General features: G+C 45.7%; 4 protein-coding genes, 2 long non-coding RNA genes and 1 pseudogene across 13 annotated transcripts in view; 3 read left to right on the top strand and 4 right to left on the bottom strand.

Annotated features, from left to right (window-relative positions):
* LOC122692655 (zinc finger protein 501-like) overlaps positions 1-21,364 on the top strand; it is a 22,306-nt gene extending 942 nt beyond the window's left edge. Inside the window, exons 1-7 of one of the 4 annotated variants that reach the window (XM_043900441.1) lie at positions 3,909-4,026; positions 5,070-5,415; positions 8,524-8,618; positions 11,648-14,551; positions 16,504-16,574; positions 18,006-18,132; positions 19,388-21,364. In XM_043900441.1, coding sequence (XP_043756376.1) covers positions 16,560-16,574; positions 18,006-18,132; positions 19,388-20,535 — 1,290 coding nt within the window. In that variant the 5' untranslated portion in view covers positions 3,909-4,026; positions 5,070-5,415; positions 8,524-8,618; positions 11,648-14,551; positions 16,504-16,559 and the 3' untranslated portion in view covers positions 20,536-21,364. Of the gene's footprint in view, positions 1-650; positions 690-2,334; positions 2,462-3,774; positions 4,027-4,948; positions 5,416-8,523; positions 8,619-11,647; positions 14,552-16,503; positions 16,575-18,005; positions 18,133-19,387 lie in introns of those variants that run through there. The other 3 variants (XM_043900440.1, XM_043900439.1, XM_043900442.1) reach the window with 3 other exon arrangements.
* A 3,619-nt stretch (positions 21,365-24,983) lies between these two features.
* Positions 24,984-42,317, top strand: LOC122692658. Its single transcript, XR_006340704.1, has 3 exons — positions 24,984-25,222; positions 35,634-35,720; positions 42,257-42,317. It is a non-coding gene; the product is annotated as an uncharacterized LOC122692658 (long non-coding RNA).
* A 12,220-nt stretch (positions 42,318-54,537) lies between these two features.
* Positions 54,538-77,359, bottom strand: ZNF304 (zinc finger protein 304). 4 transcript variants are annotated; one of them, XM_043900423.1, is made up of 3 exons: positions 76,563-77,355; positions 74,635-74,761; positions 54,538-56,522 (listed from the first exon to the last, which is right to left on the bottom strand). In XM_043900423.1, exons 1-3 carry the CDS (start codon positions 77,142-77,144, stop codon positions 56,488-56,490), a joined length of 744 nt encoding a protein of 247 aa, XP_043756358.1. In that variant the 5' UTR covers positions 77,145-77,355; the 3' UTR covers positions 54,538-56,487. The 4 variants fall into 4 exon arrangements, 3 of the variants coding, with proteins under 3 accessions (XP_043756358.1, XP_043756359.1, XP_043756357.1); XM_043900424.1 differs by lacking the exon at positions 54,538-56,522 and adding an exon at positions 61,963-67,812; XM_043900422.1 differs by lacking the exon at positions 54,538-56,522 and adding an exon at positions 69,807-72,822 and having other exon boundaries at positions 76,563-77,311.
* Positions 56,533-60,470, top strand: LOC122692653 (annotated as a pseudogene).
* A 2,502-nt stretch (positions 77,360-79,861) lies between the features above and the next one.
* LOC122692640 lies at positions 79,862-85,173 on the bottom strand. The gene is made up of 4 exons (XR_006340697.1): positions 84,566-85,173; positions 83,643-83,769; positions 82,931-83,052; positions 79,862-82,324 (listed from the first exon to the last, which is right to left on the bottom strand). It is a non-coding gene; the product is annotated as an uncharacterized LOC122692640 (long non-coding RNA).
* Positions 85,174-90,295: 5,122 nt separating this feature from the next.
* On the bottom strand, positions 90,296-129,453 carry LOC122692638 (zinc finger protein 805-like). The gene is given in 8 exon segments (XM_043900419.1): positions 90,296-92,593; positions 92,596-92,625; positions 92,628-92,720; positions 92,723-93,494; positions 114,336-115,759; positions 122,251-122,346; positions 126,261-126,387; positions 129,161-129,453. Coding segments are annotated over 8 exon segments (2,679 nt in total). The 5' UTR covers positions 129,194-129,453; the 3' UTR covers positions 90,296-92,489.
* A 2,462-nt stretch (positions 129,454-131,915) lies between these two features.
* Positions 131,916-142,346, bottom strand: AURKC (aurora kinase C). 2 transcript variants are annotated; one of them, XM_043900407.1, is made up of 7 exons: positions 138,684-142,346; positions 135,389-135,425; positions 134,933-135,124; positions 134,401-134,539; positions 133,673-133,821; positions 132,390-132,564; positions 131,916-132,219 (listed from the first exon to the last, which is right to left on the bottom strand). In XM_043900407.1, the coding sequence occupies exons 1-7, from the start codon at positions 138,727-138,729 to the stop codon at positions 132,049-132,051; spliced, it is 909 nt and encodes a 302-aa protein (XP_043756342.1). In that variant the 5' UTR covers positions 138,730-142,346; the 3' UTR covers positions 131,916-132,048. The 2 variants fall into 2 exon arrangements, with proteins under 2 accessions (XP_043756342.1, XP_043756341.1); XM_043900406.1 differs by lacking the exon at positions 138,684-142,346 and adding an exon at positions 135,546-136,139.
* Positions 142,347-143,624: the final 1,278 nt, after the last annotated feature.

Here is a 143,624-nt window from a genome sequence, read left to right as displayed (position 1 = left end):
TGGTGTTTCCATTCTCTACAACAGAAGAAAAAAGCTTGTAGGAAGTTAATCTGTTTGAACATTTATGGGAAAAAAACTGGATATATTAAAGAATGTGGTTAAAGTATAAGTTTTTTAAAAAAATTTTTTTAAGATAACCAAAGTATAATTGGAAAAGGAGTATAGGGACTCCTGTCCAAATGTTGGGTCCAACTACAAGCTATGAGAGGAAAAAGTTATTATTGGCAAGGGAGAAATGGAAGAATGGAATCAAATGGCAATGTCAGAAAGAGCTCTGCTTAATTTTTATATGCATGGCTTGGGGCTATAATAGCCCTATATGACCTGCCACAAGCATCTCCTATCTAACCAGATACCTTATTCTTTGGATCATTGGGCTCCAGTCGCACTAGCCTCATGGAGCTACTCAGACACATCAGACATGAATCTGATAGGCTTTGCACTTATTAGTTCCACTTGTAGAAAACCTTTTCTGAAGTCAGACATATGACCTTATGGCACAAGTCCATAACATTTTCTGCCCTCTTTATGCTTTAGTTTTCTGTTGAGTAATTTGTCTTCACCTGAAATATTAAATAGTTATCTCATTAATCTTCCTTGTCTGTGTTGCTGATGGGAATTAAAGTTACATGGCCCTCCTCTTCCTACAGGTTCCATGTTCAGCAGAACCACTTATGGACTCTTCACTGGTGAGTGTTGGTGTGCTGAAAGGTTTCGCTGCTGCTCTTTGTGAACTTGGTGTCTGGACACCCTGGAGAAACTCTGAGTGCAGAATTCCAAGTCCAGGCCAGAGGGTATATGGAAAGATTCCAAATTTGGCAACCAGGGGACTGAAATGTGAAAGACTGTAGGTATAGGGGTTAGTATGTCCAAATGCTTGGGGATGCAATTGAGATGAGTGTATTTTAGGACTGTTGGGTCTCTGTTTATGCAGCAGGAACCGAGAACAAGGGAACCAGAGTCTGGGCTAGACTGGTAGCCTGATAAGACGGGTTTCTGTTCTGAGAATGATGGCAGAAATGGGATTTTTATAATAGAAAGGAAAACTGATGTGACTTTAAGTTTTAAGATGCTGCCTCTGGGTGCAGAATGCACAACAGCCTGGTGGAGAGGAAGACAAAGAAATACAGAAGCTGTCTTAATTTTCCAGATGTGCATGGCTCTAGCTGCACCAAAGTGGTGGATGTGGAGATATAAAAAATACTTGATTTCTACATTTTTTTTTTTTAAAGTAAAGGCTGATCAGATTTTCCAATGTGAAGGAGTCACAGCCTCCAAATTTTTTCCTTTTGCATCTGGAAAGGTGGAAGTGCCATCAACTGATTTGGGGAAGTCTGGTAAGAGGACTTTTCAGTGAGAATATTAGGAATTGAGTTTCGGCCCTGTTAAGCCTCAGATACTGCAGTGGCTCCCAAGTGTAGGAGACAAGTGGATGGCTGACCATGTAGATCTAGAGTAATGGGGAGGCTTTCCGATGCTATTAGGGGACAGAGGAGACACAGACAGACAAGGAAGAGGAGTGGTCATCAGCAAGGAGGTAGGGGGAAGGGGAAGGCCAGTTGGTAGGTCAGGTTTCTGTGGGGAAAAGCTATGATACTGATGCAGAAGAAAAGCAGAAATGGGATAAATTGATAGCAAAGTCATGCTGGTGCTTATTTCTTCTCCTCTGACTCACTAGGCTTTCGTGGTGGAACTTGGGAAGCTTGTGACAGAATGTCACAGTTTCTGTAGGCTGTGTCAAGGGGGTGTGGATTTTGAATAGGTGTTATATGAACAAAGATTGTAACTGTTAAAGAGACATAATGTGCAGTATAGAAGTGGAATCTGACCAGAGGTATTTAGATTATGTGTCTTGTGACTGAGATAAAGTCAGGATCAAGGCCTGGTGAGAAAGCCAACTTTGTGGTCCAGGTAGTGATGATGGGGGTCAGATGTCTGAGAACGTCCACTGAGTGATATGATATGCATGTGGGGAAGGTGTGTGAACTGATTGACTGAGGGCTCTGTAGTAGTACTTTGAGAAGGGTGGGTTCAAGTTGCTGGTGTCTGGAGTGGATCACCCTGGGGACTGTCAGGCTGTTGTCTTACAGGAGAGGAAAGGGGCCCTGCATGCCAGGCCCACAGCCAAGAAGGCATCTGTCTGTAGACCTGCGTGTTGTTGCTGGGATTCAGAGCTAGTGCTCAATCATGAAGAGTTTTGGGTACCACTGCCCTCTAAATTAGGGAGCCAGGGAGGATGATGACACCAGAGTGAATGTGGATTAGGGTTGGAGGTGTTCATGGGGTCCTGGGGAAAGAGGCTGCTCATGCACACATCTGTTCCCATCATCATAGAGCCCTGTGACCTTTGAGGATGTGGCTGTGTACTTTTCCCAAGAGGAATGGAGACTCCTTGGTGAGGCCCAGAAATTCCTGTACCGCGATGTCATGCTGGAGACCTTTGCACTGGTTGTGTCTTTGGGTAAGGCCCTCACCCCTATCCCAGCATCCTGGACAGGTCTCTGCCTTTCCCCTTTTCTCTAAGAGCAAGTCTGTTCTGTTCACAGCTAGACGGTGGGCACCTCTTTATTACTGCTTCCCTCCCCCTGTGCTGTGGGTGCCAAGACTGAGTGAGTGTGTGTTCCACCTCCTTTCACAGGTGGCCCCAATGTCAGTGGCTGAGGTTTTCTCAGTAAAAAATTTTCTGTATCATAAGCCTTGGAGTTAGCTTAGTGATTTCCATTCATTTCAGCCTCTCCCTGCCAAGTTGACTCTCTAGACCCCTGTACCTTTGTGCAGCTTCTGCCTCCTTCCTGCTGACCTTTCTTTGGGCCTCACTCTTTCAGGAATTGTTGGGACCCAGCATGGTCGCCATTTATGGGGTGCACTTGGCTATACCTATGAGATTCAAAGATTATTTTTATCATTATTTTTTTCTTGAATTCTTTTGAGATTGGTTGTTTTGCCATGGGCAGTACTTAACACTAACCTGTCTTGTTCTTCTCTTAGAATGTGGATCTTCTAAGTCCCATGTTGTTGTCCAGTTGAAGCTGGGAGGACAACCTTGGGTATAGGAGAGAGTGGACATGATTTCAGGCACAGGAAGCAGGGCTCAAAATGGGTCTGGTCCTGGTGATTGACATCACAGGGAGCAGTGACGTTGTGGCTGGATTCAGTCAAATTTTGAATATGTCCTGGCCCCAACACTGTTGGTGGTCTAAGAGCAGTGACTTGTTATCTCATTTCTATTTCTCCTCCATTCTTGACACATTCCCCCTGTGATTTCTACTCTGGCTTCCAACCAGGATTATCCCTCACCTCTCTGGCTTCCACTCCTCATTGTTCCTCAACATCCTCACTCTAAAGCTTTCCACTGTTTGCCTATGCTTACTGTGTCATAAAACCTGCACCTTTCCTTAAAATAGTCCTGAACACCAGCTACTCAGTGACACAATATCGTGGGCCTCGACATAGCTTTCCACACAGCACACATGTGTCACTAGCAGCCAAGGCCCTGGTGAAAACCGTTCCTGTAGGAGTGCGTTGTGGACCACTGGTGCCTCCATTTAATATCCTCCCTCTTGTGTCTTTTGCCTGGTGAGTCCTTCCTGTTCTGTGATGTGTAGAAGCCCAGTTCTACAGATTGGGGCTTTTCCTTACCTGCCCACAGCTCCTTTGTCCTGAACTAGTCCCATGGATTTATTCTTTCTATGTCAGACACATATGGCGCAACACATCTGCCTTTTAAAAAAACCTTTTCCTACATTAAGTTCACCCTCGTTTTTCTGATTTCAGGGTGTTGTCATACAGCAGAGGATGAACAGACACCTTCTGAGCAGAATTTTTCTGTAGAAGTGCCACAGAGAAATACCCAAAAGACAGACCTGTCCAGCCAGAAGATCTGTCCCTGGGAGATGGGTAACCTGGCCTTAGAAGGTGGTTTGTGTGTACCTGAGGTCCTGCGAACAAACCCTGGCCAGACACTGTGTGGGACAGATGTGAAATCCCACCAGCACGGTGGAGAGAAACTCATGAGAAGAGATTTGGGTAAGGCCTTAATGAAAAACTGCACAGTCCATGCATTGGAGAAGGCTTCTGTGTGCCAGGAGGCGAGGAAGGATTTCTCTGGTAGCTCTGGCCATGTCCAGCACCAGGTTAAACCACAAATGATGGAGTTTGTAGCAGAGTTTCACAATGGAGAAAAGCGTTTCAAGTGCAATGAATGTGGGAAACTCTTCTACCGGAAGTCTAGGCTTGCTCAGCACCATCGAGTCCACACCGGAGAGAAGCCTTATGAATGCAGTGAGTGTGGGAAAGTCTTTAGATGCAGCTCCAGCCTTGCTATACATAGAAGAATTCACACAGGGGAGAGGCCTTATGAGTGTAGAGAATGTGGAAAATTCTTTAGGCAACACTCCCAGCTTGTTGTGCACCAGAGAATTCACACTGGAGCCAGACCATATGAGTGCAGTGAATGTGGGAAAACATTCAGTACTAAAACCAAACTTGATCAGCACCGGCGAGTCCACACTGGAGAGAGGCCTTATGAATGTGGAGAATGTGGAAGAACCTACACCTGTAAACGCATGCTTATTCAGCACCAGCTAGTCCACACTGGAGAGTGGCCTCATGAGTGCAATGAATGTGGGAAAGCATTTAGATACATGGCCAGCCTTGTTATGCATAGAAGAATTCACAGTGGGGAAAGGCCTTATGAGTGTAGTGAATGTGGGAAGTCCTTTAGGCAAAGAGCCCACCTTCAAGTCCACCATAGAATTCATACTGGAGCAAAGACTTTTGAGTGCAGTGAATGTGGAAAATGTTTTAGCCAAAATTCTATTCTTACTACACACCAGAGAGTTCACACTGGAGAAAGGCCTTATAAGTGCTGTGAGTGTGGGAAATGTTTTAGCCAGAAATCTACTCTCATTAAGCACCTGAATTTACACTGGAGAAAAGTCACCTGAGTGCACCAAATGTGGAGAATTTCTTTAGCCATAGCACCTGAAGGAGAAAAAAAAAAGCTGAAAAGTTCACACCACAGAAAGACCTCACAAGTGCAACAAATACGGAAATATTTTCTGTCATAGGTCAGCTCTGATTGAGCACTGGACCTTCACAGCCCAGATAAACCCAAGAGTGCGGCGAATGCAGGAAAGCGTTCAGCTGAAGGTAAAACCATATTGGTCACTAGAAAGTTCATACTGGAGAAAGATCTTCAAACGAGATGGAGAGAGAAGCCAATGAGCTGTCTCCTTAATGAATCCATCTTACTGAACAGGCACTATGAGGGCATCATCAGCTGAAAGCTAATGCCATCCATGTGCACAGCCCTGGTGTGCAGAGGGCCTGTGGATACTCGGTTCTCTGGAAGCTTTAAGGAGCTAAGATCTACTTCCTTACCTGTGCAGCAGCCTTGCCAGACTTCATGTCACTGTGAGTTTCTTCCTTCTACCAAATGGCAGATTGCCGTTCTGGTTGTCAGTGCCCTAGTGTGATCAGGGTAGGTAGACCTTTGTGCTCTCCTGTCCCTTGGAGGGAAGCATGTGTAGCCTGAGCACTTGGGTGATGTCATGCTCTTAGATCCTGTCAGCTGCCTAGGATATGGCCTAGGCAGCTTTGATCTTGGGCATCCAGTGTGGGTTCTACTGGCAGCTCATAGAGGTTTACTCTGGTGGTATTGGGTCGTGTCATGTTCAAGATGGATTTTCTAGCTCCAAGTCACCCTTTGGGGAACTGCCTCATTTTGCACTGCTTTGTGTAAAAATAAAGACTATTGTTTAAGACAACATGCATCTTGGGGTTTGTTCACCTTCAGACTGCTGTTAAGAACTAAACTGGACTGTCAAGATGAAGAGTAAAAAAGTTTTATGGGTGTTTCAGACTTTGTATAATACCTCAGTTGGAATGATATGACAGAGAACAATGTTCAGTATAGTTTTGGTCTAATTTGCATTGTCCAAGGGCTCCTGGTATGGACTCCAGGGCTCTGTGGAACTAATGCTGTGACCCGGACGTTAGGATTTTTGATGGGTCCCGAAAGGATTTTTGATGGGTCCCGAAGCCACCTTGAGATGAGGACTGTGAGCAACACCAGTGATTTTTGGAGCTGCGTGAATTGTTCTCTTTTCACGTGGGATATCACATCATCCCCCCAGTACTGTTCAATGGAAGAAGTTCTCTAGGTCCAGCTGGAACAGAGCCATGTGCCATAATGTGCATAGTGTGGCAGGCTGGTGTTGCTGAGTGTTAGGCTACAGACATCAGGGGGAGCCATCCTTGGTTCAGAACCAAGGGGGATTAGTAGGAACTGACAATCTAGCAACAGGAAGGGATACAACTTTTCTAAAAGGGCATTCATAAATGTTCCCATAACTGTGGCTGTTGATGATAAGGTTTTTGCAGAAATTTTCAGAAGTTACAGACGAGTTTCTGTTTCTGTTTCGTCCTCTTGAGCCTGCAGTCAGTGACTGAAGAATGTAAAGGTTTTAGCATCGCATAGCGTCTGCAAAGTGTTTATCTTAAGGCCATTGCTGCACAGTGAAAGCAGTGGGTAAATGAGAGTGAGAGTCCTGTAGTCCAGGCATGTGATTTTTAGGACCCAGGCAGAGTTCCTAAATAACTCAAGTGTAAGCACCTTTTTATTGTTCAGCAGTCTTCATTTCTACTGTGACACAATTCCTCCCATGAGACAAGGAGAGGTGATAGATTTGAGGTGTGGTTGCCAGAGTTCTTTTCCAAAATGGAGATTCAGATTTTTATGTGAAGCCAATTTCCCGATTTGGTTGAGATGTACAGTTGCCATGCACTGAGCATAACTGCAGCTGAATTACAAACTTACCAGCTTGCAAAGTCACAACCATCATCATAGCAAACATCCATCACTACCAGATGTCTCCCAGGATCCCAGGCAACTACTCTTGACTGATTTTTCTCTCATTAAATTAGTGTTTTCCAGACTTCTAATATCATTGGTTTCTCTGGTGGCTCAGATGGTAAAGAATCCACCTGCAGTTAGGGAGACCTGGGTTTGATCCCTGGGTTGGGAAGATCCCCTGGAGGAGGGCAGGGCAATCCACTCCAGTATTCTTGCCTGGAGAATTCCCATTGAGAGAGGAGCCTGACGGGCTATAGTCCATGGGGTTGCACAGAGTTGGACAGGACTAAGCACAGTAATATCATTGAAGAAGTCTAAATGATTACTTTTGTAATTGTCGTTTTCTTTCCCCATGCACACTTATTTTGAGAATCATCTATAAGTTGCCAATGTGAATAACTCATTTTTTCCTGATAAATATGCTATTTGATATATTTTCATTTTATTTCTTAATCCACTCATCTCTTAAAAAATGGGGTTTTGTGGTTTGTTTCTAGTTTGCCTGTCACAGATGAGCTTACTGTAATCATACATAAAATCCTTTATATGAACATCCAGCTTCATATTCTAAAATGAATTACTGTACCCATTTGCATTCCCTTCAACAGTATTCAGTTCCCCTGTATTCCTCACCAGTACTTGGTTGGTATGGTCAGTATTTTAAATATACCTGTTTGAGAAGTGTGGAGATGTATCTCCCTATGATTTGATTTCATTTCCCTACTGATTCATGATGTTGACCATTTTTGTATTTTATTGGCAAGTGTATATCTTCTTTGACATAATGTCTGTTTTCTTATTAGTGACTGAGAATAAGATAAATATGTGGGAACTTGACTTTCTTTCAGTGACTGACTTTGCTGAGTGGCATAAATATTTGTACTGACAACATTATTCACCATGTATACTCCTCATTATTAACATATTTCTATTACTTTAGGCCTAGACAGTTAATAAAAAAGGCAACTGACCTTTCCTTGTTGTATTTGCCAATTTCCCGGCACGAGTCCTCCAACTGTGGGCAATTTCATGCTGTTTGTGTGTGGTTGCTACTGAACCAGAGGCGCAGCAAGCTAAATGCTGAGATGCCGAGGTTTGCTGGGGGGAATTTTCTTTCACAAGACAGCCACATGAGGACACAGAAGGACAAGTTTCAGAACCACCACCTTCTTGGAGGTGAGGTGCTTGTGATATTTAGGGGATAAAGAGGCAGCCTGCTCTTAGGTGTGGGGACAAGCGATCAGAGAAAAGGTGAGTTAACTGGCGTGTGCATTACATGCTTCTTCACAGATACATGTTCATAAATGGAGGCACTTTGCATGGTCTGAGCATGGAATTTTAGCTATCTGATGTCAAAATTCATTCATCAGACACCTGGGCAGGCCCAGTTTTAGGGGTTGGTAGTTTTGATCATTTGTAGCCTGCTCAGACTGGAAAAGAGTTGACTCCAGGTTCCCAAGAACTTGAGACTCCTTTACTATAGTAACCCATATGTCAGAGGTGTCACCTCTAGGGCTTGTTAAGGTGTCACCTCTTGTGTTAGCACCTTGGCCATGGGAAACTTATATACAACTAAAGGAGGGGGAGGGAGGTCCCCAGAGCAAGCTTAATCAGTGAAGGCAGCTTACAAGCAGGAGGGTTTTAACATGCTGTTTTCTTTTCTGTAGTTCTGTAATACAAGCCCAAGAATGTGTTGTTTGTCAGCTTCTGTTCATCCTTGGGGCATGTTTCAAGGTCACCCGATGTGGACGTGGGAAGACAGGTGGAGTAGCACACCTTTGTACTCTTATTTCCATTATCAGATGACTTTATCCTTGAGAACCCAGATAATATTAAAATGCATTAAAATAGCAATGGTATGAGTTTTGAGTATCTTTACTTGGCCTATGTAAAGGAAGACATACACGCCTGAGTTGTGCAACCTCTTCATTCCAAAGAAATGTCTGGCACTGACTTGCCCAAATCCTGGGAGATAACCTCTAAGCACTTGACATTTTTGGCTCAATAAGAGTGTCTTTGTTTACCTGGGGCCTTTCTTGTGCTGGGCTGTGCAGTTTATGTTAATACTGTACTGGGATATTGAGAGGCTTAGGTTCTCGATACCAGTTTGACATTTGGAGAAGCTAGAGAGTAACAGGTCAGTCACACGGGTGCCCCTTGTCTGTGTGACAGACACTCAGAAAACCTGGACAACACCTAGGCTTGCATGGGGTTCCCTGTTAGGAATACTAGATGTGCATTGTCATATGTCGATGTCAGACTGAAGTGGAGTGGTAGGGGGCAACTGGAAGCTGGCAACGTGATCTCTCTTGGACTCTGTCCTATTGTGCCATCTTTCTTTGCTGATTTTTATCTGTATCCTTCACTGTAATAAGCCATGCTGCTGCTAAGTCACTTCAGTCATGTCCGACTCTGTGCGACCCCATCCCTGGGATTCTCCAGGCAAGAACACTGGAGTGGGTTGCCATTTCCTTCAATTAAACAGCTTCCATGAGTTCCGTGAGTCCTATGGAATCTGAGGGTGGTCTTGGGCATTCCGGAACATAATTCTGTTTTGAAAGGGTTTCCTTAAGGATAATTGATGTAAAACATTTTAGCAGTGCAGGCTTTGATAAAGTTTTTCCCATGCTTATACTTCTCAAGCCAAAAGTTTTCTCATGCCATTTGAGAGTTGTCCCCCTTTTAACTATAAAATACAAACCTGAAAATCCTTTCTGGAATAGATATTTTTCAAACATAACAAAAATGGGAAGGGCCCTGTTTGATGCCCAGTGAACCAATTTGCAATTTTCCACCATTATTGATAATTTCTTGGGTATTGTTCATTCATATTCTCACATTATGGGTCATTTTCACATAGAACGCCTAGCCTTGTCCTGTCTCAAAAGACTTACATTAGTACTTATTTTCACAAGATCAAAAGAAACCTGGCAAGGATTTTAGTCACTTTTATGAAAAAGCCATTACACCATATGAATGGAGGTTCTTCCATAAAACTCAAGTGGTGTATCAGAACTTTGAGAAAGAAGGGTATACTCCTGCTTTATGGCATCTCAGTTTATGAAATGTTTTCTAGGAAAGCTGTGCTTCAGGATGGCAGGAGCAACCTGTAATGTATGTTACTAAATTGTATTCCTTTCCTACAGCTGTTGTAATGAATAAGCTCAAAGTTGATAGTTTCAGACAGCATCTGTTTAATTATTTCATTGTTCTGGAGCCAGAAGTCTTAAGTCACTTTCACAGGGGTGAAGTCAAGGTGTTGGTAGGGGCATGGTCTCTCTAGAGGCTCTAGTGATGAATCGTCATCCTTGCCTTTTCCAAATTCCAGAGCTGCAGTCCTTGTGTTTGTTTACTCAAGACCACTTCTTTCATCTTCAAAGAGCAGCAGTGCAGCATTTCAGTCATCAGATCGCCTTCCTCTGCAGAGTACATCTCCCTCTGCTGTTCTTTTATGAGGAGACTTGTGTGTACACCCCCCAGGCCAACATGAACTTTAGGCTAATCTCATCTCAAAATCCCTAATTGCGCTGGCAAAGTCTCTGACCATGTAAGGTAACAGCTACGAGGAGGTTCAGGGTTGAGGAACCAGTTGTCTCCAGGGATATTAATCAGCCTGCCACTTCGAGTCTTTTAAAAATGTGTTTGTTTTAAGGTATATTCATTGCAGTCATGACGCAAAACATTACTTGTTGTAGATTAATTGCCTTTAATCTCTTAAGTATGACCTTGTAAAAAAATTTTCCAAAATGTTGACATTATTGAGTCCTGTACCTAACTGGGATCTGCCACATTCTCAATTTCATGTTCTTAAGTTCTCAGAATTTTAGAATGCCGGATGCCCTGTGTTTGATCTCTTGCTATGTGTGCTGGCCCCTCCTTTTTCTCTTTCACATAGGACTGACCTCTTTCAGGTGCCACATCAGTGGAGCAGTAAGGACCCTGGGTGCTTGATAGTGTGGACATTACTATATCAATGGCAGGAGATGCTTAAAAGTACATGATGTTGTTGCGAGGTTACTAGGAAAGTTGTGATGACAGAGCTGGGTGCCTGTCCTGTGTTCATCATTGACTGATGCTTTGATCACTGGACACACACCGTTTTTTCCCCATTTTTCTTTTTGTTGCTACACTCCAGTGACACCCGCGCAGCCTTCACTGGTCACATGTGATCTTTCATTGCTCCCTTTACGGTGTTTCACTTTTGACCTACATGTTAGATGTTATGAAGTCTGTACATATTCTTACAGTCCTTGAAGTGAGGCATTGCTTTTGAGAGTCAGGTATGTCTATGTCCATCAGCAATGTTCAACACAGCGCTCACTAGTCACCAGTGGCCATATGCGTGTTGAAAACCATTTGATGAGAACTGACTTGGTGGCTGGCCCAAGTCCACCTTTGTCCTTCATTTCTTTTGTCTTTTTTTTTTTCCCTGACACCACATGACTTGTAGGATCTTGGTTCCCTGACTAGAGATTGAACCTGTGCCCACAGCAGTGAAAGCTTGGAGTCCTAATCACTGGACCAGCAGGGACACCCCGCTCCCACCCAGCCTCATTTGTTGTTTGTAGAGAAAGGCTCCAGTTTCCTAGACATTCCCTGCTTGCAAAGAGCAGTCTTAATCAGTTCCTAAGCAGAGATTCTAGAGAGTCCAGAAAAAAGGAAAAGCAGTCAAGTAAGAAAAGTTATGAGACCTTGAACAATAAATCAGTGATAAAGCGATCAGAGGAAGTCTACTGCTTCCCAAAGGGATATAAACAATAATCTAAGGCATGTCCTTGTGGTGTTTTACAGAAAGAAGTTTGTACCTAGGTTGAGGATGGTGACTACATGCTGACCACAAGCACATTGACCTGAGCCTTCCTGGAACCATAAGGTTGCTGATGAAGATTCCTGAAGCATTGCCTTGTTAACTTACTACCAACCAATCAGAAGAAAGTAGGTGAGTGCAAACAGGTTCAGTTCAGTAACACACTACACTGTTTAAAATATCTGCTAGCTGCAACTTTGCAGTTTCAACATTCTCCCTTGTAACTGTACAGCCATTTCAGACCCAAACCAATCTTTGCTTTGCAAGTACCCTTGACTTCCTTGGTGGCCCAGTGGTTAAGAATCCAGCTGCCAGTGAAGGGGACACAGGTTTGATCCCTGCTCCAGGAAGATTGCACATGCTGCAGGGCAACTAAACACATGAGCCACAGCTATTGAGCCCATGCCCTAGAAATCATGCTCTGCAAGAGCAGCCACTGCAGTGAGAAGCCCACACACCGCAACTGCAATAGCCCCCACTTTCCACAACTGGAGAAAGCCCACACATAGCAACGAAGACTCCGTGAAGCCATCAATAAATAAATAGAAGCACTGTTGATTGTTGCCAGCTCCAATTTTAATTCTTCGCAAACAACTTATGGAAACAACTCTGGCCTTTATTTTTTGCCATTATAAGCTTTCTCCATTTTTCAGTTCAAGGTCAAACAATTCAAGTGCTTCTTGCATCTCTGTCTCCTGGGCTGCTGTCCTAACAAGCCCTCAATAAATGCTTATTTAGTTCAATTAGGTCTTCATTTCTGAAATTTTGGTTAATGCTTAGTAATAAAAGTATTATGTAATTGACTATGTTGTCATTAATTTTTACTGTCCATTGCCTTTAACTTGAATGATAGCCTCATGAAAGCTTTAGTCTCTGACTCTGTGGCCCTTGATGTGTGCCATGCAGCCAAATTAGTACCTGTAATTGGATAGATAGTTAATATCTGTTTTTTTAAAAAGGGAGTAAATATGATGCTATAGATACTTTGTTTTTAAGTATTCTGGCAAAGCTGTCTGCTCTGTTTTCATAGCCCTTCCAGGTGTACTTAAAATTTTTTAAAATAAATTAATAGATCACATGTTACAAAACTATAATCACAGGTTGGCAAAGTTTCCTAGGTAACTGTGAGCTCTGCTTCATTCCCTTACTTCTCAGAAATCATTGTGTCTAGGGACCTTGCTGAGATCTAAACGTTCACATGGTGAAAAGTGATTTTGACCACTAACTGAGTAATAAAATAATGATCGGTTTCAGCAGTTATAACACTTCACAAATATTTTCAACTCTTCTTGCATTTTTACTGCAGTTGCTGGTGAAATTATATTGTCCCCAGCCAGGAAAGAGGATCTTGTAATCCAATCCTTTATCTCAGGCTTCAGTTGCCCCCTTTGGAAATATACTAGGACTGAGACTATGCAGCCACTGTCCGGGGAGAAAATAGCAAGCAGGAAGTCACTTTTCAGATAGGTAGGTCTTAGCTGCTAGAAAAGTACTGAATACACATCAAAATGTGAAGTAAGAAATATGTGTCAGGTCTTGGATTGGACATTTTCACTTGGTTTACATTTCTTCTGAGGCATCCAGAGACGCAGCACGTGGCCCGCTTGCTTCTGGTTACCCATCACCCCTCCTCTGTCTTGCTTGCTATGGCTCTGTCTTCACTCTCTGCTTCCGTGACCATGACCAAACACAGTGACACTCATAAATCTAAAGCTTCAGCATACAGGTATTGGTAGAGCAATAAGATAGTTTATTAGATGCACTTTCTGTCTGAGTGACAACCTGGTATCATGTGCCCATTTGCTCTTTAGGTTTGAGAGACATCTGAGATACTGTATCTGGGTTCCTCTCATTTTTTTTATTTTGACTGCCTCAGGTCTTAGTAGTGGCATGTGGACTTCGTTGACCATGGACTTGGTTGCCCCTCCGCGTGTGGAATCTTCCGGGACCAAGGATCCAACCCCAGCTTCCCCTGCATTGCAAGGCAGATTGTTTACCACTGGGCCACCAGGGAAGTCCCAATATCTGGGTTCCTCCCTCTGATCAGCACAGACTACATTCCACAGAAATCTGTGTGTGTCCCCTGTAAGTAGTGTGTTCCAAGGAAATCTGGGTGCGTCCCCTTTAAGAAGGGTGAACCCCGTCAGTATTCGGAGCCTTAGGGTGAGGCTGAATTTTCCCTGACTTGGGTGGCAGCGCCCCTTGCAGTGCACTGGAGCGATGTTAACTACATTACCCGGAATGCAAGGCGCGGTGCGTATGGGTCGCTGGGCCAACTGAAAGCTCAGGACTGAGGCACTTCCGTTGTAGAGGACGGCGTCCGGGCGGGTCTTCCGGCGTCCAGAGAGGCGACATTTTTAAACTCTGATCTGGTAGCTGCTGGGGAAGTTTGGGTCTTAAAGGGCCCCAGGTAAAGACGCTGTGACCGCTAATCTGAGGAGGGTCTGAGGCTGCGTGGCGCCATCCAGCCTGATTCTGACTTGGGTCCGGGACAGGCGCCGCCGTGCCCGGGCCCCACCGCTCTCAGGCTCTGCTGAGACGGCCAGCTGACAGATCCGCTTGAGGTAAACGCTGCCCTCTCCGGGCCCTCAGCCAACTCTTAACCATTCTGAGGTATTTTTGTTCTTATCTGTGTTCTCTTACTAGTGTCCTCTGTGTGTGTGTATTTCTTTCCCCAAACCTCTGTTTTTCTAATTTTGAAATATCTGCGTGGGAAAAAAAATTGCTGAGATCTTCCACCTGCAGTTGAAAAAGCAGCTGTTATTAATAGCCGTTCACTGGTCACGTCGAGAAACGAGATACAAGTAGGACCCAAAAGCCGCCTGTGGAGGTTCTGCCAAAACAATTATCCTGTCTCCCAAATGTTAAGGCGTTGTCTGATGTTTCAGGTGAGCATTTCTTTACTTTCTTGATAGTTTTGCCGGCTGTGTGGAAAATATTCGACGACTGAGTTTCCCTTTGCTCAGTTTTAAAACTTTTCTGTGACTGAAATCATATAAGTATTTTATGTTTTTCTTCACTTGCACAAGATGGTGTGACTTTTCCCATTTTTTTCATGGCTATTTGCTAACTTTTCATTTTTTGTAATTCTATATAGTGAGTGAGTGAGTAAAATGTCTATAAATCCTGCTGTTGAAGGCTTTCTCTCTTTCTCTCTGCTTTCAGTGTTTATAATCATTGCTATTCTAGCCATACCGTCCATGTGTTCTGTTGTATATAAAGGACATGTTAGTGTGTATTTAAATGAACGTTTCCACTTTTTTGATCTTTTGCTCCATGTTATTAATTTTAGCTTAGTTCTTTGAATGACATGATTGTACTTATTAATGGATCCTGTAGTTGTATTTTCATACACACTCATGCATTATGTAAAGTTAACAGTTTTGCAGTATACAGCCACTTGGAGGTTTTCTGCTTTTTTATTTTTTTATTTTTTTTTCCTGCTTTTTTAGTGATCGTACTCTGCTAATAATACTTACTTTACTATTAAGTCATCGTCCTCTGATGCTACTGGAAGAGAAAATGATTAACATATCTTGTTAAAATACTTGTTTTCAGGGAGACTAAATTAATCATTGTGATGATAGAATGTTATAATGCTTGAAATTCCTATCAAGATGTTTAGAACCCAAGAAGATATTTCCATGTTTATATAATGAGGGTGGAATAAAGGTCAGGTCCTATAGGTTTTTTTCTCTGTTTTGGGTTTGAAGAGTCATCAGTGATGTCCAGTTATCTCAAACTGTTGGAAGCCAAGCAGTTTTAGATTCTAGCAACAACCCCTTTATCACAGATTAATTTTCTGGTCCCATTTTTTTCTTGTAACTCTGTTTTAGTCTGTTTGAACATCTTGAATTCTATTATATAATGTTCTAATAATTTTAGATCAGAACGTAGTGTATAGCAATTTTTTAAAAAGCAATTTTTAAGATTACCAAAGTAAAATTGGAAAAGGAATCATAAACTGTTCAGAAGTTAGGTCAAACTGTAGTAATCTATGAGAACAGAAAAATGTTTTATTGGCAAGGGAGAAAAGAGAAGCAGCCAGTCAAATGGAAGTGTCAGAAACAGATATACTGAATTTTGATATATTAATACCTGACTTACGGCTATAATAGGGGTTTCCGTGGTGGCTCAGCAATAAAGAATCTACCTGCAATCTAGGAGACACAGGCTTGATCTCTGAATAGGGAAGGTCCCAAGTGATTCCCTGGTGGCTCAGAAAATAAAAGAATCTGCCTGCCATGTGGGAGACCTGGGTTCGATCCCTGGGTTGGGAAGATCCCCTGGAGAAGGAAATGGCAACCCACTCCAGTATTCTTCCTGGAAAATCCCATGGACCAAGGAGCCTGGTAGGTTATAGTCTATGGGCTCATAAAGAATCAGACATGACTTAAGTGACTAACACTAAGGAGGGCATGGCAACTGACTCCAGTATTCTTGGCTGGAGAGTCCCATGGACAGAGGAGCCTGGAAGGCTACAGTCCATTGGGTCACAGAGAGTCAGACACGACTGTAGTGACTGAGCATGCACACAGAGAGCTATAATAGTCCTATATGACCTGCCACAAGCATTTCATCTGCAACCCGATATCTCATTCTTCTGGATCATTGAGCTCCAGTCACACTAGACTCGTGGGTACTACTGAGGCACATCAGACATGACTGATAGGCTTTGCACTTATTTGTCCCACTCTTGGAAAACCTTTTCTCAAGATATCCACATGACTTTATTGCATAACTCCATAACATTTTCTTTCATCTTTTACATGCTTTCGTTTTCCCTTGAGTATTTGTCTTTGCCTTAAATGTTAAATGGTCATCTTTTTTGTCTATGTAGCTGGTGGAAATTAAAGTTACATTGCCCTGCTCTTTCCACGTTCAGCGGAACCACTTATGGACTGTTCACTGGTGAGTGTCGGGGGTCCTGGAAGTGTTTTGCTGCTATTCTTCCTGGACTTGGTACCTGGAAACTGTTCAGAATCCCTCAGCCCAGGTTTACAAGTCCAGGTCAGAGATAACTTGAAGAGATTTCCATTTTGGGCACCCACTGGACTGAGATGTGAGAAGTTGTCTTAAGTTCATGGGAAAGTCCACACAGATGCTTGAGCATGCTGTTGAGATGGGTGTGTTTTAGAATTTGTATGTCTCTGTTAAAAGTCTGGTAAGAACAGAGAGCAAGGGGACAAGAGTTAGGGTAGACTGGTAGTATGAGAAGATGGGTTTCTGTTCTGAGAATGATAGTGGAAATAGAATTTTTGGAATGGAGAGGAAAAGTGATGTGACTTAGGTTTTAAGAGGCTGCCTCTGGCTGCAGAGTGTGCAATCACTTGGGGGAGAGGAAGACAAGAGATAATCAAAGGACTGTCTTAATTTTCCAGATTTGCATTGGTTATAGCTGGATCAAAGTGGTGGATGTAAAGGTAGGAGGAATATTTGGATTTTAAGTAGAGGCTGACCAGATTTTCCAATATGGAGGGGTCACATGCCTCCAAAGTCTTTTTATTTGCATCTGGAAGAGTGGAAGTGTCATCAACTGATTTGGGAAAGTCAGTGGTTTTCAATGAGAGTATTAGGAATTGAGTTTCAGCCCTGTTGAGCCTCAGATGTTCCAGTGACTCCCAAGTGTAGGAGACAAGTGGATGGCTAAACATGTACATCTAGAGTGCTGGGAAGGCTTCAGGATGCCATTAGGGGACAGAGGAGGAGATGGGGTACTGTCACAAGACAGACAAGAGGAGTGGTCATCAGCGAGAAGGGAAGGGGAAGTCCAGATAGTAGGTCAGGTTTCTTTGGGAGAATGGCTTTGAAATTGATGCAGAATGAAAGCAGAAATGGAGATGAAGTGATAGCAAAGTCAGGCTGGTGCATATTTCCCTTCCTGTGACTCACCTGGCTTTTGTGGTGGAACTTGGGAAATTTGTGACAGGATGTCAGATGAGTTTACTGAAGATGTGTCAAGCAGGTGTGTTCATATAACACCATTTTAAATGGGTGTTATATGAACAAAGATTGTAACTGTTGAAAAGACATAATGTGCAGTATGGAAGTGTAGCTGGACCAGGGGTATCTAGATATGCATGTTGTGACTGAGGATAAAGTCAGGACCAAGGACTGGTAGGGAAACCTTCAGAACAGGGCTGGGGAGCTACCAGTGAGGAGTTGGGGTGTGATGGGAACCTGTTACATTGACAAGGATTTTCTGTTGCCATGTGCAGAAGGGTCTATGAGGAGACAGGAGATAAGCCAACTTTGTGGTCCAGAGTATGGACTGGGGTTAGGGTACTTACGGGGTCCTAGGGAGAAAGGCTGCTTATGCACACACTGTCCCCATCATCCCAGGGCCGTGTGACCTTTGACGATGTGGCTGTGTACTTTTCCCAAGAGGAATGGAGGCTCCTTGGTGAGGCCCAGAGACTCCTGTACCATGATGTTATGCTGGAGAACTTCGCACTGGTTGCATCCCTGGGTAAGGCCCTCACCCCTGTCCTAGCATTCTGGCCAGTTTTCTGCCTTTCCTTTCTCCAAAGGCAAGTCTGTTTGTCTTAACAACTGGACAGTGGGCACCTCTCTCTTAATGCTTACAAGTAGCCCCAATGCCAGCTATTCTGAAATTTTCTCAGTGAAGCTTTTATAGGTCAAATGATTTGAATCAGCTCAGTGAGTTCCATTTCTCTCAACCATTGCGTGCTAAGTTGATTCTGTAGACCTCTGCACCTCTGTCCTCCAGAGTCTTTTCCCTTCCAGCTGACATTTCCTGGGGCTCACTATTCCAGGAATTGTTGGGATCCAACATGGTCCCTATTTAGGAGGTACTCTTGGCTGTTTCTGTGAAACCATCATAGAAGATTCTTTGTACTATTATTTTGGACTCCTGGGCCAGTACTGACCACTCACCTGTCCTTTCTTTCTCTTAGCACTTGCATCTTCTAGGTCCCATGTTACTGTCCAGTTGGAGTTGGGTGGAGAATCTTTGGTATATAGGACCAAAGTGGACATGATTCTAGCGACAGGAAGAAGGACCCAAAGTGGGTCTGGTCCTGGTGATTGGCAGCATGGGGAGGAAATGATATGGCTAGGTTCAAATCAAATTTGAAGCCTCCCCTGGTCCCAACGCTATTTACTGTCCAGTAATATTTATTTACGCTATTTATTTATAACCAGTGACTGATTATCTCATTTCTGTTTCTCCTCAGTTCCTGACAGATTCCTTCTGTGATTTCTACTCTAGCTTCCAACCCAGGATTATCTCTCATATCTCTTTCTTCCACTCCTCATTATTCCTCAGCATCCTCACTCTCATGCTTTCCATTTTTCACCTACGCTTAATGTGTCACGAGGCCTGCATCTAGCATTGAAATAGTCCTGAACACCAGCTGTTCAGTGACAATCAGAATATCCTGGGCCTGGACATAGCTTTCCACACAGCACACATGTGTCACCAGCAGCCAAGGCCCTGGTGAAAACTGTTCCTATAGGAGTGTATTGTCTGACTGTGGCTCTTTGCACTACTTTCCATCTTTGTATGTTTGCCTGGTGAATCTTCCCTGTTCTGTGATCTGCAGAGGCCCAGTACAGCAGATCGGGGCTTTCCTGTCCTGCCCACAGTTCGTTTTTCCTGTTGGATTTATTCTTTCTATGTCAGACACAAATTTGTGATGGGGTTGCCTCTTTGTACATTTTTCTCCATGAAGTTCACTACCAGGTTTTCTTTTTAATTTCAGGGTGTTGGCATACAGCAGAGAATGTTTCTGTAGAAGTGCCACAGAGAAATACCAAAAAGACAGACCTGTCCAGCCAGAAGATCTGTCCCTGGGAGATGGGTAACCTGGCCTTAGAAGGTGGTTTGTGTGTACCCGAGGTCCTGCGAACAAACCCTGGCCAGACACTGTGTGGGACAGATGTGAAATCCCACCAGCATGGTGGAGAGAAACTCATGAGAAGAGATTTGGGTAAGGCCTTAATGAAAAACTGCACAGTCCATGCATTGGAGAAGGCTTCTGTGTGCCAGGAGGCGAGGAAGGATTTCCCTGGTAGCTCTGGCTATGTCCAGCACCAGGTTAAACCACAAATGATGGAGTTTGTAGCAGAGTTTCACAATGGAGAAAAGCGTTTCAAGTGCAATGAATGTGGGAAACTCTTCTACCGGAAGTCTAGGCTTGCTCAGCACCATCGAGTCCACACCGGAGAGAAGCCCTATGGATGCAGTGAGTGTGGGAAAGTCTTTAGATGCAGCTCCAGCCTTGCTATACATAGAAGAATTCACACAGGGGAGAGGCCTTATGAGTGTAGAGAATGTGGAAAATTCTTTAGGCAACACTCCCAGCTTGTTGTGCACCAGAGAATTCACACTGGAGCCAGACCATATGAGTGCAGTGAATGTGGGAAAACATTCAGTACTAAAACCAAACTTGATCAGCACCGGCGAGTCCACACCAGAGAGAGGCCTTATGAATGTGCTGAATGTGGGAGAACTTACACCTGTAAACGCATGCTTGAGCAACACCAGAGAGTCCACACTGGAGAGTGGCCTTATGAGTGCAATGAGTGTGGGAAAGCCTTTAGGTACTTCTCCAGCCTTTTTATGCATAGAAGAATTCACAGTGGGGAAAGGCCTTATGAGTGTAGTGAATGTGGGAAGTCTTTTAGGCAAAAGGCCCACCTTCAAGGCCACCAGAGAATTCACAGTGGAGCAAAGACTTTTGAGTGCAGTAAATGTGGGAGATGTTTTAGCCAAAAGTCTGTTCTTACTAAACACCAGAGAGTTCACACTGAAGAAAGACCTTATAAGTGTAGTGAATGTGCGAAATGCTTTAGGGATAGAACTAGTCTCATTAAGCACCTGAATTTACACTGGAGAAAAGTCACCTGAGTGCACCAAATGTGGATAAGTCTTTAGCCAAAGCACCTGAAAAGAAAATTTCACACCACAGAAGGGCCTCACAAGTACAGTATTGTGGAAACTTGGTGGTTTGTCTTTTTTTTTTTTTCTGGTCAAACGTCTACTCCAAGCACCAGAACCACTGTGGCACAGGTAGACCCAAGAATACAGAGCATGTGGGAAAGTTTCCGCTGAAGGTCTAACCTCATCTATCACCACAAAGTTCATACTCAAGAAAGGCCTTCAAACCAGAGGAAGAGACCAGCAAATGAGCTGTGTCCTTAGTGAATACATCTTACTGAACAGGCTCTGTAAGGGAATCATCACCTGGAAGTTGAATGCCATCCATCTGCACAGCCCTAGTATGGATATAGCCTGTGGGTACCCAATTCATTGGAAGTTTCTAAGAAGCTAAGATCTACTTCCTAACCTGTGCAGCGGCCTTGCCAGATTTCTGGTCATTGTGAGTTTCTTCCACCAAGTGGCAGATCCTCATATGGGCGTCAGTCCCCTCAGTGTGATCAGGGTAGATAGACCTTTGTGCTCTCCTGTTCCTTGAAGGAAAGCACATGTAACCTGAGCACTTGGGTGGTGTCATGCTCTTAGATCCTATCAACTGCCTAGGAAAGGAACTAAGCAGCTTTGACCTTGCACATGCACTCTGGGTTCTGATGGTTGCTGACAGAGGTTTACTTTCTTTGATGGCATTGAGTCATGTCATGCTTATGACATGTTTCTAGCTTCAAGTCACCCTACTTGACAAGTGCTTTCTTCTAAGCAATTCTCTTTTCTTTTAATAAATAAAAACTTTTTAAAGCCACTGCATTTGTGTGTGTTCCAATCTTTGTATTCCTCACTGAGAATAGTATCATGACAGAGAATAGTGTTCACTCTAGTTTAGGTCTACTTTGCATTGTTGTCCAAGGCCTTCTGGGGTGGACTGCAGGGTTCCTTGGGACTAATGTTGAGACCTGTGTGTGAGAATTTTAGGTGGGTCCTAAAGTTTTCCTGAGGTGAGGACAAGGGAGAGCCACCAGTGGTTTTTGGAGCAGCATAAATTATTCTTTTTCTCACATGGGATGTCACATCATTCCCCCAGTATAATTCAAGGGAAGAAGTTATGTGGGTGGAGCAGAGTTGTGCCATAATATCCACAATGTGGGCAGGCTGGTGTTGCTAAGTGTTAGGTTATAAACATCAGCAGGGAATCATACTTGATACAGAAAGCATCAGGGCATTAAAAGGAAGTAAGAGACTAGCAAACAGGTATGAAAGGGTCTTTTCTAAAGCTGCATCCAAGAATGTGAGTTTGGCTGTTTATGATCAGGGTTTTGTAGGAATTGTCCAGAGCTACAGAGCTGTTTCTCTCCTCCAGAGGCCCCAGTCAGTGTCAAACTGATTAAAGGTTTTAGCATCCCATAGTAGCTGCAGATTGTGAAGGTGAAAGTCACTTAGTTGTGTCCAGCTGTTTGCAACCCCATGGACTATACAGTCCATGGAGTTCTCCAGGCTAGAATACTATAGTGGGTAGTTGTTCCCTTCTCCAGAGGATCTTCCCAACCCAGGGGTTGAACCCAGGTCTCCTGCATTGCAGGCAGAATCTTCACCAGCTGAGCCAGAAGGGAAGCCTTGTTAACTCAGAGCCATTTCTGCACATTTAAGATACTGGGGAAAACGAGTGAAAATCCTGTAGTCCAGTCATGTGATTTTTTTTTTAGGACCCAGGCAGTGTTCCTGGATAACACAAATGGAAACACCTTTCATTGCTCACCAATCTTCACTACTACTGCAGCAAAATCCCTCACATGAGACAAAGAGATGTGATGGTGTTAATGTGTGGTTGCCAGGGTGCTACTGAAAAGGACTTTCAGAGTCAGTTTCAGGGGATTTCCCTAGCGGTCTGGACTCTGGTCTCTCACCTCCAGGAGCCTGAGTTTGATCCCTGGACAGAGAACTAAGATCTGCAAGCCACCCAGCTGTGGAAAAAAAAAAATTCACATTTTTATATGGTGTCAATTTCTATTAGAATTTAATTGTGCTGTTTAGTTGGTATGCATTGAAATGAAAAGCCCTACAATGTACACCTTGGTAAATTTTAATATGTGTAAATCCACAGAACCATCATCATCATTGCATCCATCACTCCCATATGCACCTAACATCCATTTTAGAAGTCCCAGGCAACTAGTATTGATTTACTTTTTTCCTATGTAATTTTTCTTTGTAATTTCTAGACAATATCATTGGGGTCTTAATGTTTACTTTTATATATTTTTTCATGATGCATAATTACTTGAGAATGATTTGCTGTTACGAGTAATTCTTTTTTTCTGAAAAATACACTATTTGGATATACCACCCATTGACTGTTTACCTGTCTTTTTTTTTTTTTTAATGTATTTTGTTGTGCCTGGTGTTAGATGAGGTACACAGTATATTTAGTTGTACCATGGGACCTCTTAGATGCATCACTTGGAGTCTAGTTCCCTGACCAGGGATTGATCTTGGGCTCCCTGCACTGGGAGTGTGGAGTCTTAGCTACTGGACACCAGGGAAGTCCCTCCATTAATCTTTAAAAGGGTGTGATTTTACTTATTACAGATAATATGAAGATATACATAAAATTATATGACCATGTGGTTTCATACTCAAAAGTCAATGATGATACCCTATTGCCATCCCATCGATATTGGGGCATTCCAGTTTTCTTGTATTCTTCACTAGTAGTTGGTTGATATGGCCAGTATTTTGAGTATTACCTCATTAGAAAGTGTAGCGGTAGACTTCCCTGGTGGTCTAATGGTTGACTCAGCCTACCAGTGTAGGGAACATGAGTTTGATCCCTCGCCTGGGAAGATTATTCATGTGGGGCAACTAACCTGGCGCACCACTGCTACTGAACTTGCATGCTCTAGGGCCCACGTGATGCAACTACTGAGCATGTTTGCTGCAACTATTGAAGCCCACGCACCTAGAGCCCTAGGTGCCCTAGAGCCCATCCTCTGCAACATGAAAAGCTCTTGCAGCTCAATCAAAGCTCCTCTCTGAAACTAGAGAAAGACTGTAGCAGTGAAGACCCAGTGAAGCCAAAAATAAAATATAGCTGTATCTCACTATGCTGATCGAAGTTCCTGAATGCTTCATTCTTATATTCATTTGCCAGGTGTGTGTCTATGATAAAATGTGAGTCTTTTATTGGTAACTGAGAAACAAAACTCTGCTGGAACTTTTTTTCAGTGACTTTGCTGGATGGAATAAGTATTTGTGCTCACAATATTATTCACGAAGTATAGTCCTTCCTCATTATTAACACAGTTTCCATTACTTTATGTCTAGACACATATAAAAAATATACCCACCCCTTTTGATGGTTGTGTTTGCCAATTTCCCTGATATGAGTACTCCAATTGTGGGCAATTCCATGCTATGAATATTAAGTTTTTACCTCAACAGAGGTGCAAAGAACCAAATGCTGACATACCAAGGGTTGCAGGGGAGGAAGTTCATTCACAATGCAGCCAAGCCAGGAGACAGTCTCATATCTACCTTCCTGAAGGCCAGGTGCTTGTGATATTTAGGGGACAAAGAGAGAGCGTGGTCTTAGGTGTGGGGACAGGCGATCAGTTAGCGAAAAGCTGAGGTAATTGGTGTGTGCATTACATGCTTCTTCACAGACACACACACACACACACACAAAAGACACCATCACTGGCTCTGCTGTTTTCAGAGGGAACCAGAGAAACAACGCATGGTCCACCGGTTTCTTGTCGCCCCACACCCTTACTCTGTCTTGTTCACCATGACTGTGTCTGGAGTCTTTTCTCTTGACTCTGACCTGACAGACACAACTCATAAATTGAGTCTAAAACTTTAGCCTACATCCATTGGAAGAGCAATAAAACAATGTCTATCAGATCCCAGATATGCATGGATGAGATAGAAAGCATCACCCGCTCAGTGGACATGAATTTGGGCAACTCTGGGAGATAGTGGAGAACAGAGGAGCCTGGCATGCTGCAATCCATGCGGTCACAAAAAGTTGAACGCGACTTAGCGACTGAACAATAACATAAGTGGATGCACTTTATATCTGAGTGACAAGCTGGTATCATGTACCCACTTGGTTTTGTTGGTTTGGAAGCACCTGAAATATTATGTCTGGCCACCTCTCTGATCAGCTAAGACCACGTTCCATGAAAATTTTAGTTCATCCTCTTTAGAAAGCGTGAAACCCCACCCCCGTCCTCAGAGCCTCAGGACTGTCTTACTCAGCCAGCCTGGTGCTGAGGCGGGACGCTTCCCACAGGTGGGGAGCTTCGCCCCTTGCCAAGTCCACAGGACACGAAAATCAGGCACGCTTTCCTCCGCGCCTCTGGACCAATGACGCCTCAGGACAGAGGCACTTCCGTTCTAGCGGACGGTGTGTGGGCGGGCCTTCCGGTATCTACCGGCGAGTTGTTCCCGCGCTGCTGCGTGCTCGTGGGGAACCTCTGAGCGCTGGCCGGCCGAGGTCGGGGAGTTTGGAAGCGCTGTGCCCACTGCTCAGTTTAATTTGAGGATTGGCGTGGGCGCCATTTGGCCTGACTCTGTCTCGGGCCGGGAGGTGCTTTTGTGCTCGGCCGCGTCTTCGCCAACAAATGTCGCTGCCCCCGGCTCGGCGTAGGTGTATCCCATTCAGGTAAATGCCGCGTCTTCCTCCCCCAACCCTTCTCATTCAACAGCGATTTTGTTCTTTATCTGTGGTCTGCTGTTGTTTAGTCGTTCAGTCGTGTTCAACTCTTCGTCACCGCGTGGACCGTAGCCCACCAGTCTCCTCCGTCCACGGAATTCTCCGTGCAAGAATACTGAAGTGGATTGCTTTTCCCTTCTCCAGGGGATCTTCCCCACCCAGGGATGGAACCGGCGTCTCCTGCATTGACAGGCGGATTCTTAACCACTGAGCCACCTGGGAAGTGAGTGAAGTCGCTCAGTCGTGTCTGACTCTTAGCGACCCCGTGGACTGTAGCCTACCAGGCTCCTCCATCCATGGGATTCTCCAGGCGAGAATACTGGAGTGGGTTGCCATTTCCTTCTCCAGAGGATCGTCCCAATCCAGGGATCGAACCTGGGTCTCCCACATTGCAGGCAGATGCTTTAACCTCTGAGCCACCTGGGAAGCCCAGAGAAAATAAGATACTGAAACATTAATTAGTTAATTTTGGCTTCCCTTGACAGAGAGAGATAAAAGGTATTTTATTTAGGAAACTAAAGGTGCTTGGTGCAACCCTGAGCTAGTTTCCATAAGAAAGTACATGTTTTTAGAGTTGGGTACCAGCAGGGTTTTCTTAGATTGGATTAAATCTAGTTGGGTAAATGGATTTTGTTGGGAAGGGGCTAAAACAAAACCGGAGTCTGTTTCTCCCTTCAGAGTTTTCTTGGAATACTGCTTTTGATGACAGCTGGTGCGTTCCTTTGCCTTTAAGTGATCTGTGTTTGCTGTTGAAGTCTTTTTACTTTGGTTAAATATCTGACAGATTCTAAAATTTCTTTCAACCTCCAGCTAACTTTAAGATGCTTTAGAAGGCCAAGGATTCTCAGAGAGAAATACTTTTTGTTAGTTTGTTAAATTACATGGGGGCATCCCAGGTGGCTCAGCGATAAAGAATTCCCCTGCCAATGCAGGAGACGCAGGAGGAGGTGTGGGTTTGATGCCTGGGTCAGGAAGATCCCCTGGAAGAGGGCAAGGAGTTGGACATGACTGAACAAGCTCAAGCATGTACATGCATAAGTTATGTGGTTTCTAAAAGTCTAGGGCCTGTGTACTGTACCCCACAGGCTCCTCTGTCCTTGGGATTTTCTTGGCCAGAATACCGGAGTGAGTTGTCATTGCCTTCTCCAGGGACTGTCTTCCCAATCCAGGGATCAGACTGATGTCTCCCGCATTGGCAGGCCCCTTCTTTACCACTGAGCCACCAGGGAAACTATAGTTATTTTCCTTTGTCCCCCAAAACCTTGGCTCTCTTAATTTTGAAATATGACCTGTGCGGTGGGTGGGAGTGCCAAGAACTTCAATGTGCTGTTGAATAAGCTGTAAAATTAATATCTATTCACTGCTCATGTCAAAAGTGGTATGTACATCGGACCTCAGAAGCTGCCTGTGGGGTTCTTTCAAAACAGCTCTGCCCGTACTCAGAAAGTTAATGTATTGGTTAATGTTTTAAGTAAACATTTCCTTTATTTTATTTTTTTTAATTGATTTATTTTTACTGCATTGGGTCTTCTTTACTGCCCAAGGGCTTTGTCTAGTTGTTGTGAGCAGGGGCTGCTCTTCGTTGCGGTAGGCAAGCTTCTGTTGTTGCAGAGCATGGACTGTAGGTCAAGCAGGCCTCAGTAGTTGAGGCATGTGGAATCTTCTCGGATCAGGGATCGAATCCATGTCCCCTGCACTGGCAGACAGATTCTTAACCACTGGATCACCAGGGAAGTCCCTCCTTTCCTTTCTTGCTTTTTGTGCCAACTATGTGGAAAACATCTGATTACTTTTGTTTAGTTTCATTCATTTGTTTTAAAACTTTATGAAGATGAATGTTTTATGACTTTTCTCTTTTGCACAATATGGTGTGACTTTACCCATGTTTTTCATGGCTATGAATTTGTTGCAGGAAGGGGTGAAGAGGTAAGGGGAGAGGTCACAGCCTTTAAAAGAACGACATGTCCATAGGAGGTGACTAAAACTGGTTAGAACCAAGTAAGTCCAAGATGGCGTAGGATTTGACTTCCTGTGGACCTTTTGAACCTCATTATAGTCTCAGTGGAATACATTAGCATCTAAATATCACCACCAGTGCCATGACAGTTCTAAGGCTAATCATGAAAGTCCAAAAAGTGGGTGGTGGCCCAATTCCTGAACATCTGTGCCACTTCCCCCATAATGGTTGGAATAATTCTCCTACACATTAGCCTGTGAAATTACCCAGGGCGTAAGAAGCAACCTCATCATATTTTGAGGCCTCTCGCTTTTGAGATGGCCCACACTCTGTGGAGTGTTTCTCTCTCAGTAAATCCAGTTCTTACCTATCTCTCACTGAATTCTTTTTGTGAGGAGACATCAAGAACCTGCACTTCATTAAGATCTGAGACCAGATGTGCGATCTCAATTAAAAGTCCCCATGTGGGTTCTGGCCATTTCAAGTCCTGGTATGTGGGTTGCAGGGTCTCAGAGGCACCCCTTCCTGGGCCTGAGAGTGGGCTTTTGTCTAACACTCAGAAATGAATTGTTACAAGGGACACAGGTGCTGACAGAGCAAGAGGCTTTATTGGAAAGGGGCACCCAGGTGGGGGCAGCAGGGTCAGGGAACCCAGGAGAACAGCCCCACCACGTGGCTCCAGTTTTATGGTAATGGGGTTAGTTTGCGGGTTGTCTCTGGCCCACCTTTCTGACTCAGGGTCCTTCCTGGAGGCACACACATCTCCCTGCCAAGATGGATTCCAGTGTGAGGGATTCTGGGAGGTCGGCAGGACATACCATCTCTTCCCTCCTCTCAGACCCTCGTGAAATCTCCCAGTTAGTTTTCAGAGACAGCACCTCGGTCTTTCTCAGGACCTTCTGTTGGTAGGCATCCCAAGCAAGTGGTTGTCATTGTACTTGGCCAAGGCAGGCAGTTTCAGTCAACAGTTCCCTAACACATGGTTTTTCCTTTCTTGTGCTTTATTCTGTAGGTGTGAATATATGAGTAAAATGTCTTTGTAAGTACTCCTGTGGAAAGCTCTTCTTTGTTTATGGATTGTTTTTTCTTTATTTTTCTTTTTGCCCTGTTTCCTATATTTATAAACATTACTGCTGTAGCCATACCTGCCATGTGTTCTGGGGTATATACAGCCTGCATTTTCTAATGTATGTGTTAAAATTATTGTATTTAAATGTACATTTCCACTTTTTAATTTTGTTTTGCTCTCTCTTACTAGTGTTCACTTAGTTCTATGCATGAAATTATTATATATTATACATGTTTTATCTATTCCATTTGTAGATTTTGAAACACTTATTATACAGTACATAAACTTACAGCTTTACACATACACACGTTTAGAGGGGTTTTTTTTTTACAAATAATTTTTATTAGAGTATAGTTGATTTACAATGTTGTGTTAGTTTCAAGTGTACTGGAAGTAAATCATATATACAAATACATATATCCACTCTTTTGTAGATTCTTTTCCCATGTGATTCATCAGTATTGAGTAGAATTCCTTTGCTATATACTGTTAAGTTCTTATCAGTTAGCTATTTTATATATAGCAACAAGTTCAGTCGCTAAGTTGTGTCCAGCTATTTGCAACCCCATGGACTGCAGCACACCAGGTTTCCCTGTCCTTCATTGTCTTCTTGAGTTTGCTCAGATTCATATCCATTGGGTTGGTGATGCTATCTAACCCTCTCATCCTCTGCCGCCCTCTTCTCTTGCCTTCCATCTTTCCCAGCATCAGGGTCTTTCCCAGTAAGTCAGTTCTTCACATCAAGTGGCCAAAGTGTTGGAGTTTCAGTTTCAGCATCAGTCCTTCCAATGACTATTCGGGACTGATTTCCTTTAGGATTGACTGGTTGGATCTCCTTGCAGTCCAAGGGACTCTCAAGAGTCCTCTCAGCACCACAGTTCAAAAGCACCAGTTCTTCGGGGCTAATCCTTCTTTATGGTTCAACTCGCCATTCCGTACGTGACTACTGGAAAAACCATAGCTTTGACTAGATGAACCTTTGTCAGCAAAATAATGTCTGCATTTTCATACGCTGTCTAGGTTGGTCACAACTTTTCTTCCAAGGAGCAAGTGTCTTAATTTCATGGTTGCAGTCACCATCTGCAGTGATTTTGGAGCCTCCCAAAATAAAGTGTGTCACTGTTTGCATTGTTTCCCCATCTATTTGCCGTGAAGTGATAGGACTAGATGCCATGATCTTAGTTTTTTGAATGAGAGTTTTTAAGCCAGCTTTTTTACTCTCCTCTTTCACCCTCATCAAGAGGCTTTTTAGTTCCTGTTCACTCACTTTCTGCCATTTGAAGTTGTTAATATTTCTCCTGGAAATCTTGATTTCAGCTTGAGCTTCATCTAGTCTGGCATTTTGCATGATGTACTCTGCATATAAGTTAAACAAACAGAGTGACCTAAATAAACAGCTTCCCTGGTGGCTCAAATGGTTAAGAATCTTCCTGTAATGCAGGAGACCCAGGTTCTAGCCCTGGGTCAGGAACCTCCCCTAGAGAAGGGAATAGGAACCCACTCCAGTATTCTTGCCTGGAGAATTCCATAGACAGAGGAGCCTGACTTGCTAAAGTCCATGGAGTCACAAAGTTGGGCACGACTGAGTGACTTAATACTTTGACTTTCAAACAGAGTGACAATATGCATCCTTGTAATCTTTTCCCAGTTTTGAGCCAGTCCTTTGTTCCATGTCCAGTTTCAACTGTTGCTTCTTGACCTGCATACATGTTTTCTGAGGAGGCAGATAAGGTGGTCTGGTAGTCCCATCTCTTTTAAGAATTTTCCACAGTTTGTTGTAATCCACCCATTCAAAGGCTTTATTGTGGTCTAGGAAGTAAAAGTAGATGTTTCTCTGGAATTCTCCTGCTTTCTCTATGATCCAGTGGATGTTAGCAATTTGATCTCTGGTTCCTCTGCCTTTTCAAAACCCAGCTTATCCATATGGAAGTTCTTGGTTCATGTACTGCTGAACCCTTGCTTGAAGGATTTTGAGCATGACCTTACTAGCATGTGAAATGAGTGGAATCATGGTAGCTTGTACATTCTTTGGCACTGCCCTGTCTTTGGGTTTGGAATGAAAACTGGTCTTTTCCAGTCCTGTGGCCATTACTGACTTTTCCAAATTTGCTGACATACTGAATGCAGCACTTTAACAGATTCATCTTTTGGGGTTTTAAATAGCTCAGCTGGAATTCCTTCACTTCCCCTAGCTTTGTTTGTAGGAATGCTTCCTAAGGCCCATTTGACTTCTTACTCCAAGATGTCTGGCTCTAGGTGAGTGGTCACACCATCGTGGTTACCTGGGTCATTAAGATCTTTTTTGTATAGTTCTTCTGTGTATTCTTGTCACCTATTCTTATTTTCTTCTGCTTCTGTTAGGTCCATACATTTCTGTCCTTTATTGAGCCCGTCTTTGCATGAACTGCTCACTTGGTATCTCTAATTTTCTTGAAGAGATCTCTAGTCTTTCCCATTCTATTGTTTTCCTCTATTTCTTTGCTTTGTTCACTTAGGAAGGCTTTCTTATCTCTCCTTGCTATTCTTTGGAACTCTGCATTCAGTTGGGTATATCTTTCTCTTGCTGCATTGCTTTTTGCTTCTCTTCTTTCTTCAGCTCTGTGTAAAGCCTCCTTGGACAACCACTCTGCATTCTTGAATTTCTTTTTCTTTGAGGTGGATTTGGTCATTGACTTGTACAGTGTTACGAACCTCTGTCCACTGTTGTTCAGGCATTCTGTCTGTCAGATCTAATTCCTTGAATCTGCTTGTCCCTTCCACTGTATAGTCGTAAGGGATTTGATTTAGGTCATACCTGAATGGCATATGGTTTTCCCTATGTTCTTCAATTTAAGTCTGAATTTCACAATAAGGAGTTCATGATCTGAGCCACAGTCAGCTCCAGGTCTTGTTTTTGCTGATTATATAGAGCTTCTCCATCTTTGGCTGTAAAGAATATAATCAGTCTGATTTCAGTATTGACCATTTGGTGATGTTCATGTGTAGAGTCCTCTCTTGTGTTGTTGGAAGAGGGTTTACTATGACCAGTGCGTTCTCTTGGCAAAACTCTATTAGCCTTTGCCCTGCTACATTTTGTACTCTAAGGCCATGCTTTCCTGTTACTCCAGGTATCTCTTTGACTTCCTACTTTTACATTCCAATCTCTTATGAGGAACATGACCTATTTTTGGTGTTAGTTCTAGAAAGTCTTGTAGGTCTTCATAGAACTGGTCATCTTCAGCTTGTTCAGCAGTAGTTGGAATTACTACTGTAGTAATCCACAGTTGGATTACTGTGATGTTGAATGGTTTGCCTTGGAAAAGAACTGAGATCATTCTGTCAGTTTTGGGATTGTACCCAAGTACTGCATTTCAGACTCTTATTGTTGACTCTGAGGGCTATTCCATTTCTTTTAAGGGATTCTTACCCACAGTAGTAGATACAATGGTCATCTGAATTAAATAAATTCCTGTCCATTTTAGTTCACTAATTCCTAAGATGTTGATGTTCACTGTTGCGTCTCATGCTTGACCACATCCAGTTTACCTTGATTCACAGACCTAACATTCCAGGTTCCTATGCAATAGTGTTCTTTACAGCATTGGACTTTACTTTCATCACCAGACACAGCCACAACTGGGCGTTGTTTCTGCTTTGGCGCAGCCACTCCATTCTTTCTGGAGCTGTTGGTCATTGCCCTCTCCTCTTCCCCAGTAGCACGTTGGACACCTTCCGATCTGGGGGGCCCATCTTCCAGTGTCGTATCTTTTTTGGCCTTTTCATACTGTTCATGGGGCTCTTGTGGCAAGAATACTGTAATGGTTTGCTGTTCTGTCATCCAGTGGACAGTGTTCTGTCAGAACGCTCCCCTATGACCCGTCTGTCTTGGCTGGCCCTGCATGGTACGACTCATAGCTTTGTTGAGTTATACAACGAAGTTATACAACCCCTTCACCACGAATATACACACACACACACACACACACACACACATATATATATATATTCCGTGGTATTTAGCTGGTAAAGAATCTACCTGCAATGCAGGAGACACTGCTTTGATTCCTGATTTGGGAAGATCCCCTGGAGAAGGGATAGGCTACCCACTCCAGTATTCGTGGGCTTCCCTTGTGGCTCAGCTCCTAAAGAATCCGCCTGCAATGCGGGAGACCTGGGTTCAATCACTGGGTTGGGAAAATTCCTTGGAGAAGGGAACAGCTACCCACTCCAGTATTCTGGCCTGGAGAATTCCATGGACTGTTTTTTCCATGGGGTTGCAAAAACTTGGACATGAATGAATGGCTTTCACTTCACTTCACCATGACAAGGCTGTGATCCCTGATTTATATATAGGGATATTTATATGTGTTTATATATTTATATTTAATATTTATAAATATATTTAAATATATATATATTTTTATATATCCCAATTTTTCTACTTCTCCGTCCGCTTCATCCCTGTTTTCCCCACTGGTAACAAGTTTGCTTTTCACATATGTGGGTCTATTTCTGCTTTGTAAACAAGTTCATTTGGGGTTTTTTTTCCTTCTTTTTTCATATTTGACATATAAGGGATATCATGTGGTATTTGTCTTTTGCTGTTTGACTTACTTCACTCTGCATGACAATCTCTAGGTCCATCCTTGTTGCTACAAATGGTATTACTTTGTTCCTTTTTTATAGCTAATAGTCCACTGTATCAGTTTAGTCACTCAGCCATGTCTAACTGTTTGTGATCCCGTGGACTGCAACAACGCCAGGCCTCCCTGTCCATCACCAACGCCCGGAGATTGCTCTGTCTCGTGTCCGTCAAGTCGGTGATGCCATCCAGTCATCTCATTTTCTGTCATCCCCTTCTCCTCCTGCCTTCAGTCTTTCCCAGCATTAGGGTCTTTTCCAGTAAGTCAGTTCTTCGCATCAGGTGGCCAAAGTATTGCAGTTTCAGCTTCAACATCAGTCCTACCAATGAATATTCAGGACTGATCTCCTTTAGGATGGACTGGTTGGATCTCCTTGCAGTCCAAGAGACTCTCAAGAGTCTTCTCCAACACCACAGTTCAAAAGCATCAGTTCTTCAGCACTCAGCTTTCTTTATAGTCCAACTCTCACATCCATACATGACTATTGGAAACACCATAGCTTTGACTAGACTGGACCTCTGTTGGCAAAGTAATGTCTCTGCTTCTTAATATGCTGTCCAGGTTGGTCATAGCTTTTCTTCCAAGAAGCAAGTGTCTTTTAATTTCATGGTTGCCATCACCATCTGCAGTGATTTTGGAGCCCAAAAAATAAAGTCTGTCACTGTTTCCATTGTTTCCCCTTCTATTTGCCATGAAGTGATGGGACCAGATGTCATGATCTTTTTTGAATGTTGAGTTTTAAGCCAGCTTTTTCATTCTCTTTCACTTTCATCAAGAGGCTCTTTAGTTCCTCTTTACTTTCTGCACTAAGAGTGGTATTATCTGCATATCTGAGGTTATTGATATTTCTCTCAGAAATCTTGATTCCAGCTTGTGGTTCATCCAGCCTGGCATTTTTCATAATGTACTCTGTGAAGGAGTCTTTTGGGCCTAGAAAAGAAAACAACAGTCTCAAAGGCCCTTGTTGAATCATCTAACTTCAGAGAAAACAAAACAGAAGTTTAGTTCCGCCCTGGTGCTCCATGCTGGTTGCATCTGTCTGGGACTTATCACCCCCTGTCCAGAAACCTTCCACCCCCAAAACCTGCCCAGAAGACTTATCACCCCCTGCCCAACTATAAATGTCATCTCAACTAAAGAATACTCAAAATATCCCCCCTGATTAACGTTTCCCTTATCACTTCCACAAACCTCCCTATAAATATGAAGCCTCCCTGATCCCTCTTGGTGCTCAGCCTGGTCATTAGGCCGACTGTCACCCCTTCTTGCCTGAATAAAGATAACCTACTTCTGTTGAGGTCATCTTTCCTTTTCTGCCTCGGCCCAAATTATACCTTACACTCTGCATATAAGTTAAATAAGCAGGGTGACAATATACAGTCTTGACATAGTCCTTTCTCGATTTGGAACCACTGTATTGTTCCATGTCCAGTTCTAACTGTTGCTTCTTGACCTGCATACAAATTTCTCAGGAGGCAGATCAGGTGGTCTGATACTCCCATCTTTTGAAGAATTTTCCACAGTTTGTTCTGATCTACACAGTCAAAGGTTTTGTCATAGTCAATGAAGCAGAAGATTTTTTTTTGAAACCCTCTTGCTTTCTCGATGATCCTACAGACATTGGCAATTTGATCTCTGGTTCCTCTGCCTTTTCTAAATCCAGCTTAAACATCTGAAAGTTTGCAGTTCACATGCTGTTGAAGCCTGGCTTGGAAAATTTTGAGCATTACTTTGCTAGCATGTGAGATGAGTGCAATTCTATGATAGTTTGAAAATTCTTTGGCAGTGCCCTTCTTTGGGATTGAAATGAAAAGTGACCTTTTCCAGTCCTGTGGCCACTGCTGCAGTTTCCCAATTTGTTGGCATATTGAGTGCAGCACTTTAATAGCATCATCTTTTAGGATTTGAAATAGCTCAACTAGAATTCCATCACCTCCACTAGCTTTGTTTGTAGTGATGCTTCTTAAGGCCTGCTTGACTTTGAATTCCAGGATGTCTGGCTCTAGGTGAGTGATCACACCACCATGATTATCTGGGTCATTAGGATCTTTTTTATGCTTCCCTGGTGGCTCAGATGGTAAAGAGTCTTCCTGCAATGCGGGAGACCCGGATTCGATCCCTGAGTCGGGAACGTCCCCTGGAGAAGAAAATGGCAACCCATTCCAGTATCTTTGCCTGGAAAATTCCATGGAAGGTGAAGCCTGGAAGGCTACAGTCCTTAGGGTCGCAAAGAGTCAGACACGACTGAACGACTTCACTTTCTTTCTGTGTATTCTTGCCACCTCTTCTTAAAATCTTCTGTTTCTGTTAGGTCCATACCATTTCTGTAGTTTATTGTGCCCATCTTTGCATGAAATATTCTCTTGGTATCTCTTAATTTTCTTGAAGAGATCTCTAGTGTTTCCCATTCTGTTGTTTTCCTCTATTTTGCACTGATCACTGAGGAAGGTTTTCTCCTCTCTTATTGCTATTCTTTGGAACTCTGCATTCAAATGGGTATATCTTTCCTTTTCTCCTTTGGCTTTAGCTTCTCCTCTTTTCTCAGCTATTTGTAGGACCTCCTCAGGCAATCATTTTTTTTTCTCTTTTTTAAAAATTCATTTTTTCTTTTTACATTTCTTTTTCTTGGGGATTTTTTTTGGGGCGGGGGGGAGATCGTTTTGATCCCTGCCTCCTGTACAGTGTCTCAAACCTCCATCCATACTTTTTCAGGCACTGCTTATCGTGAGGCTGCCAGGACTAACGCCATGACAAGCGGCCCAGACTAGGAGTAGGCCTAAGTCTCAGTTCCCCGAAATGGTAAGATTCCCTACCCCCATCAGGCCACCTGGAACCAGCCAATCAACATGCGCCCAGTAAGAAAAAGGGAACCTATCAGGGGAAGAGCTGAAAAGCCCCCTGAAAAGCCCGCGAATGCCCAAGTTTGAAAAAAGCCCGCCAAAGTTTGGACCAATAAAATTGCTTTGCAACCATGTAACCAATCCGCTTAAGCCAGCTATCACCGGCTTATGCTCACCCTATAAATTTGTGTAACAGCTTGGGCTCGGGGCTGTCTGATCCCGCACCACTGCGTTGGATGCGGCAGGAGCCCTGACTCGAGTCAGCAATAAACTTCCCTTTTTTGCGAGTTGCATTGTCTTGGAGGCCTTCTCTCTTCCCACTTGGAGATTTGGACATCGGGCATAACATTTGAGGGCTCGTCTGGGATCCCTTGACCGGGGGAAGAGAACACTTCCAGGACAGAGGGGAAGAATAGATAATAGCACCGGTGCTCAGGCAGGACAGGAAGTCCAGTGTAAATCCGAGGCCCTGCTGTGAGGCAGGAAGGTATCTGGCACAGGAGAAAGCTTTCTATAGGGGGTTAGGAACTCACCCTGACATTAGGTCTGGTGGGGGAATGGATTGGACGTTCCAGCCGGCGCAAGACCGAGGCCAGCGAGCGCGCTGGAAGGCAGCCAGCTCTGCGGGAAGGAGAGTTCCTCTCCTGAGCCCGAGTCTGGTGAGCAGTGGACACCATTCGGTAAGGTGAACCTAGTACCGGGAGGCAAGAAAACTCAAGGGGCCCGAAAACCCAGCGCTGTGTCGTCGGCCGACGTTTGTCTGTCCGTGTGTTTGTCTTTGGCTCTCCGTGTTTGTGTGTGTGCCGGCATTGTCTCTGGTCTCGTTCTCTTCGGTGCATCATTCTTTTCTCTCTCTTCTGATTTATTCTCCTTCTCCCCTTCTTCTCTGATCTGCCCTCAACTCCTACTCTTTTCAGGAGTTTCAGTGAACAGGCGAACGGTTGTGGGGGCAATTGATGAGTCCCAGCCAGGGCTACACTCTGGCAGACTCTGAAGGCCCTACAATAAGTGAGCCTCAGTAACTAGAGCCCAACCGGATGAAACTCTCCTTTAACATCCTTAACTGAGGACGTGGCCTAAAATTCTTCTTGTGGGCACGGGTCAGGCACTTAAAGGCCATTAGGGCGCCTGCCACTTGAAGACTCCCGTGAGAGGATAAGGGGGTCCGGAACGGGCTAGAAACCCCTAGGGTGCCCGCCCCCAGCAAGAAAACTTCCGTGCAACGACGCAGGCACATAAACAGTTCCAAAAGCATACCATAAGCCCAACCTCTTGGCCGCCACCACTCCCGGTAGGATTTTTGGTGGTCGTTCCCAGTGACTTCTTCTCTCTCTCTCTTCCCTACCATTTATTCTTTGACCATGGGTCAGGGGGAATCTACCCCACTTTCTCTCATGACTGACCATTTTTCGGATGTCAGGGCCAGGGCCCATAACTTGTCTTTACTAGTCAAGAAGAGTAAATTAATAACCTTTTGCTCTGCAGAGTGGCCCGCCTTCCGGGTTGGATGGCCTCCGGAAGGCACCTTTTAACCGTCCATCAAACAGGCTGTGAAGGAGAACATTATGGCTCCTGATCCCTGGGGCCATCCGGGTCAGGTCCCCTATGTCATGGTCTGGCAGGATCTAGTGGAAAATCCGCCCAAGTGGTTAAAACCTTTTGTTCACAAACCTCCTAGTTCTTCCAATTCACAGGTCCTGGTGATGGAGACCCCCCCAGAGGAAACCAAAAAGAAAGAGGACCCAAAACTAGTCTTTCAGGAATCATCTTATCCAAACCTGATAGATCTAGAAATGGAGATGAGGTCTCTGCCATATGTGCCCCCCTTGCAATTCCCTCCAAGGAGAGAAGCTCCCACGGGTGAACCAAGAGGACTAGGAGGGCCAACGGGAACCGACCATGAGGGGGACCAGCATTGGGGACCCGGGGGAGAACTAGGGGAGATAGGGGTGGGCAAGACCCTGGGGACCCAGAGTTACCTTCATCCACTGTTCAGGCACTCCGCATCCGAGTGGGACCAGCTAACCCGGACGGAGAGCGAACCTATCAGTACTGGCCCTTTTCCACGAGTGACCTGTACAATTGGAAGACCCAAAACCTCCTTTCTCAGAGAAGCCCCAAGGCCTCATTGACCTCTTAGATTCCATTTTGTTTACTCATAATCCCACCTGGGATGATTGTCAGCAGCTGTTGCAGGTGCTCTTCACCACGGAAGAACGGGAGCGAATTCTGGCAGAGGCGTGTAAATGGGTCCCGGGGGCCGACGGGAGGCCAACCGCCCAGCCTCATCTCGTGGACGAGGGGTTTCCTCTGTTGTGGCCTAACTGGGATTTTGAGCGAGTGGAAGGTAGGGAGCGTCTCTGAGTGTACTGCCAGACTCTAATGGCTGGCCTGCGGGCCACAGCTAGGAAGCCAGCAAATTTGGCAAAGGTAAATTTAGTAGGGCAAGAGCCCACTGAGAGCCCGGCAGCCTTCCTAGAGAGGCTGATGGAAGCTTTCAGGCAATATACACCTATGGACCCCCAGGCTGAGGAGTCACGCACTGCATTTCTGTTAGCGTTTGTAAATCAGGCAGCCCCAGATATCAGGAGGAAATTACAAAAGATAGAGGGATTGGGAGAACAGACAATACAAGATTTACTGAAAGCAGCTGAAAAGGTATTTAATAGTAGAGAGACCCCAGAAGAAAGGAAAGAGCGAATTCGACGGGAGGAAAGGGAATTAGCTGAGAAGATCAGGACGGAAGATAGGGAACATAGGGCGAGGGAAAACCGGAAGAACCAGAGGGAGCTAGCCCAGATTCTTTTTGCGGGGATAAAGGCCTGAACAGAATTGAGGGAACCTCAAGACCCCTGGACGGGAGAAAAAGAGAAACCAAAAAGGCAGGCCCTAAAGAAGGATCAGTGTGCCTACTGCAAAGAACAGGGGCACTGGAAAAACGAGTGCCCTAAGAGGGACTCAAGGAGAGGAATGACCCAGAGAGAGAAAATCCCCCCTGGAACTCGAGTTCTATATGCGGGGGAAGACAGTGATTAGGGGAGTTAAGACCCGGCACCCCTCCCCGAGTCCTGGGTAACCATACATGTGGAGGGGAAACCCGTTGGCTTCATGGTAGATACTGGCGCCCAACACTCTGTTTTAAATAAAAAACTGGGACCAATGTCTAAGAAATCCAGCTTGGTGCAAGGAGCCACGGGGACAAAAAGATATTGTTGGACTACAGAACGGAAAGTGAATCTGGGGACCCACCAGGTGTCCCATTCGTTTTTGGTGATACCAGAATGCCCAGCCCCTCTACTTGGACGGGACTTGTTGACTAAAGTTAATGCTCAGATCCATTTTGACCCTGGGGAAATGTCAGTCACGGATGGACTTGGACAGCCGATACATGTCTTGTCTCTAGCTTTAAGAGATGAATACAGACTTTTTGCGCCTAAGCCCTCAGAGGTCATAGCACCAGATGTACAACCGTGGGTCCATAAATACCCATTGGCCTGGGCAGAAACAGCAGGAATGGGACTGGCCAAACAGAGACACCCGGTCGTCATTGAGCTAAAGGCCAAGGCGATTCCTGTGAGGGTGAAACAGTACCCTATGAGCCAGGAAGCTCGGCGGGGGATCACTCCCCACATTCGATGGCTCATGGAGGCTGGAATTCTCAAGCGGTGCCAATCCCCTTGGAACACCCCCTTACTGCCGGTGAAGAAGCCAGGGGGGACAGATTACAGACCTGTCCAAGACCTGCGAGAAGTCAACAAACGGGTGAGTGACATACACCCTACTGTCCCTAACCTGTATACCCTCCTGAGCAGTCTGCTGCCTGAGTACACTTGGTACACTGTGTTGGACTTGAAAGATGCCTTTTTCAGCCTACCCCTGGCGGCCCAGAGCCAGGAGATGTTTGCCTTTGAGTGGACTGAGGGGGAAGGCCAACCGGTAGTACAGCTAACTTGGACCCGCCTCCCACAGGGGTTCAAGAACTCCCCTACCTTGTTTAATGAGGCTTTGAGTGAGGACCTCTATGAATATCGGACTCACCACCCAGAGGTCATCCTGCTGCAATATGTGGATGACCTTATCTTGGCTGGAACCACAGAGGAGGCATGCAGCCATGCCACCGGGGACCTCTTACAGACCCTAGGCACCTTGGGGTATCGCGCTAGCGCAAAGAAGGCGCAAATAGCCCGGCAAGAGGTCACCTACTTGGGGTACAAGATCAAACAGGGGCAAAGATGGCTAACCCAGGCCATGAAAGAAAAAATATTGCAGATACCAGAGCCCAAGACCCCCCGCCAGGTGAGAGAGTTTCTGAGGACTGTTGGATATTGCAGACTGTGGATCATGGGGTTTGCTGAGAAGGCCCGGCCCTTATATGAGGGAAGTAAAGAGACCCCAAACTGGACTTGGACTGAGCCAATGAAACAGGCTTTCCAGACATTCAGACAGGCCCTACTAGAAGCCCCAGCCCTTGCCCTGCCTAACCCAAATAAGCCATTCCAGCTGTTTGTAGATGAAAAGCAAGGAACAGGAAAGGGGTTCTTGACGCAACAATGGGGACCGTGGAAGCGGCCGGTAGCATACCTTTCGAAGTGATTGGACCCGGTGGCCGCTGGGTGGCCCCCTTGCCTTCGCATCATTGCAGCCACTGCCCTCCTCGTCCGTGACGCTGACAAGTTGACGTATGGACAGCAGCTCTTGGTTTACACCCTCCACGCCATCGAAGAGGTTTTAAAGCAGCCGCCGGGTAAGTGGATCTCCATTGCCCGCTTGACACATCACCAGGCCTTGCTGCTCGATGCCCCACGGGTGCGTTTTCAGACCCCTTGCTTCCTGAATCCGGCCATGCTCCTACCTAACCCAGAGAAAGACCGCCCTCTCCATGACTGCAGTGAGATATTGGCTGAGGCCCTGGTGGCACGAAAAGACTTAACTGATGTACCCCTAAACAACAGTGAGCTAGTATGGTTCACCGATGGGAGCAGCTATGTAAAAGATGGGCAAAGGAAGGCAGGAGCCGCCATAGTTGATGATTCAGGACAGATGATATGGGCTGAGACACTTCCCCCAAACACTTCTGCGCAAAAAGCAGAATTGATTGCCCTAATACAGGCTCTGGAGCGAGCCAAAGGGAAGAGAGTCACCATTTTTACTGACAACCGATATGCTTTCGGCACTGCCCGTATTCAAGGTCCAATATACCAAGAAAGGGGATTTCGGACAGCTGAGGGAAAGGTCAAAAATTTGCCCGAGATTCGCAGGCTCCTGGAAGGTGTCCAACTGCCCCGGGCAGTAGCAATAGTACATGTCCCCGGTCACCAGAAAGGAGAAGACCCTAAGGCACGGGGCAATCATGCCGCTGATGCGGCCACTCGAGAAGCGGCCAGCCGGGACTACGCCGCCCCCATATTAGCCATGGGACTTCCACCTCCTGGTATGGGGACTTTGCCACCAGTTCCCAAATATGCCCTCCCTGTTCTCGCCTGGATCAACGAGGATACCACTCTCCAGAAGGATGACAAAGATGGATGGTACCGAGATCAAAACAACAACCTGATATTACCTGCTATCCTGGGTCGTCACCTATGTGAACACCTGCACACAACTACACACTTGGGAGAGAAAACGACCTTAACACTTCTCCAGACGGCCTGCCTGAGGTTCCCTCGACAAAATGCAACTGTACGAGAGATAATCCAGGCTTGCAAAGCATGCCAGCTGATGAGGACAGGGAAAAAGCACACTGGAATGCGGTACCGAGGGGAAGAGCCAGGGCAACACTGGGAGATAGATTTCACGGAGGTAAGGCCAGGGAAGTACGGGTATCGCTATCTGTTGGTTATGGTAGATACCTTCTCGGGGTGAGTGGAGGCCTTCCCCGCTAAGGGAGAGACAGCAATAGTGGTTGCTAAAAAGATCTTAGAGGAGATAGTGCCTAACGGGCTGCCAGTGACTATGGGCTCTGATAACGGACCTGCCTTTGTGAGCCAGATTGTACAAGGGCTGGCCCAAGCTCTGGGGACAAAATGGAAGTTATATTGTGAATATAATCCCCAGAGTTCAGGACAGGTTGAGAGAATGAATCGGACCCTAATAGAAACTTTGACAAAGTTGGCAATAGAGACTGGCGGGGACTGGGTGACCCTCCTTCCCTTCGCACTCTTTCGGGCGCGTAACACCCCTTATAAGCTGAATCTTACCCCTTTTGAGATTCTGTATGGAAGACCCCCTCCTGTGTGTCCTATTTTCGAAGGAAAATGCCTGCCACCCCCTACTTTGGGACAATTCCAGCAAACTCTGATGGCATTAAGTAAAGTGCATAACCATGTTTGGAAATTGATTCGAGAGATACACGAGGGCCAAAATAAGGGGGCCATCCCCTCACATAATATTAGCCCGGGTGATTGGGTTTGGGTAAAATGGCACCAATCTAAAGTATTAGAACCTAGATGGAAAGTCCCTTATGTTGTTCTCCTTACCACTCCTACCGCTGTCAAGGTCGACGGGATTGAACCCTGGGTTCACTGCAATCACGTGTGGCAAGCCACACCGGAAGAACAGGAAAAAGCGCGAGCAGAATGGAAGGCGAGTCCTCACCCGTCAAATCCTTTGAAACTGAAACTCGCCCGCTGGGAGGCCTCCTAATTCTCCTGCTGATGGCAGCTCTCATCGACCCAGGAGCAACCAGTCGCAACCCTCATCAACCTGCTAAGATCACCTGGAGACTCAGCGACGGGCAGACTCATGAGCTGCTCAACGAGACCTCAGGAATCCACCCTCCAAACACCTGGTGGCCCGATCTATATTTTGACCTCACCGGACTCTATGGGGAAGATACGCTTTGGGATAAGTACTATAGAGAGGGGATAAAATCGGGGGGCCTAGGGTTCTATGCTTGCCCGGGCTACATAAGAAATAACTGGAAAACCTGTGGTGGCATGGAAAGCTGTTATTGCAGGAGCTGGAGCTGTGTGACCTCTTGTGATGGACCCCAGCGGTGGGATGTCGGAAACAGAGATCTAGTTAGCTTCACCTTCAAGGACCCCAGACACCTGGGGCCTCAGGTACGAGTACAGTTTAACCAGGAACGGGCAAAAGAGGAAAACCGCTGGACATCGGGACTGACTTGGGGTTTTCAGCTTCACGTAAATTGGCCCGGCCCTTACCCAGGTGAGCTTTTAATCATTAGACAGGTTATTGAACCAGTGCAGGTACATAGTGTAGGTCCCAATCTGGTCAAGACATCACAGGGGCGTCAGGCGATCCCCAGGCCAACCAGCCCTAGACCAAGCTCGCCGGGGACATTTAGCAACTCCCCTACTTTGAGCCCTGGGTGGAACCCAGCGGTAACCCCAGGCCCCCTGGCTATTACCACTAGCTCAACGAGTCAGGACCCCCTGTGGGCTTTAGTAAATGCAGCCTTTACAGCTTTAAACTATACCAACCCTAATGCAACCCGATCCTGCTGGCTTTGTTATAATCTTCACCCCCCCTTCTACGAGGCCATAGGCCTCAATGTCTCTTACAACCTGTCTTCAGGCCAGAACCCACCCCAATGCCGATGGGAAGAGCGTAAGGTTGGCCTCACAATGAGTGAGGTTTGGGGACAGGGACTCTGTTTGGGCACAGTGCCACGTGACAACGCTCCCCTTTGTGCCCGGACTGTTGGTAACCTAAGTTTACATGGCACAAACTGGATTGTGCCAGAGGTTGAGGGTTGGTGGATTTGTTCACACACTGGGCTAACCCCATGTTTAAATGTGAAGGTTTTTAACCAGAGTCAAGAATTCTGTGTCCTGATTGGTATAATGCCAAAAATCTTATACCACTCTGAAGAGGTTATGTACTCACATTGGGAACGGGAAATGCTAAGACAAAAGAGAGAGCCAATCAGTGCGATCACCATGGCAACCTTGTTCAGTCTTGGGCTGGCAGGAGCGGGGACAGGAATAGCTTCACTTTCTCTGCAAGGCCAAGGGTTCTCTTCCTTGCGAGTTGCTATAGATGAAGATATAACTCGCATAGAAAAATCAATCAGCCACTTGGAAAAGTCTCTGACTTCCTTATCTGAGGTGGTCTTGCAAAATAGGAGAGGATTAGACTTGGTTTTTCTTCAACAGGGTGGGGTTTGCGCGGCCCTGGGAGAAGAATGTTGTTTCTATGCAGACCATACAGGAGTGGTAAGAGAATCTATGGCAAAAGTGAGAGAAGGGCTGGCGCAACGAAAGAGGGAACGGGAGGCCCAGCAGGGATGGTTTGAGTCTTGGTTCCAACGCTCCCCCTGGCTGACCACCTTAGTTTCCACCCTCCTGGGCCCACTTATAGTGCTATTATTAATACTCACATTTGGCCCTTGTATTTTAAATCAGCTAGTGTCATTTATTAAAGAACGTCTAAACACCATTCAGATTATGGTATTGAGGCAACAATATCAGATGGTAGCCCAGGATGAAGAGAAAGATTCCTCTACAGAAACAACAAGACGTGGGGGAATGTGAGGCTGCCAGGACTAACGCCATGACAGGCGGCCCAGACTAGGAGTAGGCCTAAGTCTCAGTTCCCCGAAATGGTAAGATTCCCTACCCCCATCAGGCCACCTGGAACCAGCCAATCAACATGCGCCCAGTAAGAAAAAGGGAACCTATCAGGGGAAGAGCTGAAAAGCCCCCTGAAAAGCCCGCGAATGCCCAAGTTTGAAAAAAGCCCGCCAAAGTTTGGACCAATAAAATTGCTTTGCAACCATGTAACCAATCCGCTTAAGCCAGCTATCACCGGCTTATGCTCACCCTATAAATTTGTGTAACAGCTTGGGCTCGGGGCTGTCTGATCCCGCACCACTGCGTTGGATGCGGCAGGAGCCCTGACTCGAGTCAGCAATAAACTTCCCTTTTTGTGAGTTGCATTGTCTTGGAGGCCTTCTCTCTTCCCGCTCCGGGGATTTGGACATCAGGCATAACACTTATCAGATCTATTTGTCACTTCCACTGTATAATCATAAGGGATTTGATTTAGGTCATACCTGAATGGTCTAGTGGTTTTCCCTACTAGTTAGAGGCCCATTATCAGTTAGAGGCCCATTACACTCAGGAACTCAAGAAGAATGCTCATTTGTCTTCAAGGGAGAGGAGGCTTGACAAAACTCCATTTGTTAGTTTATCCTGAATGTGCCTGGAAATTCAGATGATACTAGAGGAGCCACTTGCCTGTATCTGGAGGAATCCTAGAACTTCTCATCCCAGAGCATGACGCGTCTGTTACACGCCAGGAGCCTGGGATATGGAGGCCCCATCTTCCTCTATGGTTCCCCTTTCTAAAGAGGTGGCTCCATATGTTAGGGGGGAAAAAAAACCCTTGGCTGTGAGAACTCTTTGTGACCCCATGGACTGTAGCCCTACAGGCAAGAATACTGGAGTGCATTGCCATTTCCTCCTCCAGGAGGTCTTCCCAACCCAAGACTCCAACCCACATCTACTGCGTCATATGTGGGTTCTTTACCACTGAGCCACCAGTGGGCCGGCGCGCCTTGCTAGTTTTCTGCGAAGAAAACCACCGCACTGAGATCAAACTGCCCCTGCTTCCGCCCGTGCATCGGGGTCCAGGCCCCCAGGCCCTCCCGCTGTCCCAGGCCCAGCCTTTCATGAATATGCATTTATGCATGCCCCCAGGAGTACTTCTTCCCTAGTGCAGGGCTTGGCGAGCTAGCTTCCTGTCTCTTTGTCACAAGGAATAAATGCCTCTGAATTACCCGAAAGTTCTTGGTGTGTTCCCTGGCTATGCACGCCAAGGGAAGGAACCACTGAACTCGGTAACATGAAGATGCACTCAGCACAACTTGGAGGTCGTGCACAGACATCCTAGGGGCACTGTGGTAGGGTCTGCAGGCTGACACCCCTCTGCAAGCCTGCGCACACATGCACATTCCTCCACGTCACGACAGAAGAGGCGTATGAGAGTTGTGAGACACGAGAACACGACCAGGGTATGCGACACACATCAGAGGCTTGTGGGAATGGATGGGAGTGTGAGGACACAAGTGCACACAGGCTCCAGGGAGCAGGCATGGGAGAGGGAGGCCCCAGAGCCTGGTGTGTGGGTCACACACAGGACCACAATCACGCACATGGATGAGTGTGACCAGGCAGCCTCTACCTGGCTGGGAGACAGGCCCGTCCTTCCCCATCCTAGCACCACCCTTGCAGGTTTGATGGTGTGCTGATGGCTGGGGCAGTCTGAGCGTGGGTTGGAAAAGAGTTTCCAGATGCAGTATTTTAGAAGAGAGTTTATTGAGAGCAAAAGGAAGAGGTAGTCGGGGGCGCTGAGAAGACAGCAGGCTGACTTCCTGACAGACAGGGAGAGCCGACGCTTTTGTGGGGTTTTGGCCAATTTTTATACGCTTGGGATAAAGAAAATTCTTATGGACAGAGATGGCACTAAGTCATTGGTCCGGGCTCTTTTGGTGCCCACTTGGCCTAATATGGAGGTGGGAACTGGCTGATTAGGGACAGGATGGGTCATGACAAACAAGATGGCCCATGACAGTGGTTGCCATGGAGATGGGCTGATTCTGCCCAGTCACCTCTGCCTAGGGTTCTACATTGATGGCGCTCAGAACAGGAGCTGGTGCTCACCTTGCATCCCCGGCAGACTCACGTTTGAAGACCAGTTGCACACAGGAGCAATGGACCCACGTGCGGGGAGCAGCAAACCTTATGGGAAATGCCTGCTGTGAGGGCCCAGTCTGAAGGGCACAGAGCTGGCGACAGGGCTGGGGGAGGAGATGGTCTCTACTGGAGGGTCAGCGTGCGCCGAGTGAGTTTCAGTGACAGTGGATTAAGAACGGCTTGGGGAAGGGAAGAGCTATTTATCTGGAGTGTTAGCCATTGTTTGGATGGTTTGTTTTACCCAGAGGGGCAGAGATGATCACCGAGCTGTGTGACCGTCTTGGGTGAGTCCTAATTCTTCCTCCTGGTGTTTCTTCAAGTCTTTCCTCTCGAGGGGACAAGCATTTCTAAGACTACCTGAGAAGTTTGCTATGTATTGAATTGCAGCTACACAAATCCTAGTAAAATACATAACTAAATTAAATTCCAGAAAAAAACTCCATGTTTCCCAGGTGGCATTAGTGGTAAAAAATAAAATAAAATAAAAAACACGTGGGCCAGTGCAGGAGACATAAGAGACACAGGTTCGGTCCTTGGGTTGGGAAGATCCCCTGGAGGAGAGCATGGCAATCCACTCCAGTGTTCTTGCCTGGAGAATCTCATGGACAGTGGAGCCTGGATATCTACAGTCCACAGGATCGCAAAGGGTTGTGTAACAAGCGACTAACCATGCATGCAAGGTAAATTCCTGTTAAATTCAGAAAAACAAACACGGAGAAGAAATCTCATGGCTTAATATTATTAAAGCTTCTGGGCGATCCCACAGGTCTGTCTCTAACTTCCACAGTGTTTGGTCAGGACAGACCCAGGATGCTCCTTCCTTCAGCCTCCGATCCCCCTCCAACCCTTTATTCACTCGTAACCTCCAGGATCACCCGCTCAACATCCTTGGACTCTGGGACCAGCCAACACCATTTTCTGAGCTGAGCTGCTTATTGCCAGCCAGCTGTGAGCTTCCAGATTCAGAATAATTTCTCCACCCAGATGGAGGCGACGTCACCCGCCTGGTCAAGGTGCATCTGAGGGCCTCCTACCTACCTCTGAGGGCTTCTCTTTCCACCCCCGACGAGGAGGTGGCTCTGGAGGGGGTGGGCCACAGTTCCTCAGATTGACGAAGGAGAAGCAGGAGGTCCCCGAGCCTCTCGAAAATGCAGATCAAACGCTGTGGCTGCACCCTCTTCCAGGATGTGCAGAAGTGGTCTGGGGATGAGGGGGTCAGACCCCGGACGCCATGGGGCCACCCTGCTCACTGAGAAGAACCTGAGCCAGGCCTTCGTGGGTCCCCAGGCCCCAGGTTTTCCCCATGCCGACTCCACCTCCCTGACTTCCTGGAGCCACGTCCTGCACAAGCAGGTGAAACTCAGATAATGATGGTTGCCCACCTGACCAACCTCCACAGGCTGGCTGGTCCCCAGGCTGGGCTGGGTGAGTTTCTCTTCCAAAGGTTCAGCCTCAAGCTGAAACAATCAAAGGGAAACCACAATGCTTTTTGCAGAAAAAAAGAAAAAAGTTTCTGTGAAGTGTTATAAAGAGCCTAGAACTTTACCAGGCAAACCAGGGTGAGCCCGTAGCATGTGTGAGTCCCACAGTCACGCCTGTAGTCTGATGCCCCCAGGACGCTCTTATCAGTCAGGATGTTTTCAAATTCCCTTCTATGGCTGGCAAAATCTTTGAGGCTAATTTCAAAACTGGATTAAATAATCAATGTGACCTTTGGTTTTAAAAAAAAGTATTGTCCACAAAGATATAAATATAACAAGTCCTCACTCTGAGCCCTCCTTGGCGCCTTTTATATAATCAGATGCACACTCTGTGTTGCCAAGGGCACAAACCCTCCTGTGGTGTTCTATCCTATGTTGTTAGGACACACACAGCTCTCAGTGAGAAAATAATCATTTTTCCCTGCTAAATGTGCAATGTCTGAAGAATAGCTTGTGGTTTCTATATTCTTTGCGAAAGTAGCATTTTGAAGATGTACACTCTTAGCTCCTTTTAGCTCACAAGATTGTAGCAGGGTTGTAGCTGTACCTGAATCTGAGTCCTGGGATCCATGAGTTGGAGATGGCAGAGAATTCACTCTCAGGAAATGATCCTTGGTTCGAAGCAGAGAGTTGTTCTTTCCATTCCTGTGAGCGCTTTGGGACAAGGGGGCCCGTAAAGAGACCGCCCCCCCACCCAGAGCCAGAATTAGGAATGAGCTGCATCTCAGTGGGCAAAGGGCCCACTAGGGTTCATTCTATCATCCAGTTTTCTCTGCATCATCTTCATGGCTGTGGTTACTCAGAGGGGGGCCCCAGTGGCCTGGATGCTCCACACAGCAAGCACCGAGCTCTGAGGGGTGGGATGACATGGACCACAGAGACATGAACAGGGAAGAGGGGCATCATTAAGAATCGTACACATACGTGAGAGCAGATGTGAGCAATGGAACATCTCTGTTACCAAGACAGAGCTCATGAGCGAGAGAATGGGGGAATCTTGATGTTGTCAGACAGGTGAGTAGGGTGGTGGTCCCTGTGTCTAGACAGCTTTGATGCAGGAGAGAGAGGAGTTTCAGACCCTTCTGAGCTCTGCTGATAACCCGGGCCTGGGTGACTTTGAGGGTAGAAAAATCAACCCAACAACTACAAGGCAATCAAATATACTCACCAAGAAGGGATATCTCCACGAGCTGCCTGCAGAAGCAGCTAGAGTCATCTGGTCCAGAGCTGTTTATCACCTCACCCAAAACTGTCTTGGGTGGGCGGAGGGAGACATCCCAAAGTCAGGAGGCTGCTGAGCCCTCCAGATGAAGGGTAAAAGTGTCACTTTCTACATGTACAGTGACTCACATGCACTGCGTCCATGCCATGTAGTGGAGGAGGGAAGGCTCCATAACAGATACTGGCAAGGTTCCAGGCAGGTCCCAAAGGACAAGGCTACCGTGAAAGTCTCCAGTGGACTTGGGACTTAAGAGAAGTTCCCTAGGATGTCTGGATGCTTGCAGTTCAATTCCTGGCTGATTCCTCCTTCACAAAGACTAACCTCCAGAACTTTGCTGTGTGATTATGTAGGACAAGGAAAGAAGTACATTGCCCACACAGCTAAGATGTTTCCCTGATTTAAATGTACTAGTGCTGTTTCACACTGTTCATGGGGTTCTCAAGGCAAGAATACTGAAGTGGTTTGCCATTCCCTTCTGCAGTGGACCACGTTTTGTCAGAACTCTCCACTGTGACCTGTCCATCTTGGGTGACCCTACACGGCATGGCTCATAGTTTGAGTTAGACAAGGCTGTGGTCCATGTGATCAGGTTGGTTAGTTTTCTGTGATTGTGGCTTTTAGTTTGTCCTCTGATGGTGAAGGATTAGAGGCTTATGGAAGCTTCCTGATGGGAGACACTGACTATGGGGGAAACTGGGTCTTGTTCTGATGGGCGGGGCCATGCTCAGTAAATCTTTAAACTGTTTTCTGTTGATGGGTGGGGCTGTGTGCCCTCCCTGTTGTTTGACCTGAGACCAAACTATGGTGGATGTAATGAAGATAATGGCAACTTCCTTCAAAAGGGCCCATGCATGCACTGCTGCACTCAGCCCCCCGACCCTGCAGCAGGCCACCACTGACCCACGCCTCTGCCGGAGACTCCCAGACACTCACAGACAAGTCTGGGTCAGTCTCTTGGGTCACTGCTCCTTTCTCCTGGCATCTGGTGCACACAATGTTTTGTTTGTGCCCTCCAAAAGTCTGTTTTCCCAACCCGTGTAAGTTCTGTAATCAAGTCCCACTGCCCTCCAAAGTCAAATTCCCTGGGGGTTCTGACATCTTTCTGATACTGAAAGATTAATTCCCCAGGTCAGCAGGTGCCCAATATGCTACTGGAGAATAAGGGAGAAATAACTCTAGAAAGAATGAAGAGACATCAGCCAAGGTGAAAACAATACCCAGTTGTGGATGTGACTGCTGATGGGAGTAAAGTCTGATGCTGTAATGAACAATATTGCATAGGAACCTGGAATGTTAGGTCCATGAATCAATGCAAATTGGAAGTGGTCAAACAGGAGATGGCAAGAGTAGACATCGACATTTTAGGAATCTGTGAACTAAAACAGAGTGAAATAGGCGAATTTAATTCAGATGACCATTATATCTACTACTGTGGGCAAGAATCCCTTAGAAGAAATGGAGTAGCCCTCATAGTCAAAAGAGTCTGAAATGCAGTACTTGGGTGGAATCTCAAAAACGACAGAATGATCTCTGTTCCTTTCCAGGGCAAACCATTCAACATCACAATAATCCAAGTCTATACCCCAGCCAGTAACACTGAAGAAGCTGAACTTGGCCGGTTCTGTGAAAACCTACAAGACCTTCTAGAACTAACACCCAAAAAAGATGTCCTTTTCATCGTAGGGGACTGGAATGCAAAAGTTGGAAGTCAAGAGACACCTGGAGTAACAGGCAAGTTTGGCCTTGGAGTACAGAATGAAGCAGGACAAAGGCTAACAGAGTTTTGTCGAGAGGACGCACTGCTCATAGTAAACACCCTCTTCCAACAACACAAGAGAAGACTCTACACATGGACATCACCAGATGGTCAATACTGAAATCAGATTGATTATATTCTTTGCAGCCAAAGATGGAGAAGCTCTATACAGTCAACAAAAACGACCTGGAGCTGACTGTGGCTCGGATCATGAACTCCTCATTACAAAATTCCAGCTTAAATTGAAGAAAGCAGGGAAAGTCACTGGACCATTCATGTATGACCTAAATCAAATCCCTAATGATTATACAGTGGAAGTGACAAATAGATTCCAGGGACTAGATCTGACAGATAGCATGCCTGAAGAACTATGGATGGAGGTTCCTGACATTGTACCGGAGGCAGTGATCAAGACCATCCCCAAAAACAAATGCAAAAAAGGCAAAATGGTTGTCTGAGGAGGTCTTACAAATAGCTGAGAAAAGAAGAGAAGCTAAAGGTAAAGGAGAAAAGGAAAGATATGCCCATCTGAATGCAGAGTTTCAAAGAATAGCAAGGAGAGATAAGAAAGCCTTCCTCAGTGATCAATGCAAAGAAATAGAGGAAAACAATAGAATGGGAAACACTAGAGATCTCTTCAAGAAAATTAAGAGATACCAAGGGAACATCTCATGCAAAGATGGGCACAATAAAGGACAGAAACGTTATGGACCTAACAGAAGCAGAAGATATTAAAAAGAGGTGGCAAGAATACACAGAAGAACTATACAAAAAAGATCTTCATGACGCAGATAACCACGATGGTGTGATCACTCACCTAGAGCCAGATATCCTGGAATGTGAAGTCAAGTGGGCCTTAGGAAGTGTCACTACAAACAAAGTTAGTGGAGGTGATAGAATTCCAGTTGCACTATTTCAAATCCTAAAAGATGATGCTGTGTAAGTGCTGTACTCAATTTGAGAGCAAATTTGGAAAACTCAGCAATGGCCACAGGACTGGAAAAGGTCAGTTTTCATTCCAGTCCCAAAGAAAGGCAATGCCAAAGAATGCTCAAACTACACACAAATGCACAATTGCACTCATCTCACATCCTAGTAAAGTAATGCTCAAAATTCTCCAAGCCGGGCTTCAACAGTACATGAACTGTGAACTTCCAGATGTTCAAGCTGGATTTAAAAAGGCAGAGGAACCAGAGATCAAATTGCCAACATCCATTGGATCTCAAAAAAGAAAGTGAGTTCCAGAAAAACATCTACTTCTGCTTTATTGACTACACCAAAGCCTTTGACTGCGTGGATCACAACAAACTGTGGAAAATTCTTAAAGAGATGGGAATACCAGACCACCTGACCTGCCTCTTGAGAGACCTGTATTCAGGTCAAGAAGCAACAGTTAGAACCAGACATGGAACAACAGACTGGTTCCAAATTTGGTAAGGAGCATGTCAAGGCTGTATATTGTCACCCTGCTTATTTAATTTATATGCAGAATACATCATGCAAAATGCCAGGCTGGATGCAGCAGAAGCTGGAATCAAGATTGCCAGGAGAAATATCAACCTTAGATACGCAAATGACATCATCCTTATGGCAGAAAACGAAGAGGAACTAAAGAGCCTCTTGATGAAAGTGAAAGAGGAGACTGAAAAAGCTGGCTTGAAATTCAACATTCAAAAAACTAAGATCATGGCGTCTGGTCCCATCGCTTCATGGCAAATAGATGGGGAAACAATGGAAACAGTGAGAGACTATTTTTTGGGGCTCCAAAATCACTGCAGATGGTGACTGCAGCCATGAAAATAAAAGATGCCTGCTCCTTGGAAGAAAAGTTATGACCACCCTAGACAGCATATTAAAAAGCAGAGACATTACTTTGCCAACAAAGGTCCGTGTAGCCAAAGCTATGGCTTTTCCAGTCATGTAAGGATGTGGGAATTGAACTATAAAGTTGAGCGCTGAAGAATTGATGCTTTGGAACTCTGGTGTTGTGAGAAGACTGTTGAGAGTTCCTTGGACTGCAAGGAGATCAAACCAGCCAGTTCTAAAGGAAATCCGTCCTGAATATTTATTGGAAGGACTGATGCTGAAGCTGAAACTCTGATACTTGGCCACCTGATGCAAATAACTGACTCATTGGAAAAGACTCTGATGTTGGGAAATATTGAAAGCAGCAAGGAGAAGGTGATGACAGAGGATGAGATGGTTGGGTGGCATCACCAACTTGATAGACATGAGTTTGAGCAAGCTCCAGCAATTGGTGATGGACAGGGAAGCCTGGTGTGCTGCTGTCCATTTAGTCACAGAGTGGGACATGACTGAGTAATTGAACGGAGTGCTGTTTCAGTTTAGGCTAATAACTGTTTAGGCTGAATAACTTTCAGTGTTCACTGCATTCCTAATACCCTTCTGAGTGTTCAGTCGTTTTATAAGATTTAAATGTTTTTGATGACACTTGGCTAGATAAAAGGCAGCACTCTGTTCCTTAAGGCTTAGAATGTGATAAGGGCATCAGGTGGGGCACCCAACAGGCTGTACAGAGACATGGTAAGCAACCTGCACTGTAGGGAGCACCCTGTATATAGCAAGTGGTGTGCGGCTAGCTAGGATTCCCAGGCTTCCCATGGATGACCTCGTTGGAATAACTTCAAGGAGCAAGGGTACAAAGGCTGTCTTCAGTTGCCTGGTATTTTGGCCCTGGGACATAAGGGAAGGTGTATAGCAGTCCAGAGTGTGAATGCCTGATACGGACAGTGATTGGGTGTGGACTTAACCAGCTGCTTCAAGAGAGGAAATGACCAGCATCAAGCCAGGGAGTTAAAGTGAATGAAGATAGTGTTTTCATAAAATTACATTTCAAGGTAACTAGTAATGACCTGTTGTGTCACACAGGGAACTCTACTCAGCACTCTGTAAACGGAATCTTTAAAAGAGTGGATGTGTGTCCACGCACAGCTGACTCACTTTCCTGAGACACGACGTTGTAAATCAACGAGACCGTGATAACAATTCAGAAGTAATAAAACACTGCGGTACCGTCATAGAAGCAAACTTTCAGACCATGGAAGCAGAAGAGAGTGCCCAGAGCTGGAAGCCAATATATCTGAAGAAATAATCGACAAGAGTGCCAAGACATTTCAACGGGAGGACAGTCTCTCCAACAAATTGTAGGAAAGTGGATATCTGCATTTACATGAATGAGGTTGGACTCTTACACCATGGCCAAAAATGAGTTCAAAATGATCAATAAGCTAACAGTAAGATTAAACTCATAAAACACTTAGGGGAAAATACATAGGGGGAAAGCTTCATGATGTTGGATTTGAAATTTTTTTTTTTTTTTTGGTGTTGACATGAAAAGCATAGGAAACAGAAGGAAAAATAAAGATACAAAATTCTGTGCAAAGACACAACTAACAGTGAAAAGGCAACCCACCGAATGGAAGAAAATCATTTACAAATTGTATATTTGATAAGTATCTAGAACTGCTACAACTCAAGAATGAGAAAAATAACATAAAAAAAACAAAACACTTAAAAGTGGTAAACATTCATGTCAATGTATGACAAAACCCACTGGAAAAAAAAATAAAATAAAATAAAAAAATAAAAAAAATTTTTTAAAAGTGGTAAACATAGACACTTTTTAAATTTATAGCTGTACTGAGTCTTTGTTGCTATGCTCAGTCTTTTCCTAGTTGCAGCAAGTGGGGGTTACTCTTCATGTGTACAGGCTTCTCATTGTAGTGGCTTCTCCTGTTGCAAAACAGAGGCTGTAGGCATGCAGGCTTCAGTGATTGCAGATCACACACTTTGTTGCCCTGTGGCACATGGAATCTTCCCGGACCACGAATTTAATCCATGTCCCTTGCATTGGCAGGCAAATTCTTAACCACTGAACCACCAGGAAAGTCCAAACACATTTTAAAAATGAATACACACAAATGGCCAAGAAGTATGTGATCGCAAACAAAACCACAATCAGACACTACTTCACATCCATTAGGACACCCACTATGAAACATGAAATGGAAAATAAAATTATGTTGAAGTGGTTGTGGAGATACTGGAACTCTGTGAACCTTTGATGGAAACATAAAATGGTACATCCAATAGAGGAAACAGTTCAAAATATCAAAAACAGAATGAACATAGAACAAGAACAGAATGAACAAGCGATTCCAATTCTGGCTGTACACCCAAAAGAATTGAAAGCAGTATCACAAGGTGATATCTATGCAGTCATTCTCACAGCTGCAGTCTTCACAACAGCCAAAATTGCACTTTTTACAGCAGCCAAAATAATGGGAAAAAAACAAGTGTCCATCAATGGATAAATGCGCTAACGTGGTATACGCATACTATTGAGTATTATTCAGCCTTTAAAAAGAAGGGACTTCTGAAATATGAAGTGACAGATGAAATGTGAAATTATGCTAAGTGAAGTGTTCAGAAATACACAACCTGTATGATTTCTCTTACATGAGGCAGTTAGGGCAGTCAAATTAAAGGACACAGAGAGTAGAATAGTGGTTGCCAGGGGATGGAGGAGGAGAGGAGCAGTTGTTATTTAATGGGTACAGAGTTGCACTTTTGCAAGAGGAAGAAAAGCTCTGGACATTAGTTGCATGACAGTAAGAATGTACTTGACAACACTTAACTGCACACTAAAATTCTTAAGATGGCAAGCTTTATGTATGTGTGTTTTAACACAAGAAAGAAAACAAACCCCAAAGTACATAATACGTACTTCACATCACCAATCAGAGCTGACTTTTGGCTGAACTTCTTTCCCCGTTTGCTTCCTTCCTAAGATCTTCTTCTGGTGTGAATTTTTTTGGAGCCGAATGAAGTTTGGCTAGTTTTGGTATATAGACTTTCCAACATTCATTGCACTCAGAAGGCATTTCTCCAGGGTAAATTCAACCATGTTTAAGGAGACCGGAGTCGCGTGCAATGATGTTCCCACATCCGCTGTTCTCAAAAGGCCTCATATCAACGTGAATTCGCTAGTTTTTATGGAGTCTGGAGTTTTAACTACAAAACGTTCCCACATTAACGGGACTAAAAAGGCCTTTTTCCAGTGGGACTCCTCCAATGTCTAATGAGTGTGGAGCTGCAATTAAGTGATTTTCTGTATCAATGCACTAGCCACCTACCTAGCCGCCTCTCCCCACCCGGCTTTCCCCACGGCCAGTGACCTAGGCAATGGGGGCGGCAATGAGCGCAGCGTGGTCGACTGTGGGCTCCGGGGGGGGGGGGGGGTGGGGCTCACAGTCGGCTCTGGGCAGCGGGCTAACATCTCTCCTCGCGCGATCCATTCACTTCGGTCCCCACTCAGAACTCAATGCCCTAAGAACGGTGAAAAGAGCACGAAAACCGACCAGCTCATAGAAGCCAGAAGTCCTCCTCCTAAATGCACGCGGACGAAATCATAAGCCTGCTGAACCCTATTGACTCGGTGATAGGCGGCGGCTGGACCAATGAGAGGTTAGAGGTGGGACGAGTGGCTGCGTGCGCATCCTCGGGGGCGGAACTTCCGGAGTTCTTGCCTGTCTTCTCTCCCCAATATTCTGGCCTGGAGAATTCCATGGACAGAAGAGCCTGACAGGCTACAGTGCGGGATTAAACTTCCCTCGTCGGGCACCTAAGTGATGGGGCAAAAAAGCGGGGGGAGAGGCTCAGGGATGAGGTCGGCTCAGGTGGGTTCTCCGTCTCCCGGGCCCCCACCTGGTCCGACTCCCACTTCCGAGTCTGAGGTCCGGACCGAGGGACGCCCGCTCAGGTCCCTGACGGTCAGCCATGGAGTCCAGAACTGAGGCCGGCCTTGTGAGCGGTCGCCTTTCAGCCACTGAGCCGGGGTGAGGGAGAGAGTTCCCTCGGGGGCGACGGTGCACGGCTTGCAGATGCTACCGAGTTGGCAGCCTTGGGGAAACCTGGGGTCACTTTTTCTGGGACAGAAGGAAACGAGGTGTCTCACCTGAAATGGCAGCCTGAGCAGGTGGGAGCCGTGGAAGATTGTGCAGGGAATGGGGATTGGAGAACCTTGTCTAGAGTTAGAAGATAAAAATTGGGAGAAAAGGATGCGAATGGAGGCAGGGAGACTGCTGAGGAGGCCACCGCGATAGACTCCGGTAGAATTATGGGAGAGGCTGGACTAGAGAGGTAGCGGGAGATGGGGTGAGACTCTGGGTAGGTTTCGTCAGTAGAGAGTACAGGATTTTCTGATGTGCCATGTGTGACTGTGAGCAGAAGCAGGGAGTGAAGGGCCAACTCAGGGATTTTTTTTTTTTTTTTTGCCTGAAAATATGTAGATGGAGAAGTCAGCGAGAGAGCAGGTTCCAGGGGGAAGATCATTGTTCTATTTGGACATGTTGATCCTGACACATGTCAAGATGGAGATGTCACCAAATGGAGATGGCATATGTGGAGGTGAACATAATGTCGAAGCAGAAGGAGGAGGTGGGGCTGGAGATATCAAAGGAGTGGAGGGTGTGGACTGGGCCAGGAGGGATTGGGTGGTGGAGGAGGTGCTCATGGGCCCTGTACAGGTGAGTGGAGGGGTTCCACCTCTTACCCGTCCTAATTATCACCTGGCTGGTTTTATCATCCTGATATATACACCCTCAGGGAATGGCAGTGTCCCAAGATTTCTGTCCCTTTTTTCTGTCTTGTTTCTTAGACCATGTGCTCTCACCAGGTCCAGAACCCTATGTTTAGTTATATGGAATGGTTCCATTTCTGACAACTGATGGGGGAAGGTGTGGCAGGGAGTCCTGGCCGCAGGTTGCAAAATGTCCAGACAGCTGCAGGTGATACTGAGGTGGGATGTGCAGGGAACTGTTGGTTTTGTCATATCTGGTGGGAATGGGGTGCTGGAGCTGGGATGCACAGGTATCAGGCCTTGACTGATAGCATGAGGTTGGTGGTGGTTCATAAACCACACTCTTCAAATTTTGGCAGGATTTTCCAGTTTTAGCACATCAGATGACCTGTGTTGAATCTCTCTGTACATGTGCTGGGCCTTCCTTTTTCTTTCTTTCACCTGGAGCAGCAGAGAGAACCCTGGGTACCTGATAGTGTGGACATTACTGCATCAATGGCAGGAGACACTTAAAAGTACCCGGGCTTGGTGCGACATCCTGGGAAAGGGTGTCATGTCAGAGCTGGGAACCTGTTCTATGTTCACCATTGACTGATGCTACGACCACTGGCCATACCTTGCTTCTTCCTTTTCTTCTGCATTTTGCTTTCTGTTGCCACAGTCTAAGCACACCTACGGGGGCCTTCATTTGTCACATGTTCCATTTCATTGAACACTTTGCAGTGTTCTACATTTGACCTATACATGAGATGTCTTGAGGTCTGCACATATTCATATAGTTCTTGGAATGTAGCATCACTTTTGTTGTCAGGTATTTCTAGGTCCGGAAACAACCTTTGCCACAGTGCCCACTGCCACTAGTAGCCATGCCTGTGTTTACTTGGAGGCCTGCCTTTCCTCCCTGCTATGGTCTGAATGTTAGTTTTGCCCCCAAATCCATATGTTGAAAACCTTGTGCCCAAGGTGACAATATTGGGAGATAGGGACTTTAGGGTGACCAGGTCATGCAGGCAGAGCCCTTGTGAATGAGATTCATGCTGTCATAAAAGCTCCTTCCACCATGTGAGGACAATGAGAAGTCTGCACCCTAGAAAAATGCAGACTGATCTCCAGATTCCATCTTCTACAAGTGTGAGAAATAAATTTCTCTCCCTTATAAGCCAGCCAGCCTGTGATATTTTATCATAGCATCTCAAATCAATGGAAACAGTGACTCTTCCTTCAGTCCTTAGCCGTGGTCAGGGCTCTCTCATCATGTAAGCTCCCCAGGTCCATCTCTGCATAGCAGACCTTCCTCTTTCTGGCTTTGGTCTTGGGTGTGTGTGACACACATATTTCTGATGGGGCTGTCCTTTCCATCAAAATCAACGTGCACTTTACCAGCATCTATCTGGTTACAGGTTGTTGGCATGGAGCCCAGGGTGAGGAGGCCTCTTCTGAGCAAGGTGTTTCTATAGGGATGTCAGAGGTCAGGACTGCAAAGCCAGATCCATCCTCCAGGAAGGCCCAGTCCAGTGACATGTGTGGCCCACTCTCCAGAGACCTTTTGCCTCTGCCTGAGCATGACGGAACGTACCCTGATGAAGGACTGTAAATTTGTGGAGTAGACCTTTTCCAGCACCAGGAGGAGATTAGAGACAAACTTTGCAGAAGGGCTGAGAGGCAGCCTTCATTTCTGACCAACAGCAGTGTTCACACAGGAGAGAGGACCTTGACCTGCAGTGGAGATGAGAAGCCCTTCCCAGGCAGCACAGGCCTTCTGCAGCAGCTGGGCCCTCATGGTGAGGGGCAGCCACATGGGGACACTGAGTGCCGGGAGGCCTTTGGTCGTGAACAGAGTGGTTACAGGTGCGCTCGGTGTGGGAAAACCTTCAGCCAAAAACAGATACTTGTTGAGCACCAGAAAATCCACACTGGAATACAGCTTTATGAGCACAGCAAATGCGGGAAATGCTTCAAGTACAAAGCCTACTTTATAAAGTATCAGAGAATTCACAATGGAGAAAGCCCTTATGAGTGCAGATAATGTGGGAAATGCTTTAGATGCAACTACAGACTGTGAGACATGAGAGACTTCACACCAGAGAAAGGCCTTATGAGTGCAGCAAATGTGGGAAACCTTTCATGTACAGGTCTACATTCACCAGACATCAGAGAGGTCACAATGTAAGAAGGCCTTATAAATGTGGTTAATGTGGGAAATTCTTTAAGTCAACACTCATTAAACATGAGAGAATTCATACTGGAGAAAGCCCAAGTGCAGTGAATGTGGAAGTTTATTTAGGGACACATCCGTCCTCACTAAACATCAGTGTTCACAGCACAGAAAGGCTTTATGAGTGCAGGAAATGTGTGAAATTCTTTTGGTATATCTCCACACTCACTAGATATCAAAGAACTCATACTGTAGAAAAGCCTTATGAACTTTCTGTTCTGTTCTTTATAAGCCAGTCTGTGAATGTGAGGAATTCTTTAAGTACAAGTCCAAGCTTATTAAACATTGGCAAAATCACGTTGGAGAAAGACCTTATGAATGTAGCAAATGTGGTGAATTCTTTCAGTACAACTCCAATTTCATTAAACATTGGAGAAATCACATGGAAGAGAGGCCTTTGAGTGTAGAGAGTGTGGGAAAGTCTTCAGCCACAAGAATGTACTTTTTCAGCATCAGAAAACCTGTGGGAAAGTGTTTAGCCACAAGAATGTACTTTTTCAGCATCAGAAAACCCATACTTCAGAAAGGCCTTATGCATGCAGAAAATGTCAAAAGGCCTTCGTTAGGAAGTCCCACCTCCTACATCACCAGAAAATCCACAGTGAGGACAATATGAGTGCCCTTAACGTGGAGAATTCTTTAGGAACAACCCCAACTTCATTGTGATCCCCACAGTCAAAGGCTTTGGCATAGTCAATAAAGCAGAAATAGATGTTTTTCTGCAACTCTCTTGCTTTTTCAATGATCCAACAGATGTTGGCAATTTGATCTCTGGTTCCTCTGCCTTTTCTAAAACCAGCTTAAACATCTGGACATTCATGGTTCACATACTGTTGAAGCCTGGCTTGGAGAATTTTGAGCATTACTTTAGTAGCAGGTGAGCCGAGTGCAATTGTGTGGTAGTTTGAGCATTCTTTGGCATTGCCTTTCTTTGGGGTTGGAATGAAAATTGACCTTTTCCAGTCCTGTGGCCACCGCTGAGTTTTCCAAATTTGCTGGCATGTTGAATGCAGCACTTTCACAGCATCATCTTTTAGGATTTGAAATAGCTCAACTGGAATTCCATCACCTCCACTAACTTTGTTCATAGTGACACTTCCTGAGGCCCACTTGACTTCACATGCGGGGATGTCTGGCTCTAGGTGAGTGATCATATCATTGTGATTATCTGGGTTGTGAAGATCTTTTGTATAGGTTTTCTGTGTATTCTTGCCACCTCTTCTTAATATCTTCTGCTTCTGTTAGGTCCATACCATTTCTGTCCTTTATTGAGCCCACCTTTGCATGAAATGTTCCCTTGGTATTTCTAATTTAATTAATTAAATTAATAACTAATTTAATTAATATTAGCCTCTAATTAATATCTCTAATTCCCTTGGTATCTCTTGAGAAATCTATATTCAGGTCAGGAAGCAACAGTTAGAACTGGAAATGGAACAACAGACTGGTTCCAAATAGGGAAAGGAGTATGTCAAGGCTGTATGTTGTCACCCTGCTTGCTTAACTTATATGCAGAGTACATCATAAGAAGTGCTGGACTGGATGAAGCACAGGCTGGAATCAAGATTACCGGGTGAAGTATCAATAACCTCAGATATGCAGATGACACCACCCTTATGGCAGAAAGCGAAGAACTAAAGAGCCTCTTGATGAAAGTGAAAGAGGAGAGTGAAAATGTTGGCTTAAAGCTCAACATTCAGAAAACTAAGATCATGGCATCTGGTCCCATCACTTCATGGCAAATAGATCGGGAAACAGTGGCTGACTTTATTTTTTTTGGGGGGGGGCTTCAAAATCACTGCAGATGGTGACTTCAGCCATGAAATTAAAAGATGCTTGCTCCTTGGAAGAAAAGTTATGATCAACCTAGACAGCATATTAAAAACCAGAGATATTACTTTGCCAACAAAGGTCCATCTAGTCAAAGCTATGGTTTTTCCAGTAGTAATGTATGGATGTTGGACTATAAAGAGAGGTGGACTATAAAGAAAGCTGAGCACCAAAGAATTGATGCTTTTGAACTGTGGTGTTGGAGAAGACTCTTGAGAATCCTTTGCACTGCAAGGAGAGCCAGGCAGTCCATCCTAAAGGAAATCAGTCCTGAATATTCATTGGAAGGACTGATGTTGAAGCTGAAACTCCAATACTTAGGCCACCTGATGTGAAGAAGTAACTCATTTGAAAAGACACTGATGCTGGGAAAGATTGAAGGCAGGAGGAGAATGGGATGACAGAGGATGAGATGGCTGGATGGCATCGCTAACTCAATGGACATCAGTTTGAGTAAACTCGGAGTTGGTGATGAACAGGGAGGCCTGACATGCTGCAGTCCATGGGGTCACAAAGAGTCGGACATAACTGAGCGATTGAACTGAACTGAACCACCTCGTTGAGAAAGAATTCACAGTGGTAAAAACCCTAAGAATTCAGAGAATATGGCAAATTCTTGAGGTATTACTCCAAACTCCTAGTGGTAAAGAACTTGCCTGCCAATGTAGGAGACACAAAAGATGCTGGTTTGATCCCTGGGTGTGGAAAATCCCCTGCAGGAGGGCATGGCAACCCATTCCGGTATTCTTGCCTGGAGAATCCCATGGACAAAAGAGCCTGGAAGGCTACAGTCCATAGGGCTGCACAGATTTGGACACAACTGAAGCAACTTAGCACACAAGAACGCCAAACTCTGTACACTGGAGAAGCACCCTGAGTTGATTCGGAGTGGACATTTGGAGTACAGGAAACATGGGAAATTTTGGGGTACATCTCTCAGATATCAAGAGTTCACAGCAAAGGAAGGCCTTCTGAGAGCAATGAATGTGGATAAGTCTTTAGGTGAAACAGCCCTGTTGCACATCAGAGATTTCACAATGGAGAAAGACTTCATTTGTGCAACAATTTAAGTTCAGCCAAAACTTCCACCTCATTCAGCATCAAAAAGTTCACAGCAGAGTGTTGCAAACGGGGAAAGACTTCAGCAAAATATCTGCTCTAATTTTGACTGTTGTAAAATATATGTAACAAAGTTAACCCTCTGCCTTTTAAATTGTACAGTTTAGTATGTGTAAAAATTCACTTATTGCACAACTCATCTCCAGAATTCTTGTCATCTGGCAAAAATAAAACTCTACACCCATTAAACAACATCTCTTCCTACTCCTTCCCTACCAGATATGTCTCTATGAATTTGATTACTCTGGATACTTTATACAATTATAATCATACATTTTTCATCCCTTTGCAACTGGCTTATTTAGTTTAGCATAATATCCCCATGTTGAAGCATTTGTTAGTACTTCCTTCTGCTTTGAGAAGGAATCAGAATTGACCCACTTAAGACATAGGGAAGGGTGCTGATGGAGTCAGTACTACTAATACTATGCCACATATTTGTAGACGAAGAAATCCAAATTTTATTGACATATTTACTGAGGTACTGACACATATTAAACCATTCACTGGAAGTGTAAAATGTTATTTTCACACGAGTGCATAAGGGAACCATCACCAACATCATAATAATGAACATGTCCATTACTTATAGAATTTCCACTGACCCCTTTGTATTCTCTCTCTCAGCCCTAGCCAACTTGCGATCTCCAGGGAGCTATTACAGTGTGAATTTTTTTTTTTTTAACCACACCATGCAGCTTGCAGGATCTTAGTTCCCCTACCAGGGACTGAACCCAGGACCTCAGGAGTTAAAACTGCAGAGTCTTAACCATTGGACTGCCAGGGGATTCCCAATACAGTTTGTATTTCCTGGAACTTTATTGTTATTCATGGATGGCTGCTTTCGGTAAATGCATTTATTTTTTGTATATATCTAAAATGTATTTCTAGTATTATATTTAATATTATTTTGTGTGTACAAAAGCATGGCATCATATAGGAATAAGCAAGGCCCTGTAATATACTAGAGCTGCATTTTCTGACAGTCACTCTGAGAAAAAGTTGTTTAAAGTGGGTAAGTGAAAAAAAAATAAAGTGGGTAAATTAAGTTTAAGGAAATGTGAATTGTTTCATAGGAAATTAATATCTTAAATTTTGAACCAAGCTTCCATTGGCATATCTTTCTATATTTTTCTTATTTGGCTTTTTTCTTGTAGTGTCTTTCAGCTGTGTGTTTGTGTCATAAAAGTTCTTATCCATTTATCATTAATCATTTTGGTGTGGTAAAATGTACATAAAATTTGTCGTCTATCATCTTTGTTTAGTGATGGATCCTGGCAGGAAATGGCATATGATAATTTGCTCTCCTTTAGAGCTGGGCTTCAGCTTTTGAAAGAAACTCAGACTAATAAACATTTCAATAAAAGTGTTGTTTGCTAGGTTGGACCACAGTCACTCATGATCAAGGCAGGAAAGATACCACCTCTCCAACTCTCCCTCATGCCCTGTCTGGGGTCTTTTGCATGTTGAAGGTCATGAAACAGTCTCTAAAGCTTTGGTCTACATGTATTTTACAGGCAAAAAGATAGGTGACAGCTATGAGTGGACATAGAGTGTCATATGATGTGTCCATTTCGGTGTGTAGATTAGAACTAGATGTGGTTAGTGTGTGCAGGCCAAGTCGCTTCAGTCATGTCCGACTCCTGGCGACCCTACGGACTGTAGCCTGCCAGGCTCTTCTGTCCATGGAATTCTTCAGGCAAGACTATTGGAGTGGGTTGCTGTGCCCTCCTCCAGGGGACCTTCCTGACCCAAGGATCGAACCTGCTTCTGTCTCCTGCATTGACTGGCGGGTTCTTTACCACTATTACAAATATATTACTATCTCAAATTACAGGTCCCTAAGCTTTGTGGGCTTTTTCAAGACTCCTCTACAAATTTAGGAGCATCCCATTTAAGAGTAAGCGAAGGCCCTCCCATGGCTGGAGCAGGGAACTCCTTTTCCTGGTGTCCCTGAGGGTGCTTCTTGGCTTTTACAGGTCCGGTAGGAAGTGACTTACTCTCCAAGAGTTGGTAGGTAGTGTCGGCAGAGGAAGCTACATTACCCAGAAGTCTCCCTGGTGCATGGCCGTAGCTGCACAGCCTTGTAGGTAGAGTAGTTTCCACTACCTTAGTTACCTGTGCTTTCTCAAAGTTGGTAGTTCCAGATTGTGGCTAAAGGCTAAGGGAGGATGGGAAGGGCTCTGGGAAATGAGATTCTGAAGCTGTAAACCCAGCGGGGTTTTGCTGCCTCTTAAAGGGCTTATACCCAGAGTTCCTTGGAATGTAATCTAGGGCGTGTCACAGAAATGTTTAGAGACCTATTATTTCAGACTTCATGAATTGTAGCAAACGTCCAACGACTGCACATAGAAAGGGATCCACCATACTGTAATGTTACTCAGCATCGTCTCATAGTTGTCAGCTATCTTGTTGGTTGTCAAAAACATGAACACTCTGCTTTCCATAATTTTCAGTAGGTTCACTCAAACACAATATGAAAAGCCCCCAGACAGGGCTTAGGATGGGAGATGTGGAAAAGGGATGTTTGTAGTCACCAAAGTAGCTTAAAAGGGTTATGAGGTGCCCCTGGTTCCCACAGAAAATGTCTTTCCTGCCTGAATAGTCAGTGATTAAGAATGTGAAACCTCTCTAACAGAAGCAGAACTTATCTTGTGCCATCTTCTGCCAGGACAGTATATGCCCCTCAGAATCTGACCATGTGTGCAAAGGGGCCAGCTTATCCCTGATATAAAGGTTTGTGATTCCATAATCTCTTCTCCTTGCTGGGAAATGGTTTATCATTTCACTTGTAAATTATCGCAACAGTATATACACAGGGAGTTGAGGTTTGTCTTTGGAAAAATATTTGTTAAATGGATGTTATTAAATGTTATTAATAATAATTTTATAGTTTTTCAAGGGAAGTGGCAGAAATGGTTCTAGAGAAATTTATTTGTGACAGTGGGTGAAAAGAAATCAATGAAGTTTGAGTAAGAGTCACTGATCGCTTCTCAGCCTTTTGGCTAAGATCAAGTGTGAGTAAGAGTCACTGAGTCTGAGAAGTCAGAAAATGAAGCCGAGACCTCAAGGCTTGCTGAAACCTTAGACACACTCAGACTTTGGTTAAAAAATGTGATTATTTTCATATTTGAAAACATGATGCATTAACAGTTTGGAGGGAAAGGTAAAGACAATATTTAAAAAGAGTTGCCGATAGGTAAAAATGAATAAAGAAATTGTGCTGTTTGTACTTACTAACCTATAAATGTTCAGTTAGTACTAAAAAGGATTCAGGTACAAGAGTAGCTGCATGACATACGTTGGAAACAAGATTGCCAGCTCTTCTGTGTAGAGAGCACGTGTTCTGTGTCCGGTACTGATTCTGTCAGAACACCCTAAATATTCTGACTTCAGCTTTTTTTTTTTTAACATTACAAAAAGTTAGCAGTTAGAGCTATTTTTCTCTCACTGTAATTGTGAATTAAATAATTTAGGGGCAACATTAGCTCATAAACATGTCCCCATAAACAACCTTCTCATAATGCCTTATGGTCTCTTCTGAGAGTCTGGCTAAGGAAGAACAACATAGGGGACTGAGAATTAATGTGTTTATTTTTCATATGTGGAAGACAAAGACTTCCTTTAGCCAAATTCCAAAATCTTGAACAAGAAAACACATTAGAGATAATTTCAGATAATCTGTGAAAACTAGCCAGCAACAGCCTCACACCAGTAAACTCAAGCTTCCAGAAATTAGCAAATAATTGACAGTGCCAACCTTCTAGAATTCAGCCAACAGTGTTCAGGCCCCTAGGTAACAACCAATCAGTAAATGCCTCACTATAGCAGCCCCACTTCCAAAAGTTCCCAAGTCAACTGTACTGAGCCTAGTAATACTCCTGGAAATTCATCAGTCCTTAAATATGCCCATTTTTGAAAGTGCCAACTCCTGAATGCCAGACTTCCCATTTTGAGGTGACTGCCTGACAACTAGAGCTCTTCCTTGCAGGCAGGAAAACAGGTAGTTCTGCCCCTCTTTCTCTGTATTAGATAACAAGTTCAAGTCACTGTTAGTTCACAACTTTGCAAACATTTCAAAGGCTCAACCTTTTAACTCAGTTATGAGTTTGGACTTGTGACAAATTGATGCACATGGGAGATTGAAAAAACCAATTTTCTATTATTGCTCACCTTGCTATTATCTATTTTTTGTATAAACAATATAAAAATGCAAGTATACATTTTTTTGGTGATAGATTTCGTGGAGAGTGGATATTTCTTAAATGTGGTAAAAGTCCTCTTCAAGGTCTTTGAACGATATGCAACTATTCATTCAATATTGAAAATGGACAACATTATAGTTAAACATGAGAGCTGTATGATTTCTTCAACTAGTATTAAAGCAAGTGAAAAAGTAATTGGTAAGAAAAATTCAGATTAACAAGGCTAAAAAATAAATAGGAGAAGTTGTAAGGAGCTTCCACACTGATTATCGTCATCAGTCCTCCAACTCGCACTACTGTTGAGCCTGTATCTCATTATCAACATTCAGTGGGGAAGGGAACATAAACTGGATGCATCCACTGTAGAAGCGGTGGGACGCCTATTATGTTCACTGTGGAAGCCCCACCAAGATCTGGTCTGCCACAGCTGCCACCGCAGACCCCAGCCTGCCACAGGTGCAGTCCCACAGACACCCCCCTGTGCCTTGCTTCTCAAGGACAACTTGAGTCCTTGACGATGTGGTACATCAGCAGTGGGTCTACACTCTGCTTTGTGTTGAGTTTCTTGGCTTTTCATTCTCAGTCTGACACCTGGAATTTGTTATTAGTTCCTAGTTGTTTGAGATACTTGGAGGATCAGGCCATTCCTTTTCAAACCTTTTTTATTGTCCTTTTAGATACAGTTATTGTTTTCTGTGCTGTCGAAAAGTGTAGTTTTGTTGTGAGTTGAATCATGGCGGGAACAGAAGTACTGCCCTATAAACCTGTTCAGACCAGCTTCACAGACCAATGGGCTTGCAGTTCTCATAGTACTGGAGGCTACATGACAAACTGCCCTGTGGGTCACCAATAAACCAAATGAGGACTCCTTCCATCTCGAAATTGTTGTATAGTAGTGTGAGCTGGGCAGTATTATAGAGAACATTCTCACCAGTATCCACGTGCCAGGGGAATCATTGTGGGTCTGTGGGGTGAAGAGGCCAAACATCAGGTTAGGAAACTAAGGTCCACAAGAATTACATTCCTAGTGACCACTGCCTGGCCTTGGGGTTGTCTAAGCCTGAATCTTCTCTCCCCTGAAAAATCCCTGTATTTCCCATTCCTGTTACAATCCTAATTCTGTGCCTGCCGTGCTGAATAAGATAACTGTACAAAGGATGACTTAAGCCCTCAATGGCCACTCAGGGGAACACCTGATTTGAACAAAAAGGTTCATTTGAGAGACCCCTTTGAAAATGAAGGAATTCTTTAAATAATTAGAATTCTCAGGCCCAATGGATAGCCTTTTTTATTAGTATGCAGAGGCCTCCAAATTCAATTCTGAAATAAGTTACATCGCTAAAGATTCCTTGGCCAAACCTACTGAGCAAGCAGACAAGCTTCAGCAGAAACAAGGGAGACTCAATGCCCTGTAAACCATCTCCATGACCTCCAGCTGCCTCCCACACTCAGCTCGCTCTCCTCCCACATCCCGGGCTCTCCCCTCCCACATTCAGCTCTCTGTACTGCCCCTTCTGATCTCTCTTCTTAGCCCCTCTCCCCTTGCTCTTTTTCTTGCTGACTCCCTACTGGTAAGCAAAAGTCAGATTGATACTGTTTGCAGTCGCAAATTAAGGATTTGTTGTGGGGCAAAACTCTAGGTTGGTGGACAAAAAAAGAAGATAACAAATTAACAAAATCAGGAGTGAAGACATTACTGACCCTACAGAAATTAAAAGTCTCATAAGAGAATATTATAAACAATCCTAATCCTCTCAAATGAGACAATTTAATTAAAATGGACAAATTCCTAGAAAGATACGAATTATTAATTCTGACACAAAGAATTTATATAGAACTATACTAAGTAGATTTTGCTGATACACAACATGATCCAGTGGGATATGTCCCAGGAAATACAAGGTTGGTTTAACATTTGAATATCAATTAATGAAATATACCATATAAATAAGACACAAGAAAAAAAGCCCCCACAGCCATATGATGATTATCACAATAAATGGAAAGGACTGGAACAGTCAGTCTAGAAATACATTCACACTAATATAGTCAAGTGGGCTTTAAAAAGTGAGCAAAGGCTAAGGAATGGAGAAAGGATAGTCTTTTAAACAAATGGGGTTTTAAAAAAATGATCCAGACACAAATCTTCCACTTTTCAACAATATTTTTGGAAAATGGATAATAAACCTAAAAACAAAACTATAGAACATCTAGAAGATAACACAGGAGATAATGAAGACCTTAGGGTATGGCGAGGAGTTTTTAGCTACAACACCAAAAACGCAATCCATTAAAGAAAAACTGAGTATCTTGGACTTGACTAAAATTTAAAATTTCTGCTCTGAAAGCAGAAGACACTGTTAAAAGAATATGAAAAGATACTTGTCATAAGTCATTACAAAAGTGCAGTTAGAGCAACAACAACATGCTATTACTACACAACTATTTGGCAAAAATCCAAAACACTGACACCAGCAAATGCTGACAAAGACATGGAGTTAGAGTTCTTATCTATTGCTACTGGGAATGCAAAAGGATTTTTTGCAGCCATTCTGGAAGACAGCGTCTTACTCTTACTGGACTTCCCTGGTGGTCTAGTGGTTAAGAATTTGCATGCCAGTGTGGCGGGCACGGGTTCAGTACTTGGTCTGGGAAGAATCCCACATGCCACTGAACACCTAAGCCCATGCACCACAACTACTGAGCCTGTGTGCTGCAACTACTGAAGCCCGCAAGCCTAGGGCCCATGCTCTGCAACAGGAGAAGCCTCCAAAGTGTGAAACTGCACACAACAAAAAGAGTAGCCTCTACTTGCCACAAGTAGAGAAAGCCTGTGCATGACAATGAAGACACAGCACAGCCAAAAAAATGAAAAAGTTAAAAAAAGAAAACATATTCTTACTACTACCCAGCAAATCATACTCCTTGGCTTGAACCCAAATGAACTGAATACTTACATCCACTTACACACAATGCATGATGCGTTTATTCATAAATGCCAAATCTTGGAAGCAATCAAGATGTTCTTCAGTGACTGGATAAGCAAACTTTGGTACATCCATACAATGTAATATAATTCAATGATAACTAATACACAGATCTTCACAGCTGCTTTATTTGTAACAGCCAAACCAGAAACAACCCAAACATCCACTAACAGGTGAATGGATAAAAGAACAATTGTGGTATATCCATACAATGGAATAGTACTCAACAAGACAAATGAGTAACTGATACATGCAATAATATGGCTTAATGTCAAAAAAGTTATGTTTGGTGAAAAGTGCCAGAGTCCCCACTCTCCACAAAGTATATAATTCTGTTTATATGAAATTCTAGAATATGCTTGCTACTATTTGTGAATTGCGGGAAAGGGGGGGTTAGAAAGGACGAGGAGGAAAGGATTATAAAGGGACCCAAGGAATCTCTTGGCTGTGTTGGATATCTCCATTATCTTGATGTGTGGTCTCGTCAGTATATACACATGCTGAATCATAAAACGTTTTACACTTTACATATATGCCATTTATTTCATGTCATCATACCTCAACAAAGATGTTAAGAACTAAATAATACCCATAAATATCTGTATTTACCATTCTTCTTGGAAAGTCCCATCTGCCAACTGTTTTGGTTCTACCATATCCCTCTCCACACAATTTAGGAGCATAAGCCCTGCCTCAGGATCAGCAAAAACTGCAGAGCAATGAAGTCCACGTCTACCTTACTCACTAGGAATGCTGACGGGTCAGAGAAGCCCAAGCCCTGAATCTTTCTTCTGTCACTGCTGGGGTTCCTGCCTGTGCAGTGATGGCCAGAACATCAACAGCCCAGGGAGATACAGGAATCCACAGACCTTCATTTACTGAGACAGTGTGTCAGCCACAGGAGACTCAGAGGTGTGAAGGTCCTGAGAATTTCTGTATACTTTCATGCCATACAGCCAAAATCGCAGGGACATATAGAGACGCCGCCTTAAGAACAGACACCCACCCTCTCACGAGCCTCAGTCATCCCCACTCCATTATCTCAGTGTCTCTGTACCAATGATGATTCCGACCTTTCCTGGTGTGAGTCCTATAATCTTGAAAAGGGACACAGCACATTGACTGCATTCATAAGGCCTTTCTCCAGTGTGAAGTTTCTGGGTGTTAAACAAGTTTAAGAGATGCAGCTAAAGGGTCACCAAAACTGTTGCATTCATGACGTCCTTCTCCAGGGTGAGCTTTCTGGTGCCGAACAAGATGGGAGCTTCTGCTATAGGCCTTCCCACATTCACTGCACACGTAAGGCTTTTCTCCAGTGTGAACTCTCTGGTGTAGAATGAGGCTAGAGTTGCGGCTAAAGAATTTCCCACATTCACTGCACTCATAAGGTCTCGCTCCAGTGTGAACTTTCTGGTGTTGAACAAGGTGGGAGCTACTAATGTAAGCTTTTCCGCATTCACTACACACATAAGGCCTTGCTCCACTGTGAACTCTCTGGTGTAGAATGAGGCTGGAATTGTGGCTAAAGCATTTCCCACATTCACTGCATTCATAAGGCTTCGCTCCAGTGTGAATTCTCTGGTGCACAATCAGGTTGGAGCTATGGCTAAAAAATTTTCCACAGTCATTGCACTCATAAGGCCTTTCTCCAGTGTGGATTTTCCGGTGCTGCACAAGTGTATCTTTACGGCTAAAGGCCTTTCCACACTCACTGCACTCATAAGGCCGTGCACCAGTGTGAATTATCTGGTGCTGAACAAGTGTGTCTTTGCAGCCAAAAGCCTTCCCGCATTTGCCACACACATAAGACTTTGCTCCTGTGTGGACTCTCCTATGTTTAATGAGGCTGGAGTTATGGCTAAAGAATTTTCCACATTCAATGCACTCATAAGGCCTCGCCCCGGTGTGAATTCTCCAGTGCTCAATAAGGTGAGAGCTTTGGCTAAAGAATTTTCCACATTCACTGCACTCATAAGGCCTCTCCCCTGTGTGAAATCTCTGGTGCTGCACAAGTGTGTCTTTACGACTGAAGGCCTTCCCACATTCACTGCACTTATAAGGCCTTTCTCCGGTGTGAATTCTCTGGTGCTGAACGAGGTGAGAACTTCTGCTGTAGGCTTTTCCACATTCAGTGCAGTCATAAGACCTTTCTCCAGTGTGAACTCTCTGGTGCTGCACAAGTGTGTCTTTGCGGCTGAAGGCCTTTCCACATTCACTGCATGCATATTGTCTTTTGCCAGTGTGAAATTTCTGGTGAGTTTTTAGGTGAGACAAGTGAATGAAGGCCTTGCCACACTCCGTACACACATGTGATGTTTCCCCATCATGAAGTTTTCTGTGGTGAATAAGAGTGGATTTCTCCTTGGACAGATTTCCACAAGGTAGGAACCTAAAGGATCGCACTTCAACCGCCTGAGTTATCTGGTTGTCGAGGAGAGTGAAGGCGTTCATGAAGGCTTTCTCATCATCAGCGCAATTGAAAAACATCAGTTCATCACTGTCTCCCTGGTGTCGCCTTAGACTGGACTTGTGTGCAAATGACTCCACAAACTCAGCTCTTCTGCATGGACTCAGCCCACTGTGAGTGCTCTGATGCTGGAAAAGGCTAGAGCTATCCAGCACGTCCATCCCTTTCCCCCTGCAAGTAAGAGGTCTCCCTAACTCATAGGTGGCACAGCTCTTCACACATGAGGCCTCATCACCATCCCCTTGGATGGGATTGTTCCCACCATGTGGTTTCTGGTGCTGATGAAAGTTCTCACTCAACAGGAATCCTCGCCCACAGGGGTCACTTGTGTTCTGTGTAGGGCATGAACCCTGGTGCTCAGCCAGGTGGAAAATGTCTTTCAAGAGCGGGTCACTTCTCTCACACGGATGGACTTTCTGGATAAGTGGACAGGACCCAGGAATCCTGACCTCTGACACTCCTTCTACACAAATGCTCTGCTCGGAAGGGGCCTCCTCGTTGTCTGCTTCACACCAACAACCTGAAAGCAAAGAATGCTAGTGAAGGACATGTTGACTTTGGTGGGAAGCAGCAAGTCCATCAACTCTGAGTGTGTGACACACCAATGAGTGAGTCCCTGGGCTTTTGCAGGATGAGGGGGCCAGGATCAGGGTAGGGAAGGGCCCATTGTCAGTCCTGCACCTTGGAAGGTATGGAGGACTTCTAATGATGTGTAAAGACACAATGATAGTGGACAGTACTGGAAGCGGAGGCGAGGTCTCCAACTCACTCCTCTACAAAGGGTTTCAGCAGGGTCTTGGCTTTTGGTGTCAGGTGAGCCTGGTGCAGAAGGCTGTGTCCACGCCCAGGAAAATCTGATTGCAAGTAAGTAGCTGGCTCTTCTGGACTACGTACAGATATGTGCACAACTTACGACATGTTAAAGCAGCCAATGTTACAGAGCATTTTGGAGTAAGCTGAGGAGAATGAGTGACAGAGGCCAGAGAGGTGGGAAAACAGACAAGGAAAGGAAGACAAAGGAGAAACGCCAAGTACAATGAACAGTGAGGAAAGGGAGAAGTAAGGTACTGCTAAGGGCCTTGGCAAGAAAACACTGGTGAACAGGCTGACAGTACAAAGTGAACCCTGCTCCCAGATGGTTCTCTCAGTTCCTATGGGGCAGTGCTAGGCTCTCTCTGGCCTCTCAGTGTGGCTGGAGTCAGGTCCACCCACAGGCACCCAGTGCTTTCTACCTCTCTGCCACTGGGCAACTACATGGGATCTGGAAGGTGGAAGTTGTGGGGAAAGAAAAAAAAGCGGGCGCGGGGGGGTGCAGAAAATAACAACATTCTTGATCAGCCCTACTCCAATTAATAAAAAAAAAAAAAGGGCAGGGCAAATGAAAGGTCCAGATAGACCATCCCACAGAGAAGAAGAGAAGATGTTAAAAAACAAAAACAAACCCAAAGGAGGACTCACCAGAACACCCCTATGCCCTCCACAAGCAGGGACTATGTCAGTACCTATAACTCCTGGCACAGTCCGTCCCCAACAACTGTCAGCCAGAGCCCTGAACTCCTAACCTGATCCAAAAAGGCTTTGGGCAGCAGGTGTCAGATTGCTCAGGGAGGGGACACCACCACAGCCCTGGGCATCTACAGCCCCTACCCTAGGGACCAAGATGGGAGGGAGAAGAGCCCCTGATTTGACAGGACAGGAAGAGCTGCCCCCAGGGCACCAGGGAAAAACCAAACCTAAGGACACTGCAGCAGGCGTGTGAGCCTGTGGCAGGCAGCCTCTCTGATGGCCCAGGAAGACCTATCACCTGGTGTTCTTGCCCTTGCATGAGCCACTTCCCTTGATGGAGGCAACACTGACTGACCTGTTTCTAAGAACAGAACAGGAAAAAATGATGGGATCACTGTTTCCAGGTCAGGTTAGAAAAAGACCAGCTACCATCCTGGACATTCTCCACTCAGAGAGAAGGTTCCTTCCCTGCTGTGAGATGCGCTACAGAAAGGCTACAGTGACAAGGAAGCCAGGGGGCGTCTGACCAACAGCCAGCGAGGAACTAACGCTTACAGTCTAACAAGTCACAAGAAATGACCTTTTGGAAACACAAAACATGAGTGAGTTCGTGAATGAGATCCTCTCAAGAATGGCCTTCAGATGAGAACAGTTTGGCTGGGAGCTTGACTGAAGCCTTATGACAGACCCTGAGCCAAAAGCACCAGATAAGCTGTGACGAGTTCCTAGCATGCTGAAACTTACATAATGCCTTTTTATTATTTTATGTCACTCACTTTTGGAGTAGTTTGACATGTACCACTAGATAACTGAAACAGGGACTTACCCAAGGCAGCCACGTGTGCAAAGTTCTCCAGCATCACACTGCGGTACAGGAGTCTCTGAGGTTCCTCCAGCAGCTCCCACTCCTCCCGGGAGAAGTACACGAACACATCCTCAAAGGTCACACCGCCCTGCCACGATGGGGACAGCTGAGCCCGCAGACAACAGGACTCCCCAGGCCCTCCACTCACCTCCCACCCCCTGGTTCCACTGCTCCCCAGTCCCCCAACTCAGAGGTGATACTCGGCCACGACACCACTACTAGCTGCCCTCTCCTGTCCCTCTGACCACTGCGTGCAGCCCAGAGCAAAATCAGACAGGTGGGCAGACAGAGACTATGTAAGCCACGGTCCAGCAGGAAGGGCACCAAATCTCTCCCGCTGGCATCCTCCTGACCATGCCTCCCAGACACAACTTTAAGGCATCAGCCCATGTTCTTCCCCATGTACATCACTCTGAACCACACCTTCCTCATATCTGGGGTCCTCCCCCCAATTAAGACTGAAAACTTTCCAGTCCACACTTCCAAGGCACATCCCACCCCTGAAGTCACTCTGCACACAGAATCCAGGAAGAACACCTTTGTGTCTGACAGGCTCCACTGCCACCCCAGTGCCTGAGCAAGACACCCAGTCCTCAGTGCCCAGTTGGGACTTTCTTTGCCACCATCAACACTTCTGTAGATCACTGCAGTAGCCTCCTCCCTCACGCCCACACTCCATTCTCAACTAGACAGCAGCCAGAAGGAGCCTATTTTGATTTGATTCTCTCTTCTCTTCCAAATCTTCCATGTCTTTTGTGCATGCTACATGTTCAGTCACTTAGTCGAGCCTGTTTCTTTGGGACCCTAAAGACTGCAGCCCGCCTGGTTTCTCTGTCTATGGGATTTCCCAGGCAGGACTACTGGAATGGGTTGCCACTGCCTCCTCCAGGGGCTCTTCCTGACCCAGGGATTAAACCCGTGTCTCCTGCATCTTCTACACTGCAGGCGGACTCTTTACCACTGAAGTATCCGGGAAGCCCATGTCTTTCATCACCTTCAAAACAGAAGCCCAGCTCCTCAGCCTGCCATTTGCCCGACTCCTGACCCTTTTCTCAACAGACAGAACTAAGACCCATGGCTCCCTAAGGACTCCCAACTCAATCTTACCTCTAAGCATTTGCATAAGATGTTCCTGAGTCTAATACACCTGTCCAGTCTTCCTCCTACTGGCTGCCCAAAGCAGGAACCTCTTCATATAACTCTTGGCTGAGATTCAGGGTGCTGGGCTAGAAAGGACCCCTCCTTTGAGGCCCCTAGACTCAAGCGCAGAGGGAGGGACAGGTGAAGAGTCGCAGAACATCACTACGTCTCATCAGGGAACCTCCACTGCCCCCACTTTAAAAACTCCTCTAACGTCCACAGCCACCACTCTAATCACCCACAATCAACACGCTTGGACTACTGCAGTCGACTCCCTCCTGGTCTCACGTCCCACCCTCAGGCTCCCCCAGCCTTTCCACTGTACTACCAGAAGGAGCCTGTCAACATCGGCGTCAGATCACCTCCCTTCTCTGTTAGAAACCTTCCGTGGTTCCCATCACCGTCAGTACAGAGGTCCAGCTCCCCAGGCTGCCATTCCAGTCCGACTCCTGACTGCTTGCTCTCTGTTCTCAGCACACATAACCGCAGACACCTGCCGTTTCCAGAACGTGCTTAATTCCTCTTCACCTCCAAGTGTTGGTACCTGGGACTCCTAAGCCCTGGAAACCATTTCGCACCTCATCTCAACACTGGGAACGGGATCCTCCCCACGTATTCACTGTCAATGACCGCCCTTCACCGCCTTCTTACTCAAGAGAAGGGAGCGACGAAGGCCAAGTTCGGAAAGCCTGAGAACACAACATCGCCCACACCTGAGTCGGCGAGGACTTGAGGGACCCTCCACTCACCTGAGCCCGGTCCATAAGCGCCGCAGCCGCCATGGGGTCCTGTGAGCAGAACCTGGTCGAGAAACTGGCGGTTGGAGCTGCTCCGCGGGAGCAACGGGACCCGCACACCCCCTGGGTGCGGTGGGCCCTGGACGATGGTCGAGCTCCGAGCCTTGGTTTCCTCCCGGTCAAAACGGCGTACGGGCTCCGGGTGCCGCCTCCGGAAGCGAACGAGGACGGAGAGCGAGGGCGAAGGCCTGGGAAGGAGTGCGGCCCCAGTCCACTGTTCCGCGCTAGGCGGCCCGTCCCACGGCGGCGACCATGGATCGTAATAACGACGCGGACTGAGGCCCCGACCTTATTACCGTCCTTTCCTATTCGCTTCCCAAGAGTCGCACGGAAAGCGGAACCTACGCCGACTCGCAGGCCCCACAGCCCCTCTGGACAGTACCGGCGCCAGCAAAATACGTCACGACCGTGTGACCGGAAGTCCCGCCTCTGTCTGAAAGGGCCAACGGAAACGCGCATATTCTGGGCTGCCATTGGCGCAGAGCGGATGCACCGCAGAACAGACTTCTGGGTAAAGGAGTCTGTGGCCGACATCCAACCAGGGAAAGGGCCGATTTCAGGTTGTCCCCGACAGCTCCGAGGAAGCAGGTGGAGAAAGAAAGGTCCGAGAAAAATGACGTCCTGAAGTACCAGAAGGTGTTAGTTGCTCAGTCGTGTCCAACTCTCTGACCCATGGCTTGTAGACCCCCCAGGCTCCTCTGTCCATGGAATTCTCCAGGCAAGAATACTGGAGTGGGTTGACATTCCCGTCCTCTAGGGAATCTTCCTGACCCAGGGATTGAACCCGAGTCTCCTGCATTGCCATCTGAGCCATCCAGGAAGTGCCAGACCTCCTCATAAAGGCGACGCGCCCAGATTTCTGTGATGACTTGTAGGAAAGCAGCGTCTTCCGACGTCTCCAGCAGGTGGAGCATTCTTTCATCCTGGGAGAGCTGCTTCACCTCTTGGGAGTTTTGGGGACTGAGATTTAAATTGAATGATGGAAAGGAATTCTCTGGTGGCCCAGTAGGTTAGGACTCTACCCTTCCCCAACAGGGGCCCGGGTTTGATCCCTAGTCGGGAACTACGAACCCCAAGCTACTAGCGCAGCCAAAAGAAAAAAAAAAGGAAAATTGAAGATCAATATCCCTCTCTTGTGCAGTCTTCATGTAGTAACATAAATGTTCCTGCTATTCGTTGATATCCAAAACGGGCTCAGCATCCCTTCTGAACTTGCCCAAAACGCACATTCCGGGATCCAACCTACACTTTCTGACACAGAAACCCCGGGGGTGGGAACTGGAAGTCGTGACCACCTCCCTGCCCCAACTACAGCAACTGAAATGGGAAAATACCTTCCAAATGGGAAGTGAGATGAAAAGTGCTTAGCACAAGACCTGGTGCTGAACACACACAAGCTGTCACTGGTACTATTCATCATGACCACAATTTCTTACACATACAGCTAGAGGAAGATGTCGGAGGCTCCTCTTGGCAGAATTAATTAATTGGTTTGTGGAATTTGCAACAAAAACCATTGAATGTACCATCACCATTTGTAAACTGCATTGTAAGCGGCTGCTCAGTGTGTCTGAGCATGACTGGGACATGCTGGGACTCTTTGTGACCTCACGGACTGTAGCCCTCCAGGCTCCTCTGTCCAAGGAATTCTCTAGGCAAGAATACTGGAGTGGGGGGCCACTTCCTGCTCTGAGGAATCTTCCCCACTCAGGGATCAAATCCACGTCTCTTGCATTTCCTGCCCTGGCAGGTGGATTTTTACAAGTGCGGCACCTGGGAAGCACATCACACCCTTTATGTCAATAAAATTTGTAATCAACTTACATAATCTATATGCGCTTCTTTCTTAAGAGCAGAGTTAAATGTTTATCATCACACTCTATGTGTATACATATGATTATCTGCATTTGGAAATGCCCATGTAAATGTGTGTGTATGTGAGCGAGTGAGCTGTTGTGTGTGTCTCTGGATGGTTCCACCTATTCATGTACAACCATTTGTACATCTACATCTGTCAATGTGGCTGTACAAAGGTGTCTATCTTTGCTTCTCTCCATGTGCCCCTCTCTCAGTGTATCCATTCCTGCTGTCCTTGTGTAGCCTATGTGTGCGTCCAGTTTTTCTCTGGATGTCTCCACACTCCTGCACACCAGTGCCCGTGTCTGCATGTATGTATCTTGCTGCCGGTGGATGCGTCTGTGTGTTGTCCATGCACGTCCCTGTGAGCACTGTTCATGGTATGTATGGGACTTGTGAGCACACGTATCTGGGTGTCCTGTGTCTGTTTTCACGTGTGTGTGTGTCTTTGATCAATATAAATATATCCTCTCTATTCTGTGCCCTGGTGGGTATCTGTGTGTACATCTGCATAAAAAGAGACAGAAGCACTTCCATGTTTATTATAGTTCACAACAGCGAAGATGTGGAAACAACCAGAATGTCCATCAACGGATAAATTGTCAGGGAATGTTTAACAGGAGGATTCCTATGTGCTGCTTCTCATAAATCCTCTGTTCCTTTTCAGTGGAACAGCAAGCCACTCCCAGGACTGAGGTCATTATGTGAGGCAGGCTTGAGTCTCCTTCAGTAAACATTCTCTTTACGATAAAACTGCTTAGTCTCGATCCTCTTTCTTGAGATATGGATTGTCACCTGACCTTGTGATCACTATTAATCCCTTGGTAACAGTTGCTGTACATTTGGTTTTCTGATCTTTATCATTATCGAAAGAAATGTCTTGTACAACAGCCTATATATACTCACAGAAAGATTATTAAAGCACCTTTGCTCCATCAGAGCTTAGGTGTCTTTTTTGCCGCCCCCCCGCCACCCGCCCGCCCCCTGGCTAATTCTCTGGAGTGTAGAAACCCGTCATGCTCACTTTCCTGCCCAGGCTTCCAAGTCCCCCTCGAGAGGGCGCCCTGTGCCTTCGTGAGCAATCCAAGACCTGTGTCAAGGGCTTTATTGGTTCTCTGCGTAAACCAGGGAACATCAGCCTCTTTCTCTTTGACTTTCTTATTGTCAACTCTGGACCACCAGGCTCCGGTCCATTAAAGGACCCCGACAATAAAGGAATAAAAACACATATACTCAGCCTTGATAAAAAAGGAAATCCTGCCATTTTCAACAATACAGATGAACCTTGAGAAAGTCATGCTAAGTGATATACAGCAAATATTGTATAATATCCCTTATGCGTGGAAAAAGCAAAACAAAACCAAAAACTGAGCTGTAAAACATTACAGTGATGGTTACCAAAGGCCGGGGGTGGGGTGAGGGGATGGGAGAGAGATGTTCAGGGGTATACACTTACAACTCGTAGACAAATAATTCCAAGAGCTCTAACATAAAGTACCGGGATTACAGACAATAAAACTATATTATAAACATTAAACTTGCCAAGAGATATCTTATTTGTTCCCACCACTAAAAGAGATGATAATTCTGTGGCACAACGGAGGCTAACTGATGCTACGATGGCAATCATACTACAGTGTAAATTTATCTGATAAATATGTTGTACATCTTAAACATACATAGTTATAGGTCAATTATATCTCAATAATTAATGGATAAATAAAAATGAAGCCTTAAACAGTTTTAAGTAGTTAAGTAAAATGGATCCATTCATAAGTGTGTCCTTATGTCTTTAGATTATAATTTTAGACAACATTTTTGTATCCTAATTTAAGTTTTAAAGGCTTCATAAATCAAGGCATCACCTAAGATGATGTTTCGTAACAAGTAACATTTGCAGAGATGTTCTCAAGCTTCCAGCTTTCCTGGTGTGGCATGGCACACAGTGCATATTAATTCAGGTGTTTAATCTCTCAAACAAATTGAGAGTTTGTTTTGCCACTCAAAAACAACAACAACAACAACAAAAAACAGACAATAAACTGTCATTGGTTTCTCAGGAAAACCAGAAAAGTCATAAATATATTTCTTGGCCTGTTATATCTACTTATATTTTTCTTTCTCCTTTGTTTTTGTTTTTTAAATATTCCTGCGGTTGCTTTTTCAGTGCATAGTAAGGGCAGAGTTATGGTTGAAGATTTTTGAAACTGCACAGTAGCCACTGGTTCTCTCTCCTTTATAAATTCTCAGATGCAATGTCCGAGGATGGATCCATTTCCTATATGACTCTTCCAATGACAATAAGTGATGACTGATTTCAGAAGATTTTCTCACAGCATACGAACAGTTATTTCTCTTTGGTATAATTCCTCAGAGTATGACGCTTCCTCTGTTCAGAAGATTTTCCCCAGGAGTTACATTCAAAAGGTCTTTTCGCAGTATGAGTTCTCTGATAGTGCCTGAGACAAGTTCACATGTAAAAGGCTTTGGCCCATTTCTTACGCTCACAGGGTTTCTCCCCAGTGTGAACACTCTGAGGCTTGGTAAGGAATAAATGAAGGCAGAGGGACTGTCCACATTCACTGGATTCACAGCGTTTCTCCCTCATGTGAGCCTTCCCATATGGAATCAGGGAGGAGCTATAACGAAAGGCTCTCTGATATTCTTATACTCAAATGGTTTTTCTCCAGCATGGATCCTATTAGGCCAGACAAATAAGGGTGAATGAAGGCCTTTCCACATTCACTGTACTCTGGGATCCTCTCTTGTGAGAACCCTCACACGATGAGTGAAAAAAGTTGTCACAAAAGGTGTACCCACATACTTTGCACTCAAAGTATGACTGTCTTTGGAGCGGGAAATGTTACTTGGAACAAAAGCAGAGCAGACACAAGACACTTTCCCACATTCTCTGCATTCATAAGGCTTCTCAGTGTCAATGTGCTGTTACTGCATGAGCCTGACCACTCCTGTGGTTCTGCTGAGCACAAATCCTCACGTGCTGACTCGGGCCCACCCTCAGGAGAAAGGCACATCGATGTTTGTTAAAGCCATCCCACATTTCTTCCACTTGCAGAGATTCTTGCCTGCATAGATCATGGAAGCTTTCCCTGGTGCATGTGAGTTCTGTTTGTGAAAAGCATCTACAGGAGTAATTGTTCCGGTAATTGCTGGAGCACAGACTGTCACCTGTTCTCACACCGCTGTGTTCACAGCTCATCCTCCTCCTGAAGACTCTCCTTGTGGGAAACTGTCCCTGGGCTCCACAGCCCTTCTTGCATTTCTGATTTCTAGTTTGCTCTAACCCAGAGTCCCAGAGTCAACTGACCCTGGAGCAACGTTCCCTCCAACAAGGGCCACTGAGAGGCAGAAAGCTTTATGGCCTCAGTTGTGCTTTCCGGCCCAACGGGAACCAATACCCAAAAGGACCCCATGGCGATGACAGCAGAGAATAAGCTCCTGACACGCCCGCTTGGCTTCTCCCCATGGCGAGGGGCTGGGTGCTGGCCGGGAAGTTCTCTCCACCCTCCCTGCAAGTGAAGGCTGTCTCTGATGTATAGGATCCGTAGTACTTTACAAATGAAGCCTGCGTTTTCTCTTCTGAAGACTCCATTCTACCACTTCTGCATCTGGTCGAGGTTTACACTACACCCGAAATCTCTCCCCGTGATTCACCTGCTGGGAGTTCCCGGCGGCTCAGCCAGGGGCCAAACTGTCTTTCAAGACTGGGCCACACATGTCGCAGGGGTGAGCCGCGTGGGTGGAGGGCTCGGCCTGGGCAGTTCTCATCTGCAGCCGGCTCACAGGAGCCCCCTGCTCAGAAGGTGCGGCCACACCCGCCACTCCGGGCCAACGACCTGAGGGAAGACAGATGCACGTTCAGCTGGTGGCCTCCGGTAACAAATGTGTGTCTGATAACTGGCAAAGGGTCTGTGGGACTGCGGGCCTCACAAGGGGCCCAGAATCAGGAGGAGGAGGGGCCTCTGACACTTACAGAGGAAGGGAACCTTGGAGGAGGGGATACCACGATGGGGCACAGTGTGACCAGGGGCTCTCTGAACCACACCATGCAGATGGTCTCCAAGCAAGGCTCTTGGTTCCTTGAGCCGGTTGAGTGCTGAGAAAAAGGGTCTAGCCAGGGCCAGAAAAACCTGGCCTGACAGAATATCTAACCTGGCCCAGAATAGACTATCTGGCCTGATAGTGTTCAAGGAAAACTAAGGATATGTGCACATCTCGTGACACGTTAAAAGAAACCCAATGCTGTGGAGTGCTGCATGGAGGAGCAAGAAGTCAGATAAGATGTGCGACTAGAAAGGGGGGTGGGACGAACAGGTACCTAAGAGCAGAGTAGAAGTGACAAATGAGCAAAGCATCAAAGTTGGGGAAGGAGACACTATAGACGCAGCGCAAATTGCTGCTATAAAGTGAAGCCAGCCCTGATGCCCGTGCCCTCCACTCACCAGGCCTGGGCCTCCTCCAGGTCTTCTCTGCTCTGACCGGAGCAGCGTCTACCTCCTCAGGCACCCCAGGCTCCCCTCCGGCTGCAGCTCGGTAGCCCCATGAGACCTGGAAACTGCAAGTCCTAATGGGAAAGAACAGCTGATGAGGGGCCAGTAGTGACCCCAGCAGACCCCCTTCACAGAGAAGATGGCGGAAGGGGGCAGAACCTGGGGCACAGAGAGGCCAGGGATCTGGCATGTCGGGGGTAGACTGCAAGACTTCTCACCCCCAAGTACTTCATCTCAAAGTTCCCGGCAGCAGAGGTTGGGGCGGCTTTGGGAAAGGAGGAAGGTGTCCCTCGCCCAGCCCTGGGACTCACACTTTTACTCCAGGGAACAAGGAAAGAAGCTGCGCCATGACAGAACTGTGAGGCATCGAGAACTGCCCGTGAGAAGAAACTACATCCAGCTCAGGAAACTGAGAATCATGTCCCTTTTAACGCCTTCCAGCTGAGTGCTGGCTGGGTTTCAACACTATTTTATAATGAACAGAATATAATTTTGTTCATTAGAAAATAATGTAACACTGTGGGATGGCACTTCCAAGGGCAGGTTGTAGAATATGCCTGATTCTTTACCCAAAGCAACTGTGAGATAAATGTTTGTCTATTCAATGCACTAAGCTTTGGGGTAATTTGCCAGGTAGCAACGGATAACTAAAAGAGGGACTTACCCAGCGATGACACAAGTGCAAAGTTCTCCAGCATCACATCACGGTACAGGAGTCTCTGAGCTTCCTCTAGCAGCTCCCACTCCTCCCGGGAGAAGTACACGAACACATCCTCGAAGGTCACACAGCCCTGCCACGATGGGGACAGATAAGCTGGCAGGCAGCATCTCTCCCCAGAGCATCCCAGGTACCTCTTCTCCCCAGTGTCCCAACTCAGAGGAGACGCCTGACTTTGCACCACACTGGTAGTTGCTCTCTCCTCTTTTCCCTCTGATTACTGTGTGCAGCCCAGAGCAAAACCAGGCAGGTGGGCAGAAAAAAATACTTCCTAAGCTAAGTACAGTATGACGGGCCTCGAACTCTCTCCTGCCAGCTTGTTGTCCTGGTGTCATCCAAACTGGATCTCCCAGGCACAATCACGCTCGCGCTCACCTTCTCCCACCAGTCCCCAGGACTTGGGTCTTAAAGCTATCGGTTCACAATCCTCCCGGGGCTCCCTGCCTCTTCCCTCACTTCCACAGCCTCCTCTGGGCAGCCAGAGGAAACCTATGTAACGAAACGTGTTAAATCACCTCCACCTTATCCCCAAACTTTCAGAAGGGAGGTCTAGCTCCTCTGGCTGTCATTCCAGGCCTGACCTCAGCCCGGTGCTCTCTGTTCCCCTAAGGCACAAGGTAGAGCCTGATCACTCCCAACTCAGGCTCACCCCTGAGAGTCGGCACATGGCGCCGAAGTTTACTCCCGAGGTTGTCAGTTTAGGAATCTATTCATATGCCTGAATTCGGTATCCTAGCCCAGAAGCGACTCCCTCCAGAGACCCGCGACCAAGAACAGAGAGAAGGGAAGGCAGAGCCCCCGGACAAACACCAGCAGCTACCGCCAGGGGCGCGGACGCACGGCGTGGCCCTGGGTGACCCTCCACTCACCTGCGCTGGGTTCATCAGTGCTGCCGCACCCGCCACTGCCACTGGACGCAGTGGGAGGAATGGGGCCCCGTGAGGCGGGAGACCAGGGCAGGGTCCCCTCGGGCTGCGCCTCAAACTCCGAACCTCGCTATAAAATGATGTCAAACAACAACAACAAAATGACGTCAAATGCCCGGAAGGCCCAGGCCGCCGTCCCCGGGGCCCTTGGCGACGGAGCGCGGGTGGAGGCCTGCAGAAACGTGCAGTCTCGATGGAGACTGGCAAACGCGAGGCGCGAAGTCTCCTGTCCCATAGACGGAGACAGTGTCACGGCGAAGGAGCCGGGGCTGGGGCGTCACGGCTCCGATGAGGTGCGGAGATAGGCCCGCTACCTCGCTGGCCTTACCCGCCAGGCCCTAGAGACACGGACCCGGAGCTGTGCTCCGGTCCACGTGATCACCTTTCAACCGTCAACCGCTCCCGGAAGGAGGCTCTACAGCAACGAGACAGGAAGTCCCGCCCCGAAGGCGCCGGAAACGCCCCTTCCCGGACTGTGATTGGCCTAGGGGTGGGGGCGGGCACGTCTGTGCACCATAGTTAACGCCCAGCCTGTGCCCACGCGCGTGCGCTATTTCCCTTCTCCTTGTCGACAGCCCCTCGGCGCCAAGAGAAGAGACTGGGAGATAACTTAGCTTCACTTTTCCTAATACAGGGCGGGGCTTCCTCTTAAAGGAGACTGCCCAAATTGCCATAGGCCTGGGGGCAATGCCCCGCCTTCTCTGATCAACGCAGGACTTAGGGCCCCTTCCAGACGCAGGGCACGAGGCTGAGCTCACAAGCTATGGATAATTCTTAAAGCGATGCGAATGCCAGACCACCATACCTGCCTGCTGCAAAACCTGTGTGCAGGTCAGGAAGCTACAGAGAATGGACACGGACCAACAGACCGGTTCAAAGTTGGGAAAGGAGTATGTCAAGGCTGTATATTGTCACCTTGCTTATTTAGCTTATATGCAGAGCATGTCATGCGAAATAACAGGCTGATGAAGAACAACCTGGAATCAAGATTGCTGGGAGAAATTATCAATAACCTCAGACAGACAGACAACACCATCTTATGGCAGAAAGCCAAGAGGAACTGAAGAGCATTTTGATTCAAGTGAAAGAGGAGAGTGAAAAAGCTGGCTTGAAACTCAACATTCAGAAAACGAAGATCATGGCACCCTTCCCATCACCTCATGACAAATAGATGAGGAAACGATGGAAACAATGACAGACTTTATTTTCTTGGACTCCAAAATCACTGCAGCTGGTGACTGCAGCCATGAAATTAAGACATTTGCTCCTTGGGGTTAAAAAAAAAAAACCATGACCAACTTAGACAAGTATTAAAAAGCAGAGACATTACTTTGCCAACAAAGGTCCATATAGTCAAGGCTATGGTTTATCCAGCAGTCACGTATGGATGTGAGAGCTGGACCATAAAGAAGGCTGAGCACTGAAGAATTGATGCTTTTGAGCTGTGGTGTTGGAGGACTCTTGAGAATCCCTTGGACTGCAAGGGGAGCAAACCAGTGAATCCTAAAGGAGATCAATACTGAATATTCATTGGAGGGACTGATGCTGAGGCTGAAGTTCCAATACTCAGGCCATCTGGAGCGAAGAGCCAACTCATTAGAAAAGACCCTGATGCTGTGAAAGACTGAAGGCAAGAGAAGGGCACGACAGAGAATGAGATGGTTGGGTGGCATCACCGACTTGATGGACATGGGTTTGAGTAAGCTCCGGCAGATGGTGAATGACAGGGAAGCCTGGAGTGCTCCAGACCATGGGGTCACAAAGAGTTGGACACGACTGATTGACTAAACATTACTACTGTCATTAGTATTAACATGGGGCTTGCCTGGTGGCTAGGACGGTAAAGAATCTACTTGCAATGCAGAAGACCCAGGTTCGATCCCTGGATTGGGAAGATCTCCTGGAGAAGGGGGCTTCCCTGGTAGCTCAGATGGTAATGAATCTGCCTGCAATGAGAGTCTAAGACACAGGTTCGACCCCTGGGTCAGAAAGATCCCCTGGAGAAGGGAATGGCAACCCCACTCCAGTGTACTTGCCTGGAGAGTTCCATGGACAGAGGCGCCTGGCTGGCTGCAGTCCATGGGATTGCAGGCACAATGCTTTAATGTACAAGGCTGTGAAAGGCTAAGTTGTGGATACCTCTTTGCAAGAATGTTGGCATTATTTATGCAAACACAATTCCTTGAGTTGGCAAGTAGCCTCTCAGGTACTGATTAAATGCTTTACATAAAACCATACATTTGTATGTACTACTTTGCATAGTTCTTCTTTTCTATTCATATTTAGTTATCTCTTAAAGAGCAGGTAGACTTCTTAAACTACAGGTAGGCACAATGCCCAAAGAGTTGCAATATTACAAGTAAGAGTCTGATCTTGGGAACATCAGGCCTAAGTGCCCTCAGGTCCAAGTAGAGTGGAGTTGATAGTTTCACGTTTATGACATGATGACATATCGAGCTCCCAATGACTGGGGCCTCCTTCTTGCCCGCCTGTCCTCTTCTTCTGACCCTAAGGACTGGCAGACTTGGGTACAAATATGTGATGATGAGATGGCCCAGCTGGAAGCTCAGAGGCTTTTCAGGTCATCAGGACCTGTCCTCATCAAGACATCATTACCATCAACCCACCTCCTGAACCTACAGCACCCAAGGGAGTACTAAGTCCTGGGGAGGTTTGAGATTGAGAACCACTGAGGAGATTCCCAGAACGGTGCACAAATGCAAGAACAATTAAGACACACATCCACAACCACTTCTGCCTGTATTCATCTGGCCACAACTTATGCACACGGTCCCAGAGTTAACTGTTAAGGAAAGCTGGGACATGCTGACCTTCCAGGCATCCAGAAAGAGACAATGGAGTTTGTTAGGCATCTAGTCGGTTTATGTCACAATCCATCAGTTTGGTTACCAGACATATTATTTCTCCAATGCATTCTACACAGTCATCCTTTTATTATTCCAACAACTCAAAACCCTACCTAATTACTGAGCCTATTAGAATTTCTAGGATGTGTTGTTCTTGTAGCATGTTCAAATACTGTTCCTTAATACCAGGAAACTGTTAACACAAAATAAATCACCTCAAGTCACATACGACATATAGTGGGTCCAAGACATAGTGGATGGATATACTGAAAATGTTTGTCCAAAAGAGAATGAAATAGTAGATAACTCACCCACACATGACACAACACTGTAAAGCAACTATACTCCAATTTAAAAAAACAAAAAGTAACCCACACAAAATAGACCCTAGAACTACATTTAAGGCCAGAGGAAAATGATCCCAGGTGAAAGGTCTGCAGTGACAGAAGGACCGAAGAGCCAAGAAACGGGCACCTGTGAATAAAGGCAGTTAATTATCTATGTAAAACATGAACAATATCTCGTTGAGGAGAACAATGGAATTACCACGTGATCCTCAACAATATCCATCACATCATGCAAAAGGTTGATATTAACTTATACTTTGCTGTGTTAAAGACATGCATTATAATTTTTAAGCTTAAACACTAATAAAGCAGAAGTATAGACATTACCAACTAACAGTGAAGTTTAGAATGTAAATAATCTACAGAAATTTTTAAAAGAATGTGTAGACACAGAACTGAAGCAAAGATAACCACAATAGGAAGATGCATTTTAAATTAAATATGCCAACTATCACATGAAATGTATATTGAATAAATGTTTGAATTAGATGTCAGTAGTTTTTAGTAGGCTGAAAACTATCCAGCAATATTCAGTTTATAAGTCAGTTTTGAAGATATGTTACAGAGATAAAGCAAATAAAATTTTGGAAAATAAATATATTAGAGTTATTTAAAAACAAAATACAAAAGGGTGCATTTGTATCTGAAAAATAGATTTAAGAAACAAAATAGCAGGAAGACATATTTTTAAATTTGTATACAATCTTAAACATCAACTTATGTAAAATAATTTTACTCTAAGAATAAAAAGTTACATCTATAAATAAATTGAAACATCTTAATGCTATCTCAGTAATTTTTATAAGGCAGGAATAACATTGGTCAAGTTTCTACCAGATCCATACACCAAGATGAATAAATCTGTCCTGACAGATACATATAGAACTGCATATGCTAAATAGAGGATGTTTGCTTTTTAGCACAAAATAAATATATATAAAACAGACAATAAACAGGACTATAAAAAATTCTTTAATTTGCATAGGATGAAATAAAACAGAATGAAATAAAGCAGGACACAGATTAGTAACAGAAGATGTGAATGAAAACATCTAAAGATGTGCTTGAAATTGTTAGAAAATAACTATGCCTGAAGGAAGTAAAGATCATCAAAATGTGCTTTTTGAAAATAATCACATCCTCAATGCCAACTGGATAGCTTTTATTAAGCAGTATAAAGGGCAGAATTCCAATGGCTAGGACAAACAGACATGATCTGGCTTTACCTTGAGAATATGGGCTTGCACTAGCCACCTGCCTTCTCTGCACCTCAGTTTTCTAATCATTAAATTGAAGAGGGTCTCTATGGTCTCTCCTCTAAAGTGCTCAAGTCCTATTATTCAAAGCATAATTTTGCTGATTTTAAATCATTATAAGATATGCAACTTGAAACTTCAGTGTACAATGTATCAAAGCTAATGACAACCCTACATATTCTCATGAAGTGTAGTTAATGAATTCCATTAAATGGAATCTCCAGGCCAAAATGGTTTCACCAGAGAATTCTACCAAATATTTAGAGAAGAAAGAAAACCAACTCTCAAAATCTCAACCAGGATGGGCGGGGGGCGGGTGGGGAGGGAGAAACACTCAAAGTTCATTTTGGGAGGCCAGTATTATTCAGACAGCAGTGTCAAAAAAATAAACTATGTATAGGCCAATATGCTCATGATTTTACACATAAAATTTCTTGACAAAATACTGGCAAAAGGAATGTGTGTATGTCTGTGTGTTCCATATTCTATAACTACAGGGATTACTGCAGAAATGCAAGGCTTGGTCAACATTCAAATCCAGTCAGACAATCCATCATATAAACAGGCTATAGAGGAAAAGTCGTATGATCGTATCAGCTGAAAGAGAAAAGGTATTTGACAAAATTCAACACCAATTCATAATGAAAGCTCTTTGCAAATGAGGAGGGAAACCTACCAAACTTGATTTTAAAACATCTATATAAAAACCCATACTGTCATCTTATTTAATGGTCAAGCAACACTGAATACTTTCCCGTTAACATTAAAAACAAGACATGGGAGTCCTCATTCATCATTTCTATTCAACATTGTACTGGAAATTCTAGCTAGCAGAATAAAGAAAGGAAAAGGAAATAAAAAGGATACATCTAAGGAAGAAGAAATAAGATGTTCACTATTCCCAGGTAAGTGTTATTTGCTCAGTTGTGTTCAACTCCTTGTGACCCCAGGGACTGTAGCCCACCAGGTTCCTCTCTCCATGGATTTCCCAGGTAAGAATACTGGAGTGGGTTGCCACTTTCATGCTCCAGGGATCTTCCCAACCCAGTGATTGAACCTGGGCCCCCTACATTGCAGGCAAATTCTTTACCGTCTGAGCTGAGCTGCAGATAGATAACTTATTGCTTATGAAGAAAATCCTGAGGAATCTGCAAACAAAGAAACTTGCTAGAACTAATAAATGAGTCCAGCAAGGCCATAGGATACAAAGTCAACATATAAAAATTTAATATATTTCTCAATAACAGTAATGACAATGATAAAACTGAAGTTAAAAACTCAATAAAAACCTAACAAAATATGCTCAGGATCTGTAAGCTGAAAATTATAACACTTATGAACTAAATCAGAGATCCAAATAAATGCAGAAACATACCATGTTCATGGAGTGGAAGACTCAACATAATAAAGATGCCAAATTTCACAAAAATGATCCATAGATTAATGGAATTTCTATAAAAATCCCACAAGATGTTTTTAATATATAGACCAGTACATGTTAAAACTTATACAGGAAACCAAAGGAAAAATTGACATGGGAAGCTAAATCAATTTTAAAAACTATAAAGAAAAAAACGATAAAGAAGATGGAAGTACTTTATCCAATTTTAAGACTTAATAGCTACAGTATTCAACATAACGTACTAGCAGAGGTTTAAATACACAGATCAGTAGGATCACATAAAGAACTCAGAAACAGTCCAAAAATTAACATGCCCAACAGATTTTTTTTTTTTATTAATTTCAGTTCAATAGAGGCAGGATAGTCTTTTCAACTATTCAAATGGTGCCAAGAACAACTGAACATCCTTAGGCAAGAAAAACCACAACTTAAACTGCACACGGTTAATACAAAAAGGAACTCAACTTGTATCAGAGATTTAAGAACCTAGAGCTTGCTGAAGACTTCTTAGACAAGACGTGAAAAGCATGAAGAGTGGCCTTCACAATAATGCCATAGAGTAACACAACAGAAATCACATGGCCTACAACGGCCATACAGAACTCGACATGGAGTCACTTGAAAAGCCCTGAGAGGGGTTCACAGTGAATACATGATTATTTTTATGTCTTTCTGTACAGTATATTTCTTAACGTGAGGTAATACTATCACATGTTGCTTAAAAAAATAAAAGGAAGGAATCTCAAAATACCCTGACAAATGATATTAGTCATTAGTCCTTATGCTGGGACTAAGCCAAAGGCGACAACCGTGGAACTCACCTGTACCTGTACGGACACAAGCTCATTTCAGTCGGAAAATTTCCAGTCACTTTACTTGACAGTGAGTCTTCACACAAACTTTTGTAAGATTAAAAATGAGATTCCTTCTCTGAATGTATTGCTATCATTTAGCTTACATTAGCTGCGTGTTTTGTTCTGTTTTGGCTGCAATTTAACCTCTAGAAACTCACTGAAGTGTTCGTGAAGCCTCTCTAAGGAGGAATCAGAGGGAAGAACCGGGACATGTGGGAAGGATGCACAGTTACACTGTCCTACTCACCCTACAGACAAATAAAAAGATAAAGAGATTAAGTATATGAGTGTCAGCTGGTTAAAGACACATGACACATTATGTTTCAAAAATATCAATCAAGCAGGCCGGTGGCCATGGAAGTCGGAATCCGCTAAGGAGTGTGTAACAACTCACCTGCCGGAAAAAAAAAAATCATTTCAGTAAAATGGGTTCATTCCACATACATCTTTATCTCCTTAAATATGAAAGTGTAAGGCAAGCCTTCATATTCCTCACAGACACAGGCTGCTCAAGGGTAGAGACAATGCTGTAGAACAAAGGTGTGTGTGCTAGCTGCTCAGTCGTGTCCGCCTCTTTGCAACCCCATGGACTGTAGCCCGCCAGGCTCCTCTGTCCATGAAATTCTCCAGGCGAGAACACTGGAGTGGGTTGCCAGTTCCTGCTCCAGAGGATCTTCCCGACCCAGGATCGACCCGGGTCTCCTGCATTGCAGGCGGATGCTTTACTGTCTGAGCTACTAGGCAAGCAAAGGTGGCTATTAGTAAATCTTTTCAGACACACTCTCAGCTGTTTAACTCTCCTGACAATGGACAGCAGTGCATGTGTATACAAGATAAATAAAAGGAACGAGGTCATCTGATCTCTGCAACAACACTCCTCTTAACTCAGATAAACTAAGGGATGACAAAATGCCTCAGGCTCCTCATGGATATCTGAAAGCTGTGTTTGCATTTCTTCTTCTCTTCCCTGTCTCTTCCTCTTTTGTTTAAATATCCCTGAGATAATTTTGCAGTGTAAACTGAGGAAGAAGATGTGCCTGAAGGTTTTGCTAAGTGCAAAATAAAGATTGGCTCACTCTCCTGCATGAATTTTCAGATACAGAATAAGTTTCCAGGCTGACTCCGTTTCTAACATGATTCTTTAGATGACAATGGATATCTTGCAAATAGGTTTTCTCACAGGGAAGAAAAATGAGGGGATTTCTTTTTGGTATGAATGATCAGATTCTGAGCAAGATGTTTCAATGGCAAAAGATTTTCCTCAGGGGCTACGTGCAGAAGTCTTTCCCCAGAAAGAGTTCTTAGAGGTTCGACTCTAAAGTGTGGAATGACATAAATGTGCAGAGTCGTCCCACATCTGTCACACGGCAGAGTGTCCCCCAGTATGAACCCTCTGGTGCTGAGTAAGGGATGAGCTGCAACTGAAGGCCGTTCCACACTCACTTCACTCACATGGCTTCTCTCCACTGTGGATGATGGAGTGTCGAACGAGGCTTGTGCTCCACCAGAAGGCCTTCCCACACTCCACGCATTTGTAGGGCTTCTCTCCACTGTGAATCCGCTGGTGGCTGTTGAAGTATGACCTGCGGCTGAAGGCTTTCCCACACTCCGTGCACTTGTAGGGCTTCTCTTCGCTGTGGGTGGCGAAGTGCCGGCTGAGGCCTGACCGACTGCTGAAGGCCTTCCCACATTCCTTGCACTCGTACGGTTTCTCTCCGGTGTGGGCCCTTTTATGGAAGATGAAGGTGGAGCAGTAGATGAAGGCCTTTCCACACTCGGTGCACACATAGGGCTTCTCCCCGGTGTGGATCCGCTGGTGCGTCGTGAGCTGTGCCCCGCGGTGGAAGGCCTTCCCGCACTCGAGGCACCTGTAGGGCTTCTCTCCGGTGTGGATGATGGAGTGCTGGATGAGTCTAGTGCTGTTAGAGAAGCCCCGCCCGCACTCACGGCACTCATAGGGCTTCTCCCCGGTGTGGATCCGCTGGTGCGCTGTGAGCTGTGACCTGCGGCGGAAGGCCTTCCCACACTCGCTGCACTCGTAGGGCCTCTCCCCGGTGTGGATCAGCAGGTGCTGTAGGAGGTGTGTGCTCTGGCTGAAGGCTCTCCCATACTCTGTGCATCCATGGGGCTTCACTCCAGAGTGAAGCTGCTCGTGTCGAACAAGGGAGCCATGTGTGCTGAAAGCTCTTCCACAGTCCCCACACTCACGGGGAAAGTTTTCTTCATGAGTCAGGGGTCCTGTCACCAGCCCACGTGACTCCCGTTCACAGAGCATGTCTCTTGGAGGGACTCGCTGCTGTGCAGTCCTCGAGGGCAGACGGTCATCTGTCCCCAAACCATGGTGATCAGGGTTCACTTTCCTAGGGAGTTCCTGCCCCTGATGGCCTATGCCTGGTCTCAGGGGACCTTCCTGCATCTCCAACGGCCCATCCCCATCCTTGGTTTGCACCAGCTGGGAGTGTTCTGAGTCCCACTGAGTCAGTTGTTTCTGGGGAGAGACTTCGTCAGATGAGGCTGGGTGGGAAGGGGCAGGCTGTGGGGCCTCAGGGTTTTTGTTGTCACCTGGAGGGAAGACAAGACACAAAAAGGCTCATAAGTGATGGCAGAGTAGAAGAAACTAAATCACCATGTCAGTGGGAATAAGATGAAGACAGGGGCCATCTTTTCAGCCTGCTGTCTTTTCAGGCCTCTGAAACCCAAGGTTGCAATTTCTTTCTTTCTCCTGTTTGAATTCTTGAAAATTTTAAAGGGAAAGCCCAGCAGGGAGAGTATGGACAGGGGACAGAATGTCTGGAGACGAGGAGGGCAGACAGGAATGGTGACACTGCGTGTGGTGGGTCTGCTGCAAACCACAACACCTCACGGTGCTCTGCACAGGGCAGCCAGCGAGGAGGTACCGAGTGCTCCCAGGTGGGCGGCAGGGACGGGCTGTGGAGGCTTCCTGGTGAGGGCAGGCCTCCGGGTGTGGCAGAAGCTGCAGCACACAGAAGATGATGAGGTTCTCTCAGCCTTAGGAAAGAGAACGAACAAAGGCACACGGTCTTCCAGAACCAGGGAGCTGCCCTGCATGAGGGCACAAGGTTGGAAAGAGGAGGGCTCTGAGATGGGATTAGTGTCCTTACGAGAAGACAGAGGAGACAGCTTGCTCCTTTTCACTGCCACATGAGGACAGAAGGAGAAAGCTGCCATCTGCACACAGGGGAGTGGGCCCTCCACAACCGGGATCTGCCAGCACCTTGATCCAGGTCTTCCCAGATTCCTGAACTGACAGAACAAAGTCTGCTCTACCTGGGCTGTGGCTTTCTTGTTATAGCAGCCCACGCTGAGACAGGAGGGCATGAGCAAGGTTCTCAGGCTGGAGTCTGGGGATGTTAAGTGCATTGTGTTCAAAAAGAAACGAATAAGCAGAGAAATAATTCCATTCCTACATCAACTAGTCTAGGTCATTCATGAATCAGTGATGACAATGAGCCCACAGAGCCGTGAAGTGAAACCTGTACCTGAGCTCCACCAAACAGAAGTTAGGGTCATGTGAGTATCATGGTCTCTGACCACACAAACCTAGGCCTGAATTCCAGAAGAACTCAACATGAGCTTTATGGCATCTGGCAAGGCACTCAAATGTCACAGGCCTTCATTTTCCTCTTTTGAAAATTAAAGCTAAAACGAGAACCTGTCCTGTAGGACTGCTGTGAAGATGAAGGGACACACCACCTACACCATGTGCAGTGGAGGGCCAGACACGGGGCAAAAAAATCAATCAATCAGATTCAACCTTTTATTACGGATCAGTCCAATATGTGCACCAGGGACCTAACCAGGAAGCAGGCAAACTGATGGCGTGAGAACAAGAATGTGTGGGTTAACCTTGGAGAGTTTTTTAAGAATAAAAGGATGAACCCCTCTGCAGGGCAACAGCGGAGACTCAGGCAGAGAACAGACATGTGGACACAGTGGCGGAGGAGAGGGTGGGCGAGCAGTATCAGAACACAGACATCACCGTGTGGAAGACAGCCAGGCAGTGGGAGGCGAGGATGGAAGCTACACATGGGACACTCAGGTGACAGGCGAGGCTTTAAGGATGAAGCAGCACAAAGACCAGGCTCTACTGTTGACATGAAGACGTGCTGAGACCTCGGGGGCTGGGGAGTGGCTGCGAGGGTCAGTGTGGGAGACAGGACAGACAGACCAAGGGGCACAGAGCAGAGACAGGGAGACCAGCCAGGAGCGTGCTGGCATCACCCAGGCAGAAGCCGAAAGCCTGGACTGGGAGCGTGGGGACGGGTCTCGCATAGCTGGCGGAGGTGACGGACTCGAGACGTGCGCTCGGAACGGACAGGGTCTGGTGCCGCCTGGATGGAGGCGCTGGTGGAGACGGGCGTGCCGAGGAGCTGTCTGAGATGTGCCCGCCTCCTGACCTGCTCGCGAGGCGGGAGGAGTGGGCAAGGTCTGAGCTCTCTCTCGGGTGTGTCGAGTGTGAGGTGCCTTGAGGTTTGGGCAAAGAGGACAGAAGACGAGAGAAAGAGGGTGCACCTGTCCCCTTGATGCTGGGAATGTCGGTGGCAGAGAAGGTGGCAACGGGCTCCAGCTGTCCAGAAGGAAACGTGAGACACTGTCCTGACTCGCAAGCACTAGTCCTGTGACACCAACAGCTCACGTCTGCTGAGCCGCTCTCTACAGTCGGGTCCAGTGAGGAGCAATTTCACACACAATCTATTACATCCTCTAACCACCCAACAGGCAGAAACCATGAGGACTGTAAATTTCCAGGACTGAACAGAGTGTAACAAACCACGCTCACCAAACCATTTCTTTCCTCTCCGTGGACACACTCAGCCTCTCTTCCCAGCCCTGGGCACCAGATGACAAGGTCAAGTCGCAAGTCAGTGGAACATGAGGGAAACACCGTGTTGGGAGCTGCTGTGACACTCTTCCTTCTCTGTCTCCCCTCTGCCAGCTGGAGGATGCCAGGAACCCTGGGGGGCCCACACGAATGACAGGAGGCACTCCGGTCCCAAAACACTGCCTGCTCACAGCTCCCCACAGACCCACGTGGTTCTTGGCTCAAGAAGAACACTTTTCCGTACACTGTGCCACAGAGATTCTGGAATACGCCTGTCCGAGCAGCTAGATTTACCTTGGCCAAACGCACAGACAAAGATCGCGGAACATCCTTGGGCCACAAGGCTGTGTGCTATGTCACACCTAGTCTTTAAGCTCACGCTCATGGAGCTGAGAGCCTGAACTGACCTGACACACCCCACACCTCCCAGCAGCATCACAGGGCAGGGCAAGCATGGGTCCAAAGGCTGCAGGGATCCCCCGCGCCCATGACAAGAACATTCTCACAGAGCGGACGGGCCGTGGCCTCCATGAGGTGTGCATGTTGCCCTGACCCCCCTGGCCAGCTATGGGTACTCACACGAGCAGGAGCCAGGGGTGGGCCCTCTTTTCGACGTCTGTGACTCAGGGCCAGGCTCCGCTGGGGAGATCAGCTCTGGCTCAGGCAAAGGACATCCTGTTCAGAGAGAAAAAAAGAGAATGTGGGGATGTGTAGGAAGAAGAAGCCTCTCAACCGAGACCAGGACTGCAGGGTTTGGAAGAGAACCCAACATGCGGCTGCTCCCCTCCAGGCAAACAGAACCCTGCACCTGGGAAACATGTGAGAACACCACCCTCGGTCCCCAAAGACGGCAGATGTGACCGCCGGCTGCACAGACAGGACCCCTCCCCGATCTCCATCCCCAGACCCCCGCGCCGCTGAGACTATTTCCTGAGGACTTTACCTAATTCAGTGGAGTCAGGGGCCTCCGCCTGCCTCCCTGAACACCAGCAACACGCAGGGTGTCCTGTTACCAGCACAGAACAGGTCAGACAAAGTCTGTGGGGAGAAGTCCAAGTACCCGCGGCCTTAAATGCTTCCCGGGTGCTGGTGACCAAACTGGCATGCTATGGACCCTGGTCTCCATCGTCACACAGACAGCAGCTAAGGTCCACAGTGTCCCACATCACCTGCTCCTGCCCTCGGGAAGCAGCTTACGATGTCTGTGAGGGGACTGGCCTCAGCACCAGGACCAAGGATGTGGAGAAACAGACACCTGAGTTGGCACCCCCACCTGGGAGCCAGCATCACCTCTGAGCTTCTTCTTAGACAACATGATACATTTCCTTTCGGGCACAGACTGCTCCAAACACACATCAACAAAGGAGGGGGTCAGGGACGCAGATAAGCTGTTGGTGGAGGTACGGGGCCCACACAGAAAGTGCGCCCGCAGCGCAGATCCTAAACCACGGCCCAGGACTCACCAGTCATCACTAGGCAGATTTCACCCCATCTGCTTATGTGCTCAGGGACGGGGCGATGCAAATTAAGGAGCCTGCCCTTTGCTGTCAGGAGTCACGCCCCCTGTGACCCCAGGGACTTTGCCTGTGCTGCCCTGTCCAACTGGAAGGCTGCTTTGCCCACTTTCCTCTGACTAGCTTACTCGTCATTCTTTGGGTCTCACCTCAAATGTCACCTCCTGAGAAGATTTCACTAAACTGCGGCTTCTGAGTCTAGGAGCTTCATGGCATTTTCTTAACCCTAATGGTAAGTCAAAGCTCGTATTTAGTGGACTTCCTGTTTCCAGTTCTGCCTATAAGAGCTTCCGAGTCCCCACTCCATCTGAACAACAAGTGGAAAGCTGAACAGACAGAAAAATCGAGTCGTCTTGGGTCAATAACAGAGGCTAGGGGACAGGGTAAGCTGCTGTCCCCAAGACTGGAGACACAGGGAATACAGTGAGTCACGGGAGCAGAGACCAGTGAGCAGAGCTGCCACGGGAACCAGCGCCAGGTGAGGAGACCTGAACGATAATTAAAGAGCTGCGGCAGGTTCAGAGCGGACAACTCTGAGAGTAAAGAAGTCAAGTGGGACTCAGTAGTAGGCAGGCCCTCAGTGTCGTGGGATCTCTCTCCACGTCACGCACAGCTGTCGGGAAAAACTGCCGTGAGTCATGCTAAGAGCTAGAGCGAGCATCAGAACCTGACAGGCCAGGGATGCTGGAACCATCAGATCAGGAATTTTCAATGGCATTGATGAATATGCTAAGGGCTTTAATGAACGAAGTAGACAGCACCCAAAAACAGACGGGCAATGGAAGCAGATAGAAGGAAACTCTAATTAAGAAGCAAAAAGAAATGTCACAGATCAAACACCACTGATGAATGCCTTTGATGAACTCATTAGTAGACTGGATGTGAGAACCGATGCCCCCCAACCTCAAGACTTACAATAAAATTACGGTACTGAAGACAGTGTGATACTGGTGAAAGATAAATGGAACAGAATGGAAAGCACAGGAACAGACTCACATAAGACACTCAACGGATTGTTGACAAGGTGCAAACGCAACACGACAGAGCAAAGCTCGTCTCCGCCACGAACGGCAGAGCAACAGGACATCCACACGTCACAAACGCCATTGAGACAGAGGCCTTACACCCTTCACAAAATTCACTCAGAGTGAACCACAGATCTAAACGGAATAAAAGCCCACAAAACTCCTACAAGATATTACGGGACAAAACCTAGGTGGCTACAGGTACGTGACACCTCCCTAGATATAATACCAAAGGCATAACCCAGGAAGGAAATGACTGATAAGCTGGACTTCATAAAAATTATAAACTTGTGCTCTGCCAAAAGATAGGAGAGGACAAGCCACACACAGACAGGAGAAAATATTTGCAAAAGACATATCTGATAAAGGACAGTTGTCCAAAAATACAAATATTTCTTAAAATTAGACAGTAAGAAAACAACCCCATTTTAAAATAAGCCAAATATCTTAACAGACAGCTTCCCAAAAGCAAGGACAAAGACCTTAAAAAACATCTCACCAAAGACAATATACAGATGCAAAACAAGCATATGAAAAGATGCTCCACAGACTGTCATCAGTTAAGTCGCTCCATCGTGTCTGACTCTCTGCAACCCCATGGACTGCAAAGCGCCAGGCCTCCCTGTCCATCACCAACTCCCACAGTTTGGTAAAACTCATGTGCGTCAAGTCAGTGATGCCATCCAACCATCTCATCCTCTGTGGTCTCTTTCTACTTCTGCCTTCAATCTCTCCCTGCATCAGGGTCTTTTCCAATGAGTTAGGACTTCACATCTGCTAACCAAAGTATTGGAGCTTCAGCTACAGCGTCAGTCCTTCCAAAGAATATTCAGGACTGATTTCCATTAGACTCTCATCAGGGAAATGCAAACCTAGACACCAGTGCACACCTATGAGAAGGGGTAAAACAGGAACACTGACAACACCAAATGCTGGGGAGCATGCTGCGCTCCAGGAACCCTCATTCCACGCTGGTGGGAATGTAAATGATGCCACCATTCTGAAGTCTGGTGGGTTCTCAAAAAACTACACATGCCCTCACCACAGGACCCACCAGTCACAGTCCCCACTCTTGACCCAAAGGTCCTGAAAACTCACACTTGCATAAAAACCTGCATGGCTGCACATGGACATTCACAGCAGCTTTTCTCATAACTGCCTACATTTGGAAGCAACCTAGATGAGCTTCCCTTGTGGCTCAGCTGGTAAAGAATCCGCCTGCAATGTGGGAGACCTGGGTTCGACCCCTGGGTTGGGAAGATCCCCTGGAGAAGGGAACAGCTACCCACTCCAGGATTCTGGCCTGGAGAATTCCATGGACAGTCCATGGGGTCAGAAAGAGTCGGACAGGACTGAGCGACTTTCACTTCAGATTTCTTCAGTGGGTAAGTGGGTGAACTATGGCACATCCAGACAATATCATTCAGCACCAAAAAGCCATGAAAGGACGTGAAGAAACAGATGCCCATTACCGAGTGAAAGAAGCCAATCTGAAAAGGCTAAGTACTATCAGATGACAGCCATATGACATTCTGGAAAACACAAATGGAGACAGTCAAAAAAGATCAGTGGCTGGTGAGGGTTGGGGGTGAACAGATAGGACTTTTAGGGCCACAAAAGTAATCTGGACGATACTATGATGGATACATGTCATCTGTCCAAACTCATGGAATGTACAATACCAAGAGTAAACCCTAACGCACACTATGGACTTTACGTCATCATGTGTTCATGTAAATACATCAGCTGTAACGAATGTACCATGTAGGGAGAACACAGATAACAAAAGAGGCTATGATCCCTTGGAGGAGGAAATGGCAACCTGCTCCAGTATGCTTCCTGGAGAATCCCATGGACAGAGGAGCTTGGCGGGCTACAGTCCATGGGGTCACAAGAGTCGGACACGACTGAATGACTAAACAAAACCCAATGCGCCTGTGCAGGGAGCAGATTGTGGGAAATCTCTGTACTTCCTCTCAATTTTGTGAACCTAAAACTGATTTTAAAAAAATAGTCTTAAAAAGACATTTTTTACAGGTATGACCATATTCCAGGGACTATGCCAAGCAACTTAATTTAAATGTATTAAAAAAAGAACTGAATTAAGCTTATGTACTAATTTAGAAAAGAAATGACATACGTATCTAAAATATTGAGCCTGTTCATTCAAGAACAAGGTATAAATGTCTGCACGGATCTGAGTTTTTTTAGGTCCTAAGCAAAGGACTATTTTGACTGTCCTTGTGGACCCTGCATGAAAAATTCTATTGCAGGATCTCCTTACAGCACCCACATGAAGTACGTAGTGCAATAAGCAGCATTTTACAGATAATGAAACGGGGGCTCAGGCAGATGAAATTATCTGCTGTAGCCAGGACTCGGTGAATGGCTGAGCCAAGATGAAATCCAAGGTCTGCTCACCTCTGGCACCTGGCCTATTTACGTACAAAGCTACCCAACACTGTTTCAGAGAACGCTGAGTCCACGTGTAGGCGATGGCCATGACAAGGAGGATGATGTCGTCATTAACGGCAGCGACAGCAGCAGGGGTCCACAAAGGCTAAACCTGCTCTCACTCACCCTCAGGACCGCCGGCCATGTGAAGAGGACGCTGCATGACTTCAGGACACCGCCTATGCGAGGATGGACACAGCAAGGTTCAGTCACTGGCCCGGGGACACGGCGCTCACGGGCAGGGCAGCAGAGTGGGATCAGCCGCCAGGGGCCGAGCACCAGACCCGGCCTCCCAAGTGCTCCCGTCAGAGGGAGACGGCACACAGCGGGTGTGAGGCCAGCAGCCTCAGACAAGTGGCTGTGGTGGGGAGAGGGTGGCATGAGCAGGGGCCGGAGGGAGGGGCAGACCTGGGGACGCCAGAATTCAGTATTTCACGAACCACTAAAAAGAAAACCTTGGGGTGGGAATCCCACACTGTGATTGGATCAAATAGAGACCTTTGTACAAACATCAAGTATCACTTACTCTTGTCAAGATTTCACAAAAGAAAGGACTCGTGCCACCAAAAAATGCAAAGGAGAGCTTTTCGTGATCAAGATGTGCCTTTAGAGTGGACAAGCTTTCTGAGTCACTCATGCCAACAGCCCTACTTTCCTTACCATCTGAGGACAGTGTGTGGGAGAATGACATGAGGCGAGCATGAACAGACACACAAGACAGACATCCGGAAGGAAACAGGTGAGGGGGATGCGGGTGGCAGAGAGAAAGCACTTGGAGACTACTTCCTTCTGCAGAGTAGCTGCAGCAGCAAAAGTGAGCAAGCCACACGGCGGACCCACAGAGAGGCAGAACGGGAGCCCCAGAAGCCAGGGCAGAACACGCTTCTCTAAATCACTGCATCGGTCCCTCGGGGAGCCCAGCAGGAATTCTGACCTCCGGGTTCTGTAAGACGCCCCCGTTCCGTCCCAACACACCCTTTTCCTTTGGCTGTGACCAAAGGCAAACTAGTCTTCTGGTCCAACCCTCCCTCAGTGAGACCTACGGGGCCCAGGCAGGAAGAGGTGAGAACAGAAAACAGCTGAAGCTCTGGGGGAGGAGGCTGGCGGGTCGCAGAGGCCTTCTCAGCCCGCCGGGCCTGGAGCCAGAGGGGGAAGACAGCAGAGTGGGGGCCTCACCCAGAGACACCAGGAGCCTGCAAGTCTCCAGCATCACCTCCCAGTACAGCGTCCTCTGGACGGGGCCCAGATGCCCCCACTCCTCCTGGGTGAAGGTCACGGCCACGTCCTCGTAAGTAACAGGCACCTGGAAAGTAACAGAGGCAGCGGGGTTGGTCTTGGGGCTCTTGGTGGGATCGGAGCCCATTCCTTTCCGTGGCGAAGACGCAGAGACCCGACACCTCCCGCAGGCTGAGCTCGGGGCGGGCCACAAGGAGGCGGCCACCACCCAGGGGTGACCACAGCCACGGAGAGACGGAAGCTTCCCGTGTGGGAGCCAACGGAGAACGACACGAGGTCAGCACCGTCTGCAGGGGCGGTGGGGCACAGAAGGGTAAGGGCGCGACGATCTCAGAAAAATGAGAAAGAAAAGGGGTGAAAATATGACTGATATCCCAACACCAATAATAATCACAGCGACAGCACCCCGCACCCACTGGTCCCCACTGCATGCCTGCCTCGGGCTGAGCGCGTTGCATGTTTTGTTAAAGTGACTGAAAGTCCCCAGCCTGAAGCCCCATTCCTGAGGTCGGAATCCAAAGTCCTCAATCAACACTTGCCTGTGGAACAACTTCTCACGATCATTGCACACCTCACAGGAGCATCACCCGAAGCGGTGATAGCTGCATGGAAGTGGACAGGCCTGTACGGGCTCCGCTGCTTTCTGAATCCTGGAGACTCCCAGGGAGAATCCACAGGAACCACCCCTGCTCATCTCTATCTGAGACCTGTCAGCATGTGTCCCGGAGCAAATGCCTCAGGACCAGGGAGCAGGAATTGCTGAGGACGGTGCAGGCTGTAGTCAGGCCTCAGATGGGCTGTCTGTCTGTCCTGGCTGAGCAGGATGGAGCCTCCAGCAAATGAGCTGGCCCTCCCGGACACGCCTGCTGCAAATGCTCTCAAAGGGTGGGGGAAGTAAGACAGACAATCGAAGATGGCTCCGTAAGGCGGTCTTTACTTCTGCAGAAGGGCGCACTACAAAGGTCTGGGAGCAAGCACACGGAGTGGGAAATCCACTGTTTTTATTCCTAAAATGAGGGTTCCCTCCTCCAGCTGCTCACAGGCTGAGAGTCACACAGTTATAACCTTCCTGGAGGCCACCTAAATTTTTGATTGGATGATTTATAGTAACTGTTTAACTCACCCCTTTAGTTCTTTACTAATGTCCAGGATAAAGCCCTTGAAATTAGCCCGCTAAAATATCCTCGTGAGGAAGGAGAATCAGGAAGTGAAAAGAACAAAGGGCTGGCAACTAGCTGCCATTTTAGAAATCTTATAAGCCGGTTATATACCTTTCTGTTCAAGGAGATGGCAAGAGTGAACATCGACATTTTAAGAATCAAAGAACTAAAATGGACTGGAATGGGCGAATTTAATTCAGATTACCATTAGATCTACTACTCTAGGAAACAACTCCTTTACAAGAAATGGAGTAGCCCTCATAGTCAATAGGAGTCCGAAATTCAGTACTTGGGTGCATCTCAAAGACAACAAAATCATCTCTGTTTGTTTCCAAGGAAAATCATTCAATATCACAGTAATGCAAGTCTATGCCCCAACCACTAATGCTGAAGAAGCTGAAGTTGAACGGTTCTATGAAGCCCTACAAGACCTTCTAGAACTAACACCAAAAAAAGATGTCCTTTTCATCACGGGGACTGGAATGCAAAGGTAGGGAGTCAAGACATACCTTGAGTAACAGGCAAGTTTGGCCTTGGAGTACAGAATGGAGCAGGGCAAAGGCTAATAGAGTTTGCCAAGAGGATGCACTGGTCACAGCAAACACCCTCTTCCAACAACACACAGGAAGAGACTCTACAGATGGACATCACCAGATGGTCAATACAGAAATCATACGGATCATACTCTTTGCAGCCCAAGATAGAGAAGCTCTATACAGTCAACAAAAACAAGACGTGGAGCTGACTGTGGCTCAGATCTTTAACTCCTTCTGGCCAAACTCAGACTTAAATTGAAAGAAGTAGGGAAAACGACTAGACCATACAGGTAAGACCTAATTCAAATCCCTTACGATTATAAAGTGGAAGTGACAAACAGACTCAACGGATTAGATCTGATAAACAGAGTGCCTGAAGAATGATGAAAGGAGTTTTGCGACATTGTACAGGAGGCAGTGATCAAGACCATCCCCAAGAAAAACAAATGCAAACAGGCGAAATGGTTGTCTCACCCGCATGGGGTCCATCCAGGCCGCCGCCATCGCGGAGCCTTGTGGAGAGCGTGGGGCCGCAGCGGCGGCTCCAGGATTCACCGCCCGCCGCCCGGAGGATGCCTAGGGCGGGGAGACCTCGGCGGACCGTCGCTCTCCGAGCCTCAGTAGCCCAGGCGTAGAGGCCCAGGCTATCGCATCAGACCTGCGGGGATGGATCGGGGCCCCGGCGGGCGCTCAGGAGCCACCCCCGTGACGGAGGACCCGGGGCGGATGTCAGGCTCGCACACTGACCGACGCAGAGGTGAGAAGAACAGCTTCCTCACCAGCCTTTCCAGCTCCGGCAGGGGACAAGCGGCCACGCCGGCTTTTCAGTCCCTACAGCCCCAGGCACGCACTGGACACCGACTGATGACGCACAGTCATTAAAGCGCCCGGAAGTCCCGGCCCGGTCCGCGGCTGTCATTGGTCCAGCTTCAGCGCTAACTCGCGCCGCTCAGACTTCTGGGTAACGTAGTTTTTTACCCGTGCAAACCAGAAAGGAAGGTGACAATCGGGTCCTGACCCTGAATTCTGTCGTCTGCTGCTTTCTGTTCACCCCCAGGATCACTTTCAGGCTCCCTGTGTAGAGCCTTCTAGGCCCTTAGAGGAAGTTGTAATATGTTTTGTGCGTGTTCTAGAAATACACCCAGGAACTGTTTAATCTACCACAGTTAAGATACACAGAAATGGTAATGACTGATACGAAGGGCCAAATTATGTTCCACAGATCCGTAGAAACTTGAGATGGGGAACGTCGCAAAGGGCCCAGCGGGGACGATCGGGACGGGTCAGGGGACAGAAGCAAACAATGCGCGGTCCAGAGCTTTTGTTTTCGACAGGAGAGGGGAGGCAAGGCGGCATAAACGGCTTGGTATTGGCTAGTCTGAATCCTGTCAGGCCTTGGAGCATGGAGGCCGTCCTTATTTGCCTGTCACAGGCCGTTAGAGGATGAGAAGCATAGTCTACTGAAGTGTAAGAGTCAGAAAGAAAAGGGGTTTCTATTAGGGGCTTTGGCTTGTTTAATCTACAGGTGAAAGGAATAGCCCCTAAGAGTAGTCTGTTACCTCTAAGAAGTGGCTAGCCCTGAAAGGAGCAGTCTTGGGATCCTCTGGTGGTTTAATGGTTAGGGCTCTGTGCTCTCACTGCAGAGGGTCCAGGTTTGATCCCTGGTCAGTGAACTAATATCCAGCAAGCTGCAGGGGCCCAGCAGTCAATCAATCAATCAATCGAGAGGTAGAGACCAAAAAAATAGGCAGAGGGGAAACAAAAACAACAAATACATGGATCTCCAAATTAAAAAATCACAGTAGGCAGAAATTTCCTTCAAGCCATCTATCTGGTTACAAGGACAGAAGTATAATGAGGTGGTCTGACTAGAGGCTTATGCTCAACACTGCTTCAAGGCAGGCAAAGGATGTTACCCATTTATAATTTAGTTTAGACCATTCAATTGTCAGGTATGTAACATACCTGTGAACAGATTACAGATCTTTAACCCTCAAATCTCAAGGATGATGTCACTGACCATTCCAGAGGCTGCAGGCACCCCACAACTGAGATAGGAAAGGTGGTCTATGGGTCAGAGCCTGAGTACCAACAGGAGCGGTGTGTACAACCAGAGACCAGACTCGAATGGGTCTCCAGTATCACGTCTCTCTAGAGGGCCCTCCCAGCTGAACCAAACACTCCCATATCATCTCAGTAAAACTCACAGACAGGTCCATGAACTTGACTAAGCCTGCAACAACACACTCTTTAATCTCCAGTTATGCACACTTAATAATGCAGGAATTATGACACCATATTCATTAATCTTCTTTCTTGAAGTCAAAGGCTACAAGTTTCAACAGCAGAACAGTAAAGGAGAAACTGTTGACATATGTGCACTGGAAATACACGGCGTTAACCTGGTTGTTAACCAATCTGTAGAAATAGAGGCAAATACAGGGAATATTTGCAAGTCAAATCACTTGGCAATATATCTAAATAGATACAAGATTTATTGAGAGGCATGATTCTCTCTCGTCAGATATTCTCTATATTTTGTCTTCATTAAATCCTGAACACGTGTAAGAATTTCTGCTGTGACGTAACTTGTTACAATGATTTATGTGTATTTAAACCTTCACCTCAAAGCTATGACTTATTTTTGTCATAGGAAACTGTATTTGCTTAGTATTTGTTAAAGGAATTTGAACTTCTATCCCATTTTGCTATCATTTAAGTCACTGTGAAAATGAGTTAACATGCCGTGCTATCCTTTGAACGTCACAATTTGCCCTTGGTTAACATTTAGGGACTTAGATTTTGGGATGCTTGCTATCATGCCCAGAAAGGATGAATGGCTCAGTGTAGGTACTGTCTGTGTATTGTGTTACTGACCTGCTATGCTTCTGAAGGTCAAAAATCTTATGTTCCAAGCAGAGTGCCCAATAAAAATACTGGGCTCTGAGGTTCTAATGAGCTCCCCTAGGAGCCATTTCACACATGCTGTTGAAATTCACTGACGGAACTTAAACTAAGCGCTCAGAACTCCTAAGGCTTCCCTGGTGGCTCAGACGCTAAAGTATCTGCCTGCAATGTGGGAGACCTGGGTTCGATCCCTGGGTCGGGAGGATGTCCTGGAGGACGAAATGGCAACCCATTCAGTACTCTTGCCTGGAAAATTCCATGGGTGGAGGAGCCTGGTAGGCTGCAATCCATGGGATCACAGAGTCGGACAGGACAGAGCAACTTCTCTAGAACTCCTAAGGCTTGTCCCTGGCTTCCTCTGGACTCCAATCCTTGTACCTTTCCCCTTATCTGAGATCGCTTTGTAATCTTTCGCTGTGACAAAACACAGATGGTAAGCATGATAATACACAGAGTTCTTTGATGTTTTCCCAGTAAATCATAACCTGGATAATCTTGAGGACTTTCAAAATAGTCATTCATCATGACTCTTATTTAAAATCTGACCAGTCTGTTCATATAAGCACATGTAGTTTCTCTTTGTGGTCAACATATGTCATACACGGTCCCCATTATATACACAGCTTTGTGTAAACACTCTGTGAGGGAGGGAGGCGATCAATATAAAAATACACTGCAGTGTGTGGGCTTTCACCAACACACACACATACTGAGGGAAACAATAAATTTAATGTGTCTAATGAGGGAAACAAAAAGGTTAAAGGAACAGAATTGGACCATGGCTGGAGGTGAGGATGATGAAAGAAAAATGGCTGTAAGATGGCTTGGTCACCCAGACACAAGACACCGGGATTCACTGAGATGTTTTTCAGGCACCTCAAACACAGTGTCCAAAACCAAATCAACCTTGTCCTTCTTTGATCTCCCTGCTACTTCAAACTCAAGAGATTATCTAGATCTTTGACAAAGTTATGAGATGATGCCAGCACTGAAGACTGAATGTGGTTTCACACTCAAACTGAAAGGGTGGCCAAAATATACTGCAAAATGAGAAATGGGGGTCAGAGAACAATGCATATTACTTGATCCATTTCAGTAAAAATGAGTAGTGACAAGGAAACCAAGGATTCACACTATATGGAGCAATCTGGGAAAGTGATACGGGCATGGACTCTGTAAGCCAGCCTAAATGCCTCTAATCCCTAAACTCATACTTTGGACAACGGTACAACTTTGGGCAAATTCCTTAATCTTTCTATTCCTCAGTTTTCTGATTTGTAAAATGAGGGTAATATTACCTACCACATCAACTTGCTAGAAAGGTTAGGAGTTGACATGTTTAAACATTCAAGACAGTGGCGGATGTACAGTAATACCATGTGTTTGCTTGCTCTTACAACTTCTATGGGTGCATCCTCATGGTGATGATTCTGGCCATGTGACACATGCATAAACTCAGTGTGTATGAATACACAGAATGTGTGGAATTATCAACAAGGGTAACAGACATGAGAGACATTCACCCTGGAGACACAGCTTTGGGAGAACTCTGTGGCTCACTGAGTGTAAAATGCCTTCAATGGGAATTATCTCATTCATGGAACATATCAAAGTAAGAAAACAGCGGCTTTGGATGGGCCCCAGGAAGCACACTGTTTAATACTAATACATGGGCTGAAGACAGAGTCTCTGAAGAAGGGCAAGACCTGAGAAAGCAGGGAAGGACATTTAAGTTAGAGAGGTGGGCAGCAGTCCAAACGGGGCTGGGAGGTAGGGGGAAGAGGACAAAAGGAAACTCTAAGACCTGCCTAAGCCAGGTGACCATGATAGAGATCATCCTGTAGTTGTCACTGCAGTGAAAGGGACATGAGGGGGCGAGGACAGGCAGTGGACTGAACAGTCACACAGCGTGTCTGTGAGAGAACAGAGAAGGGCACAGCTCAATGGAAAAGTGAGGCATAAAGTGCCTAGGGGTGAGGAACAGGGTACAGATTATGAACACAGAAGGGAGTTAAGAGGGAGAAGTTAAAGATCAAAAACAGAGGCATAAAAGAAACACAGAGGTCCTACCCACGCTGGAAAATATGGGGGAATGTGTTCAACCACAAAGAGGAACAGTGACTGTGGAAGAGGAGTAGCCCGTACTCTTCAGGTTGTAACAAGTCTTACTGAGCAATGAAATCTTACACACAAATCTTCTCTGGGGAACAGAATTCTGAACAAGCTGAAGGTCGCCCAGTTTTAATTTCTTGAGAACTATGTATGGATAACAACAAAGACTGCAGGTCTTCCGTTCCTCCAGGTAATTTAGGATTTCTATTCCAATAATTAAGATAAAGTACCAGAGACCAATGACTTTGGACTACAAGTTTTGCTGTGTTCTGAGTCCTTTTTGGCATCATAAACTAGGCAAAGAAATAGAAGATGTATAAAAGAACAAAACAGAAAATCAAACAATTGAAAAATTCAAAAACCAAAATGAAAATTCACTGGGTGAGCTCCATAGTAGATTATACATGAGAGGGAAGGAGTCAGTGAGCTCAAAGAGAGCTCAAAGGGAATTAACCAATATGAGCAACAGAGAAAAACACCCTGGGGAAACAAAAAGGTACAAGTCAGAGGGTCCTATGGAACAAGAACAGGAGACCACCACTCTTGTTACTGGAGCCCCTGAAAGAGAGGGGCTGGAAAAACTATTGGAAGCGTAACTAAAAATTACGCAAATTTTCCAAATGGCATATACCACAAAATTTTTAAAGTGAAGCCAACACCAGACAGGATAAGCCCCCAAGTGCTATGGCAGGTTGCATCCTGATCAAACTTCCCAACTCTCTATACAGAGAAACAGCACTGAGAGCACTTGACGAAACGGGTGCAGCACAGACAGAAACAATGAGCCAGACGGCAGCAGGTCCCTCATCTGAGACCACGGGAGACAGGAAACGCCTTGCCTTCCAAGTGCTGAATGAAAAGAACTGCTGACCCTGAATCCCATACCCCACAAAAACATCCTTTGGGAAGGAAGGAGACATAAAGACATTCTTAGAAGAAGGAAAACAAAAAACATTTGTTACCAGAAAACCTACCACAAAAGACAGGCTACAGGTGTTCCTGGGGTAAAAAATTTTAAGAAACTGTTAATGGAAGACCCCTCTGATTTTAAGAAGGAAGAAAGAACAATGTAATGAGTAAAAGTAAACAGACTGTGCTTCTGATGAGTTTTGCACAAGTTTTGCAAAAGTGGTTTGACAGCTGAAGCAAAAAAAAAAACACATCATCCGATGTGGTGCTCAACATACATAAAGGAAATACTGAAGACAGTTATATTAAAGAATGGGGAATGTAAACGTACCCAATGGAAGTAAGTGTCTACACGTCAAAGTGCTAAAATGTTGATACTGTACACTCTGATAAGTTATGTATGTACAATACAATACCAAAAGTAACCACTAAAAAACATGACATATACTCAAAAACGTCACAGATATATCAAGTGGAATTCCTAACATTAAAGTAACTCAAAAGAAGGCAAAACAAACAAAAAGTAGCCCCCAAAACCAAACAACAGGGCAAAAAAAACCAGGTAACAAAAACATCATAAAATGGTAATTGTAAGCCCTAAAAATATCAATAATTATTTTAAACTTAAATGACCTAAACATACCAAGTTTTCAAAAGAAATCAGTAAAATGGACATTAAAAAATGAGGCTGCTGCTGCTGCTGCTAAGTCGCTTCAGTCGTGTCTGACTCTGTGAGACCCCATAGACAGTAGCCCACCAGGCTCCCCCGTCCCTGGGATTCTCCAGGCAAGAACAATGGAGTGGGTTGCCATTTCCTTCTCCAGTGCATGAAAGTCAAAAGTGAAAGTAAAGTCAGTCAGTCGTGTCTGACTCTTAGCGACCCCACGGACTGCAGCCTACCAGGCTCCTCTGTCCATGGGATTTTCCAGGCAGGAGTACTGGAGTGGGGTGCCATTGCCTTCTCCAAAAAAATGAGGCAAGTATATGCTATTCACAATAGCACATATTACATTACTTGAAATGTAAGAATATAGATAAGGTTGAAAATGTAATTATTATGGAAAAATATAATCATGCAAACATTAACCAAAAAACTCAACAGTGAGTACATTAATATCAGATAAAGTATACTTCAAAGCAAAAAAATTTCACACGAGCAAAAAGAAAACAGAGAATAAAGATAAAAGGGTCAATACACCAAGATAACATAGCAATCCTAAATGCGTCCGTACCAAGTAACACAGCTTTGAAATACATGAAGTGAAAGCTGACAGAACTTAAAGGACGAAGAGACAATTCTAGAATTAAACTGCAGGACAACACCCCCATTCTCAGTTATTGACAGAAATTCAAGGCGGGAAAACAACAGACAAAGAAAATCGGAGAAACACTATCAATGAAGAGGATCTGGCACACAGATATACAAGCTCCACCCAATGACAGTAGGATACACATTCTTTTCAAGCAGCCTTACTGAACATTCAAGATAGACTATATCTTGGATCATAAAACAAACCACAACAAATTTAAATAGCCAAATCAAATATAAAACAAATGAAATAAAAAATAAGAAGAAAGCACAAAATACTCCAAACACTGTAAAATTAAGCAACATACTTCTAAATAATCGATGGGTCACACAGACAGTGTTGAATAAAGAAATAATTAGAACTGAATGAAATGTAATTAGAACATAATAAACTACAACAGTACCGTGAGGGAAATTTATAGAATTTAATGCTTGTATTAAAAAAGTGAAAAAAAAAATCCTCAAATCAATAACCTAAGCACCCATCTCAAGCAACTGCAGAGGAAAATAGTACCAAAGCAAATAGAAGAAATGATGTAATAAGGATCAGAGAGGAAAAAAATCAGTGAAATTTGGAAAAGACAGAAGGGAAAAATGATATAAAGTGCTGGTTTTTTAAAACAATTTTAAAAACTGATAAATGTCTTAAGAAGACTGACATAAAAGAGAATTAACACATTTCTAACATCAGGAATAAAATATGGGTTATAAATACAGAGTCTACTGCCATCAGAATGATAATAAAGGAACACTTTAAACAAATAAGAACATTTATATGAAATGGGACAATTTCTAGAAAAAGATAAACTGTAAAAACTTATCTGATATGAAGTAGAAACTGAAGAGTTCTATACATATTAAATAAAATAAATAAGTAAGTAAGAAGCATTCAAAAGAGAACTCTTCAAGACTAAAGGGTTCACTGGAGAATGCTATCAATCATTAAAAGAACACACCAAACCGATTCTATACTATACACTGTCTTCTGAATAATAGAACACCTCTTAATGCATGTTAGGAGGCCAGAATCACCTAGACCCCAAAATCAGACATTGACAATGGACAAAGAAAAAAAAAAACTATTTAATACGTACCACTGTCACTCATGAAATGAGAGGAAAACTTTTTCAACAAAATACCAGCATATTAAATACAGTAATATATATAAAAATAACTGTACTCCATGACCAAGTAGGGCTTATTCCAAGGATACAAGCCTGGCTCAACATTCAAAACTCAAATAAACGTAATATATAACAACAGGCTACAAAAGAAAAAAACACAAGATTCTATCAGTTGATTAAAAAAAAAACATTTGACAAATTCAACACTCATTCACAGCAACAAAAAATTCTCAGCCAATTAGGAATATGGGAAACTTTCTAAACTTGATAAAGAAAGCTCTATGAAGAAAACCTTACAACTAACACCACAGTTTATGTGAAAATCTGGATGTTTTCCCCCTACTATCAGGAACCAGCCAAGGACATGTTTTCTCACTACTAGTATTCAAAATCATATTGGAAGTTCTAGCTAGTGCAATAAGATGAGAAAAGGAAATGACAGGTATACAGATGGGAAGAAAGAAATAAAACTTCTCTATTTGCAGAGGATATTTCTATGTAGAAAATCCCAAGCATTCTATCAAAAGAAAGAGCAAGATTGTAGGATATGAAAAATATATATATTTCTGTATACTAATAAAGACTCTATGGAAGCTGAAAATTCAAAAATCAATGCAATCTATAATTACTAACAACAAACAAACAAAAAACCTACGTCTATATATAAATCTTATAAAAATTGTAGAGGACCTATTATTGAGACTTATTAAATAATAATGAAATAAATCAAGAGATAGGAAATAAATATACAGAGATAATACATTCATAAACTGGAACACCCAAAACAGCAAAGATGCTGACTCTAAACATCTTAATCTGCCAATTTAACTCAATTTCTTTCAAAAGTCAGTAATTTTTCTAGTAAAAACTTGCACAAAACTTTACATGGAAATTCAAAATAATGAGGATGCTAAATCAGTTTTAAATAAGACTGAAGTTTTAAATAAGAAGACTGAACTGGGTAAAGAGGAATCACTTTACCCAATTAAAAGACTTACCATATAATTAAAGAAATCAGTAAACCAGGATTAGTACAGGAGCAGAAAACATCTGAGTGTTAGGTCGTTAAAACCATATGAAAAACAGATTTGTCTTTAAAAAATCAAAGCCTAAATAGTCTTAAACGGTGCAAAAGAACATGACCGTTCATATGTGAATTCTTACCTCCTTAAATATAAAGGTATTTAGTGGCTCAAACCAAAATTTAAGCTCCTTAAGAACAGAGACAATGTTTTAGAACAAAGATATTCGATGAACCGTTCCAGACCTGTCTAACTCACCTTACACTGGATAGCAATGAATGTATACACAAGACACATAGTATAGGTTCTTTACCACGGAAACAAAACGCGCTTCCTCCAAGTTAACTAAGGAATCTATGACAAAGTGCCACAGTTTGGCAAGGAAGTCTGAAAGAAACTTTTTTGCAGTTCATTTTCTAAGTCTCTCCCTTCCGGTTTTTAAAAACATTCCTGAGATAATACTGAAATGTAAACTAAGAAGAAAGATGGAGCTGAAGGTATCCCGAAGTGCATAATAACCACTGGGTGTCTCTCCTTGATGAATTCTCAGGTGCAGAATAAGGCTCTAGGTTGGGGCAATTTCCAATATAACTCTTTAGATGACAATTAATATCCTGCAATAGTTTTTCTCACAGGGAAGAAAACTGTGGGGTTTCTCTTTGGTATGAATGATCAGATTCTGAGAAAGTTGTTTCTTCTGGCAAAAGATTTTCCTCAGTGGTTACATTCAAAAAGTCTTTCCCCAGTAGGAGTTCTTGAAGGTTGACTGAGGTTTGCCCACTTGTAAAGGGTCTTCCCACTTCTGTCACACTGACGGGGTTTCTGCCAGTATGAACCCGCTGGTGCTGAGTGAGGGACGAGCTGCGACTGAAGGCCTTTCCACACTCACTGCACTCATAGGGCTTCTCTCCAGTGTGGATGATGGAGTGTCGAATGAGGTTTGTGCTCCAGCAGAAGGACTTCCCGCACTCCATGCATTCATAGGGCTTCTCTCCACTGTGAATCCGCTGGTGTCTGGTGAGGCCAGACCTGCGGTTGAAGGCCTTCCCACACTCCGTGCACTCATACGGCTTCTCTCCAGTGTGGATGCTGAAGTGCCGAATGAGGTCTGCCCGATTGCTAAAGGCTTTCCCACATTCTTTGCATTCAAAAGGTTTCTCGCCAGTGTGGGCTCTTTTATGTAAGATAAAAGTAGAACAGTGGGTGAAGGCCTTTCCACACTCGGTGCACACATAGGGCTTCTCCCCAGTGTGGATCCGCTGGTGCCTCTTGAGGTACGACCTGTGGTTGAAGGCCTTGCCACACTCAAGGCACTCGAAGGGCTTCTCCCCGGTGTGGATGACATAGTGGTGAATGAGGGCCGCGCTCTCACAGAAGGCTTTCCCACATTCGCTGCACTCGTACGGCTTCTCCCCAGTGTGGGTCTGCTGGTGCCACATGAGGTATGACCTGTGTTTGAACACCTTGCCACACTCGAAGCACTCATATGGATTCTCACCACTGTGGATGATGTAGTGGCGAATGAAACCCGGCCTATCTCGGAAGGCTTTTCCGCATTCTTTGCACACAAACGGTTTTTCTCCAGTGTGGCTCCTGTTATGCAAAACAAAAGTGGAGCGGTGGGTGAAGGCCTTTCCACACTCACTGCATTTATAAGGCTTCTCCCCACTGTGAATCCGCTGGTGTTGCGTCAGGTGTGACTTACGGTTGAAGGCCTTGCCGCACTCCATGCACTTATAGGGCTTCTCCCCGGTGTGGACCATGTGGTGTTGAAGGAGATAAGTGCTCTTACTAAATGTTTTCCCACACTCTGTGCATTCATAGGGCTTCACTCCTGAGTGAATCCTCTCATGTCGCGCAAGGAGGCGTTTCTTATTAAAAACTTTCCCGCACTCACTGCATTTGAAGAGACTTTCCTCGTCCTGAGTCAGGGGATCTTTATCTGATCCACAGGCGTCGCGGTCATGGACAGCACCCCCTGGAGGGACGGGCTCCTCTGTGATCCCTGAACACATACCACCAGCTCTCCCTAAGCTGCCATGTTCACAGCTTGGTTTCCCAGGGAGCTTCCCCTTCTGGGCTTCTATCTCTGGTCTCAAGCGTCCTTCATGCCTTTCCAGTGGCTCTTCTGGATTGTTGATTTGGCCCAACTGGGACTCCTCTGAAACTCTTTGTGTTAGCTGTTCCTGGACTGAGGCTCCCTCAAACAGGGATGGCTCAGAAGTGGTAGATTCTCTGGTCTTGGGTTTTCCTTTGTCACCTGAAAGAAATTCAATATACAAAAAACCTGTTAATAATGCCAGCATGGAAGATCACTATTTCAGTGTAAAAAATGAAGATGAACATAGTGCCTCTGTATCTGCCATGTTTCCCTACCTCTGAATCCCAGGATAACAATGTATTTCTTTCCTGATCTTGGATTGTTAAAACCTTGAAAGACAGAGCCAGAGGAGTGACTGTGTGAGGGGATGGGGTGCTGGAAAAAGACACAGTCAATTACAGACTGGATAGTTATGCAAATAAATAACTCATGTGGGTCCAGACAGTTTATGCTGAAGAGATGACTCAGTTCAAGGCCTGAAAGACAAATTATGTGATCAGAAGGCTGAGGTTTGAACCATAAGATAACAACTAGGAAACAGATAGAGGGAAGGCAGGACACCAAGTCACCCAAGCACTGATTCAATCAGCTGTTTTTATGTAATGAGAGTCAGTGGAATTCTTATGTTTAAAATACTCCATGCATATATTGCCACACATCAATGCCAAGAGGCTAATGAGTCTGACAATGTGGTAGCTAATGTTTGGAAGCCCTCTGAAATCTGTTAAAAAAAAATCTATTGCAAACTGACTGGACAAAGACTTTGCAACAACTAACTTATAAAAGCTCAAGGAGCTAAAGAAAGATACAGAGAAAGTCAAGAAAACTAGGTAAAAACAAAATGGAACTATCAACACAGAGAAAGAAAACCTAAAAAGAAATGAAAAAGAGGGAATTCCCTGGACGTTCAGCAGTTAAGACGCCAAGCTCTGTCAGGGACCCAGGTTCAATCCCTGGTCAGGGAATTAAGATCTCGCAAGCCACACACTGCAGTGGAAAAAAAAAAAACAGAGAGAGAGAGAGAATGAAAGAAAAGAGAAAGAAACTCAGGAGCAAAGCTTTCATTAACTGAAGTGAAAACCTCACTAGAATGATTCAAATAAAAATCTGCATAGGAAGAAGAAATAATCTGCCAAGTTGAAGATAGAAAACATTATTCTATAAGTATTGAGTCTAACAAACAGAAAAAAGAAAAGATTGAAAAATAGTGAGTAGAGCCTAAGGGACCTGTGATATAACTTAATGAACGAACATACTCACTGGGACATTCCCAGAAAGACATGAGAGATAGGATCAAAGAGACTATCTGAAGAGCTGAAAACATCCCAAAATGGATGAAACATCCAAGAAGCTCAATGAATTCCAAGAAAAATAAACTCAGACACACACTGAGGAAACTGTAATCAAACTTTTGTAAGCCAAAGAGAAAGTATAGCAAGTATGAAGCAACTTGTTATATACAAGCAGTTCTCAGTAAGATTATCAGATTTCTCATCAGAAACTTGGGAGGCCAGAAAGCAGCAGCTCAATATATTCAAGTGTAAAACAAACAAACAAAAAGTGTCAAGTAAGAATCCTATATCTGGCAAAACTGTCCTTCAAGAGAGCGAGGAAGAAATTAAGACATCCCAATATACAAAAGTTGAAGGAGTTTGTTACCACTGGATCTGCTCTGTAAGAAATTCTTCAGGGAGGCTTCCAGGTGAAACGTAAGAACACCAGACAGTAATTCAAAGCCATATGAAGAAATAAAGAGTTTATAATAGTAAATACATGGGCAGTTATAAAAAATAGTATTATTTTGTAACTCCACATTGTGTATTTACATGATTTAGAAGATTGTTTTTTAAACTGGTTAACCTAAAGGCTTGTATCATTATAACTTTAGTTTATAAGTCCATGTGTAGTTTCCTAGAAATCTAAGACACTAATGCATTTAAAAGAATTAGCAGTTTAAGTTTCTAGGCATACAACATATAAAGATGTCATTTTGTGACACAAACACTTAAAAGAGGTAATGACAGAGCAGTACAGGATTTTTGTCATTACTGAAGTTAGGCTGGTATAAAATCATGTGAACATTAAAACTTTAATACATTCATCAAATATAATCCCATGATAACCACAAATAGCTAGAGAACATATGCAGAAGGAAATGAGAAAGGAATTTAAATGTTTCACTACAAAATATCAACTAAACAACAGACTATAAAGCAAGAATGAGAAACAGAAAACTATAATACATGTAGAAATTAAATATCAAAATGACAGAAGTCTCTCCATATCAGCAATCACTTTAAACATAAATGGTTAAACTCTTCAATTAAAAGGCAGAGATTAGCAGGATTGATAACACATGATCCAACTATATGCCTTCCACCAGAGACTCACTTTAGATACAAAGACACAGACTGAAAGTCAAAAGGTGGAAAAGATTCTGTGCAAATACAAACAAAAAGAGAGAAGAGGTGGCTATATTAAAATCAGACAAGACAGACTTTAAATCAAAAAAGATTACAAGCAACAATGAAAGATACTATATAAGTAAAAGATATAATACAGCAAGAAGACATTATAATTGTAAACAACTACATAATGAAAGATCAAAACACAAGAAACAAAGAATCAAAGAATGGAAGAGAGTAAGAGACGACACTACAAAAAAAGATGGAGACTTTAACATCCCACTCTCAATAACGGAGAGAAAAACCAGACAAAGGATAAGTGAAGAAACAGAGGACTTAACATAATCAACCAACTAGATCTAACAGCTACATACAGAACATTCTACCCAACAACAATAACATACACATTCTTCTCAAGTATACATGGGATATTTTCCAGAAGAGACCACAGTTAAATCACAAATTCTTATCTCAATAGCTTTAACAAGATATCAAACAAAGTATGATTTGTTTCTAATGAAAATGAAAAAACATACCAAAACTTACAGGATGCAGTGAATGTGGTTGTTAACAGGGAGGTTTGTAGCTATAAACACTTTCAGTGAAAAACAAAAAGATCTCAAGTCAACAATCTAACTTAACAACTTTAGCAGGAAAAGAAAGACAAATAAACCCAAACCTAGCAAAAGGAAGGGTGAATGAAAGATTAAAGATAAATAGTACACAGAATTAAAAAATAGGAGAATATCAATGAAACAAAGTTATTCTGGAAAAGATCAACAAAATTGACAAACCTTTAGCTTAGATGAACTAAGGAAAAAGGAAAAGAAAAAAAAACCTCAAAATACTAAAATCTGAAATCAAAATGGGGACATATAATGTTGATCCTACAGAAATGAAAAAGAATATAAGTGAATACTGTGAAGAACTATATACCAACAAATTGGAATATCTAGATGAACTGAACATATTTCTAGAAACACGAAACCTGTAAAGACTAAATCACGGAAAAAGAGAAAATTTGAATAGGTCTATAAGTAGAAAGAGACTGAATTAGTAATCAAAATCTCCCAGCAAAGAAAAATCTTGGGAGACTTGATGGCTTCACTGGTCAGTCTAACCAAACATTTTTTTTAAGAAGTATTAAGACCAATTCTCAAAGTCTTCCCAAAAAAACTAGAGGAAGAAAACACTTTTAAACTCATTCTGAGACTAGTGTTACCGTAACACCAAAGAGAAGTACGCTATAAGAAAACTACAAAGCAGGGACTTCCCTGGTGGTCCAGTGGTTAAGAACCTGCCATGCAGTGCAGGGGTTATGGGCTCCCTGGTCAAGAAACTAAGACCCCACATGCCACAGAGCAACTGAGCCCACATGCCACAAGGCTGTGTCTCAACAAAAGATCCCACATGACTCAAGAAGACCCCTCATCCCTAAGACCTGACACACCAAATAAATAATTAAATATTAGAAGAAAGAAAGAAAGAAATATCCCTTAGGAACAGGATACAAAAATCCTGAACAAAATAGCAGCAAAACAAATTCAGTAGCATATCAAAAGGATCATATACCATGACCCATTGCAGTTTACTCCAGTAATGGACGGAAAACAGAAAGGAAGATAAAAAGCCCTGCTGATCATCTCAAGTGATACCGTAAAAGCCTTTGACAGAATTCATGATTAAAATTAAAAAATCCACAAACTAGGAATAGGAAGAAAGTACCTGATCATATGACAGACTTTATTTTCTTGAGCTCCCAAATCACTGCAGATGGTGAGTGCAGCCATAAAATTAAAAGATGCTTGCTCCTTAGAAGAAAAGCTGTGACCAACCTAGACAGCATATTAAAAAGCAGAGACGTTACTTTGCCAACAAAGGTCTGTCTAGTCAGAGCTATGGTTTTTCCAGTAGTCATGTATGGATGTGAGAGTTGGACAACAGAGAAAGCTGAGTGCTGAAGAATTGATGCTTTTGAACTTTGGTGTTGGTGAAGACTCTTGAGAGTCCCTTGGACTACAAGGAGACCAAACCAGTCAATCGTAAAGGAAATCAGTCCTAAATAGTCACTGGAAGGACTGATGTCAATGGAAGGACTGATGTCAATGGAAGGACTGATGTCAAAGCTGAAACTCCAGTACTTTGGCCACCTGATGCGAAGAACTGACTCATTGGAAAAGACCCTGATGCTGGGAAAGATTGAAGGCAGGAGGAGAAGGGGACAACGGAGGATGAGATGGTTGGATGGCATCACCGACTTCATGGACATGAGTTTGAGCAAGCTCTGGGAGTTGGTGATGGACAAGGAAGCCTGGTGTGCGAAGTCCATGGGATCGCAGAGTCAGACACTACTGACAGACTGAACTGAACTGAACCTGAACATAATAAAATCCATACATGATAAACCAGAGCAAACATCATGCTCAATAATGAAAGTCTAAAAGTTTTTCTTCTAAGATCAGGAACAAGGTAAAGACCTCCAGTTTCAACACTTCTATTCAACATAATACTGGAATTTCTAGACAGAGAAATTGGCAAGAAAGAGAAATTGAAAGGATACAACTTGGAAAGGAAGAGGTAAATTATCTTTGCCTGTAGATGATAGTTTATTACCTGTAAAAGCCACAAAGATGCCACAAAATAACTTAGAATGAATGAGTTCAGCAAAGTAGCAGGATACAAAGTCAATATATGAGAAGTCAGCTGCATTTACATACATGAATAATGAACAATCTGAAAATGAATATACAAAACAGTTCCATTTACAATAGCATGGAAAAGAATAAAATACTTAGGAATTAATCAACAAGGTGAAATACTTGTACAATGAAAACTATAAAACTTTGCTTAAAGAGTTAAAGATGATGTGAGTAAATGGGAACACACACCATGTTTCCAGATTGGAAGTGTGATATTGTTAAGATATCAATATTACCCTAAGGAACCTACTGATTCAATGCCACTCCTATCAAAACCCCAACTTTTCCTTTTTTGGCTGTGCTGTATCTTCACCAACAATGTTTTTTGCAGAAATAAAAAAATCCACCCTAAAATCCATAATGAAGCTGAAGGCATTTTGAATAGCCAAAGTAGTCTTGAAAAAGAAGAATGAAGTTGGAGAACACAAAACCCCTGATCTCAAAACAGCACAAAATTAAAATGACCAATACGGTGCAGTACTGGCATAAAACCCAACAAACAGACCAAGGGATAGAATCCTGAGTTCAGACATAAACCCTCACATATATCAGGAAATGATTTCTGACAGGGGTGGCAAAACCACTCACGGGGGGAAAAGGACAGGACTAACAACTGAAGCCCCGGTGCCCTCGGCAGCACAGACGTGGGCACGCGGGACAAACATCACTGAGAGGCTTCACCCAGCAGGAAGAGGTGGGGGCGAGGAGAGGTGGGAAAGAGGAGGCCGAGGAGGGCTGGAGAGGCGCTGGGAGGGGAAGACAGAAACCACATTGTTCATCATGACCAATGGACATGGCAGGACCAGCAGCTCACTTCCCCCGAGCCACCAGCAGCGGCGCAGACCCTGCGCTGAGCAGTTTTACGCTTTAAGTGTCCTGTGATCACACACCCCCAGCAACCCCAGGACCGAGAGACCATCATGACTGGCGCCTTCAGGAGCAGCCCCCCTCGCCAACCTCCTGCTCCTCTCCTGAGACGGAGGGCTCAGTCACAGCTCCCCGCCCACTGCCCCAGTGCGGCCAAGTGCCCAGTGCCTTCCAGTGGAGGGATCAGAGGGCTGGTGTTTGTGGGGGGTCAGAGGGGCGTCACCCCCGGCTTCTCTGCTAGCTGCAGGGGGTCAGGACCACCTGAAGTCACATACTGACGGCAGAACGAACCCGGGGCCCCGAACGGCCGTGTGCTGCAGAGCCCCCCGGGACCCACAGGGACGGGGCGTGAGTCAGAAACAGCGGCTCCACTGCTTGAGCACCCAGAGGAGAGGCCAGAGTCCCCCTGACACTGCAGCCAGGCTGTAACTCAGCCGCACTTACGTGCAGACACAAGGACATCCCGAACTTCACCGGGGTCACGGAGTTGGTGGGCGGCACCCAGGCCTGAAGCCCAGGACACATCTGAGCTCGTACACAGCTGTCCTCGGGAAGGACAGGGGGACCTGCGGTCAAAGGGCTCTGTGGCTTCCAGACCACCAGAGGCCCGAACAAGACGCTTCCCGGGGAACCAGGGCCAGCGGCCTCTGTGGGTCTCTGCCCACAGCGTGGCTCCTACCTGGACAGGTGCTTCCGGAGAGGTCTCTCTTCACCGTCCACAGCTCCTGCCCGTGCTCCAGCTGGTAGATCAGCTCAGGTCTGGGGACAGGACACCCTGGGCATGGAGAAAGGAGGAAGACACGGGGGCTTCTGTGAAAACTGGGAAGACCACTCAGTCTCGTGTGGGACTTCAGGCTGTGGACCTCAGAATGAAGCTGCTCCCACACATACAAAATGTGGCACTGTGACCCAGAAACCAAAGACATGCCACACTGCCATGGAGCTTTTATCCCTAATACTAAATCAGAAGCTAATACACAGCTGACAATCACAGTCAAAGGACTGTGTTCAAACAACTTAAATGCACTACATCACTTCAAAATTGAAATAGATTTATGATGTTATTTAAACAACTGACATATTTAAAATATTGACTGTTTTCGTTCAAAACAAGGTTATGTGTCTTCATTGATTAGTTCTGTTTTTAGAACACAAGCAAAGTTTTGTATTGTTCTTCCTACAGACCACAGATGAGTCTATCCCAGGGTTGCTCACAGCATTCCCGGCAAGTACACATTATGATCAGGACTTTTTTTTTTAGCCATGCAGGATCCTAATTCACTGACCTGGGATCAAATCATCACCCTCTGAATTGGGAGGGCAGAGACTTAATCACTGGACCACCATTTTTCAAAAAATTAAAGTTCATTTACAATGTCATGTTTGTTTCGGGTGTCCAGCAAGTGATTCACATACACAAATACCCACATTGCTTTTCAGATTCTTTTCCATTATAGGTTATTATAAGATATTGAAAATAGTTCCCTGTGCTGTATTAGAACCTTGTTGTTTATCTATTATATACAGAGGTGTGTATCTGTTGATCCCAAACTCTTAATGTATCCATCACCACACCTGCTTTCCTCTTTCGTAACCATAAGTTTGTTTTCTGAGTCTGTGAATTGCACCATTTTATAGATAAAAACCATACAGAAACCAACAATCAGGCAGATAATGTGATCTGCCAAAGAGCCCACAACTGGTGAACGGCTGGGCCGACACGCAGTCCAGGGCTAACCATCTCGGCTCTGTGTGCTGTTCCACCACAAAGCTACACAATCCTGCTCCCGAAGGTGCTGAGTCCAGGTCTGAGATGACGCCAATCCTGATGGGTAACGATAGGAGCGGTGAGGTTCACAATGGTCACCTGCACAAAACCTGGTCACTCGAGGCACTGTTCTGACCCTTTCCAGAAAGTTACCCACTTAAACCCTGTTGCAGCCCTGGGAAGCCGACTCCACCTTACTCCAGTTTACCAAGGAGCACCCTGAGGCCCAGACAGGGTCTGTAATTGCCCAGGACCACACAGTTTTTAAGGCGCAGAGTGGGGACTGAACACCAGAGTCTGGCTCTGACCCTGGTCTCCCCAACACCTCACTGAGGAGGAAACAGCAGACACCATGAGTGGGGCCAGCATCCTGAGACCAAGTGCAGGGCAGCTGTGAGGGAGGGATGGGAACACCGAGATGCACCCGCTGGGAGCAGGGCTGGGGAGGGGCAGACTCAGTAGACTTCGGCATTTCATGAACTGTGAGAAAAGAGTAAAACTGAGACTCCTGCGCAGTGATATGGTGACATCTACTGCCACCAATATTTCACTAAAAAAAGGATTTTTACTTCAAAGGAATGCCACAGAGGACAGCTTCATGAAGTGAAGGTGCATGTTCCTTACTGTGAAGTTCCACTGTAGCAGGCTCGCCACAGAAGCAGAGTTCCCCTGACTCTGCTGCGGGCCAGGCGAGCCGGAGGGTCACACGGGAGGAGCAGAACAGTGCCCAGATCAGGCCTGCTGTGCGGTCAGCCAGTGACCAGGGTGAGCTGTGACTAGGATTCACAGCAACACCGGTGCTACAGGTGACGCACTTTCTGTTTCCCACATCCCTTCAAGAAGGGATTCCTGTACAGCCCTGGTGAATGGCAAACAGAAACCCAGAGGCTAACAAGTTGAGGACAAGTCAACCCGAAAATGCAGCCACGGGATGGAATGATGAGGGTTAAGGGCCAGCGAGCTCGCGCCGCAGCTCAGAGACGGTCCCCCTATTGAAGAGAGGAAATTAGCAACAGTTGGGGGGAAGATGGGTTTATTACTGAACCAGATTTTCCCTAAAAAATCAGGAGGCAGAGAAAGAACAAAGGATGGACTTCCTCGGGGGAGTTCCCAGGGCCCCTGATGAAGTGTCCACGAGCCTTCAGAAACCAGGCTTCTCAACCTCTGGACAACTGACATTCAGATTCAGAAAGTTCTTTACTGAAGAGAAGGGGAGGGACTGTGTCTCTCCTGTGCAGTGTAAGGATGTGGGAGGAGCTCCGGGTCTTCACTCAGTAGTTGCCTGTAGCAACTCCATCCCAGTGGTGACAACCCATATTTCCAGATGGGGCCAAGTGTCCCCTGGGGAATGAGAACCGCCGGCTTAGAGGACATAAATCAGGTGACGCGGGAGAGCTAGTGTGATGGGGAGGGGCCACTAAGAGAGTCTGTGGTCAGGAAACAGTTGGTGAAGAGGCCAGGTGGCCATGTGCAGAGAAGAGGTGGCCACGTGAAAAGCCGAAATGCCTAAGAACACCCACCAGGCAGAGAGAACAGCACCTGCAGAGGCCTGGGGCAAGCCTGTCAAGTATGTCAGGTATGCACGGAAACAGCAAGACGCCAGTGAGACTGGAGCAGTGAGCGCGGGGAGAGCCTGGGGAGGCGGGGGGAGGGATCGGGGCTCGATGGTGGGCATTTTTATTTGTTTAATTTTGTTATGAAATATCTAAATACGTCAAGCGTTTCCTGATTTTCTTTAACCTCCTCTCACTAACACAGAACACAATCCCAGGTCTCTAAGAACAGGCCTGTCTCACTGAAGCCCTGGGCTTACAGCCCTCCCTTCCCTCAAACTGAGCGGCCTGAGGAGACCATCCCCGAGCTGCTGTTTCTCCACCGTGGCTCTCCAGCCCATGCGGACTGGGTCATCCTCGGCTGAGCGGGGCTGTTGTGTCCACCCTCTGGTGCTGAGGGGCATCTCTGGACTCATCACCAGACCCCGGGACCTCCCACCTCCACGAGTGACGGGCAGATGGGGCTGCAGACGCTGCCCGATGTCTCCTGGGCACAAAACCGCCACATGCTCCTCTCCCAGCTTCTCCTTCTCGGACCAGCAGGTGATCCCGGCCGAGACTGAGCGAACATGAGACACCCGTGAAGGCGCAGGAGGACAGAGAAGCCCCCTGACTGAGACCCTGCGGTTAGATAGGACCCGCTGGCACTGAAGACAAAGGCCTCCTGGGGCCCCGGCTGCCTCACCCTCTTCCTGGAGAACAGCTTGTCACCCACATCCAGTGCACGCGGGTGTAGGGGACGCTTGGGAACCGGCCCCATTCGGTCGGCTCCCTCTCTGGAATGTGAAAACAGGAACCTCAGACAGAGGCCGGTCTGTGCTGGGCCCTGGACTGAGAGGCTCAGGCGGTCACTTCCACCTCACGGACACCCCCACCCCCACCCAGAGCCCTGCAGCAGAGAAAGAGCAACAATATAAACATACGGAGCAACAAGGCATCTGGGAGCCTTGGAGAGCAGGGACTGGGGTGGTCGGTCACTCCTGTCAAACCTGATGGGGTGCAAAAGCCATTCTGAAAAGACAGAGATGTGAGCAAAGCCAGAGAAAGAAGCCAGGACAGGAGACCCAGAAGCCAGGGTATAATCCTGGTTTTCGTATTTCAGTCCCATGTGGCCCAAATGGAAATGCTGCCTCTGGGTTCTGCAGAACATTCATTTCCTTCCACCACTTTCTAAGAGCCAAAGGGGAGCTTTATTCAAAGAGACACAGAGACAGCAGGCAAGAGGAGGTGAATCTCAAAAATGAGTGCTGCTGTGAGGAAGCAGGAGGGAGGGAGGATTCCTGAGTTCTTCCTGAGAAGCCAAGACGGAGCCAGGGTCTGGGATGAAGGCGGTGGCCGGTGCCCGCACAGCAGAGTGGGAGGCCTTACCCAGAGACACCAGGAGGCCGCAGTTCTCCAGCATCACCTCCTGGTACAGGGTCCTCTGGGCCGGGTCCAGATGTCCCCACTCCTCCTGGGTGAAGGTCACAGCCACATCATCGAACGTCACAGACAGCTGGAAGTCAAATACAGGTAGCAGCATCAGCTTTGGGATGACTGGGTGTGATCAGAGCTTGTCTCTGCATCGCTGGTAAAGGTGCAGCAAGGTGGAGGCCCTCATCACCAGGCACCTGCTCTGCACTGGGCTGAAGGGGAGGTGGGCAATGCTGTGGACGTAACACAATACAGCCCCACTTCAGAGATACTGGGAGTGTGGTTCCCAAGCACTCCAAAAAAGCAAGTCACACGATGTTTTTGGCTTCCCACTGCAAATAAAAGTTACGTTTAGGACTTCCCTGGTGTCCAGTGGTTAAGAATCCACCTACCAATGCAGGGGACACGGGTTTAATCCCTGGTCCAAGAAGATGTCACACGCTTCAGGGCAAGCAGACCCGTGTGCCACAACTACTGAAGCCCGTGAGCCCTAGAGTCCCCGCTCTGCAACAAGAGAAGCCACCACAGTAAGTCCATGCACAACAAGAGAGTAGCTGCCCTGCTCGCTGCAACGAGAGAAAGCCTGTACAGCAACAAAGACCCAGGACAACCAAACATAAAAAAAAGTTTTACAGTGTTTACACCATCCTGTGATCTACTAAGGGTGCAACAGCACTATGTCTAAGACAATAATTTGGATACCTTAATTACAAAGTACTTTATTGCTAAAAAATGCTAACCATCATCTTGAGCTGTAACCTTGTTCCGGGTGGAACATCTCAACTACTGTAAGAACTACCAAAATGTGACACAAAGACACTAGGAAAGCAAACGGTGAAAAACTTGCTGGATGCAAGGTTGCCACAAACCTTCAATCTGTAATACAAACAAACAAACAAAAAAAAAAAGCGCAGAATCTACAAAGCACAGTAAAGAAAACTGATCACGGTGTAAAAGAGAAGCGTCCTATGCAGAGCCCTTGGAAAATTACAAAAGTCAATGAAAACAACACTAGAACTGAGAGATGCAGACAGAAAGGATGCTACAATGTCAGAGGAGTGAGTATATAGTGATAATAATAATAATACAAATAATGTTAAGAACAGCAGTAGGGGCTACCCAGGTGGCTCAGTGTTAAAGAACCCACCTGCCAATGCAGGAGACTTGGGTTCGATCCATGGGTCAGGAAGATCCCTGGAGAAGGAAAAGGCAACCCACTCCAGTACCTTTGGTGGGAAATCCCATGGACAGAGGAGCCTGGCAGGCTGCAGTTCCATGGGATCACGAAGTGTGAGACAGGACTAAGCAACAGAACAACAACCTGAGTTTCACTGGTCCTGCTAGTTGCCTGCCCCATGCTGAGAGCATTGTGTCATGTCTAAAAGCAACTAAAAGGCCTTCCCTAGTTGTCCAGTGGCTAATATTCCACACTCCCAATGCAGGGGTCCCAGGATCAATCCCTGGTCAAGGAACGAGATCCCACATGCCACAACTAAGAGTTCAAGTGCCACAGCTAAGAACCTGCATAGCCAAACAAATAAGCATTAAAAAAAAAAAAAAAAGCAACTAAGTCCCTAGCTCTCAAGTCATCATTTTCACCAGTGACCCCTGACTAAAAACACCCCACAGAGTCTGCCTTGTTAATCTTACTCTCACCACCATATACTGGACATATTCTGTACATTCTCCTGAAATGTCCAGCAGATGCAGGACCATCCCTGTATGATCAGAACCACTAAGTAAACATAAACAATTCAGCCACCCTACTCAGATGAACAGCCCTACTACTGCAGACCCATCATTTAAATGCTCCAAGACATTGGCTCATAATTTTTTCACCTTACACATTCACTTACACATTCAGTGCTCACATCTTTGTATATCAAATGCTTTTTTTTTTTTGGCAGCGCTGCTCAGCTTGTGGGACCCTAGCTCCCCAACCAGGGATCAAACCCAGGCCCTTGGCAATGAGAGCGCAGAATCCTAACCACTGGACCACTAGGGAATTCCATTAGTTTTCTTGAGTTAATACTTCAATCAAAGATGTGGAAATTCCTAATAAATTGACTGGTTCATACATAGGAATCCTGCAATATTATTCATTTCTGGTGTTGGATAAACTCTTATCACTAGGGACATTTGCGGCAGGTAGTTAAAGAGAAAGAAAATCAACTGGGCCCTCAACAATGACTACCAAATCATATGTTTAATTAATTAAAACTCTCTAAGGAAGGGGACAGGGGACTTCCCTGCTGGGCCAGTGGCTAAGACTCAGTGCTCCCAATTTGAGTTCCATCCCTGGTTAGGGAACTAGATCCCACATGCTGGTGTACCCAAATGAAAAAAAAAAAACTCAAAACTCTCTGACATATAATCCAACAGCATCCTCCATGACTGTTTAAGCGTGCACCTATGGATGGGCTTTCTCTGGTTGGTCTAAGTTAGAAGTGGGGAAAAGAATTAGGGAAAGGGTTAATTATTAATCAAGTCCTAGCCATTTGCGGCCGATGATACAAATGTCACTGTATCTCTTCCTGGAAGCTCTCTCTAGCGATAGGAATTTGACTTTAGACAAGTCTGACTTAGACCGGGCAGGACTCCTGGGTTATTGATTGTAGATGACGGGCTGGGTTCCTAGGCAGGTTATCTGCCAAAGTTTCAATTTTATACGACATCTATTTTCCATTTGTATATTCAGGCTTGCGTGTTCTAGGACTAGAGATAAAGTGAGTGACGAGCCAGCTCCACTGGTCTCACACAAACACAACTGCAGAGAAACTCAATGCCTCTCCTCAATTCCACCCAGCTCAGGAGCTCTCTCCGAATCAGCAATGCCAGAAACACCGTCCACTCACCCGCGCCGGGTCCATCCACGCCGCCGCCATCATGGCCCCTGAGGAGATAGCGGGACCCGGAGAGGCGGCGACAGAGGCGAGTCCCGCGGGTTCAGCCGACCGCCGCTCGTTCCTTGCTCTGGGCGAGATGGCCGATCACTGGGAGGCTCACAGCCAGCTCGAACGCGCGGAAGGGAACCCAAGCCACCTTTCTACTCATTTGCAAAGACGGCACTGGAAGAGGCCACAGAATAGCTTTAACGCTCCCGACAGCTGGTGTGGACCGAACCGTCGCACGCAAACGACGTCTGCACCGGTGGGCCCGGAAGTCCCACCTCTCCGCAGGAAATGTCCCCTCCTGCGGTCCCCGACTGCGGCGCCTGCTGCAGGTGCGTGGTGTACCGCTTTCTGGGTAATGTAGTTTTTTTCTGTGCAGACAACCGGCAGTGGAGCGTGTTCCAGAGCTGCTCCCAGTTTAGTTCAGTCGCTCGGTCGTGTCCCACTCTTTGCGATCCCATAGACTGCAGCATGCCAGGCTTCCCTCTCCATCACCAACTCCCAGAGCTTGCTCAGACTTATGTCCATCGAGTCGGCGAACCCCATGAACAGTATGAAAAGGCAAAAAGAGCTGCTCTACCTCGATGTAAAGTGTTTAGGAGACCCGAAGCTCCGAATCAGACCCGCTTCACAGCGGGCACAGCTCGGAGGGAGCGAGGGAGCCCTAACGGTGAGGTGAAAAAACATGAATCAACGTATCCGAGCATTTTTTATTTTTTGGCTGGGCACAGGGTTCAGAGTCCTAACTACTGGACCGCTAAGGAATTCCCTTGGAGCATTTAAATGATATATCTGCAGTGATTGGACTGTTCATCCGAGAGAGGAGTGGTTGAATTGTTCGTATTTCCTTAGTGGTTCTAGTCATATAGAGATGTGGTCCTGCATCTGCTGGACATTTCACATTGAGAAGAATATTGAATATGGTGGTGGGAGTAAGAGGGCAAACTTTACATGGAGTGTTTTTTAGTCAGAAGACACAGAGGTGAAAAAGATGCCTGCAACGGTGGAGGACTTCCCTGGTGGTCCAGTAGCTTAGACTTGGTGATCCCAATGCAGGGGACCTGGATTTCCATCCCTGGTCAGGGAACTAGATCCCACATGCTGTAACTAAATGGTTGCATGCCCAAAGGAGGAGATCAGAGATCCCGAGTGCCCTAACTAAGACCCGGCACAGCCAAATAAATAATTATTTAGAGAGAGAAAAAAAAAAAAAAAGCACCTGCAGTGAGCAAAGAACATGTTTGAGCTCCCCACTGGGTAGTCTGGATATTTACTCTTGCTTTCGAATTGTGCTGAAGAGGACTCTTGAGAGTTCCCTGGACTACAAGATCAAACCAGTCAATCTTAAAGAAAATCAACTGTAAATATTCATCGGAAGGACTGATGCTGAAGCTCCAATACTTTGGCCATCTGATGTGAAGAGCTAACTCACTGAAAAAGACCTGAATGCTGGGAAAGATTGAGAAGGCAGGAGGAGAAGGGGGTGACAGAGGATGAGATGGTCGGATGGCATCCCTGACTCAATGGACATGAATCTGAGCAAACCCTGGGAGATGGTGGAGGACAGGGAGGCCTGGTGTGCTGCCGTCCATGGAGTCACAAAGAGTCAGACATGACTTAGCAACTGAACACCAGTCAGTTTATGGGAGATGAAGGGAGGAGGTGTCACCAGAAGGATGTGGCGGGGAGGCTGGAAGAGCACTTCTGCAATTGCTGCAAGCAGAGGTTAGATTTCAAAAGGGTTGGGAGATTGGTTTTTCCTGACACAATCAGAATATGACACCACCATGCAAGTGCTAGTGAATTCATTTGAGAATTGGCTGCAGCAACACATTTTATCTTAAAGATGGCAGCATGTTGGATGTCAGCATAAAGAGAGTGGAGTATGTGATCACTGGGTTAATTAGTCCTGTTTTACAAAGGACATTCTCCTGAAAACCTGGGGAGGAATAAAGTGAGTCTAGGGGCCCCTTTGATGGGGGTAGGTAATGCAATCTCCTTGGGCTGCAAGGAGATCCAACCAGTCCATCCCAAAGGAGATCAGTCCTGGGTGTTCATTGGAAGGACTAATGTTGAAGCTGAAACTCCAATACTTTGGCCACCTGTTGCAAAGAGCTGACTCATTTGAAAAGACCCTGATGCTGGGAAAGATTGAGGGTAGGAGGAGAAGGGGACAACAGAGGATGAGATGGTTGGATGGCCAACACAATGGACATGGGTTTGGGTGGACTCCGGGAGCTGGTGATGGACAGGGAGGCCTGGCGTGCTGCGGTTCATGGGGTCGCAAAGAGTTGGACATGACTGAGTGACTGATCTGAACTGAATGCACCATCAGGGTGGTTATCTGCGTAAAGTAATAACTAGTTTTCAGGAATAGTGGTTAAGTCACAATACCTTCCTGTGACCCAGGAAGGGCATCAGTTAGGGCTGCTCTCATGGGAAACAGTTTCTACGAGAAATAGATTCTACCCAGTCACACACCAGCACATGCAAAGACCTGTGTGGGACTTCCCTGGTGGCCCAGTGGTTAAGAATCCACCTTGCAGTGCAGGGGACGCAGTTTCCATCCCTGATCGGGGAACTAAGATCCCACAAGCAGCAGAGCAACTGAGCCCACCAGCCAAAGCTAGAGTCTATATGCTGCAATGAAAGATGCAACAAAGATCCTGCAACTAAGACCCGACGCAGCCAAACAGATGTTGTAAAAACAGACCTGGTACAAAATGATTCAACTTTTATTAAGTATGATAATAAAATGATGCATCTTAAAAGAGAAGAAACAAAAGACAAGTGAGATACCAGAGCCAACGGTGCTCCATGGGCAATCCCAAAGGGGTAGGGGTGGACAGGGCTCAGGAAGCCGTATGAACAGATGGGGGCAGCACCCTCTGAGACTGGGCCCGGATCCATGGGTGCTCCAAGACCTGGACCAAGGGCAGCCTCTCCAAGGGTTGGAATCTGAGAAGCTTGGAGATCAGGTCGCGAGCCCCCAAAGACATTGATGGAGGAAACCTTAAATCTACCTGATGAGGCCAGAGAAGGAGAAGCATGTTAATTTCCTTGGTCCATTCAAGTCTCCGTCCTAGATCTTAAAAGACCACCACTGTGTGCGCCCAGACTCCGCAGGCCCACCCATCTCCCCACCCCCCGCCAACTGGTTCCCGCACGAATGCCCAGCGTGTGGCCATCCCACCTTGAGGATGCGTCTGTAGGTCTCACTAGTGGAGGCACTCTCAAAGGGTGGATTTCCTACCAGCAGCTCGTAGCAGAGCACCCCAATGCACCACAGATCCACCTTCTCATCGTATGTTCTCCCCTCGATCATTTCTGGGGGCAAGTAGTCCAGCGTCCCACACGTGGTCCTTCTCCTAGAGGGTTGCGGAGAAAGGGGCACCAAGCAGAAGCTCAGTACAAGAGAAGCTGTCCGTCCCCAGCTTCCAGGCCCAGGCAGTCCCCTCCCAAACACAGGAATCGGGAAACACTGAGTTTTAATATGCATCAAGGTTCTGAGAACACCAGTACTGGGACCCATCAATTCCATATTCTAAGATTCTTTCTACAATTATTTATATTTAGCTCATGATCCAGGAAGCTTTCACAAGGAAGATTTGGAACAAACTGATGGTGCAACAAGAGAGACCAAGTAAATTAGTTATGCTTTATTTTTTTTTCAAATTTTAAACTTTTTATTTTGTATTGGGGTATAGCCAGTTAAAGAATCTGCCTGCAATGCAGGAGACCTGGGTTCACTTCCTGGGGCGGGAAGATCCCCTGGAGAAGGAAATACCAACCTTCACTTCAGTATTCTTGCCTGGAGAATTCCATGGACAAAGGAGCCTGGTGGGCTACAGTCCATGGGGTTGCAAAGAGTCAGACACAGCTGAGTGATTTTCACTCATACAGCTGATTAACAATGCTGTGGTAGTTTCAGGTGAATATCGAAGGGACTCAACCATATGTATACACGTATGTATGTGCATGTGTGTGTGTGTTAAGTCACTTCAGTCATGTCCAGCTCTTTGCAATTCCATGGACTGTAACCTGACAGGCTCCTCTGTCCATGGGATTCTCCAGGCAAGAATACTGGAGTGGGTGGCCATGCCCTCCTCCAGAGGATCCTCACAACCCAGGGATGAAACCCACATCTCTTGCATTGGTGGGCAGGTTCTTTACCGCTAGCGCCACCTGTGAAGCCCTATATACATGTACAATTATGCTTTGTTGATAGAGTAAAATTTGTGGCATTATGGCACAATAGTTCTTGATGTATTTACATGGAAACTTATTGATAGACTTATATGTTAAGAGGATTTAAAACAAAAGGTATAGTTGAACCACATTCTTTCAGTCAACAAATATATATTAGAATATGCATTTCAAAAGGCAGTATCTAAACGCAAACCCAGTTTGTATCTGGGTCTTACATGTGAGATGATTTAAACTAGATCCTTCTCAACTGGCACCCACCGGACCTACCTCAGAGAAGGGGTGTGCACAGACCAGCCAAAGTCTGCAATCTTCACTTCACCCATAAGCCCCAGCAGCAGGTTCTCTGGCTTAATATCCCTGTGAATCACCTTCTTTTCATGGCAGTAGATCAGAGCATCTGCCAACTCCTCTATTATCTGTGTGGGCAATGAAAAAGTAGTCTGGAACTGAAGCTGGCCACAAGAAGATGATGATTCCTGCTTGATTCCCCATCTGGAGCCCTCCCAAAATCTCTTGCTTCCTATTTCTAAGTTCCACTCATTTATTCAGTGAACTCCCTCAGAGCATTTCATGTTTCTTTCCATAAGGTAGTGCAGTTAGATTCTGTTGCTTACAACCAAAGAATCCAAATTTATACACAGTACTTATTAATATTATGGGGGTAATTATTAGGGTATCCACCTAGAGGAGGAAATGGCAACTCACTCCAGGATTCTTGCTGGGGAAATCCCTTGGATAGAGGAGTCTGGTGGGGGTTACAGTCCATGGGGTCGCAAAGAACCGGACATGACTGAGCATTAGGGTATCCAAATATGAAGTTGTAGCATGTAAGAGTCACTATATATAATTTAGTGTCACTGTATATAAAGAGTCACTATATATAATTTATAGAATGAAATAAAGAAAGAAGCCACGTGGACATTCGTGAAAGCCTCAAGCAATGACCCCCACACTGTCCCATAGTAAACTCGTGAACCTGAGCCCTCCCGCCTCACCGTGGCTGTACGCTGATCATCAAATGTGTGGCTCCTTTGCAGCGCCTTGTAGAGCTCGCCCTTTGGGGCATATTCTAAAATCAGGTACACCCGGCGGGCATCATGGAAGTAGTTGTACAGGCGCAGGATATTGGGGTGTCTGGAAGACAGAAGGAGTAAGTGTCAAGACTGCTCCCTAAAAAAACAAAAACACAGCTCCCTGAGGCCCAACTCATGATGCTATTATAAGTGACTGGTCACACAGAGGGGCAAATTGTGCTGGGACCAGTATAGGAACCGCTCGTCTGTAAATTTGTGAGGGGAAAACGAAGCAGGTGTCAGGATTCGAGTGTCTGATGCAGGGAGCTTTACATGGTATATAACTGGAATGAATTGCAGAGGGAAAAAAAAAATATTTAAGATGAAAGCAAAGGGCTCATTTGGAGGTAGTACTGGGGGAAACGCTGAGTTCAGATGTCAGAAATGGAACAGCAAAACAGAAACAAGAAAAAAATAATAATCGGCACAGGAAACTCATAGAGACTATCCTTACTGGAGATGCGCCTGGATTTCAACTTCCCTGCGCAGCTGATGTTCCAGGCCTTCCTTCTCTATCTGGGACTTGAACAGGACTTTCAGGGCCACGATGAAATGGTTTTTCTTCAGGCGAGCCAGGTACACATTCCCAAATTTTCCCTTGCCGAGAGGACGCCCGATCTCAAAATCGTCAATTGTGAAACGCCGCCTGACAGGAAAGAAAGCAGAGAGCCTCAGTTTCGGAGGTGGGTGGAGAGTCAGGGGTCCCTCGTGCTTGCCTTCCGCTTTTACTGTTTCCCTCTCCGGGCCCCTTTTCCTTCTTAAGGGCTCAGCCAGGGTGTTGGGTCCATAACTGTCGGTCCCCTAAGGCAACACTTCACACGTGAGGCTTGCTCTTTAACCTTCGGTCCCACTTCCCTTCCAATTCCTGATTAACAAACAAACAAACAAACAAAAAAACAAAGGCGCTCACGCGGTTGGGGCTCTGGATACTGGACCTGCTGCAGCCACTGAAAAAAGAAAAGAGATGTCCATACTTTGTTCTGTGCAACCCCTCACCCCCAACAGCCGACACTAGGCCTGTCTTCTAAACACCCTCTTTCTCTGTTCCTGGTACGCAATCCTTTCACCTGCGGGCTGCATCCCGCCCGCCTTCCTCACAGTTCCTGGATGGCTCATGACCAGAGATGGTGTGGAGGAGGATGCCCCGCGAAGCTGGGTGTCCAGGCAGGAGGTAACACTCGGGTTGAGGCTCCTGTAGTCGCCACTTGCTCCCTCACAGACTCGGGGAAGCAGCTGCGCAGCAACCTACTCGGAGGATCACCTCTCAGGGACTAAACCAAGACCGCCTTTTAGTGACACGGGCTAGGCTCTTTATACTAAGTGCTCTGGCCCCATTGGCTGAGCAGGTAGTTCCTGGTTGACTCCCATTGGTTGAAATTTCTGACACTTAGGCAGAGTGCTCAATAGAAGAGGCAAGAATGAGAGTTTCCGGTCCGGTGATTGGGGGCGGGACTTAGGGCGGGATTGGGCCAATGAGAGGGCCGGGCATAGAGACAAGACGGCGGGAAACGCCCCGGAAAGACCCAAGTGGAGGGAAAGGGTGCAAGCAGCGACCGGTGTGCAGTCTGTGCTGTTCAGTTCAGTTCAGTTCAGTCGCTTAGTCGTGTCCGACTCTTTGCGACCCCACGGACTGCAGCACGCCAGGCCTCCCTGTCCATCACCAACTCCCGAGGCTTGCTCAAACTCATGTCCATTGAGTCAGTGATGCTATCCAACCATCTCATCCTCTGTCGTCCCCTTCTCCTCCGGCCCTCAGTTTTTCCCAGCATCAGGGTCTTTTCAAATAAGTCAGCTCTTCTCATCAGGTGGCCTAAGTATTGGAGCTTCAGCTTCAACATCAGTCTTTCCAATGAATATTCAGGACTGATTTCCTTTAAGATTGACTGGTTGGATCTCCTTGCAGTCCAAGCGACTCTCAAGAGTCTTCTCCAACACCACAGTTCAAAAGCATCAATTCTTCAGCGCTCAGCTTTCTTTATAGTCCAACTCTCACATCCATACATGACTATGGGAAAAACCATAGCTTAGACTAGATGGACCCTTGTTGGTAAAGTAATGTCTCTGATTTTTAATATACTGTCTAGGTTGGTCACAGCTTTTCTTCCAAGGAGCAAGTGTCTTTTAATTTCATGACCGTGCTCACCATCTGCAGTGATTTTGGACCTCTAGAAAATAAATTCTGTCATATGTTCAGGTACTTTCTATTCCTAGTTTGTGGATTTTTTTTTTAAATCATGAATTCTGTCAAAGGCTTTTATGATATCAATTAAGATGATCATGTGGGCTTTTATCTTTCATTCTGTTGTCCTTCCATTACAGGAGTAAACTGCCTTTGGTCATGGCATATGATCCTTTTGATATGCTACTGAATTTGTTTTGCTAATATTTTGTGAAGGGTTTTTTCATCCTATTCCTAAGATATTTCTTTGTAGGTTTTTTTTTTTTTTTGGCTGCAGTCACTATCTGCAGTGATTTTGAAGCCCAAAAAATAGTCTCTCACTGTTTCCTTTGTTTCCCCATCTATCAGCCATGAAGTGATGGGACTAGATGCCATGATCTTAGCTTTATGAATGTGAGTTTTAAGCCAACCTTTTCACTCTCCTCTTTCACTTTCATCAAAAGGCTCTTTAGTTCTTCTTTGCCTTCTGCCGTAAGAGTGGTGTCATCTGCGTATCTGAGGTTATTGATATTTCTCCCAGCAATCTTGATTCCAGCTTGTGCTTCATCTAGCCTGGCATTTTGCATGATGTACTCTACATATAAGTTAAATAAGCAGGGTGACAATATACAGCCTTGACATACTCCTTTCCCAATCTGGAACCAGTCCATTGTTCCATGTCCATTCCTAACTGTTACTTCTTGACCTGCACACAGATTTCTCAGGAGGCAGGTCAGGTGGTCTGGTATTCCCATCTCTTTAAGAATTTAAGAATATTCCATGGACTGCATTGTATCTGATTTTGGCTTCCCTTGTGGCTCAGCTGGTAAAGACTCCGCCTCCAATGTGGGAGACCTGGGTTCGATCCCTGGGTTAGGAAGATCCCCTGGAGAAGGGAAAGGCTACCCACTCCAGTATTCCGGCCTGGAGAATTTCAAGGACTGTATAGTACCTGAATGACTGAACATGTATATAAATCTCTGACTGAGAGAGTTAAAATCAGTGACATAAGGCAGGTGCGGATGCTAAGTCCTCTCAGTTGTGTCCGGCTCTTTGTGACCCCGTGGACTGCAGCCCACCAGGCTCCTCTGTCCATAGGATTCTCCAGGCAGGAAGACTGACGTGTGTAACCATTCCCTTCTCCAGGGGATCGTCCCTAACCCAGGGATCAAACCTGCATCCCTTGCATCTCCTGCAATGGCAGGCTGGCTCTTTACCACTAGTGCCACCTGGGAAGCCAAACGGCCGGTGTGACTGACTATAAATCAACTGCAGGAAGCTGCCAGGGTGCTGCACAGAAGAGCCAGTTCTGGCTCCATGTTGGATCTGTTTCTTTGACTTTAACCTTTGCTTTTAGTTATTGTGGCTTGTTTGCTTTTGTTATTATAAGCATACATAACAGCCTGCCTCAGGGAACCCGCCCCTCAGCCTGACTGTTAAACTGAAGTACCTTTATTTAGCTCACAGAGAGAGAATCTGACCCAGCCCACCTGTGAATGGTTGCACTAAAGAAGAAATTAACACATCTGGTACTATTTTGCAAGATAAAGGGCCGTTTTACTTGACTTCCTCACCTCTCCCTCTCTGTTTTAGAGAAGAACCTGGCATCCAGACCAAGATAAGATGATTATTTTGAGACATTAGTCTGCCATCTTCTCTGTCAGCCGGCTTTTTAAATAAAGTTGTATTCCTTGCCTCAACACCTGTCTCTGATTTTATTGGCCTGTCGTGTGGTGAGCAGAGTGAGCTTAGACTTGGTAACAGGGACGTGTTGTGCTGTTGGCACACACCAGGACCACGTGCAACTCAAGCTGCCCCAGCTTGAGGGTTCTGTCCTATTTAGGCCACTCCACAGGGTCCTCCTCAACCACTCACATGCACGAGGGTCACCATGGTGGAGCTCCCTGACATCTGCTTCTGTCCTCAGATATCCTATGTGTGCCCTCCCTCGATACACCTGCCTCCTGCAGCCCAGGACTGCCCAGGCCATTTGGCTTGGGGGCGAGGACCCACAGCTGCACTTACTGCTCCCCTCTCATGTACTTACTACAGTACAGCTGACCCTTAAACGAGGGCTGGGGTGGGGTTGACATTCAGCACTGTCAAAAATCCACACACAGGACTTCCTTGGTGGGCCAGTGGTTAAGACTCCGTGCTTCCACTGCAGGTGCCACAGGAAAGACCCCTTGTTGGTGGCATGTAGTGTAGTTCGACAAAAAAAAAAAAAAGGGAAAAAAATCCACATATAACTTACGGTTAGCCGTTGGTTTTACCACCAGGGTTATTGGACTCCTTAATCAATAGAAATGGATGAGTGAAGTGCAAAAAATAGAAATGAGGTTTTTCCTCCTCTAAGAACAAAAGTAAAGGGAACAGTGAATAGGCTAGAGAAGAAACTTGACGGGCCTGAAAGAGCTCTTTAGGTGCTAGCCTGCTGTATTCCCCCCTCACCGGGCAGAGAATTAAAGCCATCTTTCTATATCCTCTAAACTCTGTCTCCATATTTTTTCATCTAGCATTGGTGGGCAGACAAAGTCATGACCTTGGTGATAACAAAGAGGCCTGAGGAGAAATTCAGGCAAGACTTCATAGGCAAGACTGCTGCAGGAGGGAGAAAACAAGTTAACAGGTTCCCTGACTCACTCCCTGAAGGGTGAGGGGCGAGTTGGTCTCTTAAACCAGGTGAGGGTAGGGGTGGGCCCAGGGGTGGGGATGGAGACGTGGCTTAGGTTGTCTACCACCCCCTGGGGGTGCTGTGTGCAGCGAGCATGCCAGTACACTGGTTTTGCTCCCAGTACCCTCCTTTTGTTCCCAGCTCCTCAGAAATGGCAGTTGAGTTTTTGGTCTTTTTGTATCTTATTGCTCATAATCTGCACATAAGAGCAATTATTTTTAGTCCTTGATAGTTTCTTTGTATTTTGTTGCTGGAGATGTTTTGTCCAGCTGAAAGTACTGCAGCAAGGGTCCTAGCCTGTCTCATCAGCATTTGCCATTCCTCTGTATCCTTGCTTCTGCATCCAGGGAAGGACTCTACCAACCCAGGACGGTGTAGTACTATAGTATATTGGAAGAAAAATCTGCATATAAGTGGTCCTAAGCAGTTCAAACCCCTGTTGTTCAAGGGTCAACTCTCTTTGTTGGACTCAGTAATTGGTTTGCACTTTGGGTCTCAAATAATAAAATCAACCCACATATTTGTTTGACATATACAGAAATTTAAAAACAATTGCAACTGATCTCTTTTAGACAGGAAATAGGGTAAATTGTTGGGGAAATATAATCTTTAAAAAAAGTCTCCTCCCCATTCAGAAAAGCCTCACTGCAAAGACGTAAAGAAATAAAATAGTTTAATGTTGTATAAGCATTAGACCAGAATGTGATGCGCATGACAGATAGTTGTTAAGAGACTTCAAAGAAGAAAACTCACCCCTTCATAGAGCCAAACAGATACAACCCATTACATATGTTTTCAAATAAACAATTAGTCCTATAAAGTAAGGACAGCACCATTTGTAACACATAGTTCATGCTACACTAACCCAGTAATGGGGGTGATTACTTGCTGTTACACTGGCTTTCTATAGGGGAAAACTAAGTTCGCATATGACAGGGGGTAGTTTTGCTACTTGGAGCAAACTGGGCTCCTGCCCTCACCCCTGCCCCACCAGAAACTGGAATATCTGAGTGACAGTCACTCAGTTGTGTCTGGCTCTTTGTGACCCCCATGGATCTTAGCCGGCCAGGCTCCTCTGTCCATGGAACCCTCTAAGCAAGAATACTGGAGTTGCCATTCCCTTCTCCAGGAGGATCTTTCTGACCCAGGGATCGAACCCGGGTCTCCTGCATTGCAGGCAGATTCTTTATCATCTGAGCCACTGTGACAGAAAGATGCTATCTCCTTTGATGATTTCATTTCATAGAATCAGACCCCTAGGTCTTTGAGAAAGACATTCCTGGGTTGGGAGAGTATTGGGGTGTTTGAGGAGAAGCAAGGCTAGTGTGGCTTAGCCTTAATTTGCAGGGATTAGAGTGGTACGAGATAAACTTGCAGGGAAAACTGGAGACATACTGTGTAGAACCTTGTCAGCCATTGTATGGAGGTTCTCGTTTGCTCCTGAACATGTTCTAAAATGTACCTGGGGGGGAACTCCCAATGCTTTCACGGTTGGGGTCTGGGTTCCATCCCTGGCCAGGGAAACAATATCCCAAGTGGCATGGCCAAAAAAAAAAAAAAAAGACTTGACCTTCACCAGCTGCAAGATCACCTCTGCGTCCTTAGACGGTCTTGCCTGGCAAGAGTGATTTCTCTGTCTGTCTGTGGGTCCCACTGTATCATTAAGACCAGAAGGTTTATGCTAACAGTGTGACTCATGATGAAGGGTGGGTTGTGTCTGCCTGCGACTACACTACGCTTTGCCTTCCGCGGATCCTGTCTCTGTGGTCAGTCCGGTGGGCGCTGCGAGCCTCCATAAGGGCATCTGTGGACCAGGAAGCTGGGGGGACCTTCCCTTGGCGCTGATGAGCACACTGTCACACAGCTCTGCGGAACTGCACGGGGGAGTCACCTGGGCGCGGTGCTCGGTTCCTCTAGCACTTTATTCTAGGTGCCTTTCCCTTTGGGGATCGCGGTCTCTGTCTGTGGTGCCACCAAGCCTGAAGGTGGTCTTGGGCAGACATGAAACTCTCCTTGAAGAAGGAAAGTAATGACCTAGATGGGAATCCCGGTAAAGGCTTCCCTGAGGAAGTGCTATTTGATGTGAGACGTGAAAGGTAAGCATTCATTCTCCAGCCAAAGTGTAGGGAAGAGCCTAGCAGCAGGTGGGGAAACAAAAGGAAACAGAAGTGAACAGCAGAGCAATGGGATCATGCAAGAGAAAAGGCAGCAACTTAGACACGTCCCACACCAGGTAAGGCCCCATGGATGGGCTATATGAAGGCTTCGGTTTTTATCCCCAGAGTTCAAGGAAGTCATGGAACGACTTAAGGGCGTGTGTGTTGGGCAGGTGGCAGACTAACCTGAGCTGCATCTCTGGGTTCAGTGTGGAGAATGGACTGGATAGGAAATATGGGTGAAAAAAGACCTAGCTACTAAGCTGAAGCAGAAGTGATAGAGGATGGTGTTATGGTCTAGGAAGGAAGTGGTGGATTACAGAAGACAAACCTGAGAGGCATTTAAGATGTGAAACTGGCAACTTGGCGTGTGGAGTGTAAGGAAACAGAGGTTACAAGGTTGAGTCAGGGGTTTCTATCCTCCGTCACCAAACAGTGCCATGTAGCACAGAAAGTGAAGTCGTTCAGTGGTATCCGACTCTTTGCGACCCCATGGACTGTAGCCTACCAGGATCCTCAGTCCATGGGACTTTCCAGGCAAGAGTACTGGAGTGGGTTGCCATTTCCTTCTCCAGGGGATCTTCCCAACTCAGGGATCAAACCCGGGTCTCCCACACTGTAGGCAGATGCTTTGCCGTCTCAGCTACCACGGAAACCCAGAGGCAAAACTAAAAGTGGACTGGAATCAGGGAGAAGTGGGAGCCGTTTCAGAACCTTTAAGAAGTCAAGTGGAGACTGACATCTTTGAAACACTCAAGTGGGGACAGTAAGACAGTCAGGAAGTCAGGTCTAGAGCCCCAAGAAGTCAGGACTGGGAAAATAAATTACAATTTGTTAACAAAGTCTGTATAGTCAAAGATATGGTTTTTCCAATAGCCATGTACGGATATGAGAGTTGGACTATAAAGAAGGCTGAGCACAAAAGAATTGATGCTTTCAAACTGTGGTGTTGGAGAAGACTCTTGAGAATCCCATGGACTGCAAGGAGATCCAACCAGTCAATCCTGAAGGAAATCAACTTTGAATATTCATTGGAAGGACTGACGCTGAAGCTCCAATACTTTGACCACCTAATGTGAAGAACTGACTCACTGGAAAAGACCCCGATGCTGGGAAAGATTGAAGGCAGAAGGATAAGGGGATGAGAGGATGAGATGGTTGGATGGCATCACTGACTCAACGGACATGAGCTTAAGCAGGCTCCAGGAAATGGTGAAGGACAGGGAAGCCTGGTGTGCTTCGGTCCATGGGGTCGCAATGAGTCAGACATGACTGACTCAACTAAACAACGAAGATAAGTGAAGCCAAGGATGCAGATGAAGCACAGGGAGAGACCACAAAGAAAGAAAGAAAAGGGACTGCAAAGTATTTGGGCATTTCAAAACTGCATGGGTGGCTAGAAGTGGATGAGTCAGCAAGGAAGAAAAAAGAAAAAGAAGAAAGGAGGGAGAAAACCAGGAGAGTGATGGCACAGAACTACAGAAAAAAGAGTGTATTTCAAGAATGAAGTGGTCAGTGGGATGAAGTTGTCTCAAGACCAGGGCTTATGTTGTATAAACATGGGAGTCACTGCTGATCTTGGCCAGGGTGATGAAGACAGCAGGACTCTAGGAAGGAGGTTCACAAGGCAGGGAGGTTTGGGAAATGGAGGAAAAAGAAAGGATGAGGTAATGGTGAAGTGCAGCTATGACAAGGAAAGGAAGAGAATCCCAAGGGCACTCCTGAGTTAGAGGGAGAGGGAGGAATAAAGATGTCAGTGTGTGAGACGTGGCGAAGACGGTGGTGCCTGATGCTCAGAACAAAGGATGAGGACAAGTCAGAAAAGGGTGAAGGGACAGAGCAGATGAAAAACAGGCTTTAGGCAGGTGAGGTCACAGGGAAGACAAACATCGGGCGCACTCTGCGGTGGGGACAATGGTGATGACTGCCCAAGTGCAATGCAAGCACTTCAAACGTGTGTGAAGATTTATCCCTGACAGCAAGCACGTGAAATGACACTCCAACGAGCAATATCGAGAGATGCTGAAAGATGATGGGACTACAGAAGCCGTAAGGGAGGAGGGAGGGGAGTGATGAGGGTGCCGGTCCGCTGGAAGGTGGTCAAGGGAACAAACGATGTAGCAGGACCTGGCACTCGGCACACAAGAGGCGTTTCTTC

Source organism: Cervus elaphus, chromosome 4, assembly GCF_910594005.1.
Source record: "Cervus elaphus chromosome 4, mCerEla1.1, whole genome shotgun sequence".
Taxonomy (NCBI): Eukaryota; Metazoa; Chordata; class Mammalia; order Artiodactyla; family Cervidae; genus Cervus; species Cervus elaphus.
The sequence above is the reverse complement of the archived record's forward strand: the minus strand, read 5'-3'. Positions and strand labels throughout refer to the sequence as shown.

Coding starts and splice junctions, on each gene's coding strand:
- ZNF304 (XM_043900422.1), bottom strand. CDS start 77,144: ATGTCGGCCACAGACTCCTTTACCCAGAAGTCTGTTCTGCGGTGCATC. Junction 74,762..76,562: donor CGCTTATGGACCGGGCTCAG/GTGAGTGGAGGG, acceptor CCATCGTGGCAG/GGCGGTGTGACCTTTGAGGA. Junction 72,823..74,634: donor TGCACACGTGGCTGCCTTGG/GTAAGTCCCTGT, acceptor CTTTGCTTTCAG/GTTGTTGGTGTGAAGCAGAC.
- AURKC (XM_043900406.1), bottom strand. CDS start 135,594: ATGAGCCATCCAGGAACTGTGAGGAAGGCGGGCGGGATGCAGCCCGCA. Junction 135,426..135,545: donor GGGCGGGATGCAGCCCGCAG/GTGAAAGGATTG, acceptor TTCTTTTTTCAG/TGGCTGCAGCAGGTCCAGTA. Junction 133,822..134,400: donor ATGATCAGCGTACAGCCACG/GTGAGGCGGGAG, acceptor TTGCCCACACAG/ATAATAGAGGAGTTGGCAGA.